The sequence below is a fragment of the Rhinoderma darwinii genome, chromosome 3 (genome assembly GCF_050947455.1).
Source record: "Rhinoderma darwinii isolate aRhiDar2 chromosome 3, aRhiDar2.hap1, whole genome shotgun sequence".
Classification (NCBI taxonomy): domain Eukaryota; kingdom Metazoa; phylum Chordata; class Amphibia; order Anura; family Rhinodermatidae; genus Rhinoderma; species Rhinoderma darwinii.
The window spans coordinates 4,347,793-4,491,971 of record NC_134689.1 but is presented as its reverse complement, the minus strand read 5'-3'; the positions used below and the strand labels follow the sequence as shown (position 1 = coordinate 4,491,971).

The 144,179-nt window shown below is 44.2% G+C and overlaps 2 protein-coding genes and 1 long non-coding RNA gene across 9 annotated transcripts in view; 1 reads left to right on the top strand and 2 right to left on the bottom strand.

The window, feature by feature from the left end:
- WNT5B (Wnt family member 5B) overlaps positions 1-22,343 on the bottom strand; it is a 113,178-nt gene extending 90,835 nt beyond the window's left edge. For 2 of the 3 annotated variants that reach the window (XM_075855715.1, XM_075855713.1), the window contains exon 1: positions 21,995-22,343. Coding sequence is in view for 1 of the 3 variants with exons in the window: in XM_075855713.1 (XP_075711828.1) it covers positions 21,995-22,000 (6 nt within the window). In the remaining 2 variants the exon portion in view is untranslated. Of the gene's footprint in view, positions 1-16,305; positions 16,497-21,994 lie in introns of those variants that run through there. The other variant, XM_075855714.1, reaches the window with a different exon arrangement.
- A 15,001-nt stretch (positions 22,344-37,344) lies between these two features.
- ERC1 (ELKS/RAB6-interacting/CAST family member 1) lies at positions 37,345-114,810 on the bottom strand. 5 transcript variants are annotated; one of them, XM_075855706.1, is made up of 17 exons: positions 114,397-114,810; positions 111,684-111,758; positions 111,084-111,239; positions 107,130-107,297; positions 106,361-106,528; positions 103,947-104,084; positions 103,721-103,861; positions 103,392-103,532; positions 103,192-103,224; positions 99,771-99,964; positions 93,157-93,292; positions 87,396-87,527; positions 73,804-73,964; positions 65,092-65,239; positions 51,793-51,894; positions 44,082-44,270; positions 37,345-43,112 (listed from the first exon to the last, which is right to left on the bottom strand). In XM_075855706.1, exons 1-17 carry the CDS (start codon positions 114,802-114,804, stop codon positions 42,975-42,977), a joined length of 2,628 nt encoding a protein of 875 aa, XP_075711821.1. In that variant the 5' UTR covers positions 114,805-114,810; the 3' UTR covers positions 37,345-42,974. The 5 variants fall into 5 exon arrangements, with proteins under 5 accessions (XP_075711821.1, XP_075711823.1, XP_075711825.1 ...); XM_075855708.1 differs by having other exon boundaries at positions 103,192-103,221; XM_075855711.1 differs by lacking the exon at positions 37,345-43,112 and adding an exon at positions 51,085-51,149 and having other exon boundaries at positions 44,183-44,270.
- Positions 89,853-114,005, top strand: LOC142748600 (uncharacterized). Its single transcript, XR_012882275.1, has 4 exons — positions 89,853-90,059; positions 102,922-103,066; positions 111,652-111,778; positions 113,661-114,005. It is a non-coding gene; the product is annotated as an uncharacterized LOC142748600 (long non-coding RNA).
- Positions 114,811-144,179: the final 29,369 nt, after the last annotated feature.

Genomic DNA, 144,179 nt, shown 5'->3' with positions numbered 1-144,179 from the left:
GCAGTGCCCATACACCATCACTAGCAGCTCGGCAGTGCCCATACACCATCACTAGCAGCTTGGCAGTGCCCATACACCATCACTAGCAGCTTGGCAGTGCCCATATAATATAACAGCCACCTGACCAAGTACAAACAGTGCAGTGGACACATTGGAGTATTCACAGCCACATAGCAGTGCCGAACAAGTATTAGTAGCAGCTTGGTAGAGCCTGTAGAGTGTCGCCATCAAATTGGCAGTGCCCATACGATATTGATAGCCACATAACAATGCCCTAGTGTCATCAACACTGCAGTGTATACAGCCACTTAGTGCCCAAAAAGTACTGTCAACCTCATGGCACCAGGCTTAGCAACATGGCAGTGCCAGCCACGGTACGACCCACACAACAGGGATAAATATTGAGTTGTACAGTAAAATTCCTTTAATCCCACATCAATGGAACATGATAGTTGCCGGATTATCAGACGGTTCTGGATTACCGGTCTTGTACATTGCTGCGCCCTTATATTAATCTCATCATTGGTTCTCTGCGCAGCTGAATTCCTCATTATATAGCAGTCAGAGTGGAGACAAGTGGCGGATTACCAGACTTTCTGGATTATCAGATGCCAGAAATGCAGTATATACAGTGTGGTCCCCCTGTATGTACTAATACGTAGCGCCTTCTCCCCCCCCCCCCATGTGACTCCAGCTCATCTCCCACTGTTCTGCATCTCAGGGACTTCACATGTAGCAGAGCTGCTCAGTTCCAGCGTCAGTCACATGTAAGATATGATCGTGTAGTAGCCAATCCCAGGACACGAATAACAGATTTCTACCACGAAATGAGCAGCTCAAGTCACATGGTGCGATCTGTCACAGTCATGAGTCACCTGTGTTACCTTCTATTGTCTGCCACAAGTCTGCAGCTGCAGAGCTGAAATCTCCCAGCATAGCCGGCTTGTCCAGTGTCTGTACAGAACTTCCTCTGGTGATTTGCATTCTGGGAAGTGTTGCCCTTACACCAGGCACTGTACATGGTGGAAAAAACTGCCCCCTCCCTGCAATATAGGGGCTCAGCTAAACTGTTAGAGGGGTGTCTGACAACAAGCTTGCTGACATTAACTATCAGCAGAATCATGAGGGCAGCTCTGGAGTAGAATACAGGATGTAACTCAGGATCAGTACAGGATCAGTAATGTAATGTATGTACACAGTGACTCCACCAGCAGAATAGTGAGTGCAGCTCTGGAGTACAATACAGGATGTAACTCAGGATCAGTACAGGATAAGTAATGTAATGTATGTACACAGTGACTCCACCAGCAGAATAGTGAGTGCAGCTCTGGCGTAGAATACAGAATGTAACTTAGGATCAGTACAGGATAAGTAATATAATGTATGTACACAGTGACTCCACCAGCAGAATAGTGAGTGCAGCTCTGGAGTATAATACAGGATGTAACTCAGGATCAGTAATGTAATGCATGTACACAGTGACTCCACCAGCAGAATAGTGAGTGCAGCTCTAGAGTATAATACAGGATGTAACTCAGGATCAGTAATGTATGTACACAGTGACTCCACCAGCAGAATAGTGAGTGCAGCTCTGGAGTATACTACAGGATATAACTCAGGATCAGTACATGATAAGTAATGTAATGTATATACTCAGTGACTCCACCACCAGCAGAATAGCGAGTGCAGCTCTGGAGTATAATACAGGATATATCTCTGGATCAGTACAGGATAAATAATGTATGTACACAGTGACTCCACCAGCAGAATAGTGAGTGCAGCTCTGGAGTATAATACAGGATGTAACTCAGGATCAGTACAGGATAAGTAATGTAATGTATGTACACAGTGACTCCACCAGCAGAATAGTGAGTGTAGCTCTGGAGTATAATACAGGATATAACTCCGGATCAGTACAGGATAAGTAATGTAATGTATGTACACAGTGACTCCACCAGCAGAATAGTGAGTGCAGCTCTGGAGTATAATACAGGATGTAACTCAGGATCAGTAATGTAATGTATGTACACAGTGACTCCACCAGCAGAATAGTGAGTGCAGCTCTGGAGTATACTACAGGATATAACTCAGGATCAGTACATGATAAGTAATGTAATGTATATACTCAGTGACTCCACCACCAGCAGAATAGCGAGTGCAGCTCTGGAGTATAATACAGGATATATCTCTGGATCAGTACAGGATAAGTAATGTATGTACACAGTGACTCCACCAGCAGAATAGTGAGTGCAGCTCTGGAGTATAATACAGGATATAACTCCGGATCAGTACAGGATAAGTAATGTAATGTATGTACACAGTGACTGCACCAGCAGAATAGTGAGTGCAGCTCTGGAGTATAATACAGGATGTAACTTGGGATCAGTACAGGATAAGTAATGTAATGTATGTACACAGTGACTCCACCAGCAGAATAGTGAGTGCAGCTCTGGAGTATAACACGGGATATAACTCAGGATCAGTACAGGATAAGTCATGTAATTAATTTAGTGAATCAACTTTTTATAATTCTATATATAACCTATAAAATGGCGTTCACGTGGACATGTGCAGCGGTGGTGTCGTTCATTCGCGCTGAAAGCTTTGCGTGTTATCTTCCATGCATAGAAATGAGCTCCTTACAATTGGAACAATGGTCACATATAAACACATTTTCTAAGTGAATAGTTCACATGTGGCCCCCTTGGGAATGTATTTCGGGCTGCAGGGGCCCCACGTCCACTACAAGACATGAATAGTATATCGGTGGGCAGCCTCTTCTCCTGTCCGCTCAGTCTATCTGCTGGATACTTCAAAGACAAGATGGATTGCATTAGGCAGCGGCCTCCCCTCTCCTGGGCTCGCCCCTCTTACACCTTATCTATTTTATCTCAGCTCTTTCATCTTTATTACGAGGCAGGAAGCCTCTTCTGCTCTCTGTCCTTTATCTGATAACTCAATCCTCCTTTTACGTTGTCTCCTTTCAAGTTGAATCACAATCAAAGTTTGACGGTTTCCTAAACATTCAATTCCTTAAAGAGGTTCTCCGCTTTGGACAATCCCTACTTGTTAGGAGGGGTTCTTGATAATAAGCAGATCAATGTGTCCCCATGCTGAGACCCCCAGCGATCATCTGTAATTTGTGGAGAAACCTGGCATAAGTGTTGTTTCCCTGCAGCACCACCACAGGAGAAATGAAGTATTACACAGTGTCCATTCATAATGTGTCGTCTGTAATACAGGACAGGACGGGTCCTCCAGAGATGCTCTATGTAACCGCTCTCCACTCTACCCAAGAGATGAGGACCCCGAATAGCGGACCCCCCCCCCCCCCCAAAATTCACTAAGAGGGTGTATGGTAATGGGATTTTTAAAAGGGACAAGATAGGTAGAGTGCTGGATTTAATTTGTCACATTGAAAACAACGCAGGGACCCCCTTCATCCGGTGTAAGGCTATGTTCACACAGGGTGGATACGACGCGTTAAAGAACAAAACGTATCCGCCCTGGTGCAGTTTTTCGACCAGAATAATCGTCTTTCAGGATCAAACCATCGTATTCCCTCTGAGGTGAAGAAAAGACTGAAGAAAAACCTTAGACTATTTCTTCAATGCTCCTTCATAAATCTGCGGAAGTCAGCCATATTTTTGGTGTAATATGGTGATAAATGACGCAATATTGTCCTACAGGCACTTGCCGTGAAATACTGCGGTCAGACTGATCGTTACATAATCTTCAATAAATCATCTCATTCCCCATCTTCAGAATATTCCAGCACTGAATGAATCAGCAATTGGTCAATTGTCCATGACCCCCAAGTCACATCTCTGATCCCTCCACAGCAGACTTGTCGGAGGTCTTTTGGTTGCAGACCACCCATAAACTGCAGCTGTGCCTGAGCGACGCGGCCATTGTGTAAGTTATATTCTTGTATATAGGTGCAGTATTATAGTAGTTCTATTCTTGTATATAGGTGCAGTATTATAGTAGTTATATTCTTGTATATAGGTGCAGTATTATAGTAGTTATATTCTTGTATATAGGGGCAGTATTATAGTAGTTATATTCTTGTATATAGGGGCAGTATTATAGTAGTTATATTCTTGTATATAGGGGCAGTATTATAGTAGTTATATTCTTGTATATAGGGGGCAGTATTATAGTAGTTATATTCTTGTATATAGGAGCAGTATTATAGTAGTTCTATTCTTGTATATAGGAGGCAGTATTATAGTAGTTATATTCCTGTATATAGGGGGCAGTATTATAGTAGTTATATTCTTGTATATAGGAGGCAGTATTATAGTAGTTATATTCTTGTATATAGGGGGCAGTATTATAGCAGGTATATTATTGTATATAGGGACAGTATTATAGTAGGTATATTATTGTATATAGGGACAGTATTATAGTAGTTATATTCTTGTATATAGGGGGCAGTATTATAGTAGTTACATTCTTGTATATTAGGGGGCAGTATTATAGCCGTTATATTCTTGTATATGGGGACAGTATTATAGTAGTTATATTCTTGTATATAGGGGCAGTATTATAGTAGTTATATTCTTGTATATAGGAGCAGTATTATAGTAGTTATATTCTTGTATATAGGGGCAGTATTATAGTAGTTAGATTCTTGTATATAGGAGCAGTATTATAGTAGTTATATTCCTGTATATAGGGGCAGTATTATAGTAGTTATATTCTTGTATATAGGAGGCAGTATTATAGTAGTTATATTCTTGTATATAGGAGCAGTATTATAGTAGTTCTATTCTTGTATATAGAGGGCAGTATTATAGTAGTTCTATTCTTGTATATAGGAGGCAGTATTATAGTAGTTATATTCTTGTATATAGGGGCAGTATTATAGTAGTTATATTCTTGTATATAGGGGGCAGTATTATAGTAGTTATATTCTTGTATATAGGGGGCAGTATTATAGTAGTTATATTCTTGTATATAGGAGCAGTATTATAGTAGTTATATTCTCGTATATAGGGGCAGTATTATAGTAGTTATATTCTTGTATATAGGGGGCAGTATTATAGTAGTTATATTCTTGTATATAGGGGGCAGTATTATAGTAGTTACTTTCTTGTATATAGGGAGCAGTATTATAGTAGTTATATTCTTGTATATAGGGGGCAGTATTATAGTAGTTATATTCCTGTATATAGGAGCAGTATTATAGTAGTTATATTCTTGTATATAGAGGGCAGTATTATAGTAGATATATTCTTGTATATAGGGGGCAGTATTATAGTAGTTATATTCTTGTATATAGGAGGCAGTATTATAGTAGTTATATTCTTGTATATAGGGGGCAGTATTATAGCAGGTATATTATTGTATATAGGGACAGTATTATAGTAGGTATATTATTGTATATAGGGACAGTATTATAGTAGTTATATTCTTGTATATAGGGGGCAGTATTATAGTAGTTATATTCTTGTATATAGGGGCAGTATTATAGTAGGTATATTATTGTATATAGGGACAGTATTATAGTAGTTATATTCTTGTATATAGAGCAGTATTATAGTAGTTATATTCTTGTATATAGGGGCAGTATTATAGTAGTTATATTCTTGTATATAGGAGCAGTATTATAGTAGTTATATTCTTGTATATAGGAGCAGTATTATAGTAGTTATATTCTTGTACATAGGGGTAGTATTATAGTAGTTATATTCTTGTATATGGGAGCAGTGTTATAGTGGTTATATTCTTGTATATAGAGGGCAGTATTATAGTGGTTATATTGTATATAGGGGCAGTATTATAGTAGTTATATTCTTGTATATAGGGGGCAGTATTATAGTAGTTATATTCTTGTATTTAGGAGCAGTATTATAGTAGTTATATTCCTGTATATAGGGGCAGTATTATAGCAGTTGTATTCTTGTATATAGGGGGCAGTATTATAGTAGTTATATTCTTGTTTATAGGGAGCAGTATTATAGCAGTTATATTCCTGTATATAGCGGCAGTATTATAGTAGTTATATTCTTGTATATAGGGAGCAGTATTATAGTAGTTATATTCTTGTATATAGGGGCAGTATTATAGTAGTTATATTCTTGTATACAGTGGCAGTATTATAGTAGTTATATTCTTGTATATAGAGAGCAAAATTATAGTTGATATATTCTTGTATATAGGGGGCAGTATTATAGTAGTTATATTCTTGTATATAGGGGCAGTATTATAGTAGTTATATTCTTGTATATAGGGGCAGTATTATAGTAGTTATATTCTTGTATATAGAGGGCAGTATTATAGTAGTTATATTCTTGTATATAGGGGCAGTATTATAGTAGTTATATTCTTGTATATAGGGAGCAGTATTATAGCTGTTATATTCCTGTATATAGGGAGCAGTATTATAGCAGTTATATTCCTGTATATAGCGGCAGTATTATAGTAGTTATATTCTTGTATATAGGAGCAGTATTATAGTAGTTATATTCTTGTATATAGAGCAGTATTATAGTAGTTATATTCTTGTATATAGGGGCAGTATTATAGTAGTTATATTCTTGTATATAGGGGCAGTATTATAGTAGTTATATTCTTGTATATAGGGGCAGTATTATAGTAGTTATATTCTTGTATATAGGAGCAGTATTATAGTAGTTATATTCTTGTATATAGGGGTAGTATTATAGTAGTTATATTCTTGTATATCGGAGCAGTATTATAGTGGTTATATTCTTGTATATAGAGGGCAGTATTATAGTGGTTATATTGTATATAGGGGCAGTATTATAGTAGTTATATTCTTGTATATAGGAGCAGTATTATAGTAGTTATATTCCTGTATATAGGGGCAGTATTATAGTAGTTATATTCTTGTATACAGTGGCAGTATTATAGTAGTTATATTCTTGTATATAGAGAGCAAAATTATAGTAGATATATTCTTGTATATAGGGGCAGTATTATAGTAGTTATATTCTTGTATATAGGGGGCAGTATTATAGTAGTTATATTTTTGTATATAGGGGCAGTATTATAGTAGTTATATTCTTGTATATAGAGGGCAGTATTATAGTAGTTATATTCTTGTATATAGGGGGCAGTATTATAGTAGTTATATTCTTGTATATAGGGGGCAGTATTCTAGTAGTTATATTCTTGTATATAGGAGCAGTATTATATTCTTGTATATAGGAGGCAGTATTATAGTAGTTATATTCCTGTATATAGGAGGCAGTATTATAGTAGTTATATTCTTGTATATAGGGAGCAGTATTATAGTAGTTATATTCTTGTATATAGGGAGCAGTATTATAGTAGTTATATTCTTGTATATAGGAGCAGTATTATAGTAGTTATATTCTTGTATATAGGGGCAGTATTATAGTAGTTATATTCTTGTATATAGGGGGCAGTATTATAGTAGTTGTATTATTGTATATAGGGGCAGTATTATAGTAGTTATATTCTTGTATATAGGGGGCAGTATTATAGTAGTTATATTCTTGTATATAGGAGCAGTATTATAGTAGTTATATTCTTGTATATAGGGGCAGTATTATAGTAGTTATATTCTTGTATATAGGAGGCAGTATTATAGTAGTTATATTCTTGTATATAGGAGGCAGTATTATAGTAGTTATATTCTTGTATATAGGGGCAGTATTATAGTAGTTATATTCTTGTATATAGGAGCAGTATTATAGTAGTTATATTCTTGTATATAGGAGCAGTATTATAGTAGTTATATTCTTGTATATAGGGGCAGTATTATAGTAGTTATATTCTTGTATATAGGGGGCAGTATTATAGTAGTTATATTCTTGTATATAGGAGCAGTATTATAGTAGTTGTATTATTGTATATAGGGGCAGTATTATAGTAGTTATATTCTTGTATATAGGGGGCAGTATTATAGTAGTTATATTCTTGTATATAGGAGCAGTATTATAGTAGTTATATTCTTGTATATAGGAGGCAGTATTATAGTAGTTATATTCTTGTATATAGGGGGCAGTATTATAGTAGTTATATTCTTGTATATAGGAGCAGTATTATAGTAGTTGTATTATTGTATATAGGGGCAGTATTATAGTAGTTATATTCTTGTATATAGGGGGCAGTATTATAGTAGTTATATTCTTGTATATAGGAGCAGTATTATAGTAGGTATATTATTGTATATAGGGACAGTATTATAGTAGTTATATTCTTGTATATAGGGGGCAGTATTATAGCAGTTATATTCTTGTATATAGGGGGCAGTATTATAGCCGTTATATTCTTGTATATGGGGACAGTATTATAGTAGTTATATTCTTGTATATAGGAGCAGTATTATAGTAGTTATATTCTTGTATATAGAGGGCAGTATTATAGTAGTTCTATTCTTGTATATAGGAGGCAGTATTATAGTAGTTATATTCTTGTATATAGGGGCAGTATTATAGTAGTTATATTCTTGTATATAGGGGGCAGTATTATAGTAGTTATATTCTTGTATATAGGGGGCAGTATTATAGTAGTTATATTCTTATATATAGGGGGCAGTATTATAGTAGTTATATTCTTGTATATAGGGGGCAGTATTATAGTAGTTATATTCTTGTATATAGGAGCAGTATTATAGTAGTTATATTCTCGTATATAGGGGCAGTATTATAGTAGTTATATTCTTGTATATAGAGGGCAGTATTATAGTAGTTATATTCTTGTATATAGGGGGCAGTATTATAGCAGGTATATTATTGTATATAGGGACAGTATTATAGTAGGTATATTATTGTATATAGGGACAGTATTATAGTAGTTATATTCTTGTATATAGGGGGCAGTATTATAGTAGTTATATTCTTGTATATAGGAGCAGTATTATAGTAGTTGTATTATTGTATATAGGGGCAGTATTATAGTAGTTATATTCTTGTATATAGGGGGCAGTATTATAGTAGTTATATTCTTGTATATAGGAGCAGTATTATAGTAGTTATATTCTTGTATATAGGGGCAGTATTATAGTAGTTATATTCTTGTATATAGGAGGCAGTATTATAGTAGTTATATTCTTGTATATAGGAGGCAGTATTATAGTAGTTATATTCTTGTATATAGGAGGCAGTATTATAGTAGTTATATTCTTGTATATAGGGGCAGTATTATAGTAGTTATATTCTTGTATATAGGAGCAGTATTATAGTAGTTATATTCTTGTATATAGAGGGCAGTATTATAGTAGATATATTCTTGTATATAGGGGGCAGTATTATAGTAGTTATATTCTTGTATATAGGAGCAGTATTATAGTAGTTGTATTATTGTATATAGGGGCAGTATTATAGTAGTTATATTCTTGTATATAGGGGGCAGTATTATAGTAGTTATATTCTTGTATATAGGAGCAGTATTATAGTAGTTATATTCTTGTATATAGGAGCAGTATTATAGTAGTTATATTATTGTATACAGTGGCAGTATTATAGTAGTTATATTCTTGTATATAGAGAGCAAAATTATAGTAGATATATTCTTGTATATAGGGGGCAGTATTATAGTAGTTATATTCTTGTATATAGAGCAGTATTATAGTAGTTATATTCTTGTATATAGGGGCAGTATTATAGTAGTTATATTCTTGTATATAGGGGCAGTATTATAGTAGTTATATTCTTGTATATAGGAGCAGTATTATAGTAGTTATATTCTTGTATATAGGGGCAGTATTATAGTAGTTATATTCTTGTATATGGGAGCAGTATTATAGTGGTTATATTCTTGTATATAGGGGCAGTATTATAGTAGTTATATTCTTGTATATAGGAGCAGTATTATAGTAGTTATATTCCTGTATATAGGGGCAGTATTATAGTAGTTATATTCTTGTATATAGTGGCAGTATTATAGTAGTTATATTCTTGTATATAGAGAGCAAAATTATAGTAGATATATTCTTGTATATAGGGGGCAGTATTATAGTAGTTATATTCTTGTATATAGGGGCAGTGTTATAGTAGTTATATTCTTGTATATAGGGGGCAGTATTATAGTAGTTATATTTTTGTATATAGGGGGCAGTATTATAGTAGTTATATTCTTGTATATAGAGGGCAGTATTATAGTAGTTATATTCTTGTATATAGGGGGCAGTATTCTAGTAGTTATATTCTTGTATATAGGAGCAGTATTATATTCTTGTATATAGTGGCAGTATTATTGTAGTTATATTCCTGTATATAGGAGCAGTATTATAGTAGGTATATTATTGTATATAGGGACAGTATTATAGTAGTTATATTCTTGTATATAGGGGCAGTATTATAGTAGTTATATTCTGGTATATAGGGGGCAGTATTATAGTAGTTATATTCTTGTACATAGGAGCAGTATTATAGTAGTTATATTCTTGTATATAGGGGCAGTATTATAGTAGTTATATTCTTGTATATAGGAGGCAGTATTATAGTAGGTATATTATTGTATATAGGGGGCAGTATTATAGTAGTTATATTCTTGTATATAGGAGCAGTATTATAGTAGTTATATTCTTGTATATAGGAGCAGTATTATAGTAGTTATATTCTTGTATATAGGAGCAGTATTATAGTAGTTATATTCTTGTATAGGGGCAGTATTATAGTAGTTATACTCTTGTATATAGGGTCAGTATTATAGTAGTTATATTCTTGTATATAGGAGCAGTATTATAGTAGTTATACTCTTGTATATAGGGGCAGTATTATAGTAGTTATATTCTTGTATATAGGGGCAGTATTATAGTAGCTATATTCTTGTATATAGGGGGCAGTATTATAGTAGTTATATTCTTGTATATAGGGCCAGTATTATAGTAGCTATATTCTTGTATATAGGGGCAGTATTATAGTAGTTATATTCTTGTATATAGGGGGCAGTATTAGAGTAGTTATATTCTTGTATATAGGGCCAGTATTATAGTAGCTATATTCTTGTATATAGGAGCAGTATTATAGTAGTTATATTCTTGTATATAGGGGGCAGTATTAGAGTAGTTATATTCTTGTATATAGGGGCAGTATTACAGTAGTTATATTCTTGTATATAGGGCCAGTATTATAGTAGCTATATTCTTGTATATAGGAGCAGTATTATAGTAGTTATATTCTTGTATATAGGGGGCAGTATTATAGTAGTTATATTCTTGTATATAGGGGGCAGTATTATAGTAGTTATATTCTTGTATATAGGGGCAGTATTACAGTAGTTATATTCTTGTATATAGGGGGGCAGTATTATAGTAGTTATATTCTTGTATATAGGAGCAGTATTATAGTAGTTATATTCTTGTACATAGGAGGATGTATTATAGTAGTTATATTCTTGTACATAGGAGGCAGTATTATAGTAGTTATATTCTTGTATATAGGGGGGCAGTATTATAGTAGTTATATTCTTGTATATAGGGGGGCAGTATTATAGTAGTTATATTCTTGTATATAGGAGCAGTATTATAGTAGTTATATTCTTGTACATAGGAGGCAGTATTATAGTAGTTATATTCTTGTATATAGAGGAAGTATTATAGTAGTTATATTCTTGTATATAGGAGGATGTATTATAGTAGTTATATTCTTGTATATAGGGGGCAGTATTATAGTAGTTATATTCTTGTATATAGGGGGCAGTATTATAGTAGTTATATTCTTGTATATAGGAGAAGTATTATAGTAGTTATATTCTTGTATATAGGGGGCAGTATTATAGTAGTTATATTCTTGTATATAGGGGGCAGTATTATAGTAGTTATATTCTTGTATATAGGACCAGTATTATAGTAGTTATATTCTTGTATATAGGGGCAGTATTATAGTAGTTATATTCTTGTATATAGGGGGCAGTATTATAGTAGTTATATTCTTGTATATAGGGGCAGTATTATAGTAGTTATATTCTTGTATATAGGGGCAGTATTATAGTAGTTATATTCTTGTATATAGGGGCAGTATTATAGTAGTTATATTCTTGTATATAGGGGCAGTATTATAGTAGTTATATTCTTGTATATAGGGGCAGTATTATAGTAGTTATATTCTTGTATATAGGGGCAGTATTATAGTAGTTATATTCTTGTATATAGGGGCAGTATTATAGTAGTTATATTCTTGTATATAGGGGCAGTATTATAGTAGTTATATTCTTGTATATAGGGGCAGTATTATAGTAGTTATATTCTTGTATATAGGGGGCAGTATTATAGTAGTTATATTCTTGTATATAGGGAGCAGTATTATAGTAGTTATATTCTTGTATATAGGAGCAGTATTATAGTAGTTATATTCTTGTATATAGGGAGCAGTATTATAGTAGTTATATTCTTGTATATAGGGGCAGTATTATAGTAGTTATATTCTTGTATATAGGGGCAGTATTATAGTAGTTATATTCTTGTATATAGGACCAGTATTATAGTAGTTATATTCTTGTATATAGGGGCAGTATTATAGTAGTTATATTCTTGTATATAGGGGGCAGTATTATAGTAGTTATATTCTTGTATATAGGGGCAGTATTATAGTAGTTATATTCTTGTATATAGGGGCAGTATTATAGTAGTTATATTCTTGTATATAGGGGCAGTATTATAGTAGTTATATTCTTGTATATAGGGGCAGTATTATAGTAGTTATATTCTTGTATATAGGGGCAGTATTATAGTAGTTATATTCTTGTATATAGGGGCAGTATTATAGTAGTTATATTCTTGTATATAGGGGCAGTATTATAGTAGTTATATTCTTGTATATAGGGGCAGTATTATAGTAGTTATATTCTTGTATATAGGGGCAGTATTATAGTAGTTATATTCTTGTATATAGGGGGCAGTATTATAGTAGTTATATTCTTGTATATAGGGAGCAGTATTATAGTAGTTATATTCTTGTATATAGGAGCAGTATTATAGTAGTTATATTCTTGTATATAGGGAGCAGTATTATAGTAGTTATATTCTTGTATATAGGGGCAGTATTATAGTAGTTATATTCTTGTATATAGGGGGCAGTATTATAGTAGTTATATTCTTGTATATAGGAGCAGTATTATAGTAGTTATATTCTTGTATATAGGAGGCAGTATTATAGTAGTTATATTCTTGTATATAGGAGCAGTATTATAGTAGTTATATTCTTGTATATAGGGAGCAGTATTATAGTAGATATATTCTTGTATATAGGGGGCAGTATTATAGTAGTTCTATTCTTGTATATAGGGGCAGTATTATAGTAGTTATATTCTTGTATATAGGGGCAGTATTATAGTAGTTATATTCTTGTATATAGGGGCAGTATTATAGTAGTTATATGCTTGTATATAGGAGGCAGTATTATAGTAGTTATATTCTTGTATATAGGGGCAGTAGTATAGTAGTTATATTCTGGTATATAGGAGCAGTATTATAGTAGTTATATTCTTGTATATAGGAGGCAGTATTATAGTAGTTATATTCTTGTATATAGGGGCAGTAGTATAGTAGTTATATTCTGGTATATAGGAACAGTATTATAGTAGTTATATTCTTGTATATAGGGAGCAGTATTATAGTAGTTATATTCTTGTATATAGGGGCAGTATTATAGTAGTTATATTCTTGTATATAGGGGCAGTATTATAGTAGTTATATTCTTGTATATAGGGGGCAGTATTATAGTAGTTATATTCTTGTATATAGGGGCAGTATTATAGTAGTTATATTCTTGTATATAGGGGGCAGTATTATAGTAGTTATATTCTTGTATATAGGGGCAGTATTATAGTAGTTATATTCTTGTATATAGGAGCAGTATTATAGTAGTTATATTCTTGTATATAGGAGACAGTATTATAGTAGTTATATTCTTGTATATAGGGCAGTATTATAGTAGTTATATTCTTGTATATAGGGGCAGTGTTATAGTAGTTATATTCTTGTATATAGGGGGCAGTATTATAGTAGTTATAGTCTTGTATATAGGAGCAGTATTATAGTAGTTATATTCTTGTATATAGAGGCAGTATTATAGTAGTTATATTCTTGTATATAGGGGCAGTATTATAGTAGTTATATTCTTGTATATAGGGGCAGTATTATATGTAGTAATTATTATTACAGTCAGACATCCTCTTGTTGTAATCACTGCATATGATCACTTAGGCCTTATGCACACGACCGTGCCGTTTTTACGGGCTGTGCTCCCATTATAAAGTCTAGTAGCACGGCCCGCAAAATAAAAAAATAGGACATGTTCTATATTTTTCAACGGCACGGGCACCTTCCTGTAAGCAAACGGGAAGGTACCCGTGGCCAATAGAAGTCTATGGGCCGGTAATTACGGACGTTTTCACCTTCGTGTGCATGGGGCCTTATATATTAGAAATGAGGGGATTTTGACCATTTCCCCCACGTTCTTGGCGGTGCCTGTCCTCAGTTGGTTATCTGCTCCCTTTAATCATTAAGCAGGTCTGCAGAACTTATCTGGACAATCACAGCTGTACAACACTAAACACACAGGAGATAAGGCGGCGATCAGATAGCGACCTGTGGTTGTAGGGTCCATGGGACAGGGACTGATCTCTCTCCCAGGGAACCTGCCCAGTGCGGTGCTCAGTATACAGTTTTACATCTGCGGTATTGTATAGCTTGCAGATATTGGTCCAGTATATTCTGGAGCCACAATAACGATGAGCTGCTGTTCAGATTTCTAGATCACGGATGCAGAATTCCTCAGATATGTCCCTTAACTCAAGCGTCCCAGAGGCCTAAAAAAAAAGTTGTGCAGTGTCTATAAATATACAGCGGACGTTCCTCTGTTATTCCTCCTGAAAACGTATGAATAATCTGACAGCCTGGCGTTCCCATTCCACATCACACAGGGGCGTGTCCCTACACAGTCTGATATGTTCAGCACTGATTGGGCATTGCCAGTCTGTATAGGGACACGCCCCCCAACTGGTAACACCCAGTTGTCAATTTATTCATAAATTTCTAGGAGGAATAACAGAGGAACGCGCAACATAGAGTTCTAAGAAAAGATCCTCCAGAATTGTAATTAGTCCTCTTTAAATGTATCCCAAGGACCCTGCGGAGCGCGTGGATGCCCCCCAAGTACCAGGTCCCAATATTTTTTTTTTTATGAATTAAAAGGGGACTTTTTTTTAGTGTAGGAAGTTGTGTATATATGTATATACACACACACACACACACACACACACACACACACAGTATATATACTGTATGATCACGGTGCACGGCTGACACATCCGTCTCTTCTAAACATACAATAGAAATGCTGAGAGGGCGAGGACGATATCAGAACCATTTATCTACAGTGTCAGGGGTCATCTCCCTATTTACACTGCCAGAACGCCAGCGCAGACTCCTCCCACGAGCATCACGAGGGGGGTACTGGGGGGGGTTACAATATGGTGGCTTCTAAGTGACGCAATATCCAAACAACCAGACATAAAACAAAAAAAAAAGTATTAGGCTGGATGGGGGTCTACGTGGCAACATTTGGATGCGTAAGGCTCTGTTCACACGCTTAACCAAAAACGCCTGAAAATACGGAGCGGTTTTCAAGGGAAAACACCTCCTGATTTTCAGCCGTTTTTTAATCAGACTCGCGTTTTTTACGGCCGTTTTTTCTATAGTCAATGAAAAACGGCTCCAAAGTGACTTGCACTTCTTTTTCGCGGGCGTTATTTTACACGCCGTTTTTGGAAAATGAGTAAAATAAGGCCCCGTCGGAAGAGAACGCCGTATTTCCCATTCAAATCAATAAGCAGAGGTTTGTAGGCGTTCGGTTTCCAATTTTTCTGCCATTTTTCGGGACGTTTCCGGCCCGAAAAACGTCCGAAAATAGCCCGTGCGCGCATACCCGGACTGTAAAATTTCAGGATTACCCTGATAAGGATTTCTTAGTCTGCGGATACTTTGCATACGAATCTGTCAGCACTGTCAAGATCCATGCTTGCTGTCAGTAAATGAAAACAGCTAAAAACCTGTACAGACTGAACACGACTCGTAGGGAGGTTTGCCACCGTTTCTGCCCAAAAATACCGGCAAGGCTCAGGGCGTATTGAACTGCGACGGGTTTTTGTAGGTCGCAAAAAAACAAAAAACAAAACACCGGTACACGTAAATACACCCAAACATGGGTAAAATGTGGGTGTCGTTTTGGGGACGTGACAGAGAGCGCTGTCGCTTAATGCACGTAATCCTGCCACGTAATGTGACCGCGCACGCGTCTTATTATGAAAAAAATACCGCCACTTGTATTTTACTTTTACCGGACAAGTTGAAATCGTACTTACAGGTGAGGGTTTGTTACAATTGTATCCAGTCTTGGAAATTCTTCGTTAAGATAACAAAAACCAGATCTGCCCTTCGTATGCGGATATGGCGTATACGCTTTCCGTCAGCCACTTCAGTCTTTCATAGTGTTGCCCGCTCGGCCTCCTGTGTCCCTCGTATTGGGGGAAATCAGAAACGCTCACTGGTACAAATGGTTGCCATAGCAACCAGAGCGGCCTCTCTCATTTGTGGTTTAAGAAAATGAAACCAGTTCTCTGATAAGTCGCCGTGACTGACACTTTCTTGCACCAACCAATCAAAATTCAGTTTATCTTGCAGGGCAGATTACAAAAATGAAAGCTCAACTCTGATTGGACTGGGCAACAGGACAGTCACAGACAGGAAGTGAATTGCCATTAGCAACCAATCAGGTTACAGCTTTCAATTTCTAATCTGGAATTTGATTGGTTGCTAAGGGTAACTGCTTCCCTTCCATTTTATTCTGGTTGCTATGGGCAACACCAGTTTCCATCGCACCAGCAAACGTCTCCGAATCCCTCTCCGTCAGACGCTACCTTTATAGTTTATCCGATACCGAAAAATGCCAAACTACCGTCCCGCTATCTCAGGATTCCTGTAAATCAGATGTCACCTCCCTAATAGACCCCCACCCCCTCCTCACAATGTAACCCCCATCCCCCTCCACGCTCATTATCACTGTACAAGGATACACCTGGGACCAGGCACAGATATAGATTTCAGGGCTGCGGGACGGTTACGCGTTAATACATAACATATTACACATCCCCAAAGAGGAGCGCAACGCGAGCGCACATCAAAGTCGAAATACCTAAAAAAAAAAACGCCATTTAAAGGGACGCGACAGGTTTCTTACAAACTAAAGCAAATGTAATACAGAAAAAAATAATTCCTATAATCCGACGTCCGGATTATTGGACGGTCATAGAAACGTTTGCTGATAGGTTCTATGCTCCGTCTTTTTGCTCCTTGTTACCTTGCAGTTCTGTGCCGGATTACCGGATTTTCTGGATTATCAGATGGCAGAATAGAGAAATGTTACTGTACTTTTCGTTCACACTCTAGTTATCACAACAGGGTTGCACTTTGCAGGTTTCATATAGAATAAATGGGAATTGAATGCAGGCTTCAGAGCTGAACTCTCCCGGCATCACCTGCTTGTTCGGTGTCGGCTCAGAACTTGCTCTGGAGATTTGCATTCTGGTCCTTACACCAGGCGCTGTGCAGTCATGTGATGTGGGAAAAACCAACTGCCGCATTATAGGAACTCATTAAGGGGTGTGTCTGTCAACAAGCTTGCTGACTGTTTCCAATAACAACCACAGCCCCACCGAGCTGAATACGAAGAAACTGCAGACTTACAACATTTTAACTAAAAGTGGAGGTACGCTTTAACCGCAACCAAAAGGGGGGGGGGGGGGTTTGTATACAACAGAAAAACGTCGCAAGCAGATCGGAAAATATAGCGCTTGTTTTTCAATGTACGACCAAATGTGCTCTGGTTTACATACATGACCCCTCCCCAAATTTGACAATAATACAGTGCAACATTTAGGTTTTCCTCCTGTAACAAAGCTGCCCATAGACGAAAGACTGACGAATCGCGGACGACCGGTAATTCAACCGCGACATCTCTTAAAGGGCTCGTCCATCTCTTAAAGTTTTCTATAAATAAGATCTAATCGCATTCAATAACGAAGCGCTCCGCAACCTTCTATCAGACTACGGGGGAAGGTAACAACATTCCTACATAAAAATGTCGCAAACAACCCAAAAGTCGCCAAAAATGCAACTTTTATGCCGTTTTCCCCGCTTTCATGAAGTTGGGTGGAGCTTAGTGGAAAGGGGTGTGGCCACCAACAGCCAATCACATTTACTATAATTTATGCCACAAATTATAGCGGAAATCGACGTCAACTCCTGACTGGCGTAGATTTCATTCAGTGTCAGGCGGACAGCCAAAGATGTGACACATTTATTAAGAAACGTATGTTGCGTCTTACGCCATCTTGGTTTTTTTTTTTTGTTTATTAGGACTGGCGCAGTCTTAATACATTTCCCCCTTTGTATTTCAATTTTTCACCACTTTCATGATCTCTGCTTGCCACCAGTGAATGCAAACATTCTTATCTAGCTCCAGAAGCTGAAAGCTGAGGATTTGCTACAATTGCCTTCAGTCTACACAATCCTCTGTGAGAAAACCACATCAGCAGCACAAATCTTTCTCCTGTCCTGATAGTTTGTTACAATGTATCAGGGCAGGTAAAATGTATCAGTCTGTTTATCTCACAGAGTATTGTCTAAACTGGATACAATTATAGCAAACCCTCGAAGTATTAGGTCAGGATGGGTTAAGCCTCTGGATGTACACAAGAATATTTATTCACTGACAGCAAGCAGAGAGAATGCAAATGGTGAAAAGTCGAAACAAAGTCTATTAGAAGGTTTCAGATTTTTTTCAATATACGATGATTGGGTTTCGTTTACATAGGACTGCACCGGCCCTTTAACCGCAGACGCTTTGTGATCCCACTTTTAGAAATCGCCTTCGGAGACCTAAGAGAAAAGTAACAAATGTTTTTCGTTTTTGGCAGAAACGACAAATTCTATAAAAGTGAATTTTCGCCGGATCTACATGTATTTTCCATCATACTAATGGACGCGACCCCCCCCCCCCCCCCCCCCCCACTTCCTGAACTCCTAGGAAGCAGCGGCCGCCAGGATTAAACGGTTAAATCATTATAAATCACAGCAAGTGCGTCCTCCAGACCGCGGCTCGTGTCACTCGTACATCGCCGGGCGCCAAAATCAGTCACCGCTAACTCAAACTCTCGCTTCAACCTCTTGAGATTATATTCAGCTCTTCGTTATAACAATTTCTGGGGAACCGCCAATATGGTCGCTGTTAAAGTCCACAGCGGTGATCACCCAGCTTTACCAGGCTTCTGAATGGCACATCTGACAGGGCATGTAGTGATATGCCATTCAGCAGCCTAGGAAAGTTGGGTGATTTGTGGATGTGTCGTCGCCCGGCTTTCCCTTCAACAAAACGAAAGAAGATTTTGTTAAAACGTTTTTTTCATGACGTGACGGAAGATGACGACGCAAGGACTTGGGGAGGGGGCGCTTGTAAATCTGGACCCCCAGAGAGGAGCGGTGAGAATTGGTCATTTCAGTCATTGCAAAAAATATTGGAGCAGGGAAGGAGATGGCACAGTGGGCAGCGTCTGCCAGTCACCACCACTGCTTTATATCGGCATAAGAGGCCCTGGACGTGGGCACTAAGCGGAGTCCCGGCGCCCCGGATACAATCCCTTGTTGCAAGCGTTGGGGTCCAAAAAACAAAGGCTCATCGACATGAGGGGTCACCTGTGAGGCTTATATTAAAGTATACACCCCCCAATATACTGCCAGCTCACCCCAGGGGGTGCACAGCTCAAATCAGGAGCCAGAAAACCAAAACAGGGCACAGACGTGGGGGATACAGGCCACACACACCAGGAACATACCACACACACCAGGGGGGTACAGGGAGGTAGAGAGAAGGGGGGTACAGAGCAGACACCAGGGGGGTACAGGGAGGAAGAGAGTACAGGGAGGTAAAGAGTAGGGGATTAGGAGGGTACAGAGCAGACACCAGGGGGGTACAGAGAGGTAAAGAGTAGGGGATTAGGGGGGTAGAGAGCAGACACCAGGGGGGTACAGGGAGGTAAAGAGAAGACAACAGGGGGGTACAGGGAGGTAAAGAGTAGTGGATTAGGGGGGTAGAGAAGACACCAGGGGGGTACAGGGAGGTAAAGAGTAGGGGGGGGGTACAGTGACGAGTACGGATGGTATTAGGGAGGTAGAGTATAGGATTAGTGGGGATACAGTACAGGACACTGACAGGGAAGTAAAAATCATGGGATTAGGGGGTACAGGACACAAACCAGGAGGTACAGAGTATAGGATTAGGGGGGGGGGACGACCAGAGTATAGGATTAGGGGGGGGACGACCAGAGTATAGGTTTAGGGGGGGGACGACCAGAGTATAGGATTAGGGGGGGACGACCAGAGTATAGGATTAGGGGGGGACGACCAGAGTATAGGATTAGGGGGGGACAGAGTATAGGATTAGGGGGGGACGGACAGAGTATAGGATTAGGGGGGGGGGACGGACAGAGTATAGGATTAGGGGACGGGCAGAGTATAGGATTAGAGGGGGGACAGAGTATAGGATTAGAGGGGGGGACAGAGTATAGGATTAGAGGGGGGGAGACAGAGTATAGGATTAGGGGGGGGACAGAGTATAGGATTAGGGGGGGACAGAGTATAGGATTAGAGGGGGGACAGAGTATAGGATTAGGGGGGGGGAGACAGAGTATAGGATTAGGGGGGGGAGACAGAGTATAGGATTAGGGGGGGGGACAGAGTATAGGATTAGGGGGGGGGACAGAGTATAGGATTAGGGGGGGGGAGACAGAGTATAGGATTAGGGGGGGACGACCAGAGTATAGGATTAGGGGGGACGACCAGAGTATAGGATTAGGGGGGACGACCAGAGTATAGGATTAGGGGGGACGACCAGAGTATAGGATTAGGGGGGACGACAGAGTATAGGATTAGGGGACGGACAGAGTATAGGATTAGGGGGGGGACGGACAGAGTATAGGATTAGGGGGGGGGACGGACAGAGTATAGGATTAGGGGACGGGCAGAGTATAGGATTAGAGGGGGGACAGAGTATAGGATTAGGGGGGGGGAGACAGAGTATAGGATTAGGGGGGGGACAGAGTATAGGATTAGGGGGGGACAGAGTATAGGATTAGGGGGGGACAGAGTATAGGATTAGAGGGGGGACAGAGTATAGGATTAGGGGGGGGAGACAGAGTATAGGATTAGGGGGGGGAGACAGAGTATAGGATTAGGGGGGGGAGACAGAGTATAGGATTAGGGGGGGGAGACAGAGTATAGGATTAGGGGGGGGAGACAGAGTATAGGATTAGGGGGGGGAGACAGAGTATAGGATTAGGGGGGGGAGACAGAGTATAGGATTAGGGGGGGGGAGACAGAGTATAGGATTAGGGGGGGGGAGACAGAGTATAGGATTAGGGGGGGGAGACAGAGTATAGGATTAGGGGGGGGAGACAGAGTATAGGATTAGGGGGGGAGACAGAGTATAGGATTAGGGGGGGAGACAGAGTATAGGATTAGGGGGGGAGACAGAGTATAGGATTAGAGGGGGGGACAGAGTATAGGATTAGGGGGGGGGAGACAGAGTATAGGATTAGGGGGGGACAGAGTATAGGATTAGGGGGGGACAGAGTATAGGATTAGGGGGGGGACAGAGTATAGGATTAGGGGGGGGACAGAGTATAGGATTAGGGGGGGGGACAGAGTATAGGATTAGGGGGAACAAACTTCACATCAGGGCAACACTGAGACTGGGATCCACACAAGGACAAGTAGATAAAGACACAAGACCCGTGGTCCAGACCCGGAACATCTTGTATACTGGGGGGGCTGTACTCATGTCATGGCTCTGGGGGCGCTGTGTTCATGTACAGTGATCAGTGGCCCTAACACTGGGGGCCCCTGGATGGGGTGAATGAGGTTTTCTGGGTCCTGTGATGGGTGCTTGGGGGCCCTCAGAGGCTACTAGAATAGGCTGGAGGCAGTGGGGTCACTTACCTGCATGTCCAGCGGGTCACCTGCTCGGGTAATAATCCTGGCTCCCCTGTCCCGGGGGTGCAGTGTAATAAAATGCCCCCACCACAGTGGGTGCCAAATCCAAGACAAGTGAAAGGGACACTGCCCACAGGTAAATCCACTAATGGGTTCTGCCACTCGGGTGTCGTGTTGTACCCGCGGGTCACCGGGCAGCGGGTGTCATAGTCCAGTCTCAGATAAAGTGCTATAGCAAAAGACAATATCCCCAAGAGTTCCCTGCGCTGTGGCCCCTGGCGGCGGCTGTGGACGGTCCCGGGCGCTGCGCTGTGTGGCCCCTCACTCCAGAGATGAGAACTTGTTCGCTATGAGCCGTAACGCACAAGCCCCGCCCCTCTGCATAACCCCTCCTACTGCCCAGTAACACGCCCCCACAACACTGAAGCCGCGCCCACACCACTTATCCCCGCCCCCTGCGAGAGACTGGAAGAGAGCGGGACACCGAACAGAGAAAGATGAGGCGGAGGAGTCACTGAGGTGTGAGGTACAATATGACATCACTGAGGTACAATATATGACATCACTGAGGTGTGAGGTACAATATGACATCACTGAGGTACAATATATGACATCTCTGAGGTGTGAGGTACAATATATGACATCTCTGAGGTGTGAGGTACAATATGACATCACTGCGGTACAATATATGACATCTCTGAGGTGTGAGGTACAATATATGACATCTCTGAGGTGTGAGGTACAATATATGACATCTCTGAGGTGTGAGGTACAATATATGACATCTCTGAGGTGTGAGGCACAATATATGACATCTCTGAGGTGTGAGGTACAATATGACATCACTGCGGTACAATATATGACATCTCTGAGGTGTGAGGTACAATATATGACATCTCTGAGGTGTGAGGTACAATATATGACATCTCTGAGGTGTGAGGTACAATATATGACATCTCTGAGGTGTGAGGCACAATATATGACATCACTGAGGTGTGAGGTACTATATATGACATCTCTGAGGTGTGAGGTACAATATATGACATCTCTGAGGTGTGAGGTACAATATATGACATCTCTGAGGTGTGAGGTACAATATATGACATCTCTGAGGTGTGAGGTACAATATATGACATCACTGAGGTGTGAGGCACAATATATGACATCACTGAGGTGTGAGGTACAATATATGACATCACTGAGGTACAATATATGACATCACTGAGGTGTGAGGTACTATATATGACATCTCTGAGGTGTGAGGTACAATATATGACATCTCTGAGGTGTGAGGTACAATGTATGACATTATTGAGGTGTGAGGTACAATATATGACATCTCTGAGGTGTGAGGTACAATATATGACATCACTGAGGTACAATATATGACATCACTGAGGTGTGAGGTACAATATATGACATCTCTGAGGTGTGAGGTACAATATATGACATCACTGAGGTGTGAGGTACAATATATGACATCACTGAGGTACAATTTATGACATCACTGAGGTGTGAGGCACAATATATGACATCACTGAGGTGTGAGGCACAATATATGACATCACTGAGGTGTGAGGCACAATATATGACATCACTGAGGTGTGAGGCACAATATATGACATCACTGAGGTGTGAGGTACAATATATGACATCACTGAGGAGTGAGGCACAAAATATGACATCACTGAGCTGTGAGGCACAATATATGACATCACTGAGGTGTGAGATACAATATATGACATCACTGAGGTACAATATATGACATCACTGAGGTGTGAGGCACAATATATGACATCACTGAGGTGTGAGGCACAATATATGACATCACTGAGGTGTGAGGCACAATATATTACATCACTGAGGTACAATATATGACATCACTGAGGTACAATGTATGACATCACTGAGGTGTGAGGCACAATATATGACATCTCTGAGGTGTGAGGTACAATATATGACATCACTGAGGTACAATGTATGACATCACTGAGGTGTGAGGCACAATATATGACATCTCTGAGGTGTGAGGTACAATATATGACATCACTGAGGTACAATATAGGACATCACTGAGGTGTGAGGCACAATATATGACATCACTGAGGTGTGAGGTACAATATATGACATCACTGAGGTGTGAGGCACAATATATGACATCACTGAGGTGTGAGGCACAATATATTACATCACTGAGGTACAATATATGACATCACTGAGGTACAATGTATGACATCACTGAGGTGTGAGGTACAATGTATGACATCACTGAGGTGTGAGGTACAATGTATGACATCACTGAGGTGTGAGGTACAATATATGACATCACTGAGGTGTGAGGCACAATATATGACATCACTGAGGTGTGAGGCACAATATATGACATCACTGAGGTGTGAGGTACAATATATGACATCACTGAGGTGTGAGGCACAATATATGACATCACTGAGGTGTGAGGCACAATATATGACATCACTGAGGTGTGAGGTGCAATATATGACATCACTGAGGTGTGAGGCACAATATATGACATCACTGAGGTACAATGTATGACATCACTGAGGTGTGAGGTACAATATATGACATCACTGAGGTGTGAGGTACAATATATGACATCACTGAGGTACAATGTATGACATCACTGAGGTGTGAGGCACATTATATGACATAACTGAGGTGTGAGGCACAATATATGACATCTCTGAGGTGTGAGGTACAATATATGACATCACTGAGGTACAATGTATGACATTATTGAGGTGTGAGGCACAATATATGACATCACTGAGGTGTGAGGCACAATATATGACATCACTGAGGTGTGAGGTACAATGTATGACATCACTGAGGTGTGAGGTACAATATATGACATCACTGAGGTGTGAGGCACAATATATGACATCACTGAGGTGTGAGGCACAATATATGACATCACTGAGGTGTGAGGTACAATATATGACATCACTGAGGTGTGAGGCACAATATATGACATCACTGAGGTGTGAGGCACAATATATGACATCACTGAGGTGTGAGGTGCAATATATGACATCACTGAGGTGTGAGGCACAATATATGACATCACTGAGGTACAATGTATGACATCACTGAGGTGTGAGGTACAATATATGACATCACTGAGGTGTGAGGTACAATATATGACATCACTGAGGTACAATGTATGACATCACTGAGGTGTGAGGCACATTATATGACATAACTGAGGTGTGAGGCACAATATATGACATCTCTGAGGTGTGAGGTACAATATATGACATCACTGAGGTACAATGTATGACATTATTGAGGTGTGAGGCACAATATATGACATCACTGAGGTGTGAGGCACAATATATGACATCACTGAGGTGTGAGGCACAATATATGACATCACTGAGGTGTGAGGTACAATATATGACATCACTGAGGTGTGAGGCACAATATATGACATCACTGAGGTGTGAGGCACAATATATGACATCACTGAGGTGTGAGGTGCAATATATGACATCACTGAGGTGTGAGGCACAATATATGACATCACTGAGGTACAATGTATGACATCACTGAGGTGTGAGGTACAATATATGACATCACTGAGGTGTGAGGTACAATATATGACATCACTGAGGTACAATGTATGACATCACTGAGGTGTGAGGCACATTATATGACATAACTGAGGTGTGAGGCACAATATATGACATCTCTGAGGTGTGAGGTACAATATATGACATCACTGAGGTACAATGTATGACATTATTGAGGTGTGAGGCACAATATATGACATCACTGAGGTGTGAGGTACAATATATGACATCTCTGAGGTGTGAGGCACAATATATGACATCACTGAGGTACAATGTATGACATCACTGAGGTGTGAGGTACAATATATGACATCACTGAGGTGTGAGGTACAATATATGACATCACTGAGGTGTGAGGTACAATATATGACATCACTGAGGTACAATGTATGACATCATTGAGGTGTGAGGCACAATATATGACATCACTGAGGTGTGAGGTACAATATATGACATCACTGAGGTGTGAGGTACAATATATGATATCACTGAGGTGTGAGGTACAATATATGACATCACTGAGGTACAATATATGACATCACTGAGGTGTGAGGCACAATATATGACATCACTGAGGTACAATGTATGACATCACTGAGGTGTGAGGTACAATATATGACATCACTGAGGTACAATGTATGACATCACTGAGGTGTGAGGCACAATATATGACATCTCTGAGGTGTGAGGTACAATATATGACATCACTGAGGTGTGAGGTACAATATATGACATCACTGAGGTACAATTTATGACATCACTGAGGTGTGAGGCACAATATATGACATCACTGAGGTGTGAGGCACAATATATGACATCACTGAGGTGTGAGGCACAATATATGACATCACTGAGGTGTGAGGCACAATATATGACATCACTGAGGTGTGAGGTACAATATATGACATCACTGAGGAGTGAGGCACAAAATATGACATCACTGAGCTGTGAGGCACAATATATGACATCACTGAGGTGTGAGATACAATATATGACATCACTGAGGTACAATATATGACATCACTGAGGTGTGAGGCACAATATATGACATCACTGAGGTGTGAGGCACAATATATGACATCACTGAGGTGTGAGGCACAATATATTACATCACTGAGGTACAATATATGACATCACTGAGGTACAATGTATGACATCACTGAGGTGTGAGGCACAATATATGACATCTCTGAGGTGTGAGGTACAATATATGACATCACTGAGGTACAATGTATGACATCACTGAGGTGTGAGGCACAATATATGACATCTCTGAGGTGTGAGGTACAATATATGACATCACTGAGGTACAATGTATGACATCACTGAGGTGTGAGGCACAATATATGACATCTCTGAGGTGTGAGGTACAATATATGACATCACTGAGGTACAATATAGGACATCACTGAGGTGTGAGGCACAATATATGACATCACTGAGGTACAATATATGACATCACTGAGGTACAATGTATGACATCACTGAGGTGTGAGGTACAATGTATGACATCACTGAGGTGTGAGGTACAATGTATGACATCACTGATATGTGAGGTACAATATATGACATCACTGAGGTGTGAGGCACAATATATGACATCACTGAGGTGTGAGGCACAATATATGACATCACTGAGGTGTGAGGCACAATATATTACATCACTGAGGTACAATATATGACATCACTGAGGTGTGAGGTACAATGTATGACATCACTGAGGTGTGAGGTACAATATATGACATCTCTGAGGTGTGAGGTACAATATATGACATCACTGAGGTGTGAGGTACAATATATGACATCACTGAGGTACAATGTATGACATTATTGAGGTGTGAGGCACAATAGGTGTGAGGCACAATGTATGACATCACTGAGGTGTGAGGTACAATATATGACATCTCTGAGGTGTGAGGCACAATATATGACATCACTGAGGTGTGAGGTACAATATATGACATCTCTGAGGTGTGAGGTACAATATATGACATCACTGAGGTACAATATATGACATCACTGAGGTGTGAGGCACAATATATGACATCACTGAGGTGTGAGGTACAATATATGACATCACTGAGGTGTGAGGTACAATATATGACATCACTGAGGTGTGAGGCACAATGTATGACATCACTGAGGTGTGAGGCACAATATATGACATCACTGAGGTGTGAGGCACAATATATGACATCACTGAGGTGTGAGGTACAATATATGACATCACTGAGGTGTGAGGCACAATATATGACATCACTGAGGTGTGAGGCACAATATATGACATCACTGAGGTGTGAGGTACAATATATGACATCACTGAGGTGTGAGGTACAATATATGACATCACTGAGGTGTGAGGTACAATATATGACATCACTGAGGTACAATATATGACATCACTGAGGTGTGAGGCACAATATATGACATCACTGAGGTACAATGTATGACATCACTGAGGTGTGAGGTACAATATATGACATCACTGAGGTGTGAGGTACAATATATGACATCACTGAGGTACAATGTATGACATCACTGAGGTGTGAGGCACATTATATGACATAACTGAGGTGTGAGGCACAATATATGACATCTCTGAGGTGTGAGGTACAATATATGACATCACTGAGGTACAATGTATGACATTATTGAGGTGTGAGGCACAATATATGACATCACTGAGGTGTGAGGTACAATATATGACATCACTGAGGTGTGAGGCACAATGTATGACATCACTGAGGTGTGAGGTACAATATATGACATCTCTGAGGTGTGAGGCACAATATATGACATCACTGAGGTACAATGTATGACATCACTGAGGTGTGAGGTACAATATATGACATCACTGAGGTGTGAGGTACAATATGACATCACTGAGGTGTGAGGTACAATATATGACATCACTGAGGTACAATGTATGACATCATTGAGGTGTGAGGCACAATATATGACATCACTGAGGTGTGAGGTACAATATATGACATCACTGAGGTGTGAGGTACAATATATGATATCACTGAGGTGTGAGGTACAATATATGACATCACTGAGGTACAATATATGACATCACTGAGGTGTGAGGCACAATATATGACATCACTGAGGTACAATGTATGACATCACTGAGGTGTGAGGTACAATATATGACATCACTGAGGTGTGAGGTACAATATATGACATCACTGAGGTACAATGTATGACATCACTGAGGTGTGAGGCACAATATATGACATCTCTGAGGTGTGAGGTACAATATATGACATCACTGAGGTGTGAGGTACAATATATGACATCACTGAGGTGTGAGGTACAATATATGACATCACTGAGGTACAATGTATGACATTATTGAGGTGTGAGGCACAATATATGACATCACTGAGGTGTGAGGTACAATATATGACATCACTGAGGTGTGAGGCACAATGTATGACATCACTGAGGTGTGAGGTACAATATATGACATCTCTGAGGTGTGAGGCACAATATATGACATCACTGAGGTACAATGTATGACATCACTGAGGTGTGAGGTACAATATATGACATCACTGAGGTGTGAGGTACAATATATGACATTACTGAGGTGTGAGGCACAATGTATGACATGACTGAGGTGTGAGGTACAATATATGACATCACTGAGGTGTGAGGCACAATATATGACATCACTGAGGTGTGAGGTACAATATATGACATCACTGAGGTGTGAGGCACAATATATGACATCTCTGAGGTGTGAGGCACAATATATGACATCACTGATGTGTGAGGTACAATATATGACATCACTGAGGTGTGAGGCACAATATATGACATCACTGAGGTGTGAGGTACAATATATGACATCACTGAGGTGTGAGGTACAATATATGACATCACTGAGGTGTGAGGCACAATATATGACATCACTGAGGTGTGAGGCACAATGTATGACATCACTGAGGTGTGAGGCACAATATATGACATCACTGAGGTGTGAGGCACGATATATGACATCACTGAGGTGTGAGGCACAATATATGACATCACTGAGGTGAGAGGCACAATGTATGACATCACTGAGGTGTGAGGCACAATATATGACATCACTGAGGTGAGAGGCACAATGTATGACATCACTGAGGTGTGAGGCACAATATATGACATCACTGAGGTGAGAGGCACAATGTATGACATCACTGAGGTGTGAGGCACAATATATGACATCACTGAGGTGAGAGGCACAATGTACGACCTCCTGAGGAGCCCCTTGCAGCAGTTGCAGGTCTCAGGCCGGATCCTGTGGGGTCACTGTGGGGCGTGGATATGAAAACTTGAGGTACCGGGGGGGGGGGGGGGGGGGGGGGGGTCTCGTCGTCGTCACCGCAGATTTTGGGCTCTTTGAAGTTATTTTTAAGAATCTTCAGTTTCAGATAAACAAAAACAAACCGGAGATTGAAGTCATTCAGGTAAATGCCTCACAAGTGGATCAGCTGGAGGGGCAAACACGAGGGGATGAGGGGTACAGAGAGTGCGAGGGCCCGGGAGTCTGAGGGGCCCTTCCCCCATGTAACAGGACGGCTCTGCTACATATGAGCAGTGCGGGGGTGAAGATGTCACTGCACTATTACTATATGGCACCATGAAAAGGGCATCTACGGGGAAATTATTTTTTTTAATCCATTTTGATTATTTCGATTGGCCCCCAATGACAAGACGATCCCAGGGCCCGGCCCTACAATCTGCTGTTACTGCCAGAGGTCCCGTTACCTCCCTATGTGCCCTCACCGGGTGTATGGAAGAGGTTATAGTGGATGACCCCAATTACTGCCCCATATATTTGCTGGGCACAATTGTTTCCTGATTGCCCTCCTCTGTAATGCCGCAGCCAGTAGTTTAGCCCTTGCATTTCTTGGCGACACTCAATGGTTAAATACCCGCACCCCGGGGTGGGATAAAGAGATGGCATCTGAGTGACAGAACCCTAGGTGGGGGGAACAGTCCGACCCCCAGCTAATCCCAGGGTGCACAGCCAACTAGAGGAAGACTGCCAGATTGAAGCAGTGGGGGCACAGGGTGGATGGGGCACAGGGTGGAGGGGGCACAGGTTGGAGAGGGCACAGGTTGGAGAGGGCACAGGGTGGAGGGGGCACAGGGTGGAGGGGGCACAGGGTGGAGGGGGCACAGGTTGGATGGGGCACAGGGTGGAGGGGGCACAGGTTGGAGAGTGCACAGGTTGGAGAGGGCACAGGTTGGAGAGGGCACAGGGTGGAGAGGGCAGAGGGGGCACAGGGTGGAGGGGGCACAGGGTGGAGGGGGCACAGGTTGGAGAGGGCACAGGGTGGAGAGGGCAGAGGGTGGAGGAGGCACAGGTTGGAGAGGGCACAGGGTGGAGAGGGCAGAGGGTCGATGGGGCACAGGGTGGAGGGTGCACAGGTTGGAGAGGGCACTTGGTGGAGAGGGTGGAGGGGGCACAGGTTGGAGAGGGCACAGGGTGGAGAGGGCAGAGCATGGAGGGGGCACAGGGTCAGCTGTGATAGTTTTTTTTTATATACCCAGTGCCGACCCCAAATGTCGCTCGTCAGTAAATGCAGGATGATGTTCTAGAACAAGGTGAGATTGTTCCAGTTCTGTTCCTCCGCTGCCCCATTCCTCGCACCCACATTACAAATAAAGGGCAGAAACCCCAGCAACCCACGCTCCAATGGTGGGGACCAGCGGACATTCCTTTCTTGCTGGTGTCCCCACGTTGGGGTTTACTTACTGTAGTAAGTGATGTCACCCAATGTCCCCCCTGAACCCACGTGGACATCCTGGGGAGCAAATAGATCGGCCACGTTCATGATGGACCCCCACAGATACTGTTCTATAATTTTTTTTAATTTAAATGAGGGGCACTCTGGCTGGCACTGATATGGGGGCAGTGTTGTGGGGTCAGGGCAGACGTAGCAGAGACTGGGCCCATGGCAGAAGCAAAAACATGGAGAGTCTTGTTCCTCCTTCAATCCCCTTGTGGGCATCGGGTGACTTTGTGGAGACGGAGCCTCGTACAGGTTCACAACACCCATGGAGATTGATGGACCAACCTAATCCCCTCACCCCCTTTCTTCATTGGCCCCATAGTGGCCACCTCGGCTGCATGTATGGGGTCGTTTTGGTTATGGGGCAGTCATTGTTATGGGGGGCTGGTATAGGAGCACAATGGCTGTCACTTTTTTATTGGGAATTATTAAAGCATTCTTACTTTCACTGATATGATAGCTCTGTTATGGGGGCACCCTCACTGATATAGTAGCTCTATTATGGAGGCACAGTCACTGTTATGGGGGCAACATTGTGGGGATTCTCTTATGGTGCACTGTTATGAAAGCATTGTCATTGATATGTTAGCTCTGTTACTTATGCACTGTCACTGTTATGGAGGCACAATGTCTTGGCACTGTTATGAGGGCATTGTGACGGTCACTCATTGTAGCTTTGTTATGGTGGCACAGTCACTGTTAAGAGGGGATACTGGCTGAAACTGTTATGGGGGTACTCTGGCATTGTTATGGGTAAGTGCCCAGTGTATTTGCGTTCTACCTGTAGGATCTTGCGTGCTGTGTGGCCGCTGCGGATAATGTTACGGATTTGTCTCCTTATCAGATGTCTTGAGTTTCCTGAAATCTCCTCAGTTATTTGTGGGCGGCTGCTGAGCTGGCGGCCGCCGGGGGAATCTGCGTGTTTACAGCCGCCGCAACGTCAATAAGTTAATGACTAATTACCGAGACGTAATCCGTGCTTCCAGCCAGCAGAACAGAGGATTAAAGCGCGTCCACGCCAGCAGGTTATCGGTCCGATCCGACACTAACGAGCGCGATATTAAAGGTGGGGCGACTGAATGACCAGCGATAAAACGGCTCGTGGTTCTGACATTGCGGCATGTAAATCTGATAGCGACCACACGATACATTGTAACGATTACTAAGACCAGAACGTTGTGGGTACATAGTCGTCCGGAATCGCAGTCCGTCATGTGACCGCACTTATGGCCAATACCATTACCAGCGTCTACAACCCGCACCGATCAAGTGTCAGGCTCAAAAATAAACCCATCCCCCCGATGCTCTTATATAAAGTCCGGTGAGAACCGGCAGATTATTTTATACAGCAGAATCAATGAATGGCCGACAATCGGAAAAATCTGCGGCGGTTTCTACTGACACCGAGATTCCTATCAATGTTTATAAGGTGTTGAGAAATGACTGCCGGCCCGTTGTTTATTCCCTATGGAGGAGGGAGAGCGGACCGGACACCTCTAAGTGGCAATTTTCTGGAGGGGGAAACAATGGGGTCTCTCCCACCTCGTCATTACAGCAACTGTGCGCCAGGTGCTGCCTGCATTTGCGGAGTGGGCCCTTTAAAACGAATTTCTTTATGGGGAAACGTGTAGCATTTAGAATCTGTAACCAAAAATATAATGGGGTGGTCCCCCACATGGTTCCCCTTTATTAGCCAAAGACCACACCTCCTGCATCGCTCAACCCTGGAGGACGGCCGGCCGCTGGGTGACGGGTGCCATGGCCGCCCATTTGTACAGTATATTCCAGAGTAGATCTGATGAAGAGTTCTACAACTTTATCATATACTCTGTGTTTTTCGATTTCTCACCATTTTCAAGATCCCTGCTTGCCATCAGTGAATGGTAACATTCTACATCCACAGGCTAAAAATGCATCTTGACCTGTTACTCCTCACAGCTGAGGTTTTGCTACAATTGTATTTAGCCTAAACAATCCTCTGAGCTAAACCCCTCACCAACACAAATCTCTCACCTGTCCTGATTGTTCGTTTGTTACAATGTATCAGTGCAGGTACAATGTATCAGTCTGGAATCCAAACTATTGAAATATTTGTGTAGCTCGGATACAATGGTAACAAACCCTCAGCTGTGAGGAGTATTAGGTCAAGATGCATTTACAGGCTCTGGATGTAAACAGGAATGTTTCCAGTCACTGACAGCAAGCAACAATGATACAACAATGGCTAACCGTCAGCTGTTAGAAGTATTGGGCCTGTACAGGTGTTCAGCCTCTGAATGTAATGATTAGGACTGCAAGCAGAGATCTTGAAAATGCAGAAAAATTGAAACCCAAAGTATATAAAAAGTTGCAGAACTTTTTTTTTATCATACAACATTAAGTATTGTTTCCATGCCCTACTAGAAGCTGTTCTTGGGGGAAGGGGCTGAAATAATTTTCCAATTGGGGGTCGTATGGTGATGAGGGTTTGTCAAAATTTTGGCTTTTTCCTAGACAGATGACGCTATAGTAAAACCTAACTGAAGGGGTTAACAGGATCGGTGCCACCACATCCCCCTCCGAGGACGGTGGGTCTTGTAATCCCGGCTATTCCAGGGCCCGGCTTCTGCCAGATAACAGGGCGCTCTCTCTTCAGCGGCGGGCGACGCTCTCACCTCTTTTTTGGGGTTTCTAGTGTTTCTCTTCTCACTCTGGAAATAGAAGTTTGGTTTCCTCTGCTAATCCCCCTGCACTGGCGGGGTCACGTCAGATCACCCCCGTGCCAGCCCGCTCTGTACGTCAGGACCTCGCCGTATCACACACTGTTTGCTTTTCTCATATAGATTTTTGGGGGTTAAAGTCACAAAACTAGGGGTGCCCTTCAGATAGCCAATAGTAATCTGTATATAAGGCTCAGCTAACCGTGCCTGTAAGGCCTTATTCACACGAACGTGTCCATTTTGCGCGCGTAAAAAACGCAGCGTTTTTTCCTGCGTTGCAGTTCCGTGTGACATCTGTGTGCGGTGCGCGTCTGCGTTCTTTACGCGCGTATGTCTGTATTTTGCGTTTACGGCCCCGAAAAACGGCTGAAAATAAGCCGTGTGAACATACCCTCATTTCACAAGAGCAGAAGGATAAGTGGCTACTAGCGTCAGTGGCACCGCTTATCTCCGGGGACTGCAGAATACATCCCGTTACACGAGGCACCGCGACATGCATCTCCTACAACTGCTTTTATATCAAAATTGCAGCCGGAAAGCAGGTATTAACGGTGCCATGTGATGGTAAAAGCTGGAATCTGATTGGTTGCTGACCTGTTCTGTATGAGGCCTTATGCGTGGTCAATGGAGATGGTGTAAAAACCGCAATGGGTGCGAGGCAGCGCCTGGACCTTTATTTCGTGGCCTCCAGGCGCCTTCCGTGAACACGGCCATAGTTACCGCTAACCAGCCGCTTCACTCGCCACGTCCGCCACTAATATTCCCTCACCGAAAAATGATTTGCAATATTTTCTGCCAATAAATGACACACGGCCGAGAAATTCACATTGTGAAATCCGCCGTTCTTCATCTCACTTCATTATAAAGGGCTACAAAAGTAACGACACGTCACGACCTGGCGTCATCTACACAATCCAGGAGGATGATGGGGGTGATGAATCCCGGCCTCGTATGTGGCAGCCAAACATTCTGACATAAGCAAGCGCTATTTTCGGAGACCCGGTGTATGTAACGTTACCGTATGCTCGGTACAAGGGGTGTTTATTTTGTAGAATCGGTATTTAAAGGGGACATGTCACCAGTGCCGGCTCCTTCTAGATGAAGTTATCCATAAGTTATTCTATCAAAGACGAACTGCTGGCGCAATGCCACGCAGTAAATAGGCCCTAAAAGTGCCAAAACTGAGCTCCGCCTCCCCTCTCATGACTCTACTGAGGGCTGTCAGAGGGGAGGAGCATTTGCCCAGAGAGGCGGAGCAATAGGTAGGAGGCAGGATTATGTTAATTAGTATATGAATGTAGGGTCTACTGAAGAATCCTACTCCGATACAGACAATGGTAGCGGGCCCCCATCCCGTCAGAGCCCCCACAATCGGTATTAGGGGTGGACGTGTAACATTTGGGGACAGGTGGCACAATAAGTGGCTCAGAATCCCCGTCTTGACCGGAGGTGCTCAGCTCGGTCCTTCACGTTCCTCCGCGTCTCGTCTTCCCTCATTAAAACGCTCTTATTTGAGCTGTTTTTGAAAACAATACTCCTGACCCCCCACTAACCCGGCCAATTACCAGCCTGTCTCCTGCCCATCACTCCGCAGCTTGTGAAAACCACTTGAGCCTTGTTTTCTGGTGTAGACCCCTGAGCTTCATGCCAGGCTCACTGAGACGAGACCGCAGCGCCAAATTAGTCAATGACCTTCACATCGCTGCAACTCGAAGACATTATTATGTCCTAGTCTTACTTGACCTGGGGCTCGTCGTCTTTGATAACATGGACCACCCAGGAACTCTACCATAACTCAACCCATACTGAGCTCCTGAAAACCCGGGCAACCAGGAGGATGGCTGAACCAGGAGCACCACCTGATGGGTATGGGGGTATCAGGATGGGCACCATCCACAACAGAAATGTGTCTCTACCTGAACTGGAGGGAATCCAACTCTAAACCAATCACACACGTACAAAACACAGCCAGCAATAGAGCTGGGGGTACAGGACAAGGATACACTACGGGTATGTTCACACGGAGTGTTTTCAGCTCGGGCCGTAAACGTCCCGAAAAACAACTGAAAAATCGGAAGCAGAACACCTCCAAACATCTGCCCATTGATTTCAATTCTGTGTAAAAAAACGGCCACGAAAAATAAGTGCATGTCACTTCTTCAGCCGTTTTTGGAACCGTTTTTCATAGACTATAGACAAACAGCCGTAAAAAACGGTGAGAAAATTGCGAGTGCCTCAAAATCGTCTGAAAATCAGGAGCCGTTTTCCCTTGAATACAGCTCCGTATTTTCAGACGTTTTTGAGTTTGTGTGTGCACATACCCTAATACTTGGGGTACAGGACAATGACACGCTGACACTTGGGGTACAGGGCAATGACACGCTGACACTTGGGGTACAGGGCAATGACACGCTGACACTTGGGGTACAGGGCAATGACACGCTGACACTTGGGGTACAGGGCAATGACACGCTGACACTTGGGGTACAGGGCAATGACACGCTGACACTTGGGGTACAGGGCAATGACACGCTGACACTTGGGGTACAGGGCAATGACACGCTGACACTTGGGGTACAGGATAATGATACACTGACACTTGGGGTACAGGATAATGATACACTGACACTTGGGGTACAGGATAATGACACTTGGGGTACAGGACAATGACACGCTGACACTTGGGGTACAGGGCAATGACACGCTGACACTTGGGGTACAGGATAATGATACACTGACACTTGGGGTAGAGGATAATGACACTGAAACTTGGGGTCTAGGATAATGACACGGACACTTGGGGTCTAGGATAATGACACTGACACTTGGGGTACAGCATAAAGACACGGACACTCGGGGTACAGGATAATGACACACTGACACTCGGGGTACAGGATAATGACACACTGACACTCGGGGTACAGGATAATGACACACTGACACTCGGGGTACAGGATAATGACACACTGACACTCGGGGTACAGGATAATGACACACTGACACTCGGGGTACAGGATAATGATGATACACACTCGGGGTACAGGATAATGATACACTGACACTTGGGGCGCAGCAGCCGTTATTTAGCAGCTCTCCGCTCAGGCTAATATAGGGGTACAGGATGGGAACCTCCTCTTGACGTCCATATGACAACCCCTATGGGCATTAAACGTAGCGTCTTACTCCGTCTATTTCAGTCTATAATCGTTTCTCACAATTAACCCCTTCGCCTCCCCTCCCCCTTTCTGTACAAGAAAACAAAATTTGCACAATTTCTAGTTGTTTTTGATTTTTTAATATTTTTGGCATCCTGTGTCCGGGGAAAGAAAAACAAGGAAAAAACAACGAAAATAAAACCATTGTTACATAGAGAAAGATCAGGCTCCATTAACCTCTTAACGCCCAGGAGTCCGGGCTAACTGCATCATCTTCCAGGGACACCCCAAGAACATGTTGTACAGGCAGCGCCCCCTAAAGACTGCGGGGGGAAAAGATTTTATTTTTCCTTAGAAAAAAAAAAGTTTTTACAAGATTTTTTTTTTTAAAAAAGGCACGAAAACAGCCCAATAAAATACAGAGGGAGGACTTGGCTTAACCCGTTGGTGGCAATAAGGATGCTACAAGGCCGGCTCCTCCAACAGCTAGGGGAGGGGGGGGGTACATATTTAACATTTATATATATATATAAACACATCAGACACACAGTAATGGTAGTGAGTTGGCCAGCAGCAAACCAAGAAATCGCCCCTACATCCAATAAACGGGGTCTCCCTTCCTATTCCATAGATCTTTCATTAAAAGACACATGAACGTCCCCTCCCACATTATACATTCATTAGCCCTCATCGCCCCCCAACCGTTTGCTATGGGTGAGGGTCACACGCACTGGAATTTTACCCATAAAGGGTTAAAGCAGCTGGTCCCGCGTTCTCGCCATTAAAGTTTGCAGAGTATGAATTCCGTTTCCCGCTCAGCGGCCGTTGCAGACCCCACGTTGCTGCACACGGCCGACTAGCACCAAAAATATCTGGCCGGGTTGTTGGCGGAGACTTTCATAAGGTACCAGTGACATCACGGAGGCACAGCGAGGCTCAAGCCTCAGTAGTCGGACACGTGGCGCCTTCCGTACAAAGGAAACCAATAAGACCGCTCCGGCCTCCTATACGCTATTTATACTGGTATATGGCGTCTACCAGTACGTTTCCACCGCCCGCTCCCGTATGTCTCTGGTACCAGTGACGGCACAAGCTCCTAGAAAACGGCATTCGTGTTACTTTAAATCTGCCCCTTTAAATAATCTTAAAGGGGTTCTCTACACAGATGATGTAAACCATTGGATTCGCACTGCACAACGTTTGTCATACCGGACCAAACAGAACTTATGTCACCTCCTACATAGGTCCGGACATTTTTGTATAGAACGTATATTACCACCCAGTGAAAAGTGGAGGACCCCTTTAAGAACCCGCTGGTCACATGCAATACACAATAAGGTGACTGTGCCTTTAAAAGCCCCAAGACTTTAGGATTTCTGGTTTTATGTAAATAAAAAGTCTTATTCTTGTATAATGAGAAGTTCTGCAACTTTAATTCCCCTACTGTTTTCAATAATTTTGTTTGCTGTCAGTGAATAGAAACATTCTTCTTTACATCCAGAGACTTAAAATCTATACAGACCGAATACTAATTTGCTACAATTGTAACCAGTCTAGACAATCCTCTAAACAGCCTGGACTCCCGACTGATACATTGTAACAAACTATCAGGACAGGAGAGATTTAACGACAGAAATTGAAATCTACGCCTGAGCAGGTGTCGTTTTCCGCTATTATTTTTTCAAATTTCTGTCATAATAACATATTTGGAGATCTGACTCCGGTCCCACCCACTTTTGGCGCCACTTTTTCAAAATGGCGAAAGACGAGAAAGGTCTTAAATTTTTTCGGCAAACATGGCATGCCTCAAAATTTGCGACTTTATTACGCCACACAAATTGTGGCAAATCGCATCATAAACCACCCCCCCCCTCCCCCGAAAGTTGCAGAACATTATACAGTGATTACGCTTCATTTATATAAAACTGGACACTGGCCCTTTAATGCATTTTTGTTACGATTCGCTTCCGTAAAGGCACTAATAACGGGATATGGAACCATCATTGGCAACAGCTGTTGGACAACGGGCGCGGTTCCTATCAGCGCAATTCTAGGAACCTGGTTACAGGACGCCATAACGGTAAATAGCGCCTCGAAGGGGTATAATACGTTTTCTAGACACGTGACTCATTAGCGCGGTCGTCCAGTAGGAAATCTCCCGCGCTCCTTAGGGCTCATGCTCTGCAGGACTTTACCCGGGGGCGGCGAGAATCCGTTCTGCTGTAAAACGTCACGACAAAACCGCCTCAATATCGTACAAATTCAAGCAGTAAAATAATAATAATAAAAAAAAAAATTCAATATGGCAATTTATTCATATGTAAAACACGCGCGCACATCTCATACATCTATACACGTGTGCGTCGTACGGGACACACGCCACATTTTACTACTCCTGTGGTTATACGCAGCCGCAGGGCCCCCAGACGCACCGACATCATGGACAATAAGGGGAGGGGGGTCAACAGACATCAGACACGTACACAAGGCGGGGATATAGGATCTCTAGGGTGGTGTTCACACTTCGCCATCAATTTGCTTTTTTTTTTTTTTTAACTGCAATTTTCCCAAAAATTTCCTTTGACCGCAACGTGTGAATACGGCCTTAAAGGCCCGGCGCAGGTATAAACCACGAAAAAAAAAAAATAAGGAAAAAGGCCTGAAAAATTCAGGTTATTACACGACTCCTCAGAACACGTCAGGAACTGAGTTTTTTTTTTCTTTTCCGTTTTGACACAAAAATTTTCAAAAAAACAAAAACACCTCCCCCCACGCACAACTCTATAAAGGTGTAGCAGCGGCAGCCATTTTGCTCAGTAAGATTTGTCTGTAGTGTAATATATAGATTATATAGAATTTTCTACCTATTTTTCGCAGTGGCGGGCTGTGCGCCCGAATTTTAACAAAAAAACGGAAGGGTTCGCTTTAAGAAAAAAAGATATTTTAACCCTTTTTTTGCAGCTTGTGTATAAGATGAATGGTTGAATGGGACCTTGTGGTGTTTTTGCCTCTTCACACCGATCCCTCGGTACAGATACTGCGACATTTGCAACGTTCTCGGCGAGGTGACCCCTCGCACGTGCTCCCTCTTAACACTTCTACCCGATACAAAGACGGTCAAACTGTAGGTTTCTTTAGGTCAATTATACATCTGCCTATAATGTTCATTCCTTCTGCAAATATTTGTCTTGTACCGATCTTAGGTTACATCGGGTCTTATGCTCCAGTCACATCCAGAGCTGCATTCAAAACTCTACTGGTTACCATTGTAGCTGATTAACGCTATAATATATCCTTACATTATAGAGGTCAGAGCTGCATTCTTCTGATACAGGGCTCCAAATCCTCTGCATAGACAGTTACATGATAAAATTTGGACTTCCTGCAGCCACCACTAGGGGGAGATCACTGAATTCTTATTATACATTGAACTCAACAGTAAGCTCCTCAGCTCCACCTAGTGGTGGATGCAGGAAGTCTGAATTTTATTATGTAGGGGGATTTGGTGCTCTGTATCGGAAAAATGAAGATCGTACTCACTTTACGGCTCGTCTGACTCCCATGATGTACTACACTTTGGTGAATTGCATTGTGGGAGATGTAGTGGTGTATAGTCTCCACTGCCTAACTGTATAGGCACAGACTAAACAGGGGGAAACTATGATATGTGAGTTACTGCAGACTTCCGAATGCAGCTCTGGATGTGACTGGAGTATTAGACATAATGTGATCAGTAAAGCAAAGTGACTTAACATTTTATGCAGATTTAACCCGTTAATCACGGTTCGTTCAAGGCTTTCCTAGAAGTCTCCTCAGTCTTTCGGCTCCAGGTCAGTTCCTGCCTCATTTTTACGTTGACGTCTTCCCGCTGCCGCCGAGACGCTCGATGCCTCGTTTCCGTAAATGGAACATTTGCCTCCTCGCGGTTGTATTCAGAACATGGCGAGTAGGTGACCGGTTGACTTTAAGGATTTTACCGCCCGGACCAGACGGCTCCTGATTTATAAAGTTTATCCTGTAGGAGCCGGTAACAGGGACCTGCAGCTTCGGAATGATCCGCAGACTGATGAAAACCTTTGACCTCGTCTGGACAGAACTTACTGGAGAAGCCTAAACATCCCGTCACATCCCCCCCCCCCGAGTCTCAACAATTGTATCCTGCACGGTGGCGGTTCCCATCTCCGAGGCGTCCATGTTTTATGGCGTCCCCAGTCCCCCCATAAACCTCTTGGTTACATCTGGATTGTATGGATTCTGAATGATAAATTGAATTCCTGAGTTTATCAGAGGTCAGGGAAGGGGGGCACTAACTTATCTCCAGGCTAAGACATCCCAGGAGTTAGGCGCCAACTTCAGGTTTATTGCGCGGTTCCGCCTGCGAGAAGTCTCACAATCCGCCTGCCATTAGGATTCATAGGAGGATCAATGAGCTCAGTTCTACTCACCGACCAAACTTCACGGCAGCGTCTCCTCCACCCCAGCAGGTCATGTTTTAAGGATTTCCCATAATGCATTGACACGAATGAAATCACCTGCCACTGTCCGGAGGATCGATCACCGGGACCGAGCGGCTTCCCATTTTTAGAAAAATCTGATTAATACAGCAGCCTGAGATGGAGAGGTCATGGTGTAGTCTGGTTGCTAGGGATACACTGTCCTAACAACCGGTGTTGTCAAGCAGTACACGACCCTAGCAACCAGTCTGTCACTGAACTCAGAAAAAGAGGCAAGGGGAGTCGGACGAGTTTAAACTAGACCGGTCTCCATCTCTCACTGCCACCTTAACCCTATGTTCTGTCAAAATAAGGCAGAGGACCCCTTTAAATTTGGTGTACACTTCATTGCAGCCCCCCATTTGGGACATGGGGGGGTGCTATTGCACCCACCTGGATAGTGTTTTTTTTTAGGGGATCTGAGACGGACAGTTTTGATGATGAATCCCCAATACATGACCTGTTGGAGGTAGTGGAGAGCTGGTCAGTGGGATGTGAAATGATAGGTGTGGTAGTACCAGGAAGGACGGGCTGTGGGGGTGCTGCTGGTGGATTGCTGGGTTTGATGATCGGTGGCTGGCTGATAGAAACCTTCCCCGGAAACAGGAATAAATGTCACCAGATAATCTGTGCAACAGTAGAATCAGTCCCAGGATAACGGAGCCTGGACGAGCTGCGGAGGATGGGTGTGATGGGCGGAGATCTCCAGGCGCTGTAGTCCGGAAGCTTTGAGGCATCTTGGAATAACCAGATCTATAGACTTTGCGATATTTCGGATAGAAGTCTCCTTAGATTATGAGCTCGGTCACCGTTCATCTGGTCAGGGTGGAGCTTCATCCTTTACCACATCATCCCTGCCGCCGCCGCCATAGTCAAACCGTCACAAGGAGCCCGGGCAAACCCTCTTATTGCATTTCTGTAGTGAAAGTCCCGTGTATGAACGGAAGAGTAAACCCACCAAAACCCAACGGCACGACCCCGGGAGGGTCAACTCCACCCTGAAGAAAAAGGGGAGGTCTTTTTTTTTTTGGTCCTATGGTGGGGGAGAGGGTCGCATTGAACCCCCAGAAACCACGAGAAGCCCCTGCAGTAACGGTACATACAGCGCAGTTTGTGACAGGCAGTGCAAGGCTGGATGTGCGGCTCTCTACCCCAGGAGAGGAGAAGGAAAGAACTCGTAGACTAACACTGGTGTCCGTATTATCCGAGCCGCAGGCGGTGACCTCGATCTCCGTGGCTGGGGGGGGGGGGGGGTCAGGAGGACTCTTCCAAGGCATTGACAACTTGTTCCAGGATATCAGGGCAGTGATCTGCAATCTGCTGGAGGATGGCGTTGGCGAATTCCTGCAATTCCGTGCTCTCGTGCTCGCACTTTTCTAGCTCTTCGCTCAACTGGAAGGAGGACAAGGAGACATTATACAAAGCAGGAGGAAGCAGGGGGAGCTCACTACATACAGATACATACAGCTCCCATAGTTACATGATAACATTCTGCTGCCTGCAGTCACCACTAGGGGGAGCTCACTACATACAGATATATACAGCTCCCATAGAGTTACATGATAACATTCTGCTGCTGCAGCCACCACTAGGGGGAGCTCACTACATACAGATATATACAGCTTCCATAGAGTTACATCATAACATTCTGCTGCCTGCAGTCACCACTAGGGGGAGCTCACTACATACAGATATATACAGCTCCCATAGTTACATGCTAACATTCTGCTGTCTGCAGTCACCACTAGGGGGAGCTCACTACATACAGATATATACAGCTCCCATAGAGTTACATGATAATATTCTGCTGCCTGCAGCCACCACTAGGGGGAGCTCACTACATACAGATATATACAGCTCCCATAGAGTTACATGATCACATTCTGCTACCTGCAGCCACCACTAGGGGGAGCTCACTACATACAGATATATGCAGCTGCAATTGAACAGTAATAAAGCTACATGCAGTGAGCCTCCCCTAGTGGTGGCTACAGGCAGCCAGAATTTTACTGTTCACCTGCATATTTCTATGCAGGGGATTTAGAGCTCTGTAATAGAAAAAGGAGTCCCGGACATTATAAAGATATATTATAAAATGAACAGCACAAAATGTTGGCTATAAAACCCGATGTTCAAGTGTGGAGATCTACAAAAACACAAGCAACAAAAGTAAAAACCTGTCCTGGATGTATAAATAAAGTTTGTTACAGGAGCTCAAACTTCTAATATAATTCTACTGTGTGCGGTATATTCGGGTGGAGTTACGTTAAAGCGATTTCCCTTTATGACTACTGTGACTGGACTGAAGTCTGGGCCAGGCTAGGCCAGTGTATAATGGTTCTTCTACTCCCCCACGCTCACCTCTATGGCCGTCATCTTCTGCAGCCTCTGCTCCCAAACTGCCCGGCTGTCATCCAGGTAGTAGGAGTCAGGCGGGCGAAGCGCTTGCAGGATCTGGGGGTCTCTGTCCTGGCACAGAGCAGTCAGATGCCCGATATACAGTTTGAGTTTGCTGCGATTCTGGTCAAGGTCTAAGAGGGGCTGGATCATCTAGAAGGAAAAGAAGTCAAGCTGGTTAAGTTAAGCCATAGAGAATGCCTTATATGCCACCCAACCAATGATGTCAAGAAGATGCCACCAAAAGCACCACCACCATCACCTGAGAGGAACCAAACCAAGCAGCACCTCCCCAGACCGAAGCAGGACCTGACCCGGACCGAAGCAGGACCTGACCCGGACCGAAGCAGGACCTGACCCGGACCGAAGCAAGACCTGACCCGGACCGAAGCAAGACCTGACCCGGACCGAAGCAAGACCTGACCCGGACCGAAGCAAGACCTGACCCGGACCGAAGCAAGACCTGACCCGGACCGAAGCAAGACCTGACCCGGACCGAAGCAGGACCTGACCCGGACCGCCGCAGGACCTGACCCGGACCACCGCAGGACCTGACCCGGACCGAAGCAGGACCTGACCCAGACATCTTATTCTGCACATGGTATGAAGCCAAAATGAATGGAGACAATCACAGAAACCAGTCGAGACAATCCTCTGTGAGCGACAAAGTCTGAACTCCAGACTGATACACTGTAACAAACTATCAGGAGAGGAAAAATATTTGTGTGGGTAAATTTTTCACAACACAGAGTATTATCTAGACTATCACAATGTAGCAAATCTTCAGCTGTAAGAAGTATTAGGTCTGCATCAGTTTTTAGCCACTGGATAAAAAAAACCAAGAATATTTCCATTTACTGACAGCAAACAGAAATCTTGAAAATGGTAAAGTATTCAAGTCTATTAGAAAGTTGCGAACTTTCCAATAAACTGAATTGACATAAGACTGGCCCTTTAACAAGATGGATAGGACTGTATATAGCGCTGTGGATCCTGCCGTTCTTTAGAAGGTAGAAATAGTGACACGTGGTATCGGGTGTAGAGCGGCGGCGGGTCCGCAGATACCTTATCTCAGAGTCACGTTCACAGACAGGAGCGCAGGCGGCGGCCGGGTGACGTGTCTCAGCGCTCGCTTACAGAGCAGAGAGGCTGTCCGCACCAGATAAAGCCGGATTATGAAGCTGTGATAGAAAGCAGCGGCTGCGGAGATCGGGAGCTCCCGAGGGGTTCACTGCGCCGCCTGGAAAACTGATAAAAGCGAAGCAGAGGAGGCTGGGAGATAACAAGGGCGACCGACGAGCCAGGGAAAGCGTTACGCATTGCGTTTTGTGAACGTACCTATAGGCCCCATTCACCCAATGAGGGGCAAAAAAAGCGCCTCCGTCGGGCCCGTATAACTTTTTATTATTTACTGTATAGAAAAGCGTAGTCAACTACACTTCTATACAAGATCTCTGCTTGCGGTTTATGAACAGAAACATGTGTCTTGACATCCATAGGATGAAAACCTGTACAGCACTAATACTTTTACAGCTGAGGGTTTGTCACAATTGTATCCTGCCTAGAAAATCCTCTGTTAGGTAACCATCAGCAGCACAAATCTCCTGTTACAATGTATCAGTGCAGGTGAAATGTATCAGCCTGGAGGCTGTATAGACTGGATATAAATGTAACAAACCCTCAGCTGTGATAAGAATTAGGTAAACAATGTCGCCATACACTGACAGCAAGCAGAAAGTTGCAGAGCGTTTAGGCTTTAGTTACAGAAGACTGGACCGGCCCTTTAAGATCATCGTCTTCTGGTTCTCCGGACTCCTCTAGCTGGATCCTGAGCACATGCTGGAGGGGCCCCGGGGTCAGGCAGAGGATTTGTTACACATGATTCTGGCTGAAATAAATGGAGTCTGCACATGTCTGAGCCTCATCCATCAGTCTGACCCTAAATAGCGTGCAGCCGCGTATAACACTGCGGGGAGGGGGGCAGCGGATCAGTACAGAACGAAGGAAGCCGCTCCCCCCATCCAAACACAAAGAGGAGACCCCCACTATCTCATACACTACCCCCCAGTCTCTCCATCAAGCTGTTCAGATGAATTCAATCTTTTGCCCTCTGTTATCAGCCATTTCAGGCTGGGAAAAAGCTGCAACTATAGGACGGGTGAATACAATCTATTGTTCTCTCTTATCAGCCATTGCAGACTGGGGAGAGGCTGACAGTAGGACAGGTAAATGCATCTATTGTTCTCTGTTATCAGCCATTCTGCAGGGTCTGTATACTGTATTTGTATGTAAGGCGGCCTTAGAACCATTGATGCCGGAATAAAGGGGTTAGACGGCATCTGTGTCTCATATTCACTGCGCATGGGAAGCAGGAGCCGGGCACACGCAGCAGAATACACTTTATTCCGTTAGTCCGGCACTTTATGGGAATCCTGATAATCCGACATCCTCCAAATGAACAGGAACGGACACCTGATAATCCGCCACCTTGACCACAAGATATAGTTTGGCCATTTCCTAGTTATATCTGTTTCCAGGAAAGCTGGGTGACAACCAATATGACATTACATCACTGCTCTCACAGGGTTGTCACCCAGCTTTCCTGGAGTCCTGAATGACAATTCTGCCTAGTTATTCATTGATATTGGAGCAAGACAATGTCTGCAAATAATCAAGCCCGTTTATTTGACTCTGGGAAAGCTGGGTGACAACAAATATGTCCAGCACTGCAGCTCCCGGAGGTGCTTTCACTCGGCTCTCCCAGACTCCAGAATGGTAGATATACTTGCCTATAAATGACACATCCCTTATACCAGTATGACGGCACAATGAGGTAGATTTGCCTTAAGGACTGCAGGAACGTTGTGTAACTGCTCGGCTGTAATGGTGGCCATGTAGGTAGGCACCCAGCTTTCCCAGATACAGATATAATGAAGAAATATTATGACAATTTACACGGGATGTTTCCTCGTACAGTTTTCTATGTAGGGGACTCGGGTTGTATGGAGAAGTCCTGGAAATTCCCGGGAAGTAGTGAGGGGTGATAGCGCCATACACAGCCACAGCGTGCGACCCCCGGGAGCTAATCCTCTTATTCAGGGGCAGATCCTGGTGACAATGGGGGAGATAACAGATGAAATGGAGCACGGCAAAGCCCGTTAAGCTCGGCTACGCCGCACAGAGATCATGGAGGGGTTTAAGCATGTGCGCGGCCGACTTCATTAAGAAAATCATCGTCTCTGGCGCGACGCAAATCCTTATTAATAAAGATATTGAAACGAGATCTCACATGTGGAGGCTCAAGAATGTGCCCTGCAAGGCGGAAGACAGATGAACTGCGTCATGTGACCCAATCATCACACAAGAAGCCATTGTGGAATAGAATAGTTTCTATTTTTGCATTGTTTTCTATCGGCAGTGTAAAGTATGGAGGTTTCCATTCTGGGTGAAATGGTTACATTATCCAGCTGTTGGGAAACTACAATCTCCAGCATGCCCTTACGGACTCCTTTTCAGCCTCTGGAAGTAAACAACGAATATTTCCGTTCACTGACAGCAAGCGGAGATCTTACAAATGGTACGAAATTAAGCCAGAAAGTTTTAGAATAAAAAAGCGCATGGATAACGAGGTTATGTGACCACCAGGACATGACATCATAAGGACACCCTATAGCCGCAGCTGTGGGTTTGGTACAGTGTCTACAGGAGACATATTCAGTGCACAATCCCCCATTTATTTCAGCAATGAGTGGGTTAACTGTACATGAGGGGGCAGCAAGTTCTCTCTTCTGGGTTGGTGGGGGGTCAAGAGGAAGAGACTGTCCAAGATGCTCCTCAGATGCTCTGAGATCACGCCAAGGGACACAGTGTTTGTGAGCGGTTCCTCAGAAGTGGCGCCAGCCCGAGCTTCACCTCACACTGAGACCAGGACAGGACGGGGGAGATCTGAAAACTATCCCCTCCGAAGGGGTCTGGGCTGGCCCCCGATGCAAACAATATCCCATGTATGCACCATTGTTTTCTGCTGTGCAAATTAAAGAGACGACATCATCGGCGCGGCCAGAACTAACATGCGGCGAATCCGGGGGGAGGACGCTGCACCGGAAAACCCACAGGAACCATCGTTATCTTTGTATCAGTCTAATACTGTATATTCTAAAATATAAGACCGGCGTGCTCCTCCACCCATCAGTGCAGGGCCATTGTTTTACCTCTCTTACCCAGAATCCCACAGGTATTGCAGTTTAGTAGGGGAGTCATAGGTAACAAAAGCAAAACTCCATTTTTACCAACATTGCAAATACTTTACTGTTTTTGCACCAATTCTGAGGTTTTTTTTCCATATACATTCCTCTATTCACAACCAAAGCTGCTTTCAAAATTCTGCTAGTTGCCCACGGATACAGGTAATGAATGAACTTCGCCCCTCTGACATTTTCGCTGTGACTGGATACTTGAGCCCCACAATGCACTGCTCACTTGTAACAGAAAACCAGCAGAATTCTGTATTTAGCTTTAGACCTGACTGAAGAAGAAAAATCAAATAACTCAACATCACAGCGGCAAAGGATCTACAAAAAACAAAGTAACGATGATGGGCCGCACCGCTCGGTGTATTTAGGGTTAACTGACGGTCGCATGGCAACACAATATTTTGGCGTCTGCGTGCTGTCTTCAATTGGCAGGAATGTGCCAGGAGCCATGACGGGCAGAATTAACAAGCTTCTTAATTACATGATAAGGACAATGGCCGCCACTTAACATCTCACCCCTCGCCGGCCTGAGGGTCTCAGATAAGAAAAGTCCCGGGAGAGGAAGCGAAGGGCACAGACACTGGGTGCAGGCTGGCACACTGACACAGGGACGGCCACAGAGCATCTTCCCTGGGTTACTACTACACAGCGACGTCCGTGATGTCATCACAGCGACATCATATCCTGACGTGGTGTCACAATACGGAGACCAGGACAAGCCCAAACAGAGGGACCGGGTTGTGTGCCCCTTTCTTACCCCGGATGCTGCCGAGTACTTTGCTGGTAAACTTCCGGCAGAGATTAAGGAATTGATTAAATAGCAGCCCCCTAATACATTGTTGCACCCGCTGCTGTTTGTGGCAGTCTGTATCTGGCAGCAGCAACACTGTCCCGCTCACACAGCTGCCCTGCTGTAGTTTGAGCTTGTGGCTGCAGTTATCAGGACCAGCTCTGTCACTGGGGAATCGCTAGTTAAAGGGCTCAACCCGGCTTGTATAATGAGATGTTCTGCAACTCTCTAAGAGACTCTTTCACTTGCTCGATATATCTGCTTGCTGTCAGTGAATTGGAACTTTCTAGTTTACATCTGAAAAGTCATACAGAATTCGTGCTGCTCACAAGGTATGTTACAATTGTATCCAGTCTAGACAATCCTGTCTGATACATTTTACCTGTACTGATACATTGTACCAAACTATCAGGACAGGAGAGAGATCATTGCTGTTCACCTCACAGAGGATTGACTAGACTGGATACAATTGTGACAAACCCTCAGCTGTGGGAAGTATTAGTTCCGTACGGGTTTATAGCCTCTGGATGTCAAGACACGTTCCCCTTCATTGACAACAAGCAGAGATCTTCTGTAGAAATGTGTAGTTGACTACGCTTTTCTATACAGTAAAAATGAATAAAGGTATACCAGCCCGATGGAGGCCAAAAGGACACTCCTTAGTTCACATAACTCCACAGCAGAGGGTTCGTTACAATGTACGTGGTTAAACTTTTAAGGAGAATCTTTAAAATTGTAATCGTCGTCGTTGAGGAGCGATCGCTGCGTGTGGCGGATGGGAAAGGGTTACCGAGGGCGCTGCTTCCAGATGACCCCGATCCGGTGAAAATGCTTGAATAGGCGGCAGTTATGTCGCGGAGGGAGCGGGTTCCCATAGACATCACAGGTGCGGAGTCCTCTGCATTCCTCTAATTACATGCTCTGTGAATTTCTCCAACATCAACAACAAGGGAAGGGGGGGGGGGATAAAAAAAAAACCAGAATAGCGGGATTAAATCCTGATTAACCCCTTCACCTTTCGCTTTCCGATCTGCAGGGGTCGGGTGATGAGAACAAAGCGTCACTTTCATGATGTAATTGCAGGGGGGGGGGGGGTGATAAGAAGTTTTTGGTGATTTTCCCACTCGATGCAATCTTCAAACTTTATCAGAGAAAGTGACGAGACGTTAGACATGATGGCGTATCCGGAGAGTAGGGTGTCACCTGATTGGAGGGTCACAATTTATTCTGTATATGCCCCCAAAACATGGCTGAATCTCCCAAAAACAGCGCCACTCCTGTCCACAGGTTGTGTCTGGTATTGCAGCTCAGCTCCAATGACATTAACAGTTCTGAGCTGCAATACCACATACAACCTGTGGAGAGGTGTGGCGCTGTTTTAGAGAGAAAGCAACCATGTGCAGACTCCCTGATGGCGCTCAGTAGTCACGATCCGGTAGAAGCTCCGGCTGAGGCCAAGAAGAGGATGGCGGGAGAAAACATCCAGAGCAGCTGCAGGTAGAAAGGTAAACTTTGGGGGCATATGCAGTTTTTCCGAAATGGAAAGTGATGTCCATAGTCTATACACTACAAGAAAACAGCGCCCCTAATGGCCAATCTAATCAATGCAACTGAGCCTGTAAAAAAGATGAAATCACCTGCAGGGATAAAGAGGCACGAATGGCATCTGTGAGGCACAATGACGCCTCCACCTTGCGCTGGTTACCGATTTTGCATTTCCGTCACCAAATAATTACCAGATAATTGCATAGTGAATGAGATATTACACGAGCCACCACAGATGGAGAGGGTAAGAGGGGTACACCACAGCGGGCACATGCCAGGGAGAGGAGGGGGTGAATGGCACCGGTGACATGCAGATAGATTGGATAGAGACATGCAAGATGCCAACGATGAAAGATCCCAAGACGAAGCGAGTTCTCACCGTTCTGAACAAAATGGCTGACCTAATCATCTCATTGGTTATGCCCAAATACCCTCCTCATCATCCTATTGGTTGAGATGATGAGGATAGAAGGAGCATCAAAGAGCAGCATGAGGGATGAAACAAACACCTGGTTAGTGACTGGAGACATAAGATTATTATATACACATGGTTATTGATCATCCAATCTGATCTTACAATCTGATTGCCTGACAATTACATCTAATTACAATCTGGTCTGACAGATTTCATTGTTTAATGCGCTCACAAGGGATCTCCCATACTTTCTTCTGGCTAATATCAGTCCATATGACTTATCCATTCTAACAAATCTGATTGGATGTTAATTGCTCATTATTTCTGGCTAAAGTTGCCTGCCGGTGGAATGTATCCAGGAGACTTACCTGCAAACTTCTAGAAAGTCAGGAGCTACGTGAAAACGTCTCCTTTTAGGTCACATTATACACGGGGGATAAGTCATGTGACTACTTCTGTACAGGCCAAACTGCGGTTAAAGTTGCAGAATGGCGCAACAATGTTTCGTCTGCCATACAGGAGTTACATAGTGTCACATTCATTGTGCATTCCTATAGGACAATCTTTGGCCTTGGAGGGTGATTTATCTTGGTGCCCACGTATGTGGGTATAGGGGGTATCAATACCCGGACAAACAATGCAGACTCAATGGGTCACACAAGATCAACCAACCTGATCGGGCGAGGGCTTGTGGTTGGTTTGGTTGGACTGGGCAGAAGTCTTCAGGTGATCGACTTCATAATTGTCCGCCATCAGTTTCATCCTGTTCTGTGTCTGTAACCAGAGCGAGAAAAATATCAAACACTGAATTACATTGTCACCCGATCCCGGAAACCTACAGTGAAGGGTTAACAGCGCAGATTTCAGCAGTACATCTCGTTCTACAATAACTCCCCCCCACTCCCCCCAAACACACTAAAGGGGTCACCCAGCCACAACAAGTACAAGGGTTAACAGCTGAATACATACATGGGACATCAGAGGAAACAAGCACAGATGTGCCGCACACAGGGGGGGGGGGGGGGGGCGCGGACACGGCAATGTCACCCCCCGGGGGCAGGGTAAATATTACTCAAGGTCCAAACTATTTCAACTTGAGCTTGTAAGTCACAGGCAAGATGCTGCTTTACAGCTGACTGAAAACAAGGAACCAATGTTTACAAGGAGAGAAATAAAGACACAGACCGGGACAAAGTGGACAGAGGGCGCCGCAGACATGAAAAAAGAGAGAACAGGGGGCGCTGCAGACCAGGACAAAGCAGTCAGAGGTGCTACAGACAGATGAGGGAATGAGGAGGATTACAGGACTGGTCAGTGTAGTAATCCAGAAATCAGAACAGAAGAATAAGGAGTGCAGCTCTGGAGCATAATACAGGATGCAACTCAGGATCAGTACAGGATAAGTAATGTAATGTATGTACACAGTGACTCCACCAGCAGAATAGTGAGTGCAGCTCTGGAGTATAATACAGGATGTAACTCAGGATCAGTACAGGATAAGTAATGTAATGTTTGTACACAGTGACCCCACCAGCAGAATAGTGAGTGCAGCTCTGGAGTATAATACAGGATGTAACTCAGGATCAGTACAGGATAAGTAATGTATGTACACAGTGACTCCACCAGCAGAATAGTGAGTGCAGTTCTGGAGTATAATACAGGATGTAACTCAGGATCAGTACAGGATATGTAATGTAATGTATGTACCCAGTGACTCCACCAGCAGAATAGTGAGTGCAGTTCTGGAGTATAATACAGGATGTAACTCAGGATCAGTACAGGATATGTAATGTAATGTATGTACCCAGTGACTCCACCAGCAGAATAGTGAGTGCAGCTCTGGAGTATAATACAGGATGTAACTCAGGATCAGTACAGGATAAGTAATGTAATGTTTGTACACAGTGACCCCACCAGCAGAATAGTGAGTGCAGCTCTGGAGTATAATACAGGATGTAAATCAGGATCAATACAGGATAAGTAATGTATGTACACAGTGACTCCACCAGCAGAATAGTGAGTGCAGCTCTGGAGTATAATACAGGATATATCTCAGGATCAGTACAGGATAAGTAATGTATGTACACAGTGACTCCACCAGCAGAATAGTGAGTGCAGCTCTGGAGTATAATACAGGATATAACTCAGGATCAGTACAGGATAAGTAAAGTAATGTAGGTACACAGTGACTCCACCAGCAGAATAGGGAGTGCAGCTCTGGAGTATAATACAGGATATATCTCAGGATCAGTACAGGATATGTAATGTATGTACACAGTGACTCCACCAGCAGAATAGTGAGTGCAGCTCTGGAGTATAATACAGGATATATCTCAGGATCAGTACAGGATAAGTAATGTATGTACACAGTGACTCCACCAGCAGAATAGTGAGTGCAGCTCTGGAGTATAATACAGGATATAACTCAGGATCAGTACAGGATAAGTAAAGTAATGTAGGTACACAGTGACTCCACCAGCAGAATAGTGAGTGCAGCTCTGGAGTATAATACAGGATATAACTCAGGATCAGTACAGGATAAATAATGTAATGTATGTACACAGTGACTCCACCAGCAGAATAGTGAGTGCAGCTCTGGAGTATAATACAGGATGTAACTCAGGATCAGTACAGGATAAGTAATGTATGTACACAGTGACTCCACCAGCAGAATAGTGAGTGCAGCTCTGGAGTATAATACAGGATATAACACAGGATCAGTACAGGATAAGTAATGTATGTACACAGTGACTCCACCAGCAGAATAGTGAGTGCAGCTCTGGAGTATAATACAGGATGTAACTCAGGATAAGTACAGGATAAGTAATGTAATGTATATACACAGTGACTCCACCAGCAGAACAGTGAGTGCAGCTCTGGAGTATAATACAGGATATAACTCAGGATCAGTACAGGATAAGTAATGTATGTACACAGTGACTCCACCAGCAGAATAGTGAGTGCAGCTCTGGAGTATAATACAGGATGTAACTCAGGATCAGGACAGAGTAAGTAATGTAATGTATGTACACAGTGACTCTGCTGTTTATGTAGATTAGTTGTATATGGGGTTCAGGTGTCATATAGGCTTTTAGGGAAGAGTTCCACTAGTTTGTGTAAAAAATATCTGGGCCTTGTAGTTCCACCCTGACGTGTCCTGTCTCTATGGTTAGGGGACATCGGTCACAGTTATTTGCTTTTCCTGCAGTAAAACATTTCTGCTATTCTGGAGGAGACGTCACCTGTCAAGAAGGAAACAATGTGATAAATAGTGGGAGTGGGACCCACAGAGAGGGGGCGCTACAGGTATTTAGCAGGCAATGTCAGGAATCCAGTCTTTGCTCTATAGGGGGGGCTGCTGATTTCCCCTCATTCCTGTGTTATTATGTAATGATCTGTGGGAACATTATTTATTCTATTTAACGTCTGGATGGAAGAATTCTTTAGATTGATCGACTGTTGCTGGACAGTGAAGTCCCTGGGAAGCTTGGCTGAGGAGCTGACGATTATATCCTGTCGGACGCCACATTCTAGACTGACACTTTAAACAACAATTTGAGGGGGAAAAAAATCTGTCACATTGTCAGACATTCTATTCAGCTGCTTCTTGGATGTGTCTGTTCCTGGGAAAGCTGGGTGACCATCCAGACAGCCCTCATCCAGCTTTTCTCGAGTTCTTTATTCCTATTAGAACCACATACACATCAGCGTCTCTTCCTGTACTGTGTGTGACCCCCTCGCAGGCAGCGGAGGATGGATGACCCCCCAGAAAAGCAGGATGCAGCGAAAAACAGCCAGATCTGTACTTGGCGAGACAGCGGCTCAGAGACGGGGGGCGAGCAGCAGGTGACAGAGGTTTGGCACGGATGACAAAGACAACGTCACCGGAAAGAAGACAAGGATGAAGCATCTGCACCAAGAAATAAGCTGCTCCCGGCTGAAGACTGGGGGTGGGGGGGGCAGTCTATTCTGCGCTGTGCAAGAAGTCAGTGCTCAATTTATTCATTACTAGAGACATAATATTCAGCACCGAGCGCACAGACAGCCCCACCGTGTGAATGTCAATGCTCCGTACTATCACAGGTATCAGTGTGATCAGTACTGTGGTATTACAGGTATCAGTGTGGTCAGTACTGGAGTATTACAGGTATCAGTGTGATCAGTACTGGGGTATTACAGGTATCAGTGTGATCAGTACTGGGGTATTACAGGTATCAGTGTGGTCAGTACTGGAGTATTACAGGTATCGGTGTGGTCAGTACTGGAGTATTACAGGTATCAGTGTGATCAGTACTGGGGTATTACAGGTATCAGTGTGATCAGTACTGGGGTATTACAGGTATCAGTGTGGTCAGTACTGGGGTATTACAGGTATCTGTGATCAGTACTGGAGTATTACAGGTATCAGTGTGATCAGTACTGGAGTATTACAGGTATCAGTGTGGTCAGTACTGGGGTATTACAGGTATCAGTGTGATCAGTACTGGGGTATTACAGGTATCAGTGATCAGTACTGGAGTATTACAGGTATCAGTGTGATCAGTACTGGAGTATTACAGGTATCAGTGTGATCAGTACTGGGGTATTACAGGTATCAGTGTGATCAGTGCTGGGGTATTACAGGTATCAGTGTGGTCAGTACTGGAGTATTACAGGTATCAGTGTGATCAGTACTGGGGTATTACAGGTATCAGTGTGGTCAGTACTGGAGTATTACAGGTATCTGTGCTCAGTACTGGAGTATTACAGGTATCTGTGATCAGTACTGGAGTATTACAGGTATCAGTGTGGTCAGTACTGGGGTATTACAGGTATCAGTGTGATCAGTACTGGGGTATTACAGGTATCAGTGTGATCAGTGCTGGAGTATTACAGGTATCAGTACTGGGGTATTACAGGTATCTGTGATCAGTACTGGAGTATTACAGGTATCAGTGTGATCAGTGCTGGGGTATTACAGGTATCAGTGTGATCAGTACTGGAGTATTACAGGTATCAGTGTGATCAGTACTGGAGTATTACAGGTATCAGTGTGATCAGTACTGGAGTATTACAGGTATCAGTGTGATCAGTACTGGAGTATTACAGGTCTCAGTGTGATCAGTGCTGGGGTATTACAGGTCTCAGTGTGATCAGTGCTGGGGTATTACAGGTATCAGTGTGATCAGTGCTGGGGTATTACAGGTATCAGTGTGATCAGTACTGGAGTATTACAGGTATCAGTGTGATCAGTACTGGGGTATTACAGGTATCAGTGTGATCAGTACTGGAGTATTACAGGTATCAGTACTGGGGTATTACAGGTCTCAGTGTGATCAGTACTGGGGTATTACAGGTATCAGTACTGGGGTATTACAGGTATCAGTGTGATCAGTGCTGGAGTATTACAGGTATCAGTGTGATCAGTACTGGAGTATTACAGGTATCAGTGTGATCAGTACTGGAGTATTACAGGTATCAGTGTGATCAGTACTGGAGTATTACTGGTATCAGTGTGATCAGTACTGGAGTATTACAGGTATCAGTGTGATCAGTGCTGGAGTATTACAGGTATCAGTGTGATCAGTGCTGGAGTATTACAGGTATCAGTGTGGTCAGTACTGGAGTATTACAGGTATCAGTGTGATCAGTACTGGGGTATTACAGGTATCAGTGTGATCAGTACTGGGGTATTACAGGTATCAGTGTGGTCAGTACTGGGGTATTACAGGTATCAGTGTGATCAGTACTGGGGTATTACAGGTATCAGTGTGATCAGTACTGGAGTATTACAGGTATCAGTGTGGTCAGTACTGGAGTATTACAGGTATCAGTGTGATCAGTACTGGAGTATTACAGGTCTCAGTGTGATCAGTACTGGGGTATTACAGGTATCAGTGTGATCAGTACTGGGGTATTACAGGTATCAGTGTGGTCAGTACTGGGGTATTACAGGTATCAGTGTGATCAGTACTGGGGTATTACAGGTATCAGTGTGATCAGTACTGGAGTATTACAGGTATCAGTGTGATCAGTGCTGGAGTATTACAGGTATCAGTGTGATCAGTACTGGGGTATTACAGGTATCAGTGTGATCAGTACTGGGGTATTACAGGTATCAGTGTGATCAGTACTGGAGTATTACAGGTATCAGTGTGATCAGTACTGGAGTATTACAGGTATCAGTGTGGTCAGTACTGGAGTATTACAGGTATCAGTGTGATCAGTACTGGGGTATTACAGGTATCAGTGTGATCAGTACTGGAGTATTACAGGTATCAGTGTGATCAGTACCGGAGTATTACAGGTATCAGTGTGATCAGTACCGGAGTATTACAGGTATCAGTGTGATCAGTACTGGAGTATTACAGGTATCAGTGTGATCAGTACTGGAGTATTACAGGTATCAGTGTGATCAGTACTGGGGTATTACAGGTATCAGTGTGATCAGTACTGGGGTATTACAGGTATCAGTGTGATCAGTACTGGGGTATTACAGGTACCAGTGTGATCAGTACTGGAGTATTACAGGTATCAGTGTGATCAGTACTGGGGTATTACAGGTATCAGTGTGATCAGTACTGGGGTATTACAGGTATCAGTGTGATCAGTACTGGAGTATTACAGGTATCAGTGTGATCAGTACTGGAGTATTACAGGTATCAGTGTGATCAGTACTGGGGTATCACAGGTATCAGTGTGATCAGTACTGGGGTATTACAGGTCTCAGTGTGATCAGTACTGGAGTATTACAGGTATCAGTGTGATCAGTACTGGGGTATTACAGGTATCTGTGATCAGTACTGGAGTATTACAGGTATCTGATCAGTACTGGAGTATTACAGGTATCAGTGTGATCAGTACTGGAGTATTACAGGTATCTGTGCTTAGTACTGGAGTATTACAGGTATCAGTGTGATCAGTACTGGAGTATTGCAGGTATCAGTGTGATCAGTACTGGAGTATTACAGGTATCAGTGTGATCAGTGCTGGAGTATTACAGGTATCAGTGTGGTCAGTACTGGAGTATTACAGGTATCAGTGTGATCAGTACTGGGGTATTACATGTATCAGTGTGATCAGTACTGGGGTATTACAGGTATCAGTGTGGTCAGTACTGGGGTATTACAGGTATCAGTGTGATCAGTACTGGGGTATTACAGGTATCAGTGTGATCAGTACTGGAGTATTACAGGTATCAGTGTGGTCAGTACTGGAGTATTACAGGTATTAGTGTGATCAGTACTGGAGTATTACAGGTCTCAGTGTGATCATTACTGGGGTATTACAGGTATCAGTGTGATCAGTACTGGGGTATTACAGGTATCAGTGTGGTCAGTACTGGGGTATTACAGGTATCAGTGTGATCAGTACTGGGGTATTACAGGTATCAGTGTGATCAGTACTGGAGTATTACAGGTATCAGTGTGATCAGTGCTGGAGTATTACAGGTATCAGTGTGATCAGTACTGGGGTATTACAGGTATCAGTGTGATCAGTACTGGGGTATTACAGGTATCAGTGTGATCAGTACTGGAGTATTACAGGTATCAGTGTGATCAGTGCTGGAGTATTACAGGTATCAGTGTGATCAGTACTGGGGTATTACAGGTATCAGTGTGATCAGTACTGGGGTATTACAGGTATCAGTGTGATCAGTACTGGGGTATTACAGGTATCAGTGTGATCAGTACTGGAGTATTACAGGTATCAGTGTGATCAGTACTGGAGTATTACAGGTATCAGTGTGGTCAGTACTGGAGTATTACAGGTATCAGTGTGATCAGTACTGGGGTATTACAGGTATCAGTGTGATCAGTACTGGAGTATTACAGGTATCAGTGTGATCAGTACCGGAGTATTACAGGTATCAGTGTGATCAGTACCGGAGTATTACAGGTATCAGTGTGATCAGTACTGGAGTATTACAGGTATCAGTGTGATCAGTACTGGAGTATTACAGGTATCAGTGTGATCAGTACTGGGGTATTACAGGTATCAGTGTGATCAGTACTGGGGTATTACAGGTATCAGTGTGATCAGTACTGGGGTATTACAGGTACCAGTGTGATCAGTACTGGAGTATTACAGGTATCAGTGTGATCAGTACTGGAGTATTACAGGTATCAGTGTGATCAGTACTGGAGTATTACAGGTATCAGTGTGATCAGTACTGGGGTATTACAGGTATCAGTGTGATCAGTACTGGGGTATTACAGGTATCAGTGTGATCAGTACTGGAGTATTACAGGTATCAGTGTGATCAGTACTGGAGTATTACAGGTATCAGTGTGATCAGTACTGGGGTATCACAGGTATCAGTGTGATCAGTACTGGGGTATTACAGGTCTCAGTGTGATCAGTACTGGAGTATTACAGGTATCAGTGTGATCAGTACTGGGGTATTACAGGTATCTGTGATCAGTACTGGAGTATTACAGGTATCTGTGATCAGTACTGGAGTATTACAGGTATCAGTGTGATCAGTACTGGAGTATTACAGGTATCTGTGCTCAGTACTGGAGTATTACAGGTATCAGTGTGATCAGTACTGGAGTATTACAGGTATCAGTGTGATCAGTACTGGAGTATTACAGGTATCAGTGTGATCAGTGCTGGAGTATTACAGGTATCAGTGTGATCAGTACTGGGGTATTACAGGTATCAGTGTGATCAGTACTGGAGTATTACAGGTATCAGTGTGATCAGTACTGGAGTATTACAGGTATCAGTGTGATCAGTACTGGAGTATTACAGGTATCAGTGTGATCAGTACTGGGGTATTACAGGTATCAGTGTGATCAGTACTGGGGTATTACAGGTATCAGTGTGATCAGTACTGGAGTATTACAGGTATCAGTACTGGAGTATTACAGGTATCAGTGTGATCAGTGCTGGAGTATTACAGGTATCAGTACTGGAGTATTACAGGTATCAGTGTGATCAGTACTGGGGTATTACAGGTATCATTGTGATCAGTACTGGAGTATTACAGGTATCAGTGTGATCAGTACTGGGGTATTACAGGTATCAGTGTGATCAGTACTGGGGTATTACAGGTATCAGTGTGATCAGTACTGGAGTATTACAGGTATCAGTGTGATCAGTGCTGGAGTATTACAGGTATCAGTGTGATCAGTACTGGGGTATTACAGGTATCAGTGTGATCAGTACTGGAGTATTACAGGTATCAGTGTGATCAGTACTGGATTATTACAGGTATCAGTGTGATCAGTACTGGGGTATTACAGGTATCAGTGTGATCAGTACTGGGGTATTACAGGTATCAGTGTGATCAGTACTGGAGTATTACAGGTATCAGTGTGATCAGTACTGGGGTATTACAGGTATCAGTGTGATCAGTACTGGAGTATTACAGGTATCAGTGTGATCAGTACTGGGGTATTACAGGTATCAGTGTGATCAGTACTGGAGTATTACAGGTATCTGTGCTCAGTACTGGAGTATTACAGGTATCTGTGATCAGTACTGGAGTATTACAGGTATCAGTGTGGTCAGTACTGGGGTATTACAGGTATCAGTGTGATCAGTACGGGAGTATTACAGGTATCTGTGCTCAGTACTGGAGTATTACAGGTATCTGTGATCAGTACTGGAGTATTACAGGTATCAGTGTGGTCAGTACTGGGGTATTACAGGTATCAGTGTGATCAGTACTGGGGTATTACAGGTATCAGTGTGGTCAGTACTGGAGTATTACAGGTATCAGTGTGATCAGTACTGGGGTATTACAGGTATCAGTGTGCTCAGTACTGGAGTATTACAGGTATCTGTGATCAGTACTGGAGTATTACAGGTATCAGTGTGGTCAGTACTGGGGTATTACAGGTATCAGTGTGATCAGTACTGGGGTATTACAGGTATCAGTGTGATCAGTGCTGGAGTATTACAGGTATCAGTACTGGGGTATTACAGGTATCTGTGATCAGTACTGGAGTATTACAGGTATCAGTGTGATCAGTGCTGGGGTATTACAGTTATCAGTGTGATCAGTACTGGAGTATTACAGGTATCAGTGTGATCAGTACTGGAGTATTACAGGTATCAGTGTGATCAGTACTGGAGTATTACAGGTATCAGTGTGATCAGAACTGGAGTATTACAGGTCTCAGTGTGATCAGTACTGGAGTATTACAGGTCTCAGTGTGATCAGTGCTGGGGTATTACAGGTATCAGTGTGATCAGTGCTGGGGTATTACAGGTATCAGTGTGATCAGTACTGGAGTATTACAGGTATCAGTGTGATCAGTACTGGGGTATTACAGGTATCAGTGTGATCAGTACTGGAGTATTACAGGTATCAGTACTGGGGTATTACAGGTCTCAGTGTGATCAGTACTGGGGTATTACAGGTATCAGTACTAGGGTATTACAGGTATCAGTGTGATCAGTACTGGGGTATTACAGGTATCAGTACTAGGGTATTACAGGTATCAGTGTGATCAGTGCTGGAGTATTACAGGTATCAGTGTGATCAGTACTGGAGTATTACAGGTATCAGTGTGATCAGTACTGGAGTATTACAGGTATCAGTGTGATCAGTACTGGAGTATTACAGGTATCAGTGTGATCAGTACTGGAGTATTACAGGTATCAGTGTGATCAGTGCTGGAGTATTACAGGTATCAGTGTGGTCAGTACTGGAGTATTACAGGTATCAGTGTGATCAGTACTGGAGTATTGCAGGTATCAGTGTGATCAGTACTGGAGTATTACAGGTATCAGTGTGATCAGTGCTGGAGTATTACAGGTATCAGTGTGGTCAGTACTGGAGTATTACAGGTATCAGTGTGATCAGTACTGGGGTATTACAGGTATCAGTGTGATCAGTACTGGGGTATTACAGGTATCAGTGTGGTCAGTACTGGGGTATTACAGGTATCAGTGTGATCAGTACTGGGGTATTACAGGTATCAGTGTGATCAGTACTGGAGTATTACAGGTATCAGTGTGATCAGTGCTGGAGTATTACAGGTATCAGTGTGATCAGTACTGGGGTATTACAGGTATCAGTGTGATCAGTACTGGGGTATTACAGGTATCAGTGTGATCAGTACTGGGGTATTACAGGTATCAGTGTGATCAGTACTGGAGTATTACAGGTATCAGTGTGATCAGTACTGGAGTATTACAGGTATCAGTGTGGTCAGTACTGGAGTATTACAGGTATCAGTGTGATCAGTACTGGGGTATTACAGGTATCAGTGTGATCAGTACTGGGGTATTACAGGTATCAGTGTGATCAGTGCTGGAGTATTACAGGTATCAGTGTGATCAGTACTGGGGTATTACAGGTATCAGTGTGGTCAGTACTGGGGTATTACAGGTATCAGTGTGATCAGTGCTGGAGTATTACAGGTATCAGTGCTGGAGTATTACAGGTATCAGTGTGATCAGTACTGGGGTATTACAGGTATCAGTGTGATCAGTACTGGGGTATTACAGGTATCAGTGTGATCAGTACTGGGGTATTACAGGTATCAGTGTGATCAGTACTGGGGTATTACAGGTATCAGTGTGATCAGTACTGGGGTATTACAGGTATCAGTGTGGTCAGTACTGGGGTATTACAGGTATCAGTGTGGTCAGTACTGGGGTATTACAGGTATCAGTGTGATCAGTACTGGAGTATTACAGGTATCAGTGTGATCAGTACTGGGGTATTACAGGTATCAGTGTGATCAGTACTGGAGTATTACAGGTATCAGTGTGATCAGTACTGGGGTATTACAGGTATCAGTGTGATCAGTACTGGAGTATTACAGGTATCAGTGTGATCAGTACTGGGGTATTACAGGTATCAGTGTGATCAGTACTGGAGTATTACAGGTATCAGTACTGGAGTATTACAGGTATCAGTGTGGTCAGTACTGGGGTATTACAGGTATCAGTGTGATCAGTACTGGGGTATCACAGGTATCAGTGTGATCAGTACTGGAGTATTACAGGTATCAGTGTGATCAGTACTGGGGTATTACAGGTATCAGTGTGATCAGTACTGGAGTATTACAGGTATCAGTGTGATCAGTACTGGGGTATTACAGGTATCAGTGTGATCAGTACTGGAGTATTACAGGTATCAGTGTGATCAGTACTGGGGTATTACAGGTATCAGTGTGATCAGTACTGGAGTATTACAGGTATCAGTGCTGGAGTATTACAGGTATCAGTGTGATCAGTACTGGGGTATTACAGGTATCAGTGTGATCAGTACTGGGGTATTACAGGTATCAGTGTGGTCAGTACTGGGGTATTACAGGTATCAGTGTGGTCAGTGCTGAGAATTAAGCCACAAGACCCAGAAGATACTTCAGATTTGCTGCTAGTAAATCCGGGTGATAATCTCTCTTGGGGATTTTGTCGCCCCGCGGAGGTCGCCAGGCTTTTTCTTATTGTTGCACTCTGTGGGGGACTACAAGTTCCAGCACTCCCTGCCATGACAGCTCCACGTCTAGGCAGACAAGATGGCGGTTGCTTGTGAATGTCGCAGTGCGTGCGGTCACGATTGATATGATTCATCTGGAATTAGCAACAGGAAAATGTGAATCCTTCCCGGGTCCGTGCTCGCCCTGCGCCGTCTGACAGAGGGTGATATAAAGCAGGCATCCTCCCACCCCTCTCCAGAGACCAAAAATGGTCCAGCCCGTGTGGCGTTACGGTGACACGTCATTGGCTCGTGCAGAACGTACCAGCGGCGATAAACATATAGGAGGGAAGGACGGGATGGTAGCGGTGGGCTTCACGGTCACATAGGGTGGTCGGCTGAGCGGCCGGCTACCACCATGATCAGGAGCATTTCCGGAGAGCTCACACGGAGCGACGCCGCAGGTTGTGGGCGGAGCTTGTTTACGGTAAATACACGACATGTGACAGGGGAGGTGAGTGTTTCCTCTCTTTGCTCTGACAGCAGATCTGGACGGGTGAGGGGCAGCGCGCGGAGTGTTTCCATCTGATGTCATCTTCTAGTCTGCGGAGTGTCACACACCCAGACCCCCATCTTCTCTGCCAGAGTCCTGATTTATAGACTGCCCCCCAGGGGCTGCAGACACCCTGCCAGGAAAGGGTTAGTGGAGGTGACTGCGCGCAGGGGCGGCTGTAAATGTGTGAAGTGTCAGCTCTGCTGCCTAATGACAAGTCACAAGGAGAATGTTTCCTGATCTGTAACCAGCGTCATACAGAAGGACCTGGGAACGTCCGATGTGATGCAACGGGCTTTACATTCACATTTTCAAGATCTCTGCTTTTTGGCAGTGACTGGAAACATTCTTGTTTATATTCAGACTAAATGCCTGAACTAAAACTTCTTACAGCTGAGGGTTTGCTACAATTGTATCCAGTCCAGACAATCTTTTGTGAGCTAAACAGTGTGATACATTTTACCGGAACTGATACATTGTAACAAACTATCAGGGCAGGAGAAAGATTAGTGCTGCTGATGTGTTTACCTCACAGAGGATTGTCTACTCTGATACATAGTAACAAACCCTCAGCTGTGAGAACTCTGTGGGTCAGGATGGGGTTTTCAGCCTCTAAAAGTAAAGAACAATGATCCTATTCACTGACAACAAGCAGAGATTTTGGCATGGGTGAGAAATGAATACACACATTATATAAGAAAGTTGCAGAACTTTCGCCCGTCACACTAGACTATTCTTTTACAGAGTTCAATTCAGCAAAATCTTAGCTATACTCAAGTTTTCATCATGTGTTATGCTCCAGTCACATCCAAAGCTGCATTCACAATTCTGCTTGTTGTAATCTGCAGTCTGAGACGTGACCCAACAGTTGAGCAATAACTGTATCACTGTCACCCGAACTCCCACAATGCACTGCTCCCTGGTATCCGTAAATATACAGAACTGTGAATGCAGCTCTGGATGTGACTACAATATACGACCCCATATAATTCAACACTAATCCTACATATTCTGATAAGAGTGGGGCCGTGTCATGAAAGGACACGCTTCTCACCTGCTGTTTAAGTTGCTGCACCAGCCGGTCCTTCTCCCGTTTCAGCGACGCCACTTCCTCCTGCGTCTTTTTCTTACGGGACGAGGACAATTCAAGCAGCGCGATGTTTGCATCTTTCTCGCTAATGGCGGCGAGCAGAGCTTCCTGTCTGTGAGGAGGGAAACGCAAACAGGTCATCACCAGGCGTGGACATCAGATATAACGGACAGAGCCCTAAAAACAGCGTCCCCTAGTGGCAACATTATCATGAAAACTGATAAATTACAATCTGCTCAGAGATCTGTCCCCTGTGGTGCAGCAGCCGTCCAGGGTATGAATGCGAGACCCCATATCTCATTGTGGGTATATAACAGTGGGGGAGGGGAGCAGACAGGTGGCAAATCAAATCAAGACACTAATATAAGGGCAGGGAAAAAAACCTGTGATAAGTGGAACCTGACTGCTGCAGGAGGAGTGTGAACAGGCGCCAGGGCCCCGGCAACCAGTCAATTCCCCACTGGAGGGCCCGGTGTCACCGCACACCACTGCAACTGTGACTCCCCTAATATACAAAGAGCAAAAATAATAATATAGAGGATAACGATGTAACGAATACTGCCCACGTCTTCTGAAATACTCTGTGCTGCTGAAGACCCTTTGCCTTCCACACTGCCCCTGTGACACGTAACCCTGTCGTCACTGACAATATAGGAGGGGATAGGTGACTAGACCCCCCGCATCTCATAAGATCAGCACACTGCTCTCCTAAAAAAAAATACTTTGTGCTGCTGGAGACACCATCCGTCTTCCCCTACGTAAGTTTTGGTATGTAACCGCCCACAATATAAGCACACCTTTCCTGAAATGCTCTGTGCTGCTAGAGACCATACTTCAACTATACAGCTTTCAGTCTGTAACCTCCACAGGATCAGCACACTCCTCTCCTGAAATACTCTGTGCTGCTGTAACACAAGGCACAAATATATTCTAAAAGTTTTCTATATCTGGCATGTGGTCATACATTACACATCATTTTTTTTTTTAGGGGGGTTTTAAGATTTCTTGTGCACAGTACCTGGCCGCAGGGACCCCCCACATACCCGAGGCCCGGATCTTCCTGATGCTTTGTTAATCCCGCTGTCTGCCCAGAAAATGACAGGGTCCAGCGGGTAATCACCGCCCTGATCACCCAGGCTAGACCCCTGTGCTGTTATTCCTGGGAGCCCCCACATCCCAACATCAGCACCCCCCCCTCGCATTCCAGGACTGACATTAGCAGAAAGTGACGCTTCAGTGGTCGGGTCCCAGAATTCAGCACATTAATCCTCAGACCCCAGCTGACTGACCCCTACCAGGCGGGGGTCACTGTACAGTCTGCAGCATCACATGACTACTGCCAGGGAACAAAAGTCTGCTCCAACAGCGAAAGATCCTGATACATATAGAAACAGGACAACTGATGCAGCAGTTTATTGTTCATCACTGGTGGAAAATGGAAAGACGTAGAGAAGTGGTACTGTGCAGTGTCCATATACACAGAATAATACAGATACTGAGAATTACACCCAGTATACAGGACAGGAGAAGTGGTACTGTGCAGTGTCCATATACACAGAATAATACAGATACTGAGAATTACACCCAGTATACAGGACAGGAGAAGTGGTACTGTGCAGTGTCCATATATACAGCATAATACAGATACTGAGAAATACACCCAGTATACAGGACAGGAGAAGTGGTACTGTGCAGTGTCCATATATACAGCATAATACAGATACTGAGAATTACACCCAGTATACAGGACAGGAGAAGTGGTGCTGTGCAGGGTCTATATACACAGAATAATACAGAAACTGAGAATTACACCCAGTATACAGGACAGGAGAAGTGGTACTGTGCAGTGTATATATATACAGAATAATACAGATACTGAAAATTACACCCAGTATACAGGACAGGAGAAGTGGTACTGTGCAGTGTCCATATACACAGAATAATACAGATACTGAGAATTACAGCCAGTATACAGGACAGGAGAAGTGGTACTGTGCAGTGTCCATATATACAGAATAATCCAGATACTGAGAATTACACCCAGTATACAGGACAGGAGAAGTGGTACTGTGCAGTGTCCATATACACAGAATAATACAGATACTGAGAATTACACCCAGTATACAGGACAGGAGAAGTGGTACTGTGCAGTGTCCATATACACAGAATAATACAGATACTGAGAATTACACCCAGTATACAGGACAGGAGAAGTGGTACTGTGCAGTGTCCATATACACAGAATAATACAGATACTGAGAATTACACCCAGTATACAGGACAGGAGAAGTGGTACTGTGCAGTGTCCATATACACAGAATAATACAGATACTGAGAATTACACCCAGTATACAGGACAGGAGAAGTGGTACTGTGCAGTGTCCATATATACAGAATAATACAGATACTGAGAATTACACCCAGTATACAGGACAGGAGAAGTGGTACTGTGCAGTGTCCATATATACAGAATAATACAGATACTGAGAATTACACCCAGTATACAGGACAGGAGAAGTGGTACTGTGCAGTGTCCATATATACAGAATAATACAGATACTGAGAATTACACCCAGTATACAGGACAGGAGAAGTGGTACTGTGCAGTGTCCATATATACAGAATAATACAGATACTGAGAATTACACCCAGTATACAGGACAGGAGAAGTGGTACTGTGCAGTGTATATATATATACAGAATAATACAGATACTGAGAATTACACCCAGTATACAGGACAGGAGAAGTGGTACTGTGCAGTGTCCATATATACAGAATAATACAGATACTGAGAATTACACCCAGTATACAGGACAGGAGATGTGGTACTGTGCAGTGTATATATACAGAATAATACAGATACTGAGAATTACACCCAGTATACAGGACAGGAGAAGTGGTACTGTGCAGTGTATATATATATATATACAGAATATTACAGATACTGAGAATTACACCCAGTATACAGGACAGGAGAAGTGGTACTGTGCAGTGTATATATATACAGAATAATACAGATACTGAGAATTACACCCAGTATACAGGAGAAGTGGTACTGTGCAGTGTATATATACAGAATAATACAGATACTGAGAATTACACCCAGTATACAGGACAGGAGAAGTGGTACTGTGCAGTGTCCATATACACAGAATAATACAGATACTGAGAATTACACCCAGTATACAGGACAGGAGAAGTGGTGCTGTGCAGTGTATATATACAGAATAATACAGATACTGAGAATTACACCCAGTATACAGGACAGGAGAAGTGGTACTGTGCAGTGTCTATATATATACAGAATAATACACATACTGAGAATTACACCCAGTATACAGGACAGTAGAAGTGGTACTGTGCAGTGTCCATATATACAGAATAATACAGATACTGAGAATTACACCCAGTATACAGGACAGGAGAAGTGGTGCTGTGCAGTGTATATACACAGAATAATACAGATACTGAGAATTACACCCAGTATACAGGACAGGAGAAGTGGTACTGTGCAGTGTCCATATATACAGAATAATACAGATACTGGGAATTACACCCAGTATACAAGACAGGAGAAGTGGTACTGTGCAGTGTATATATACAGAATAATACAGATACTGAGAATTACACCCAGTATACAGGACAGGAGAAGTGGTGCTGTGCAGTGTATATACACAGAATAATACAGATACTGAGAATTACACCCAGTATACAGGACAGGAGAAGTTGTACTGTGCAGTGTCCATATATACAGAATAATACAGATACTGAGAATTACACCCAGTATACAGGACAGGAGAAGTGGTACTGTGCAGTGTATATATATATACAGAATAATACAGATACTGAGAATTACACCCAGTATACAGGACAGGAGACGTAGTACTGTGCAGATGACGCTCGGTATGTAGGGACGTCGGCAGATAATAATTGTTGGCATTTTGCCGTCTTCGGTCTTAGGACAGTGACCTTTAAACTCGGGAAATGTCAGATTGTGCTGAGAGATCAGTTTCCTGCAGGGGTTAAATAGCGGTTCCTGACGATTCCACGCGTGACGCTGACGTGTGTGTCGGTGATAAACCAGTCTTTGGGGGATGTAATATTCTTAATTTAAAATCTGAAAATTCAAATCAACAGTTTCTCAGTTCTATCAGTTTCTGGGAAAGCTGGGTGACAACCAATATGGCCGCCATTACAGCACACACAGGATTATTCACCCATCTTTCTGAGAATCCTGAATGTAATATCAGTTCAGTCACGTAGTAATATGAGGAGATGCTTTGCTGTATAATTCGTCTGATTTTCCATTTAGAAGTCTGGGAAAGCTGGGTGACAGCAGATAGGACAGCATCCAAACTTTCAGGATCCTGATGTTCTGTAACTCAACTTTTTCAGATTTCTGAACGGCACATCTGTCTCGTCATGTAGGAGCAGAGAAAGTATCATTATCCAACTAGGCGGATCTGCCTCTTAGGGGTCTGGAAAAGCAACAACCATAGTGGTGAACATATCGGCTACCACCCAGCTTTCCCAGACGCAGATATATAACCAACGTAGAATATCGGATGTCTCCAAGCTTTTCAAGACAACAGACATGACCATTATTACCGCAGTCATTCAGCTTTCCGGAGTCCTGAAGGGTAAACATGCTTGTTTACGAAGTGATGGCTGATCCGCTGTAAAATGATTGTAAAGCTGGGCTGATTTCCATTCAGGATACACAGAAAGCTGGGTGACTCGTCTACGGGAGCTGTAATGGATACATCGGTAGTCACCCAGCTTTCCTAGGAACAGATAGAAACGTGAACTTGTATTTACTGTAGGGGCTTTCCTGGGAGTAATTTCGCTGGCGGCCGCAGTCGAGCATTTTCCACGTACGCAGGTAATGGGATCCCGGAGCCGCGATGCACCTGCGGATGATGGAGGGACAGACGGTGCTAGGACCCTGTGGCGTGGTAGTACTTGAATCACTGAAGAGTCGCACTTGACCCTCGGAGATCTGGCTGCGAGGGGTTAATGGCGTCTGGAGGAGGGGGGGGTCCTGGTTTCTCATACCTGCGCACCCCCTCCCCCCAGGTCCTTACAATGGGCTCTTTGTGCGGGGGAAGGGATTAGGGATTGTGTTTTCTATTATAGCGCTGCTGATTAATCCTGACCCAGTGTCACTTTCCTCCCCGGTTGGGACGGAGGGGCTGTGGGGGGCCCTGGCTCCCGCTTCCTCGCCACCGCTGCCAAACTCTTTTCACGCCTCATTTGCCACGTAAGCGATTACATTTTAAACTGACGGGCGGTTTCTGCCTCCTCGAGGGTCACACAGAACCAACCGCTCTTTATGCTGGAGGACGGTGGTGCCCGTGACGTGATGCGGCCTAAACGCGGACATACGTAAATAAAGCGGTTTGTGACAGGTGCGATAATATCATTGCTGACAACCTGAAGGGGCGGGGCCCACGACAACTTTTATGATTGGTCATTTAGACAGATCATAGACTTATGATAGGTGAGAGTCCAACCGGTGGGACCCTCAACGTTACGGAAAACAAGGGGCCCGCTTCTTTGTGTGTAGTTGGAGAGTTCGTAAAGTGTATGCAGCCCCTCTCCATAGCAATGAACGCGACTATCGGAAAGAATCGAGCGGTCAACAGGATCCAACTCTCCCGCTTATTTCTATGAATAGTGGCTGTGCACACCCAGGTGACTGATCAACAGCTGGTGTTATACTCCAGTGCTGCATTCACAATTCTGCAGCTTCAGAGCTGAAATCTCCCAATATTCCCTATTCTTGTGATTAGCATTCTGGGAAGTGCCATTTTTACCCCAGGCCCTGAACAGTGTGGGGAAAAACGACCTGCCCCTCCCCCCTGCATTATAGGGGCTCCGCTATACACAAACTTGCTGACTGTTTCCATCGAAAAATACTTGCTGACTGTTACCAATGAAAAATAGCAGAACTGTAATCATTTTGTTCTTGCTGTAATAGATATCAGCTCTCTATACACAGACTTCTCTCTGAGGTTGTACTTCTACACGGCTGAATATGCAGAGCTGCAGTGTAAAGCATGGGAGAGACAGCAGCAGTCTGAGCATCTGATGGAACAGAGAAGGTGTATTCAGTTACCTCTTGAAACGCGTCTACAGTCCACACCGCGTTATATAAAACGGCACAATGTGTTCAGCCGCACACAGCAATGATGGGATCAGTAGTCCAAGCTATGGATACTTTAATAAAAAAGGATAGTGTACCCCTTTAAGGACCAGCAGATTTTCAGCTGTGCACAATTCCTGTATCCAGGAGGAAGAGGAAGTCCAGGCCGACCACAGGGTCACAAGGTCACAGCCGTTCTTCCTCCTGGGGTCAGAGGTCAGTGCTCCGAGGATGACATCACCGGGAAGACACCAATAAATGTTATAATTAAACTTGCTGCGGGGGAGGGGATATTCACTTAATTAGCAGCGAGCGAACTGCTGTCAGTGGTCTGAACCCTCTGATAACACTGCAGGGACTGCTACGGAATCTGCGAGGCACGGGGTATAAAGTGCCTCATGTCAATCTGCAGCCATATTGGCGCTCAGCGTTCCCGGTCACGTTATGTACAGCGCAGGCCGAGAAGCTGCTGTCACAGCGACAACCAACATGGCGGCCAAAGTGGTATCCAAAATACCGATAGAGTAATTAAAGGGCCGGAGTCCAGCTTTATGTAAATAAAACGCAATCATTGTGTCATGAGAAGTATGGTAACGGTCTAATATTCTTATATGTATCAAGGTCTTACTATTTCCCACATCTCTGCTTGCTGTCAGTGCTGAAAACCCCTCCATATCATGTGATACTCAAACAGGTACATAGCTCGTTACAGTGTATCAAATATCTTCATTCAAACTCACCCTGCAGCTGCGTGAGCAGGACTAGGGGTCTTTACACACAAAAAATTTTTGTTGCTGCCCTTTGGTGTAATCGCGGAGGTTAAATATACCCTAATACTTCTCACAGCTGAGGGTTTGTTACAATGGTTTCCAGTGCAGACAATCCTCTGTGAGCTGAACACAACAGCAGCAGTAATCGCTCTCCTGTCCTGGACTCTAGGCTCATAGCTCTTGTCAAAACGGATACATTGTAACAATCTGCAGCTGTTGCAGCAGGACTTCATTGGATTTTCAGTCCCTAATTGAGAATGATAAATGTTCATATTCACAAACAGCAAGCAGAGATCTTGAAAACTGTGAGGACTTGAAACACAAAACATAGTAGAAAGTTGTGTACGTTTATCATTATCTACACCTTCTGCATTCCCCCCCCCCCCCATCCTTCTTAATAATTTATAATCTTACCCCTCCCCCCTCCCCGTGCCTCCTTCAGGGCAGAATACCAGATCGCTGTAATGATTCGCCGTTTTGGAAGACTCGCAGTTAATGAGCGGAGCGTTCGGCCAAAGAGCTGTCACTGGTTCCTTTGCAGCCGCACACGAGTCAGACGGATTATCAACATGACTGAAGACAGCGGGCAGAGCGCCCGACCCCAGGGCACCAATGTGCCAAGATTTAAAGGGCCGGTGTCCAGTTTCATATACAAGAAACGTAATCATTGTGTAACGAAACTTCATGCAACTTTCTAATTGACTTGGCGTTTCAAACACGCGCCATTTTCAAGACCTCTGCTTCCTGTAAGTGAATGAAAGTATGTAAGGTTCTCATCCAGAGGCTTAAAACCTGCCCTGACTCAAATATTTCTCACAGCTGAAGGTCTGTGACAGTTGTATTCAGTCTAGACGCTTTGTGACTATTATAATAGACTTTGCTTTTCAATTCCTTCCCATTTTCAAGGTACCTGCTTGCTGTCGGTGAATGGGAGTATTTACAATTCACATCGGAATGTTTCTCAAAGCTGAGGGTTTGGTACAATTGTTTCCAGTCTAGATAATTCTCTTAGGCCTTATTCACACGAACGTGTACGTTTTGCGTGCGAAAAAAAACGCTGCGTTTTATGTGTGTGCTGCGTGATTTTCACGCATATGCCATAGGAGGTGCTTTTATGTTTTCATTCATTTATTTTACAACTGTAGCGCGAATCACGCGCGGCACACGGAAGTGCTTCCGCGTGCCGTGCGCGATTTTCACGCACCCATTGACATGAATGGGTGCGTGATGCGCGAAAAACGGCCAAGTATAAGACATGTTGTGAGTTTTACGCTGCGTGAAAATCACGGACTGTCTGAACGGCCCCATTCACTAACATAGGTCCGTGCGACGCGGTTCGTGTGAATAAGGCCTTAGAGCGCTGGGAATGTTAATAGACTTTCAATCCCTTCCCATTTTCAACATACCTGCTTGCTGTCAGTGAATAGACATATGTATAGTTTACATCCAGAGGCTGAAAACCTGCCCTGATGCTAATAATTCTCACAGCTGAGGATTTGTTACAATTGTATCCGGTCTAGATATAGCAGTCTTAGCACATAGAGCATTGCCTACACTGATACAGTGAACAAACCCTCAGCTTCGGAAAATTTTAAATCGGGGTGGGTTTTCAGACCCTGAATGTAAACAATGAATGCCTGCAATTACGGATAGCAAGCAGAGATCTTGAAAATGAGAAATTGACATGAAAAAAGTCTATTACTAAAAAGTTGCAGTACTTTTCTGGCACAGTGACAGGTGAGGGGGGGGGGGGCTCTTACTTCATTTCCAGGACCTCCTCCAGGTGTTTGCGGCGCTCGGCCCTCAGGCTCGTCAGGTGAATCTCCTTCTCGGCCAGTGACTGCTGCGTGGACGACAGTTTTGCTTTCATGGACTCCAACTCCTGCTTCACCTTCTCCATCGCCATCATCAGCTCCTCAACCTGAGGGAGAAAGGAAAATATATTCAAAGCCTGAAGAAACGGAGATCAGCGGCGACCAGGGAACCGGAAAACCCACTGCACCTTTACAGAGATTATAGACTGCGGAGATAAGGGGGAGATCAGAAAGAGAAAACAGCTGTCTGTCTCATTTGCTTTTGGGGTATGTTCACACGTGCACGTCCGTTACGTCTGAAATTACAGAGCTGCTTTCAGGAGAAAACAGCTCCTGAATTTCAGACGTAATTGCTCGTCCTTGCGTTTTTCGAGGCATCAATTACGGACGTAATTGGAGCTGTTTTTCAATGGAGCCAATGAAAAACGGCTCCAACTAAAACTCAAGAAGTGACCTGCACTACTTTGACGCGGATGACTTTTTACGGGCCGTCTTTTGACAGCAGCGCGTAAAATACAGCCCGACTGCACAGAACATCGTAACCCCATTGATTTCAATGGGCAGATGTTTGCCGGTGCTTTGGAGCCGTATTTTCGGACGTAATTCGAGGCGTAAAACGCCCGAATTACGTCCGTAAATAGCACGTGTGAACATACCCTTGGATTTATGCAATCTATTATTCCCTGTTATCATCCATTTCATTTTCATGATCCCTAATTTATATCACATATATCCAGTACTATTATATCCTCCAGAGACATTACATCATATGTGTGACTGATATCAGCCGCTCCTCTTATATCACTCCAGCACTATTATATCCTCCAGAGACATTACATCATATGTGTGACTGATATCAGCCGCTCCTCTTATATCACTCCAGTACTATTATATCCTCCAGAGACATTACATCATATGTGACTGATATCAGCCGCTCCTCTTATATCACTCCAGTACTATTATATCCTCCAGAGACATTACATCATATGTGACTGATATCAGCCGCTCCTCTTATATCACTCCAGTACTATTATATCCTCCAGAGACATTACATCATATATGTGACTGATATCAGCCGCTCCTCTTATATCACTCCAGCACTATTATATCCTCCAGACATTACATCATATGTGACTGATATCAGCCGCTCCTCTTATATCACTCCAGTACTATTATATCCTCCAGAGACATTACATCATATATGTGACTGATATCAGCCGCTCCTCTTATATCACTCCAGTACTATTATATCCTCCAGAGACATTACATCATATGTGTGACTGATATCAGCCGCTCCTCTTATATCACTCCAGTACTATTATATCCTCCAGAGACATTACATCATATGTGACTGATATCAGCCGCTCCTCTTATATCACTCCAGTACTATTATATCCTCCAGAGACATTACATCATATGTGTGACTGATATCAGCCGCTCCTATTATATCACCCCAGTACTATTATATCCTCCAGAGACATTACATCATATGTGTGACTGATATCAGCCGCTCCTCTTATATCACTCCAGTACTATTATATCCTCCAGAGACATTACATCATATGTGACTGATATCAGCCGCTCCTCTTATATCACTCCAGTACTATTATATCCTCCAGAGACATTACATCATATGTGACTGATATCAGCCGCTCCTCTTATATCACTCCAGTACTATTATATCCTCCAGAGACATTACATCATATATGTGACTGATATCAGCCGCTCCTCTTATATCACTCCAGCACTATTATATCCTCCAGACATTACATCATATGTGACTGATATCAGCCGCTCCTCTTATATCACTCCAGTACTATTATATCCTCCAGAGACATTACATCATATATGTGACTGATATCAGCCGCTCCTCTTATATCACTCCAGTACTATTATATCCTCCAGAGACATTACATCATATGTGTGACTGATATCAGCCGCTCCTCTTATATCACTCCAGTACTATTATATCCTCCAGAGACATTACATCATATGTGACTGATATCAGCCGCTCCTCTTATATCACTCCAGTACTATTATATCCTCCAGAGACATTACATCATATGTGTGACTGATATCAGCCGCTCCTATTATATCACCCCAGTACTATTATATCCTCCAGAGACATTACATCATATGTGTGACTGATATCAGCCGCACCTCTTATATCACTCCAGTACTATTATATCCTCCAGAGACATTACATCATATGTGTGACTGATATCAGCCGCTCCTCTTATATCACTCCAGTACTATTATATCCTCCAGAGACATTACATCATATGTGACTGATATCAGCCGCTCCTCTTATATCACTCCAGTACTATTATATCCTCCAGAGACATTACATCATATGTGTGACTGATATCAGCCGCTCCTATTATATCACCCCAGTACTATTATATCCTCCAGAGACATTACATCATATGTGACTGATATCAGCCGCTCCTCTTATATCACTCCAGTACTATTATATCCTCCAGAGACATTACATCATATGTGACTGATATCAGCCGCTCCTCTTATATCACTCCAGTACTATTATATCCTCCAGAGACATTACATCATATGTGTGACTGATATCAGCCGCTCCTATTATATCACCCCAGTACTATTATATCCTCCAGAGACATTACATCATATGTGACTGATATCAGCCGCTCCTCTTATATCACTCCAGTACTATTATATCCTCCAGAGACATTACATCATATGTGACTGATATCAGCCGCTCCTCCTATATCACTCCAGTACTATTATATCCTCCAGACATTACATCATATGTGTGACTGATATCAGCCGCTCCTCTTATATCACTCCAGTACTATTATATCCTCCAGACATTACATCATATGTGTGACTGATATCAGCCGCTCCTCTTATATCACTCCAGTACTATTATATCCTCCAGACATTACATCATGTGTGACTGATATCAGCCGCTCCTCTTATAACACTCCAGTACTATTATATCCTCCAGACATTACATCATATGTGTGACTGATATCAGCCGCTCCTCTTATATCACTCCAGTACTATTATATCCTCCAGACATTACATCATGTGTGACTGATATCAGCCGCTCCTCTTATAACACTCCAGCACTATTATATCCTCCAGAGACATTACATCATATGTGACTGATATCAGCCGCTCCTCTTATATCACTCCAGTACTATTATATCCTCCAGAGACATTACATCATGTGTGACTGATATCAGCCGCTCCTCTTATAACACTCCAGCACTATTATATCCTCCAGACATTACATCATATGTGACTGATATCAGCCGCCCCTCTTATATCACTCCAGTACTATTATATCCTCCAGAGACATTACATCATATGTGACTGATATCAGCCGCTCCTCTTATATCACTCCAGCACTATTATATCCTCCAGAGACATTACATCATATGTGTGACTGATATCAGCCGCTCCTCTTATAACACTCCAGTACTATTATATCCTCCAGAGACATTACATCATATGTGACTGATATCAGCCGCTCCTCTTATATCACTCCAGTACTATTATATCCCCCAGAGACATTACATCATATGTGACTGATATCAGCCGCTCCTCTTATATCACTCCAGTACTATTATATCCTCCAGAGACATTACATCATATATGTGACTGATATCAGCCGCTCCTCTTATATCACTCCAGTACTATTATATCCTCCAGAGACATTACATCATATGTGTGACTGATATCAGCCGCTCCTCTTATAACACTTCAGCACTATTATATCCTCCAGAGACATTACATCATATGTGACTGATATCAGCCGCTCCTCTTATAACACTCCAGTACTATTATATCCTCCAGAGACATTACATCATATGTGACTGATATCAGCCGCTCCTCTTATAACACTCCAGCACTATTATATCCTCCAGAGACATTACATCATATGTGACTGATATCAGCCGCTCCTCTTATATCACTCCAGTACTATTATATCCTCCAGAGACATTACATCATATGTGTGACTGATATCAGCCGCTCCTCTTATATCACTCAAGTACTATTATATCCTCCAGAGACATTACATCATATATGTGACTGATATCAGCCGCTCCTCTTATAAACACTCCAGTACTATTATATCCTCCAGAGACATTACATCATATGTGACTGATATCAGCCGCTCCTCTTATATCACTCCAGTACTATTATATCCTCCAGAGACATTACATCATATGTGTGACTGATATCAGCCGCTCCTCTTATATCACTCCAGTACTATTATATCCTCCAGAGACATTACATCATATGTGACTGATATCAGCCGCTCCTCTTATATCACTCCAGTACTATTATATCCTCCAGACATTACATCATGTGTGTGACTGATATCAGCCGCTCCTCTTATATCACTCCAGTACTATTATATCCTCCCGAGACATTACATCATATGTGTGACTGATATCAGCCGCTCCTCTTATATCACTCCAGTACTATTATATCATCCAGAGACATTACATCATATGTGTGACTGATATCAGCAGCTCCTCTTATATCACTCCAGTACTATTATATCCTCCAGAGACATTACATCATATGTGACTGATATCAGCCGCTCCTCTTATAACACTCCAGTACTATTATATCCTCCAGAGACATTACATCATATGTGTGACTGATATCAGCAGCTCCTCTTATATCACTCCAGTACTCTTATATCCTCCAGAGACATTACATCATATGTGACTGATATCAGCCGCTCCTCTTATATCACTCCAGTACTCTTATATCCTCCAGAGACATTACATCATATGTGACTGATATCAGCCGATCCTCTTATAACACTCCAGTACTATTATATCCTCCAGAGACATTACATCATATATGTGACTGATATCAGCCGCTCCTCTTATATCACTCCAGTACTATTATATCCTCCAGAGACATTACATCATATGTGACTGATATCAGCAGCTCCTCTTATATCACTCCAGCACTATTATATCCTCCAGAGACATTACATCATATATGTGACTGATATCAGCCGCTCCTCTTATAACACTCCAGCACTATTATATCCTCTAGAGACATTACATCATATGTGTGACTGATATCAGCCGCTCCTCTTATATCACTCCAGTACTATTATATCCTCCAGAGACATTACATCATGTGTGACTGATATCAGCCGCTCCTCTTATATCACTCCAGCACTATTATATCCTCCAGAGACATTACATCATATGTGTGACTGATATCAGCCGCTCCTCTTATATCACTCCAGTACTATTATATCCTCCAGAGACATTACATCATATGTGACTGATATCAGCCACTCCTCTTATATCACTCCAGTACTATTATATCCTCCAGACATTACATCATATGTGACTGATATCAGCCGCTCCTCTTATATCACTCCAGCACTATTACCGGTATATCCTCCAGAGACATTACATCATATGTGACTGATATCAGCCGCTCCTCTTATATCACTCCAGTACTATTATATCCCCCAGAGACATTACATCATATGTGTGACTGATATCAGCCGCTCCTCTTATAACACTCCAGTACTATTATATCCTCTAGAGACATTACATCATATGTGTGACTGATATCAGCCGCTCCTCTTATATCACTCCAGTACTATTATATCCTCCAGAGACATTACATCATGTGTGACTGATATCAGCCGCTCCTCTTATATCACTCCAGCACTATTATATCCTCCAGAGACATTACATCATATGTGTGACTGATATCAGCCGCTCCTCTTATAACACTCCAGCACTATTATATCCTCCAGACATTACATCATATGTGTGACTGATATCAGCCGCTCCTCTTATATCACTCCAGTACTATTATATCCTCCAGAGACATTATATCATATGTGTGACTGATATCAGCCGCTCCTCTTATATCACTCCAGTACTATTATATCCTCCAGAGACATTACATCATATGTGACTGATATCAGCCGCTCCTCTTATATCACACCAGTACTATTATATCCTCCAGAGACATTACATCATATGTGTGACTGATATCAGCCGCTCCTCTTATATCACTCCAGTACTATTATATCCTCCAGAGACATTACATCATATGTGACTGATATCAGCCGCTCCTCTTATATCACTCCAGTACTATTATATCCTCCAGACATTACATCATATGTGTGACTGATATCAGCGGCTCCTCTTATATCTCTCCAGCACTATTATATCCTCCAGAGACATTACATCATATATGTGACTGATATCAGCCGCTCCTCTTATATCACTCCAGTACTATTATATCCTCCAGAGACATTACATCATATGTGTGACTGATATCAGCCGCTCCTCTTATATCACTCCAGTACTATTATATCCTCCAGAGACATTACATCATATATGTGACTGATATCAGCCGCTCCTCTTATATCACTCCAGCACTATTATATCCTCCAGAGACATTACATCATATGTGACTGATATCAGCCGCTCCTCTTATATCACTCCAGTACTATTATATCCTCCAGAGACATTACATCATATGCGACTGATATCAGCCGCTCCTCTTATAACACTCCAGTACTATTATATCCTCCAGAGACATTACATCATATGTGACTGATATCAGACGCTCCTCTTATATCACTCCAGTACTATTATATCCTCCAGAGACATTACATTACATGTGTGACTGATATCAGCCGCTCCTCTTATATCACTCCAGTACTATTATATCCTCCAGAGACATTACATCATATGTGACTGATATCAGCCGCTCCTCTTATATCACTCCAGTACTATTATATCCTCCAGAGACATTACATCATATGTGACTGATATCAGACGCTCCTCTTATATCACTCCAGTACTATTATATCCTCCAGAGACATTACATTACATGTGTGACTGATATCAGCCGCTCCTCTTATATCACTCCAGTACTATTATATCCTCCAGAGACATTACATCATATGCGACTGATATCAGCCGCTCCTCTTATAACACTCCAGCACTATTATATCCTCCAGAGACATTACATCATATGTGACTGATATCAGACGCTCCTCTTATATCACTCCAGTACTATTATATCCTCCAGAGACATTACATTACATGTGTGACTGATATCAGCCGCTCCTCTTATATCACTCCAGTACTATTATATCCTCCAGAGACATTACATCATATGTGTGACTGATATCAGCCGCTCCTCTTATAACACTCCAGTACTATTATATCCTCCAGAGACATTACATCATATGTGACTGATATCAGCCGCTCCTCTTATATCACTCCAGTACTATTATATCCTCCAGAGACATTACATCATATGTGACTGATATCAGCCGCTCCTCTTATAACACTCCAGTACTATTATATCCTCCAGAGACATTACATCATATGTGTGACTGATATCAGCCGCTCCTCTTATATCACTCCAGCACTATTATATCCTCCAGAGACATTACATCATATATGTGACTGATATCAGCCGCTCCTCTTATATCACTCCAGCACTATTATATCCTCCAGAGACATTACATCATATGTGTGACTGATATCAGCCGCTCCTCTTATATCACTCCAGTACTATTATATCCTCCAGAGACATTACATCATGTGTGACTGATATCAGCCGCTCCTCTTATAACACTCCAGCACTATTATATCCTCCAGAGACATTACATCATATATGTGACTGATATCAGCCGCTCCTCTTATATCACTCCAGTACTATTATATCCTCCAGAGACATAACATCATATGTGACGGATAGCCGCTCCTTTATATCTTCCAGTACTATTATAATCTCCATTGATATTATCATTAGTTTATCGCAGTCACTAGCTTCGTCGTATTAATGCTCTGTCCTAGTGACGGTGACTGATTGAAGAACGCTGCAGGTATTTGCTTCCGAGCCTGAAAAGGCTGATAACGGAGGGAAATAGATTACAGTCACCCATCCTACACTCACCAAATTGGAAATGGCTGATAACAGGGGGCAATAGGTTATAGTCACCCGTCTTACACTTCGTCTGAAATGGTGGATAACAGAAAACAACAGCTTGTATTCAACTGCATTGCAAATAAAGAGAAAGATGACTGCGGGTGAAGTTTCCCTTTAAGACACAATTATAAATGCTGAATATCCTTAAAATGACCCAAAAATGAAGTGCAGATAATTTTAGAGACTGGAGAATATAAATCCCCTGTTGTGAGATCACCGGGAACGAAAATAAAAATTCAGGTTAAAACATTTCGGCTTCTTAAAGGGGAAAGTGCACGCTGCAGAGGTCACTGCCCCCTCTTTCCATGTGAGATGTTGCTGTTCCTTTAAGCAGCGGTGAGCCCCTCCGCAGCACGCGGCAGAACAAGAGGGGGTTTCACGGCCTCCATAATAACCTTCTGATTACCAGCTAATTATAATTAGAGAGCACCGGGGTTTTAGCCGCCAAGGTCAGCGAGTGAATGAGGGATCAGTCCTCCGCCGTCAGCACATTGGGAGCACTTGTCTTTTTTCCATGAGGCCGATCGTCTTTTCCGCGAGCAGCGCCCGTCACTTCTCCCGCGTGTGTTGTGGGGGGATAATAAGGATCAGGATGATTCTGGGAACAGAGCGCGGTCTGTCTGCTCCCGCTCACCCCGCTCTTTTCTCACCTGAAGCGTTTAGCGGCGCAGGACGTCAGGTGAAGCGGGGCTGTGGCAGCGCAGGCAGAGCGCCCGACCTCAGGGTGGAGACTAGAGGGCTTCATTCTCAGGATCGGTGAGGGTCAAGAAGTCGGACCCCCACCGATCATAAAGTGATGGCACATCCTAGCGATAGGTTATCAGTTTATAAGAACAACCCTTCAAAAATGATGTCAGATATAGCAGAGCCGAGTTTGTTATTTGGCACTACTCACGGTGATAGCGCAATGTGTTATGTGCAGATTTACATAGGACTGCGAGTGTCCCTACAGCACTCAGCGTCATCATCAAGCACCACTAATGCATCCCCTACAAAGTACAGATGTAGTAGAGCAGAATTTGTCCTTTGGCACAACTCACTGCTTTTCTGTGGACGTGTCGGTTGCTCAGAATATCGTACAACAAACTTGTCGAATCTTGTAGAATCTTTATCTTATTCCTCTCCGCTCGTCTCCTTAAAGGGCTGATCCACTCTTACGTAAATAAAGCAGAATCACTGTATAAGGAAAAGTTCTGCAACTTTCTTATATCCCAAACCTAAAAACCATTCCTGTTCACGCAGCTGCATGGCTCGTTACAGTGTATCGGGTCTCTCTTGTAACAAGCCGTGCACCTGTATCGGTTGGGTATGATCAGGATGGCTCTACAGCCTCTCGATGAAAACAAGAATGACTACTTTCACTGACAGCAAGCAGAGCTCTTGAAAATGGTGAGCAATTGAAACAAAATCTATGAGAAAGCCGCAAGACTTTTATTATACAATGATTGAAGGAAATGCCTCATGAAGACCACTCAAAAAAACGGCGCGGCGCTCAGTAGATTGGCGCGGGTCCATAAGCGGGCACTGCAGGGCGTATGTAGCATCACACGCTGGCCTGTAATACACGGACGCGCCAAGAAGGAGAGCAGCTCTACCTCCTGGCACATAGAGGGGTTCTGAGCGGACAGGGGGGGGCTGTGTCGTAGTTTTTTGCAGGCGGGAAAATCTGCCTCAAAATTCCATTTGGAATTGTGTGGCAGATTTTGACCTGCCTGCCTGCCGCATTTTTCGGCCGCGGCCATTGAGCGCCACGGACAAAAAACACAGCGAGAAACGCATTCCCTTCCTCCCATTGATGTCAATGGGGGGGTCAGAGACGGAAACGCCCGAAGAAAGGGCAAGCCGCTTCTTTTTCCCGCAAGCGTTTTGTTCCGCTACCGGGGAAAAAATGCCTCGGCTTCCCATTGAAATCAATGGGAGGCGATTTCGGAATTTTTTTGCCACGGTTTCCACGGCAAAAACGATGTGTGAACAGGGCCTTAAGCTTCAGCTACATAAATCCTGAGGACCCTTTAAGACCAGCAACGGCTGCAGCGGTACTAAAGGAAGACGTCACCCAGCAGAGGAACAACCGTGGAGCCGCTGCCAAAAACGATCGTGTCCCTGCGCGGTGTCGTAAAAACGCCTGCTTAAAATGTTCGCAAAAGGTCAAATGAGGTGACGGCACTGGCTGGAAAGTCTGAAGAAAACCGCCCGCTACTTGGACGATGTGAAATCAGGAGGAGGGGGGGGGGGGGGTCATGTAGACCCCAGATCATTGCTCTTTTGGGGACAACCCCCCCGGCGTCCCCACCTACACACAAGGGGATTAATGCCGCAGGACGCGGCCTCCAGGTCAAGTGCCCGTCCTGCGTGACGAGTCAGGGAAAATGATTAACATTTCGGCCGGGGGGGATATTTGTCGGCAGGACTTTGAAGGTTTAACGGTTAATTTTCACGCTCGCTGGTTATAGGAGGTTCACGGATCCGGCGCCTCCGCTGATGTAATGATCTCACGCTACAATGTCGCCGCAGTTATAAGAACACCCGAGTCACCGATGATTGTCAGAGGCGACTAATTAATAATCGTTAACTCAGGACGCGCGATTAACCAGGCGAATAAATAAAGCGCTCCGATAACGAGCGGGATAAACTTACATTTTAATCTGGGGGATCTCATTAGTTTGCAGAAAGTTGCAGCGTTTACAGTACAAATCACATCCGCGCAAATTAAACGTCCGCCGCGCCCGCGTCCCGCTGCCAAGAGGAAAGAGAAGAGGGCCAAGGAAACCGGAGATAAGGCTTCTCAGAGGGCATCGCCGCGCCAAGTAGCCCGTGACTTATTATAGACTGGCACCTACCAGCTGCCGCCTGATCTGTCAGTGGCGCCGCAACCTCCGCCGGCTATGATCCTTTTTCCGCTCCCTGGAATTTCAGGATCTTGGGAAATCGCTTTTCAGCACGGAGATCACATCTAAAGAACCTGAAACGTCTCGCCGCCGACTGAACTTTTGCGCCATTTCTAAGAGCGAATAGTAAGACGCTTTAGGCCATTTCTAAATGACGGGCGATAATTGGGTTGATCCTCCTGCGAGGCGGGTCGGAGCGCTAGTTTGTGCGTTTTAGTCATTGGCGCCATCGTCTCTGCTTGGGTTAGTGGGCTGCATGTATTGTGAGCAGGTGATGGACGTCCTGCACTGATGAGGCCTCAGAGCTGAACAGTTCGTATCAATGCGACAAATACCATGCAGGTGGGGCACTGACATGAAGACCTGCCAGGTTCAGGCCAGCGCCCTAGTCACTGTAGCCCAGGGTCATCCGTTACAGGCGGCGGGCACCGGTCAGGAACCTCCGGTCACATATCAACCGGTTCTGCCTCAGCAGCTGCTTAATTAAGTAAGAGATATCTCCAGTCTGCAATAAACAAGACTGGCATGAGGCACGGGGGAGCGGCATCTACTGGGCATTGTCAAAACTTGTTTCGGTGATGTAGGTAAGTAACAAGAGTAATAAATATCCAAAACTTTCATGCCAGGAAAGGGGCACTTAAAGAGACACTGATAGTACATTTCTTATAGTTTGTGTTTTTTATACTGTAATGTTCCTATTGGCCACTAGAGGTCAGCAGAGCAAGATAAACTCCAGGGAAAGCATCTCATTTTACAGCCTGCTGTTATACTGAATGTCATAATCTCATTACTGTCAGGCGGAGGGTGGATAATGGACTAAAGGAAGAATTTAAAGGATCTATCCAGTTATGCTGCAGACCGCATCTCCCATTTTCCTATAACAGACTCGCTATTCACAGTCCAGGGCACAGAAAGATCAGGAACACGGTGATAATGGCACAGAACACGAGGGCCACAGGAATGGGGAATGGTTTGGGGCTCACTGCGGCAAATGGTGGACAGGTCCAGAGAGGAAGGTCACAGCAGACAGGGCACGGGGTGCTCACTATACCTTGCACCATTTAAAGGCAGGATGGCCGGCGTCATGCAGCGCTTCACAAGACAGCTTCAGACAGCCAGAAAGAGACACAAGAGAGGAGGGAAACATGCGATTATACAGGCACAGGGCATGCTGGGAGTATAGACATCCTAATGTACGGGGCACCAGCACACCTACCCACTGAGCCGCACACTACCGCCTTATGCTATACATCAGAGCCTCCTACTGAACCAAAGTAATAAACAAGTAAATGTACCCGCTGAGCCACATATTACCTCCTTACCATGCTGTACATCAGTGCCCCCTACTAAGCTAATGTAACACACAAGAGGACATGTACCCACTGAGCCGCACACTACCTCCCTATCCTGCTGTACATCAGAGCCCCCTACTAAGCTAATGTAACACAGAAGAGAACATGTACCCACTGAGCCGCACACTACCTCCCTATCCTGCTGTACATCAGAGCCCCCTACTAAGCTAATGTAACACAGAAGAGAACATGTACCCACTGAGCCGCACACTACCTCCCTATCCTGCTGTACATCAGAGCCCCCTACTAAGCTAATGTAACACAGAAGAGAACATGTACCCACTGAGCCGCACACTACCTCCCTATCCTGCTGTACATCAGAGCCCCCTACTAAGCTAATGTAACACAGAAGAAAACATGTACCCACTGAGCCGCACACTACCTCCCTATCCTGCTGTACATCAGAGCCCCCTACTAAGCTAATGTAACAGAAGAGAACATGTACCCACTGAGCCGCACACTACCTCCATATCCTGCTGTACATCAGAGCCCCCTACCGAGCCAATGAAATATACACAAGGACATGTACCCACTGAGCCGCACACTACCTCCCTATCCTGCTGTACATCAGTGCCCCCTTCTGAGCCAATGTAATATACACAAGGACATGTACCCACTGAGCCGCACAATACCTCCCTATCCTGCTGTACATCAGTGCCCCCTTCTGAGCCAATGTAATATACACAAGGACATGTACCCACTGAGCCGCACACTTGGAAAGACGCGGTATAAAAGAACGTCCTCATTAGCTACAATCTGCCCTTCCTACTAATCTGTGCATCAGGTGATCTCAATGTAGAGGCAGCCAGCAGAATTCTGAATGCAGCTCTGGGTGTGACTAGAGTATAAGACATGTAACACAAGATCAGTAACTGAAAAGTGTCAGCGTATACCAGGACTCCCCGTTAGATGATATAACCCGCTGTGATCAGTGAATTTGCCCACATGACTAATTATTTCACCCCACCCAGTTTTGTTTTCTTTAATCTCCTGATCTGTCCTCATGTAATTTCATGTAACGCAGCAATCCTTATATGGGACGGCGGCGCTGTTCATCCTGATCTGCCTGATTCATGAATAGAATGCCAGAACTACAGTAAGGACTGACACATGGCAGGAGGACAGGAGACGGACTTCGTTCTGCATAACAATGCCATTCAGGACCTGTGGAAAGCTGGGTGACAAGCGCTATTAGAGCTTATCACCCGTCTGTTAAAAAAAAAAAAAAAGATTCCCCCTAGCGGACAACTTAGGGTCTTTGCTGATATTGGGGGGCGCAGTCAACGGACACAATCCCAGGCTCCCAGCGGCTGACCTGCGTCTGATAGTTGGACCTTGCGGACTCCTCTTGGGCCAGGACCATCTCCCGCTCGGCGGTGATCTGCACGCTTTCGCGCAGAGCCTCTTCCAGCTCTTCGATACGATCGTCCTTCTGGCGCGTGACATCCTGTGGAGAGGAAGGTAAAGCGTGAGGCACGAGGAATGGTCAGAGAGACCGCGGCGGAAAGGAAACCGTCAGCAGAGGAGTTCATGAGAGCAGGAGGTTAGCGGCAGAAGACAAGTGATGAAAATCAAAGATGGCGTCCAGCGCAAAGATGGCGGACACCTGGTGTCCTATAGTAGAACGGTGCAGTTTCAGCCATAGCAGTAAAGAGACAGCAGCAGCGAGTGACAGGAGTAGGAGAGGACCACACAGATGATGGGAGTAGTTAGTAGAGTGACCGGTCACGGCAGCCGCAGAGGGCGGAGTTAGCAGAACGTTAGGAGGCATCTCGCCGGTTAGTGAAGCAGGAGTTATAGAAATAACGTATCATGCGCAGAAAACCGACACAGGATTTAAAGGGAAACACACCTACAATAAACATGAGAGCTCCAGGATCCCACGGGAACCCCCTCCTAGAAAAATCACCACTACCTTTGGGGGTCCGAGCCCCTGACCTGTCTACAGGCTTTATCCGCAAATGGGGTGGACTTCCCCTTTAAATAAAGATACAGAACCTGCAACCACTAACAGGACTCCCCCATTCTGGTGTTGGTTCATGCCACAGAATACAGCATACCAGGGCAAGGGAGATCACATTATTTTATCACGTGGGGGTGGCATGACTTCCTCACTTGGTAAGTGTTTGTGGCCCTGCACCAGCTTATACCACCAATGGGGAAAAGGGCAAACTGTGCTGCCCTCCCCCATTAAGGGCCATAACAAGCTGCCCATGTTGGTGTAGCATCCTTTGCAAACCTCACACTTACATATGGAACTGGCCAAGCGGTTAGATTGTAAGCTCTGCAGAACACTATGTAAGTCAACACCCCCCCAAACTCCACTGGTTGGTCCTGTGAGGACGATGCGGCCGGGACCCCAGGGGACATAAATCAAACCCAGATGGTGGTGTGAAGTGGATTCTCGGCTGAGGGAGGGGATTGTGTTACACGGAGTGTTTTCTCCTATTATTATTACACGGAAATGGTTTGTGTTAAGACTTTTGGGTTTTTCGCGGCTCTTCGGCTCAGGAAACGCCGTCGTTTGATGTTCACCTACAGACGGACGGGATGAAACGAAGCTGGAGGTCTCCCTGGGCGCAGCGTAAAAAAGAGGGGGAGGGGGGCTGCCGAATGTGGACGTGTTAAAGTAATAAGTTTGGGGTCGTCCTGCAAGAGTTGCACAGCGAAGATTCACCGCACGCTTCACACCATATGGATTCTAGTGTGGGGTACCGGGGGGCAAGCGGAGGAGGGGGTCCTACAATTCTCAGCTCATCAAAAACAAAATCTGGCGGCCAATGGGAAAGCAACATGAGATGTGGAGATGCAGCATCCACCCCCCCCCCCAAAAAAAGCCCCCGTAATCTTGTTATAATCAGCGATTGTTTCCGATCAGAGTCACATGATCCTTGATGTGATCGGCGCGACGTAGACGCCTCGACCTGAAGGGGATCATTGTGTAAAGAAAAGGTCTGTAACTTTCTAATAGACTTTGTTCCAATTCCTCAACATTCTCAAGATCTCTGCTTGTTGTCAGTGAATAGGAAGATTCTTGTTTATAACCAGAGGCTGAAAACCTTGTACAGACCTAAAGGTGAGGATTTGTTACAATTGTATCAGTGTAGACTGGACGCATTAGCACAAACCCTCAGCTGTGAGAAGTGTTATATCTGTAGAAGTTTTCCTCCTCTGGATGTAACCAAGAATGTTTCGCTTTGTTGACAGCAAGCAGAGATCTTAAAAATGGTGCGGAATTGAAAGGGGGGGTTATAAAGAAAGTTGTAGAGCTTTTTGTAATTTAAATAATAAATTGTGAAGGGTCTGGAAGTTTGGGGTGGAGGGGTTGACGGTTTTAGGGTCTTAAATTGTGAGTGCCCCCTATTAGCGGCTCCTATTGTTGGGTTCAGTCCATTGTGCGCGGTTTAGATCCTGTCGTCGCCTCCATTAATCTGCTTGACATGATCCAGCGCCACAGACTCCGATCCTAATCTCACAAAGGGAAGAAGAGGAGGAGGAGGACGATGGGACGAGCTCCAGGGACTCCGTAGCCTCCTCTTTGTCAGCGGAGAACCGTCCAATTATCTGGAATCCCCAGACATGGTGCCGGACCGGGGGAAGGGCCGCAAAATGAAGCCTAGCAGCGGAGGCCGTTTCACCACCAGTGTCCCTCTTAAAGGGAGACTCCAGTTTACCATGTGAATTCTTAATGACATCATGACGTCCGAAGACATTGGATGGAAGTCTCCTGTCTTGTTGCCTAGCAACAGTCTGTCCATACATCGGGTGACCACTGAAGATCTCTGTCATCCTGTGGGACCGGCTGTTGTCACCGAGAGTCTCGGCCGCTTCCTGTTCCCCTGTAGATGATGTGCGGCTATTTCTAGGGTCCCCCTCCTCCCTCCCCACAAAGGAACTCTTCCCCCACACGGCAGGAGTAGTCCCACCATCCCACGTGATACCAGCGCCTTCAGCAATCAATATGGCGCCCGGGTTCTAGGTACGGCTTCATTATAGCACCCCACTTTGGGGGAGTGTACAAAACAAACTTAAAGGGCTCGTCCAGTCCTATGTAACTTGTATCTTAATTCCTCACCATTTTCAATATCTCTTCTTGCTGTCAGTAAATTGAAAAACATTTATTCCTTATGTTCAAAAAGGCTATAAAAAAAAACAAAAAAACGCCCCGACCGTGTTCTGCTCCCACAGATACGTTTGCTACAATGTATCAATCTTCTGTTACTACCCCGATACATTGCAACAAACTGCAACTGTGTAAGTAGGACAGGACTGGATGTAGACAAGAATGTCCCCATTTCCTGACAGCAAGAAGAGATCCTGAAAAAAGTGAGAAAATTATTTTTCCTTCTTGGATATTTTTGTTTTTTTTTCTTATTTATTGAGATTCCTGGAAACAAACATTTTCCTGAGTGCAGCGTCTCATGATCCCGAGGAGACCGCGGCGTTGTAGCATTCATCCGACGAGACGTCATCCGAGCTGCTGTCTGCCGCTCTCGGGGTGACGGTCTCATCGCGGAGACTTCCTGGGCAGCGCGGGAGAAACACAAGAGACGTCCAGTAAACTGCTCTGTCTGTCCAAAGTAAACAGGCTGGGCGGGCTGGAGATGGCCCAAACCGCAGACCCTGCGCCGGACACCGTGGCCCCGAGCCAGCTCTGTCAACCAAGATGGCCGCCTGCAGGTCCCTCAGTGAGCTCCGTGGCGCGTCTCCAAAACCACCGTCCCCCAGGGACCCCAATTCATCCGTCCAAACACAACAACCTGAGACGCTGAGGCCAAGCACCTAAATCACAGGCTCTTAGAGAGGGCACGGAGAGCCCCCGCTGACTAATTGGAGACATTTTTCAGGGGCCCTAATCCGTCGCTCTCAGTGAATGGAGTCTCTGTCGCTGCCCTCCGCCAGACGCTAATAGGAAAGGCTTCGGGATGTTCTTGAAATATTTCCACCCTGAGACTGACAAGCAACGAGAAAGAGGCAGAAACCTCAAAGTATCTGTAGGAATTCTTCCATAAACAAAACTGAAAAAAAAGAGGAAAAAAAAAAAAAAAAACGTGAAAAATTTTTTTACTCTTAAAAAAATTCATTTTTTAATCCTGGCTTGAAGCCGCCGACCACAAAGGACAAACGCGTCACTTCCGGCATTAATGGCCGCCGTCCTTTGGTTTTGCAGATCACAAATGTCTCTGCCCCTCCCCCCTCTCGGTCAGGACAGAGCAGGGAGTGTGCTGCGAGGGTATTTATACGTGCAGATGGCCGGCGCAGGAACACGCTGATCTTATTTTCCGAGGTCTTATAATATTGTGCTATTAATTCCGGCCAAAACCTCAAAGACCAGAAAATTTCTAAATCTGGGTTTTCTGTGAACTGACCCCAAACCCAAAATCTGTTGGCGCGAGCATCAGAGATATAAATCTATATATATAGCGGCGGTTATATACAGCCACATGCACTGACGTGAGCCGATCCCTGCTCAGCAGCTCGGTTATTTCGGGGTTTTTGGAAAAATAAGGGGATATTTCCTGCATTAGATTGTAAGTTCTTAGGGCAAGGTTCTGTTTCCCACACTCATGTTACACTCATGGAAGTTCTCTATGACTCTGTACCGGCAAAATATCAGCTCAATATAAACCAATAAATGCTGTGAACTTCCTTTAATCCGGAATCTGATAGTCTGGAATTTCTGGTAATTCATCAATTAGTAAAGAGAATCCAAATGCGGAAAAAATCCCTTGATGGACTGACAAGAACCGACTGCAGTGCGAACAGTGAACATCCATTAATCCGGAATCTGATAGTCTGGAATTTCCGGTATCTTGGCAATGAGGAAAACGAATCGTAAGGTGGAGATGGTAGGAAATCGCTTGATGGTCCGGCATGAACCAACCTCAAATCCAAAATGACAACTTCCTTTAATCCAGAATTTGATAGTCTGGAATTTCCAGTAACTCAAAAATGAGCAACAAGGATTCTGAAATTGATAATCCAGCAAAAACCAACAGAGAATTTCCTTTAATCTGTATCCTGATGGTGCGACGAGCCCCTCAGATGTTTACCTCCCCGGGCGTAGTAGGGAAGCTCGGCCTGACCCTGAGGAGCAACTATTGCCAATGCCCCAGGGGTGGTCAGACCGGGGTGGCGGGGGGTTGGGTGACCCCCTCCCTGTATAATGTGGGGCGTGTATAGAAATGCAACAACACGCCGCGGCCTCTGCTCGTCCGGACTGCACACGTGTTTGGCGCGGTCGCTCAGGTTGCGGGATCGGTTTGCCAGCAGCGTCCTCCAGGAGGGATGAATTTTCCACAAAGCGCCCACCACAGACCCCGAGCGAGGGGAGAAGGGGAGGGGGCGCTGTCTCATCTACAAATGAAAATATTCTGCTCCGGTTTTCTTGTACACGAGAGATCAGGAGGTCCCGGAATAAAGAGGACCCTCCGATATCCCCCGAGGCCCCACACAGAGACCCCATTATAACAGACTCTGATACGAGGAAAACTGCAGGAAGCTGAAGGAGGATTTATGTATCAGAGCAAAGCCATAGCGGATATTTGTTCAAAAGAGAAAATCAACACGTTCCTGAAATACTCTGTGCTGCTAACAATCCGACCCCTTTCAGTATGTTACTCTCAGTCTGTCACCACCAGCTTTCTCCCATTCCCCTCTTCATATCATGACACGGACAAGTTAGTGACCCCCCCCCCCAAGATGATCACACTCCTCTCCTGAAATACTCTGTGCTGCTAAGAACTCTGCTTCTTCTACCATGTACCTCTCAGACTGTAACCTCCCACTTGTTTCCATTTCCCTCCTCACATCATGACACGGTCACGTCGCTGCCCCCCCCCCCACAAGATCAGCACACTCCTCTCCTGAAATACTCTGTACCGCTGGGAACCCTGCTCCTTCCAGTATGTTACTCTCAGTCTGTCACCACTTGTCCCCATTCCCCTCTTCACATCATGGCACCAAGCATTCACTGACCAGACATAATCAGAACACCCTGCTCCTTAAATACTCTGTGCTGCTGGGAACCACAATTCTGTCAGGAGCAGCTTGCAGACTGTCAGAGCCTCTGGTACCTGCAGTTGCTGGGAGCTGTCGCTCAGGTTGTCTTCCCTGCGTCTCGCCTCCTCCACGAGCTGCGCGTTCTTCTTCTTCTCCACCTGCTCCTTGTGTTTCAGCGTCGCCACCTTCTTATTCTGATCCTTCATTTGCCTGGAAGAGAAAAAAAAAAAAAGTAAAACGTGTGAAGATCCGTCGGCAAAAATGATCTGTGAAGGCGTCTTGTCACACTGCATCTTCTGTCAACACTCCTATCAGCTTCTGGGAAAGCTGGATGACTACTGAGGAGTCCACGGGGGAAATAAGAAAGCTGGGTGATGACCGATGAGTCCACGGGAAGCTAAGAAAGCCGAGTGACTACCCCTCTGGGGGCTCACGTGACGGCCACGCTGACATTACAACTTCCACAAGGGTTGTCACCCAGCTTTCCCAGACACCTGAATGGCAATTCTCCCCAGTAATGAAGAAATACAACCCCCACCGCTGTTCTGCAGGAAAACCAGGCAGATTTACCATTCATGAGTCTGGGAAAGCTGAGTGAGAGCGACGATGTCCACCATCTTGGATGTCACCCAGCTTTCCCAGAAACAGATAAAATCTTATTAAAGAGGACAAAATCGATTGTTTATCAACTGTACAAAATAATTTTTTTTTATGGTCAGCGAAAGCAAATTCTTACAGCTCCGCCGCCATGATGGGGTGTACTTACTTTATGCTGAAGTGAGACATTGGGCTATTCTAGGACAGTTGTGTTGGGGGCGCAAGGACTTACACAGTGATGGGGGTACAGATGGACTGCAGAGGTTTGGATATAAAGCTTCGGCTGTGAGCTTAGGCCAACTCGAGTAAAATTTAGCAGACATGGCCGCTGCAGCCGCCCCACTGGACAGAGCCCAGCCCCCGTGTTGCCCGCTCTCACACCCTTACATAAACCATATAACGGGCGAGAATAGCTCCTGCTATGGGGTGAGCCGAAAAAGGCGGACCCGACCGGTGAGGAGCGACTCTTATAACCTATCCGGTCTTATTCTCCAGTCACATCCAGAACTGCGTTCACAATTCTGGCGATCTCCTATTTCAGGATACGGAACTCCACACCTCTCCGCTGCCCCCTGCTGGTTCAGGTTATGTACAGCACATTCCCTGCTGCAATGCATTGCGGGAGACAGTTTTTAAACCAGACATCTTCCAAAATGAAGCAGGGTGCAGGGTATCATGGGAACTGTTCAGCTTTTAGGGGTGTGTCCGTCAGCACAATGTTGACAGATCGCAAGTGCCAGGTGGCAGAATAGTGAACGCAGCTCCGGTTGTGACTGGAGAATAATTGTTTTTATAATGTGGTCCGGCTGCTGGTAGTTTTGGGGGGCCCTGGTCTATGAGAGTCATTGGGGTACAAGACTTCCGTCTTCACTGTCACTTAAAGGGTTTGTCCAGTCTTATGCCACCAGCAAAGCAAGCATGGTTATTTTCTCCCATAGGGAATAATAGAAATTGCATGGGACTGCCAGTTATCAGGTAACCCTATCCCACAGCTGCCCCCCCCACCCCCATGGTCAGGCACAAGGCAGTGAAAGGGTTAGTGGGGCGGCCAGTGCAGCGCTGGGACTCGGTGACCCTCTCGCCTCCACACAAAAGGTTTGCTGACGGTTTGGGAACATACAGAACCATCCAGGGGCGCCGGGCGCGGGACCCACACAATGGGTGACCGACAATCACATAGAACAAGCCGCAACTCAGCACAAGCCTCCAGTGAACCCGCTGACAAACCCGCCATTGACCCCTATGTCTCCAGCACTGTCCTATTGTGGGTGTCGGGGGTCTCCTGAGATACAAGGGTCCGGGTATTCAGCTGGGGTCTCCTCGTGCCCCCAACTTAAGGGCTGCTGACAGACGGATGTGTGGGGCCATAGACTAACGAGGGGGTGCAATCCTGCACTGCATCATGGGACATCTACAGGACACCCCATAACAGAGCAGTATAAAAGACCCCGATACAGCCTCAGGGCAGGAGACCGGGGGAGGGGGCCACACCCATTAATATCGCCCAAGATGGTTCCCTTAATAGCCAACCTCCCCAACCCAGCTTCATGCTGACAACCCCCCCCCCCCCCCCCCACATTGTACTGCCCCCAGCTGACAACTCCCAACACCATCTGACAACTCCACACCCACCGGCCGGCCTCCGGCTGACAACTCCCAACACCATCTGACAACTCCACACCAACCGGCCGGCCTCCGGCTGACAACTCCACACCCACCGGCCGGCCTCCGGCTGACAACTCCCAACACCATCTGACAACTCCACACCCACCGGCCGGCCTCCGGCTGACAACTCCCAACACCATCTGACAACTCCACACCAACCGGCCGGCCTCCGGCTGACAACTCCTAACCCCCCAGACCAGCCTCCGGCTGGCAACCCCCAAAGACCACTAGGAACCCCATCTGACAACCCCCTGGCCAGCCCCCGGTGACTGTTAGGAGGAGTTTTCTTACTTTTCTTATATTTTATATTTATAAATCCCCCAAAACACAAATTTTCCCTAGAATGTCACGCTGATTAATGAGGATGAGGGGTCGCTGGTCGTCACGCCGCTTCTCCCCCGCCGCTCATTTATCAGTATGAGGTTTGGGAGAAAACCAAAATACATAAAGCGGAGGCCGAGAAGAAACCGCACAGATAACAGAGTCTTTCATGCCGGGCCAGGAGCAGCGGATGTATAAATGTCCCGACCGCGGCCCCCCTGGAGTCACGCTGCACGGAGCGGGGGGGGGGGCACCTGACTCTGCATACATGTATGATAGAAACCCCCCAATATAAGCCTGGGCCACGGAAGTCATTGGTTGTCTATTCATTGACATGGAGTTCAGCCAAACCCAAAAGCTTTGTCACAGCGGCCCTCATCTCTATCTCATACAAGGGGCAGTACCAATAACAGCGCCCCCTAGAGGTTGAATTATCATAAAATTACTGGCTGTATAACGCGGACCCTCTCACTAATGGCGCATATTGTGCAGCCAGCGTCTCCGTTCATCGGACGCCGTTGACCACACCGGACAGTGACGACGTCTCCGGCCTCCGTGTCGTCTGCGGTTTGTTTTATGTGAGACTCCGGAGATTAGCGACCGCCGCCTCATTAATGGTGGTGAGACAGCCGGGATAATGGACGTGTATACAAAGTGACACACAGTGAAACGCGAGCCCAGATGTGGCGAGATTAGCGGGGGCTGTCATGCTGGGGGTCATTATAAGCAGATAACTATCAGGGGCGACAGATTCTAATGACCGGGAGCTCCGGGTAATCCAGCCGTGCCCAGGAATGTCCTCTAATCCTTCTCACACCTGTCATCGCAGCAATGAAGGGACCCACCCTGAGACCCCCGGCACGGAGATCAAGACCAGCGGCGGGCGAGAACGTAGCCTCACATCCCATAATAATACTACAAGGACGGTCAATGGATGTGCCAGGCAGAACGCCATGATGTGCCCACCTGTGTGCCAGGGGCATGCTGGGTCCTAATGTGTCACATGACCACGATGTGCCGGTCACCTGCGTCTTTAATTCACTCAGATCAAGTTATCAGCAGATCGGCCATTCAGGAGTCTGGAAAAGCTGGGTGACAACCAATGTGAGGAGCGGCACAGTGGCCATATTGACTGTTACCCAGCATTCCCAAAAACAGATACGACTGAACCTGGGCCGGGTAGAAGACAAGAAATACAATGCGAGACTCCAGACGGATACATTGTAACAAACCGACAGAACAGGAAAGAGATTTGTGTTGCTCAGTCAATAGGAATATTCTTGAACTATTACTTCTCACAGCTGAGGGTTTGTTACAATAGTATCCAGTCTAGATAATCCTCTGAGCTGAACATTCCGGACTCCAGACTGAGACATTGTAACAAACCGACAGAACAGGAAAGAGGTTTGTGCTGCTGATGTGTTTACCTCACAGAGGATTATCGAGACTGGATACAACTGTAACAAACACTCCGCTGCGAGGCTTTATTCACATCTGCGTTCTGGTTTCCGTCGTTCTGCTTCGTCATAGGAGCAAAACAACGGAAAAAACGGAAGTGCCGGATCCGTTGACTGACAGACACCAACGGCGTACGACTGAATCCTTTAACTTTAATGGGTTCTGTCCGGTTCCTGTCAGGGTGTCTGGACTGGATCTGCAACGGAAATGTGAACGGAGCCTGGGGAGTGTTAGGTCAGGACGTGATTTCAGTCTCTGGATGTAATTTTAAATGTTTCCATTCACTGACAACAAGCAGAGATCTTGAAAATTTAAAAAAAAATGTAAAAAAATAAATAAATATATATATATATATATATATATATATTAGAAAGTTGCCGAACTGTTCATTATACAGGGATTAATCCGGAATCCCCCTTTAAGGCTCCAGATTTTGGGGGGACGGACGTGCGGGGACAGGTGATGATGATAAAGTCACGTTATCAGCGTCGATGTCTCATGTAGATCCAACACTCAGGCCGAGAACTTGTAAGTTCTACAAATCCAGTATAATGAAGTCACCCCCCCTAATAAGTGTATGACACCCCTCCCCCTCAGAGCCGGCAGCTGTCGTCCCCCCTCCCCCCTCTGTATACATCTTGGGGGCTTTGAGGTATAAATCCCCCCAGACTTGACACGTCTCGGCCTTGTGTCCCCTCCTCACACAATCCCAGGAGCCGGAGAAGCGTCACGTTCTTATAATCCTTCAGTGACTACCAACGACCCGACGAGACCCCCGACCCAGAACCCCCACAATACAGAAACCCACAAACTCTTAAAGGCGCAGAGCGCTTATTACACCACCTTAAAAAGACCCAAACACACGCAAATGCAGCTGGGTGACAAACCATAAGGTCGCCGTTACAGGCATAGTCACCCAGCTTTCCCAGGCACCTGAACGGCACGTCTGTCAAGATCGGGGACTGGGGGTCAAATCATTGCAGATTCCATACTCAATCATGGGAAAGCTGGGTGACAACCCCTGTGGGGTGGTGATGGAGCGGCTCCAGGAGTATGAGGTACCCGCCGCACCCAGCGCCACGTCGTCGGCCAATATAAGAGCGAGGACGAAGCCAACAAAACACGAGACGCGCACTCACCTGGATGTCATACTGAGCGCAGCCGCATATCCGGGAAAGAGACAGCAAGAGAGAGTCAGATAAAGAGACAGTTAATGAACACAGACAGAGGATTAATATAAAGAGACACAAAGCAGAGGTAGTAATAATATCTACAATCACTGCGTGCGGGGGAGGGGGACGTCACATGACAATGGTCTGTCCCGACCTGGATGTGATGAATGATAAAGCCCCTTCCTTAAGGGGTTAATCATTGTATGATAAGGAGCTCTGCAACTTTATAATAGACTTTGCGTTTCATTTGCTCACCATTTTTAAAATCTCTGCTTGCTGTCAGTGAATGGGGACTTTTGTTTATATGTAATGGCGGAAAACACGTGCCACGTTAAAGGGGTATTCCCATCTTAGACATTTATGGCAAATCCATAAATGTCTGATAGATGTGGGTACCAACTTCGGGACCCAGAACGAGGTCACCCGACCCCTGGCCACCGCATCCAGGCGTAGAATGAATGCAAATGTGGCCGTAACTCCTATAGAGCAGAACAGTGACCCCCGTCCTAAAGTTAGATGCAGGTTTCCGCTCTGGCACCTGCATCTATCAGACATTTATGGCAAATCCCAGGAACCTAGTCCTGCTGCCACAGCTGAGTGTTTGTTGCAGTGTATCAGAGCAGGCAATCCTTTGTGAGCTAAACACACCAGAAGCTGGAATCTACATTGTAACAAGCCCATCAGCCGTGTGAGCAGGGCTCGGTCAGGAGGGGGTGTACAGACCTAATACTACTAACAGCTGAGGGTTTGGTATAATTGTATCCAGTCTAGAAAATCCTCTGTGAAATAAACATCCTGGACTCCACACGGATACATTTTACCTGCACTAACACATTGTAACACATATCAGCAGGACAAGTCTTTCACCTGTCCTGACAGGTTTTTTTTTAGCTCACAGACGCTTATCTAGACCGGATACAATTGTAACAAACCCTCAGCTGTGAGAAGTATTAGATCAGGACAGGTTTTCAGCATCTGGATGTCACAAGAATGTTCCCATTCACTGACAGCAAGCATCCTAAACACGTTAAATTGAGAGAAATTGAAACACAAAATCTATTATAAAGTGGCAGAACGTCCCATTATACAAGGATTGCGCTTCTTTATATAAAGGGGTTCTTCATTATTGAGGGGCCAGGTCTCCATAGTAGACGTCTGGTGCACTGATGTCCTATCATCTATATATAGAGGCGCGGTGTATGACCTATACAATGGGGGACCTGACATGAACCCCAATACTGGAGAAGTTGAATATTTAGGACCCTCGTCCGTCCACCATTCATCATCAAACCAAGAGACCTCTGCCAATAGCGATTCAATGCCAGACTAAGGGGGTGAGGAGGAGAATGAATATCCAATCACAGCGGGATCACGCGAGACCCCCAACCCAATAATGCAATGTATAGAGGAGCACAGTGCCCTCTAGTGGAGGACGTGACCAGTGCGCGCTCATATTCTGCTGCCTCCGTCCTCACCTCTCCAGCTCGGCGATCTTCGTATCCTTTTCATTCTTCTCATTCTCCATCTCCCTGAGGATCTCCAGGAGCCGGTCCACCTCCGTCTGGGACTTGCCGGCCTCCTCCCGAAGCTTCGCCACCTCTTTCTCCAGCTGCTGGACCCGCTCGCTCACCTCGGGGCTGGATTTGGCTTCCTGTGCAGTCTCGTGCGCCTGACAAGAGATAACAGCAATATTATACAGGGGACATTAAGAAGGGGCGGCTGAGGGGGCACAGGAGGATGCTGGGTAATCTGCCTGGTTATGTACAGATATGGGGGTTTCATTCCCTGCATAGCGAGGTAGATTTGCCTATCAGGGGGCCTGGAAAGCTGGGTGACAAGCCCTATGAAGGTAGCCATATTGGTTGTCACCCATCTTTAGCAATGTGACGATTTACTGGGGATATCTACGGTCGGGGGCGCTCGTTAATAAAAAGCGTTCGTGGATATTCCCAGAAGCGGCCGGACGAGGATGAGCTCATCTCGCTGGGACTTGGTCCACATGCCAACGCAGCGTCGTGATGGAAATAGGGTGAGCACAAGACGACTGCGCCCAAAGGTCTGGCTGAGGCACAGACCCCGAAGCCGGGGACGACAGACACCACTTTTCCATGACAGGACGGGTGGCTGCGCGCAGCTGGCAGGGTCCAGAGGGCAGATGGTACTCAGTCCACCCCTCCCCCTTCTCGGCTGCCGTGGGTGATAATTAACAGTCGCCTGTTTACATGAGGCGCTCGTCCCATACACCTGGCACCGTCCCGCCATCCACAACACACTGTCTGCTGTGTCGCTGCCTGCCAGGGCGAGGTCACGTCAACAGGACGAGGGCAGGAAGGCCAAAAACCACATAGGACTAATCACAGGGCGATGGAGATGACCAGAGCCGCCCTGGAAGTAAAGCCCACAAGGGACTGGTCATCAAACAGGCAGAACCTCACACTCCGAAGGGGAATCAAACAGACACGTACACAGGTAGAGGAGGGGGCACGTCAAGAGAGGGGGCCTCCCCGGGTTATACAGAAGTGGAGTCACTGTGTACAAACATTACATTACTTATCCTGTACTGATCCTGAGTTACATCCTGTATTATACTCCAGAGCTGCAGTCACTATTCTGCTGGTGGAGTCACTGTGTACATACATTACATTACTTATCCTGTACTGATCCTGAGTTATATCCTGTATTATACTCCAGAGCTGCACTCACTATTCTGCTGGTGGAGTCACTGTATACATATATTACTTATCCTGTACTGATCCTGAGTTACATCCTGTATTATACTCCAGAGCTGCACTCACTATTCTGCTGGTGGAGTCACTGTGTACAAACATTACATTACTTATCCTGTACTGATCCTGAGTTATATCCTGTATTATACTCCAGAGCTGCACTCACTGTTCTGCTGGTGGAGTCACTGTGTACATACATTACATTACTTATCCTGTACTGATCCTGAGTTATATCCTGTATTATACTCCAGAGCTGCACTCACTATTCTGCTGGTGGAGTCACTGTGTACATACATTACATTACTTATCCTGTACTGATCCTGAGTTACATCCTGTATTATACTCCAGAGCTGCACTCACTATTCTGCTGGTGGAGTCACTGTGTACATACATTACATTACTTATCCTGTACTGATCCTGAGTTACATCCTGTATTATACTCCAGAGCTGCACTCACTATTCTGCTGGTGGAGTCACTGTGTACATACATTACATTACTTATCCTGTAATGATCCTGAGTTATATCCTGTATTATACTCCAGAGCTGCACTCACTATTCTGCTGGTGGAGTCACTGTGTACATACATTACATTACTTATCCTGTACTGATCCTGAGTTACATCCTGTATTATACTCCAGAGCTGCACTCACTATTCTGCTGGTGGAGTCACTGTGTACATACATTACATTACTTATCCTGTACTGATCCTGAGTTATATCCTGTATTATACTCCAGAGCTGCACTCACTATTCTGCTGGTGGAGTCACTGTGTACATACATTACATTACTTATCCTGTAATGATCCTGAGTTATATCCTGTATTATACTCCAGAGCTGCACTCACTATTCTGCTGGTGGAGTCACTGTGTACATACATTACATTACTTATCCTGTACTGATCCTGAGTTATATCCTGTATTATACTCCAGAGCTGCACTCACTATTCTGCTGGTGGAGTCACTGTGTACATACATTACATTACTTATCCTGTACTGATCCTGAGTGACATCCTGTATTATACTCCAGAGCTGCACTCACTATTCTGCTGGTGGAGTCACTGTGTACATACATTACATTACTTATCCTGTAATGATCCTGAGTTATATCCTGTATTATACTCCAGAGCTGCACTCACTATTCTGCTGGTGGAGTCACTGTGTACATACATTACATTACTTATCCTGTAATGATCCTGAGTTATATCCTGTATTATACTCCAGAGCTGCACTCACTATTCTGCTGGTGGAGTCACTGTGTACATACATTACATTACTTATCCTGTACTGATCCTGAGTTATATCCTGTATTATACTCCAGAGCTGCACTCACTATTCTGCTGGTGGAGTCACTGTGTACATACATTACATTACTTATCCTGTACTGATCCTGAGTTACATCCTGTATTATACTCCAGAGCTGCACTCACTATTCTGCTGGTGGAGTCACTGTGTACATACATTACATTACTTATCCTGTACTGATCCTGAGTTACAGCCAGTATTATACTCCAGAGCTGCACTCACTATTCTGCTGGTGGAGTCACTGTGTACATACATTACATTACTTATCCTGTACTGATCCTGAGTTATATCCTGTATTATACTCCAGAGCTGCACTCACTATTCTGCTGGTGGAGTCACTGTGTACATACATTACATTACTTATCCTGTACTGATCCTGAGTTACATCCTGTATTATACTCCAGAGCTGCACTCACTATTCTGCTGGTGGAGTCACTGTGTACATACATTACATTACTTATCCTGTAATGATCCTGAGTTATATCCTGTATTATACTCCAGAGCTGCACTCACTATTCTGCTGGTGGAGTCACTGTGTACATACATTACATTACTTATCCTGTACTGATCCTGAGTTATATCCTGTATTATACTCCAGAGCTGCACTCACTATTCTGGGAATTGATCGATCAATGGGAGAATGTAGGGAAGCGCCTATTCATGGCAGGAGGGAATGAGAATTGAGCATCCGCATATGGGAAGATGATGTGGAGACTGATCGCCCCCTCAGGTTGGAGGAAAAGGTAAAAATAATTTAATTTATCATTATTAATATTGGGGAGCAGCATGGACGGAGCTCAATGAATGTGGGAGAGGAGGAACATGCGGGCGGCAGCATCACACGGGTCTTCATGCGGCGGTGACTTACGGCTTTTCCGACGTGCTGTGACCCATCTGACTGCTGAGATAAGGACAAGAAACAAACTGAAGTAAAACAGAAGCTACAGGGAATGTTACGTAACGGGCGGATATTAGTGATAGAATCTAGTGAGGTGATTGGCTGACGAGCCTAGGAGCCAATATCCAGCTCTGTGATTGGTTGATTGGATATCACCCACAATTCCTCACCTTCCGGAGCTGGTTCTCAAGCTTCAGCCACTCCTCCTTCCTTTGCTCCAGCGCGATCTCCAGGGTTTTCAGTCTGGAGTCCTTCTTAAGGCCGGAGGACGCCAAGGTGGAGGCGTGTTCCTTTAAATCCAATAGTGACGACTGCGCAGAAAAGCAAAAACATTAGAAAAAAAACACCAAGACTTGATCAAAATGTCCTGAAAATAACTAAAAACTCATAAACACAATGAACAGAAACCCACAGCGACCGTTTTGCTGTAACCCAACCCACTGCATCATATCCCGGACGAGCCCCCAAGTTTCCCTGAACGGCACCGCAGGTCCCCCACCTCTCTCTCGGACAGGTCCCCCTGTAACGTGCTGACTTTTTCCTTCATGTCTTTTAACTCTTTCTTGTAGGATTCGAGCTCTTCTTGCTTCTCACGCTCATCTCGGTCCCTCTGGTCTTTCAGACGTTCAATGATTCTCTCCTGAGTAACAGACAAGATATTGATGATCTCGACGCTTCCCGAAGGACCCAAAAAATACATCTACGACCGCCCACCCCCCCCTCACCTTCTCCGCTAGCGCCTCCTCCAGGGTGGTCAGGGCAGTGTCGGTGTTGCTGGTGTCCGCCTGGAGGGACTTGACTCGTTCCTTCAAGCTGCTCAGCTGTTTCTCCTTATCCCGCAGTTGCTCCTGAAGGTTTTCGATCTGGAAGAGACAAATCGTATAAAGAACACGAGGGCCCCAAAAACATTCCTGCCCAAACTTCATTCACTCGCAATGTTTCTATAGAAACCCCCTGTAATACGGCATCTGATAATCCAGAAAGTGACCGCTGTAAATGAAGCAGGGGGCACAGTGAAGCCTTGGATTTGGCGGGTGCCCGTATACCCCACTTCCATGTTTTCTTGCCCGTCCTGGGTGACCAGGCATCGCCACCAGTGATGAGCCGCCCTGACCTGACACGCGGGATGAAGGGCGCTCTCAGAATTCGGCCGCCCTCTAATTATTGCGACCTTCTGACCACAACAGGGTCGGGTCACTGACTTCTGTGTACACAGGATAAGCCGAAAACCCAAAAATACCCACAGCCCCAAAAAAAAAAAAAAAAAGGCCCTTTCAGGGTAAAAGTCAGTCGCAGGAAATCCCACGAGACAAGACGCCCTTGTTGTCTGAAGGGTCAAGAAACAAGACTGTGGGCAGCTGCGCCCGCCCGCCCATCACCTGACCAGAGCGGGTAGAGTGTGGTTATTACATGTTCTGCACACCCTTTCATTGCCGACACCTTCAGCTTAAAGGGCAACGCCTACAAAACCGGACATGAATTCTATCTTTGGGGATTTTGTGCTTATTTATGGTAGAACCAAAAAGTTCTGCAGCTTTCGAATATACTATTGATTTCAGTTACTTATAGCTTTTAAGATCTCTGCTTGCTGACAGTGAATAGATATAATTTAAGTTTACATTCAAAATATGAAAACCATAACGATCGTGTCTTGTTCACACAGCTGACAGGCTCCGATGCACTGTAACGAGAGGTGTGAGCAACAGGAGAGGGTTCTATTCACTGACTGTGCATGAATTCCTCATCGTTTTCAAGATCTCTGCTTGAAAAGCCTCAAAGAAAGTTGCAGAACTTTTCATTATTCACAGAAAACTAGAAAATCTCCTTCAGTTTCTTACTAATACCGCCGGCCAACGCCTGGAATCACCTGTCAATCTCCAAACCATCATGGATCAAGTCGCCTGCAGAGCATGAGTGGCGTTACAATGTAACAGCCTGAACATATTAAGGTTGCCAGTTACTAAACAGCAGGTTAAAATAATTATTCATTACAAAGTCTGATGAAATAGCTGCAATATAAATGCCATCTATTGTTCCCTGTTATCAGCCACATCAGACTGGGGAGAAGACGCCTGTATTAATCCCTAATGGGACGAGTGACAGGAAGTGTAGAGACGTGAGGGGGTCGATGATACAGTCCGCGGGTCATATATACCGTTAACAGCGGGGGCGGGAACACCGGGTGCGGAGACTGAGGTAGTCTCAAATCCAGCTCCTCTGCACTGCCACCATGATTTACACTGCAGCTCCACTCGTTTTTACTGGCTGCTGTGTATAGCTCAGCAGTCAGTACCTGGAGAGCTGATATCTATTGCAGCAAGGACAGAAGTCAGAGATAGAAATTAACCCCCTGTGATAAGAGATGGAGAGAGGCCTCAATAAGGGGGAGACTGAAGGGCCCCCATAACAGGGATCAGGAATAACCCCTGTGCAGACGTCCTATTAGAGAATTTAGCTAATGGGGTCACATCACTCCTCTTTAGCAAAGCGTTGTACGCTGGAGGACTAGAAGATCCGTTAACAGCTGAGACGTCTCCATCAGGTACAATCAATGTCATAGAGAATGTGATCAGAGATCGCCATCTACTGGCCAAGCACAGAACTGCACCACATACTGACGGTCCCCAGAAATCCTGATCCTGTATAAGTAACGTCTGGACATGACCGGCAGCAGAGCTTACAATCTAGTTTTCCTACCCCAGGCAATCAGCTGACATGCTACTCATTGAGTATGGAGGGATCGTGTTGTAACTCTGGGGTCTGTCAGATTTATTACACTTCCATAGGTGCGGCCGCCCCCAGCAATTACTGCGACAAACAATATACAAGCATTAAAGGGCCGGTCCAGTCCTAAGTAAAGGAAGCACAATCATTATATAATGAAACGTTCTGCGACTTTCTTATGTACTTTGCTGTTTCTTTTTTTCAATTTTCACCATTTTAAAGACCTCTGCTCTCTGTCAGTGAATAGAAACAGTGTTTATATCCAGAGGCCGAAAACTTGCACATGCCTAATACTTCCCACTGCTGACAGAAAACAACCCGGGGGCACCTGTCCCCTCAGCGCGGTATATGTGGGGTAAGATGGGGGGCGCATGATGGTCTTCAGGACCCGCCGCTCATGGTTTACTCCACCCACCTTCTTTTGCAGCACGTTCACTTTCCTCTCCTTGACGTCCAGCATGTCTTTGAGGTCGTGGATCTCCCCGGATAGAGTTCCCTTCTCCTCTGACGTCTCCTGGATCTGCTTTGTCTTTTTGTTCAGCATCGTTTCCTTTTCCTCCAACCGAAGACGGAGCGCGTCCACCTGCAGAAGAACAACGACCGCTCCATCAACACGTGTGATCTGACTCCACCCACTATTCTCAATGGTACCGCACTCTATCCGATACATGCTCTCTGACTCCACCCACTATCTTCAATGATACCACCCTCTAGGGTATACACAACCTCTAACCTATACAGCCCTCTCACTCCACCCACTATACTCAATGGTACCGCCCTCTAACCTATACAGCCCTCTAACTCCACCCACTATACTCAATGGTACCGCCCTCTAACCTATACAGCCCTGACTCAAACCACTATACCCAATGGTACCGCCCTCTAACCTATACAATTCTCTAACTCCACCCACTATACGCAATGGTACCGCCCTCTAACCTATACAACCCCCTAACTCCACCCACTATACTCAATGGCACCGCCCTCTAACCTATACAGCCCTCTAACTCCACCCACTATTCTCATTGGTACAGCCCTCTAACCTATACAGCCCTCTAACTCCACCAACTATTATTATTGGTACAGCCCTCTAACTCCACCCACTAGATAAAAGTCTCCATCTGACTCCACCCACCAGTAACCCATCCCCCGCTCTCCTCCTGGTTTTTACGTCGTCTCCTCACCTCAGTCTGTAGGATGGCGGCTCGCTGTTCCTTGGCGGTCAGGGATTCCTTGAGGACCTCCACGTGCTGCTTGCTGTCAGAGAACTGGTTGTTGAGCGTCTCCAGCTTGGTCTGCAGGGCCAGCAGTTCTGTGTCCTTCCGGGAGAGCTCCTGCTTCACCTGCCCGATCTGCAGGGGGCAACACCAGTCAGAAAGACAAGACTGAGGCGGGAGACGTGCGAGCCGCTCCCAGCGCCAGATAAAACCGCCGTAAAACCGAGACTAACATAAACCTGAGTCCAAACAGAGCACATCCCCCATAAATACAAGTCCTCGAGACGTTCTCTGCTATCAAGGGGTTAAAAATATCCCATCTGATACAAGGAAAGCTGGGTGACCATGAAGACCGCTACCACAACACCCTGCACAGGGGTGGTCACCCAGCTCTCCCAGGCCTCTGAACGGCAGATCTACCTAATTGTGCAGTGAAACCCCCCCCCCCCCTTCTCCCGAATCATCGTGGATTCCAGGTCGATTTGCCATTCAGTAATCTGGAAAGCTGGAGACCAACCCACGGGGGAGGAGTAATGGCGGCCATATTGGTTGTCACCCACTCCCGAACGTGGAAATATAAGAAGTGCGACTGTGTAACCATTCAGGAATCTGGGAAAGCTGAGTGAACACTTCAGTGAAAGGATATGGATAATCACCCAGCTTTTCCAGATGCAGATATAACTAAGAAACAGAATTTAGAAAGGACGTAATGCGACTTCTATTTCCGGGGGATTTCCTGATTTTAGGGGTCCGCGCCCCCCGAGTATACGACAGGCTGATCCCGGAGTGGAGATTGGTGTGAGTGACGCGTTAGCGGCAGCGCAGACTGCCAGGAAGAGACAGCCAGCGGACAGACAACGGGCAGCCTTACACCCGACAGCTCCGTCTGCAGAGCTGACACTCTATTCCTCAGCTCCTCCGCCTGGCACTCCTTTGCGGTCAGATCCTCTTTCAGCTGCTCTACCTGTCAGGACATTGAGCAGATGAAAGACACTGAACACAATACTCAGTCACATCATATGCAGCAGCTCCAGGAGGATTACCCCATATTAAAGGGGAACTCCACCCTAAGACCGCCCGTCACAGAGACGTGTTCTGCAGTCCTATGTAAATAAAGCAGGAATATTGTGTAACAAAATATGCTGCAACTTTCTAATCCACTTTACGTTAAGACTTCTCACAGTTTCCGAGATCTCTGCTTGCTATCAGTGAATGGGAAAGTGTATGGTTAACATTTAGACGCTGACACCCCGAGAGTTATCAGCTTGAAGATCAGGACAGGAGAGAGATTTGGTCTGCGGATGACTGTCTGCACTGACACATTGTTGCAAAACCTCAGCTGTTTGAGCAAGACTAGGAAAGCACAACTGTACAAAATTAATTATACTATTCGCTGACAGCAAGCAGAGATCTTGAAACAAGGTATATTGGCAAGCAGCAGAACTTTCCATTACACGATGATGATGTAAAAGTTGACAAGCCTTTAAGTACCAAGAACGAATAATAATTGAAAGTTTGCTTTGCGGTAGAGTGTCAGCTATTGCTCTCAGTTATCAGACAGGAAAATTCAAAAATAAAAAATAAAACCCTGAAACAGATTGTGACGTGCGGGCCAGTTTGGAGGCATTCTGGATGACGATATTAGGGAATCGCATAAATATCCGCATCCCAACACAGTGACCCCGTCTGAAACGTCAAATGTTGTGACAACTACAACTCCCAGCATGCTCGAGGTTGGAGATTATTATAATAACACTAAATATGAGAATCTTGTTATCTACAATATTTCTCTAAATTCTGTTTCTGAGGAGAAGTCTGATGTGACCCACGCCTTGCGCCACTGTCACCCCAAAATACAAGAAGAAGGGAGGAGAGCTGTACCGCACTGCCACCTGATGGTCACATACGGTAATACACCACTAAATTCACCCATGAGGTCAGGGCTACACTGAGATTCTGGTCGCTTCATTTCCAGACATAGCAAAAATGCGCAAAATATTATATCAATGCGTTCCTATGGAGGCTTCCGTAGCGCAACGGTCATGTATCAAAAATCGTGAGTGACAGAAGTCGCCGTGTAGCCCGTCAAGAAGTGTTCACACCAACCAGGATAACCCGTGATGGACATCTAGAAGCCACTGATTAAATGCTCTGATTTCAAAATTTTAACTTAATAGTGTAGCTCCACCTCTAAGCCCCGTTCATTACATTACTTATCCTGTATTATACTCCAGAGCTGCACTCTCTATTCTGCTGGTGGTGGAGTCACTGTGTACATACATTACATTACTTATCCTGTACTGATCCTGAGTTACATCCTGTATTATACTCCAGAGCTGCACTCTCTATTCTGCTGGTGGAGTCACTGTGTATATACATTACATTACTGATCCTGTACTGATCCTGAGTTATATCCTGTATTATACTCCAGAGCTGCACTCTCTATTCTGCTGGTGGAGTCACTGTGTACATACATTACATTACTTATCCTGTACTGATCCTGAGTTACATCCTATATTATACTCCAGAGCTGCACTCTCTATTCTGCTGGTGGAGTCACTGTGTACATACATTACATTACTTATCCTGTACTGATCCGGAGTTATATCCTGTATTATACTCCAGAGCTGCACTCACTATTCTGCTGGTGGAGTCACTGTGTACATACATTACATTACTTATCCTGTACTGATCCTCAGTTACATCCTGTATTATACTCCAGAGCTGCACTCTCTATTCTGCTGGTGGAGTCACTGTGTACATACATTACATTACTTATCCTGTACTGATCCTGAGTTATATCCTGTATTATACTCCAGAGCTGCACTCACTATTCTGCTGGTGGAGTCACTGTGTACATACATTACATTACTTATCCTGTACTGATCCTGAGTTACACCCTGTATTATACTCCAGAGCTGCACTCTCTATTCTGCTGGTGGAGTCACTGTGTACATACATTACATTACTTATCCTGTCCTGATCCTGAGTTACATCCTGTATTATACTCCAGAGCTGCACTCTCTATTCTGCTGGTGGAGTCACTGTGTACATACATTACATTACTTATCCTGTGCTGATCCTGAGTTACATCCTGTATTATACTCCAGAGCTGCGGTCACTATTCTGCTGGTGGAGTCACTGTGTACATACATTACATTACTTATCCTGTACTGATCCAGAGTTACATCCTGTATTATACTCCAGAGCTGTACTCACTATTCTGCTGGTGGAGTCACTGTGTACAGACATTACATCACTTATCCTGTACTGATCCTGAGTTACATCCTGTATTATACTCCAGAGCTGCACTCACTATTCTGCTGGTGGAGTCACTGTGAACATACATTACATTACTTATCCTGTACTGATCCAGAGTTATATCCTGTATTATACTCCAGAGCTGCACTCACTATTCTGCTGGTGGAGTCACTGTGTACATACATTACATTACTTATCCTGTACTGATCCAGAGTTATATCCTGTATTATACTCCAGAGCTGCACTCACTATTCTGCTGGTGGAGTCACTGTGTACATACATTACATTACTTATCCTGTACTGATCCGGAGTTACATCCTGTATTATACTCCAGAGCTGCACTCACTATTCTGTAGGATTCAGAAGTCTCCAGCACCCCCTGCTTGTTCACTATCGGCACATTTGCTCTCATCTTTCAGATTCCAGACCTCGGGGGTGCAACCTCTAATATGCTAATTGAATGCTGAACATAATCTTCCTTCTGATTGGTCATGAGGCTTTGGTAATAGGCAGCACCTGCTATTTTATATGGAGGGGGTGGGGCCTCATTATGTCTACGCTGCCTCTTTAAGGGTCTCTATGTAAGATACACGCAGTCTATAGGGTCCTGTTGCTGGTCTGGGGGGCTCCGGCTATAGGGCCGCGCTGGGTCAGACTTACCTTGTTCTTCATGAACTTTGAGTGGCTGCGGTAGACCTCCATCTGCTTCATCTCCTCCTCCCGCTCCTCCGTGCTCAGCGCTCCGTTAGATTTCAGCATCTGGATCTCGTCCTCCAGATCTCGCAGGCCGCGCTCCATGGACGTGATCTTGGAGTCCTAGAAAATAGGCAAAGTCATGTGACACCCGGGACGACCGTTCATGTCCAGCAAGCAGAGGACGGAGCTACAGCAACCTGGGGCAAGGAGACTGAACCAGGCCTCACGGCCAACCAATCCGAGAAAGAGCGGAGAGGGGTCACACGACTCTAGAGCCCTGATCTTAGGGGGCTGATCGCTCAGTCCTCACGATTGGGGGGGAATTGCGTCCACTAGTTCAGATGGGGAGAAATGTAAGTGACGGGTTCCCTTTAAGAAGCTCCAGTCCTATAGACGTCAGGTCTATTCTCTGCGGGATACCTCCTCACCCGTCGTCTTACATCGGTGACCGCGCCCGCCAAGTGACAGACATATCTATATATAGAGAGCGCAGGGACCCTGATCTGCTCCTTCTCCCCGTTCTTTATTGTAGGTCTCGGAGGTGGGGGAGGGGAGTCCTCGTACCTTCATCTCGATCACGGTGTGCAGGGCTTTCGTCTTGGTGGAGTCCGGAGCGTTCTCGTAGCGGCGGTGGAGTTCCTGTGAAGACAATGACACAGGTGAGACAGGAACGGAGGGGAGACGTCCGCCCCTCAGCACCGCAAACCCGACCCCAGAGACAGACGCCATCAGACGCCGCACGGGGACGTCCCCAGAGTGACGACAGAATGGTTGCCAGGAGCGGACGCCGCTCGCTCTCCCTTCGGGCAGGATGTGGCCGAGATCCACTCTGCAGGTTACTCGCGGCGAAGGAAAGAATCCGGAGATCGCTATTAACCCTCTCCTCACCGGAGGGAAGTCACATGTCCGGCTAGTCTCCGCAGGCTGGTGAGGGGGAGAGCCCGCTGTCCAACTGCAATGCCTAATAGGTGCCCACCGATCCCACAATGCAGAACGGCGCCCCCACATGGAGATACTGCGCAATTCTTTCATGTCATTTCCATTGAGCAACTATCTCAGGTTTGGCCGGATGCTGCAGTCCCCGTCCCGTCCACTAGATGGAAGCCTGGAGTCCTGCACAGGCTCAGGGTAACCCTATAGAGTGCTGGTGGCCCCATAGGGACCGGGACTACGCAGTCTAGTAAGAGGTCACGATCTCGTGGAATGACCGCACTCACATTTAAAGCTACAGGGGCCAGAATTTACAATACAAGAAATGTAATGGACGGGCTCCTACCAAGTGCAGGCACCGACCCCGGGGCCCAATTACCTGGGGAGAGCATTTCACTAAAGCCCCAAATAATCTGCTCATCTATAAAGGCACTAACAAATCTATTTAGACATTCCTTGCTCTGGGAAAGTTGGGTGACAGCAAACATCACTGCCATTAAGGCCAGGTTCACACGGGGTCTTTTGCCGAGTTTATTGACGCGGAAACCGCGTCGCAAAACTCGGCAGAAACGGCCCGAGAACGCCTCCCATTGATTTCAATGGGAGGCGTCGGCGTCTTTTTCCCGCGAGCAGTAAAACTGCCTCGCGGGGAAAAGAAGCGACATGCCCTATCTTCGGGCACTTCCGCGTCCGACCTCCCATTGACTTCAATGGGAGGCAGGAGAAAGCGTGTTTTCTGCCCGCGGCGCTCAATGGCCGCGGGCGAAAAACGGCGCGATCATTGCTATTCACACGGAGTATTTTGGGGGAGGAATATCTGCCTCAAAATTCCGTTTGGAGCTTTGAGGCAGATATTCCTCCCCCAAAATACTCCGTGTGAACATAGCCTAAGGCTCCCGTGAGGATTGTCACCCAACTTTCCCAGACCCTGGCAAATCTCTAATTTATCCCCACTCCTGCGTCACTGTATTAAGAAGCCGGTTTGACTATCAGGAGTCTGGGAAAGCTGGGTGACAATCCTCGTAGGAGATGTAACTGTGGCCTATATGTTGCCAAATAAACTTTGCCAATTATATCTGCCCCTGGGAAAGCAGGGTGACAGCAAAAATGACTCCCAAATAAGCTCCCACTGGATAATCACCCAGCTTTCCAAAGCTCCTGAACAGCACATTAGTCCAATAATGCCGATATTTAGGGTAAACTTCTCTTTCGGGAGAATACATGGGAGCTGTAACAGCGGCCCCCGAAACAAGGCTCTGACCAGGGTGGGGGAGGGTGGATGTTCTGGAAGAGCTGGGCGATGATCTATATATCTGCATTGCAGCTCCAACATGGCTGTCACCCAACTTTCCCAGAGTCCTGAAAACATTCATCTAATTAGTTACATGCAGCAACTCTGCACAGGGGAAACGTTCTGCAGGAGAACGAGGAGGATCTTCCATTTAGGAAAGCTGGGTGACCACCTGACCAGAGCTGCAGCGGTAATCATCCAGCTTTCCAAGAAACAGATAAACTGGGGGATTTTTTCATTTTTTTTCTTAAAGGGGAAATGCTCCTTAAACTAGATGAGATACAGAATATAATATGTTTATATATATATTTTTCTTTCAGCAGTGAGGGGGTTAATACGGTCCAGTTCTCCCCTCCCCCAGCGCAGCGTATCACCCGCGGTCCGGGACTCTCCCCGTCAGACCTCGCCGCCGCCGCTGTCTTCTCTGCAAAAAACTATTTACAGCGAACGAGAGCATTTATCCGACACCCACGGCAGCCATGGCAACCGTCTCCCTGGAAACAGGAAGGTAGCCGTCCGATTCATGTACCCAGCGCGTGTGGAGCTGCGGAGACACCGGCGCATTAACCCTTACACTGCCGCGACTATGACCAGGTGCAGGCGGTGACCATCACTCCACGGCCCGTATATTGTAGAGGGTGCGAATAAAAACCAATGAGAAAAGAAGAGCCGCAACTTGATTGGTTGCGACAGGCAAAGCCATGGTGTTTTTTTTTGTTTTGTTTTTTTAATACTCCAATCACAACCAGAGCTGCATTCACAATCCTGTCAGTCACAGTTAGTATAAATCATAAGACCCCATTTTTCCCTGTTAGTTCAGTATCTATAAAGAGCATGCTCTGCTGTTGTGCATTGCGGGAGACGTAGTGTTCACACAGGAGAGTGTTGCACAGTCTGAAGTCGGAAAAGACAAAAATAACTGTGGGATAACGTAGGTTTGTTTTTGTGTGCAGTGTATTATGGGAGCTCGGCTACACTGTTCCGGTAATGGCAGCCAATAGGAAGTTGAATGCAGCTTTGGTTGTGAGTGGAGTATATCCTATAATCAGTAACGACCTCTCTCAGCATGTTGGTCTCCTTCTCCTTCTGATCGAACAGACTCTCCAGGTGGTGGACGTGCATCTCGGCCTCCGCCAGCCTCCGTGTCCGCTCGTGGTCCTCGTCCATGACCTTGGATGAGATCCCTTTACTCTGCAGCATCTCCAGCAGCTTCTTGATGGACTCGTCCCGGGCGTTCAGCGTTTGTTTCTGGGTCTCGATCCGTAACTCCATCTCCTCTAGCGTCTTGCGCAGAAGGAAGAGTTCCTTGGCTTGGCGGTCGTGCTCGGCGTGCAGGATGCGGAAGTTTTCCTCGGTTATTTCCGAGGCGAAAACCTCTTTGGAGCGCCCCCCGCTGTCCTGCTGGAAGAGCTGGTTGAGGTCTCGCTGGATGCGGAGCTCGTCCTGAAGCGCTTGGATGGTCATGTGTAGATGCTGCAAAAAAAACAACCAAAAAACAATGAATGAAAAACATGAATAGAATGCAAGAGCGGCAGTAAAGACTGACACAAACAGGCAGCGAACTAGAAAAGCAATGAAACTAGAAGAGATTTATACACCATTTATACGATCCCTACGGACAATGTAATGACGGGCAGTAGCGGCTGTCACTTGGCATCTGCTGCCGCGTAGAAGACCAATAAAAATAAAGCGACAGCTGCAGACGACACCAGATTGTCGCCATTTTGGCTCAGACACATTTTATTACCAGACAAGTCGGTGGCATTTCCAAAGGGCAGCAAAGCAACGGAGACAGCTGGAGCCCCGCCCACCGCGCCATTGGCAACTATTCTTATGTCAAGCTGCCGCAGATGGCGATAACGTACGGCCTCATATTTTAGAAGAGGCAGCGGTCTGTGATGCAGGTTTTCATTGTGACTCCGCGCCATAACTCAGCGCCCGTCCGTATTATCCCCGCGACAATCACGTCTCAGACTATAAATCGCAGGTTCCCAGCGGCTCGTCCAGACTGCGGGACAATGACCGCCCCCCCCCCCCCCAACAACAAGGGGGAGGATAATGGGGGATGTGAGAAGAAATATCGTAGAGATCTGGACGGAATACACAATGTCCTCGCCGCACAGCGCACGGGTTCATTTGGGGTGAGGATATAAGACAGACGGAAAACGACGTCTCAAAAAAACGTTGAAAAATCGTAACACCCCCCCATTCCAAAAAAAATAAAATCACAGGATTATATCGGTGACACGGCAGCAGAGCAGGAAGTGTCCATTTATATTATACTCCATTCACATCCAAAGCTCCAATTCCAAATTTGTTGATTTCCGCATCGCTCTGGGACAGCATCTCACTGCTGCCCCCTATTGGTTTAGTGGCACCCAGCTGTAATGTATAGTGGGAGATGTAGAGGAGGAATAATAAAAATGGACCATAGTGAAAACAACCAAGTGCAACGCATCGTAGGGAGAGCCATGGCATCAGATGTGCGTCTAGTGACGAAGCAGTGAAATACTCCAAATATCAGACAGCGCAATTTTGAACACAGCTCTAGATGTGACTGGAGTAAAAGAAAGGATGTAACAAGATGGGCACAAAGTAAATGTAGCGAAGAACGTTGTAGGTGGATTGTTGTGGGGACAGTAATTATAGACGAGGGTTGAACAGCGCCAATCACAGCCCGGACCAGAGCGAACAGCGTCCTGAGGAAACATCGGATACAAGGATTGAGACTGCAATGCCAAAGACCACCAAAGGGGGCGGCAGAGTGCTGGAAATAAAGCCCGTCCAATCAGGAACATAAAAGACTGACAGCCCATCTGTAATTATTACTCACCAATTAATATCATCACTGCACAGTACAACTTCTCCTGTTCTGTATATATGGACACTGCACAGTACCACTTCTCCTGTCCCCTATACTGGGTGTATTTCTCAGTATCTGTATTATGCTGTATATATGGACACTGCACAGTACCACTTCTCCTGTCCTGTATACTGGGTGTAATTCTCAGTATCTGTATTATTGTGTATATATATATACACTGCACAGTACCACTTCTCCTGTCCTGTATACTGGGTGTAATTCTCAGTATCTGCATTATTCTGTATATATACACTGCACAGTACCACTTCTCCTGTCCTGTATACTGGGTGTAATTCTCAGTATCTGTATTATTCTGTGTATATGGACACTGCACAGTACCACTTCTCCTGTCCTGTATACTGGGTGTAATTCTCAGTATCTGTATTATTGTGTATATATATATACACTGCACAGTACCACTTCTCCTGTCCTGTATACTGGGTGTAATTCTCAGTATCTGCATTATTCTGTATATATACACTGCACAGTACCACTTCTCCTGTCCTGTATACTGGGTGTAATTCTCAGTATCTGTATTATTGTGTATATATATATACACTGCACAGTACCACTTCTCCTGTCCTGTATACTGGGTGTAATTCTCAGTATCTGTATTATTCTGTATATATGGACACTGCACAGTACTACTTCTCCTGTCCTGTATACTGGGTGTAATTCTCAGTATCTGTATTATTGTGTGTATATATGGACACTGCACAGTACCACTTCTCCTGTCCTGTATACTGGGTGTATTTCTCAGTATCTGTATTATGCTGTATATATGGACACTGCACAGTACCACTTCTCCTGTCCTGTATACTGGGTGTAATTCTCAGTATCTGTATTATTCTGTATATATATATACACTGCACAGTACCACTTCTCCTGTCCTGTATACTGGGTGTAATTCTCAGTATCTGTATTATTCTGTATATATACACTGCACAGTACCACTTCTCCTGTCCTGTATACTGGGTGTAATTCTCAGTATCTGTATTATTGTGTGTATATATGGACACTGCACAGTACCACTTCTCCTGTCCTGTATACTGGGTGTATTTCTCAGTATCTGTATTATGCTGTATATATGGACACTGCACAGTACCACTTCTCCTGTCCTGTATACTGGGTGTAATTCTCAGTATCTGTATTATTCTGTATATATATATACACTGCACAGTACCACTTCTCCTGTCCTGTATACTGGGTGTAATTCTCAGTATCTGTATTATTCTGTATATATAGACACTGCACAGTACCACTTCTCCTGTCCTGTATACTGGGTGTAATTCTCAGTATCTGTGTTATTCTGTATATATGGACACTGCACAGTACAACTTCTCCTGTCCTGTATACTGGGTGTAATTCTCAGTATCTGTATTATTCTGTATATATATACACTGCACAGTACCACTTCTCCTGTCCTGTATACTGGATGTAATTCTCAGTATCTGTATTATTCTGTATATATATATACACACACTGCACAGTACCACTTCTCCTGTCCTGTATACTGGGTGTAATTCTCAGTATCTGTATTATTCTGTATATATGGACACTGCACAGTACCACTTCTCCTGTCCTGTATACTGGGTGTAATTCTCAGTATCTGTATTATTCTGTATATATACACTGCACAGTACAACTTCTCCTGTCCTGTATACTGGGTGTAATTCTCAGTATCTGCATTATTCTGTATATATACACTGCACAGTACCACTTCTCCTGTCCTGTATACTGGGTGTAATTCTCAGTATCTGTATTATTCTGTATATATGGACACTGCACAGCACCACTTCTCCTGTCCTGTATACTGGGTGTAATTCTGAGTATCTGTATTATTCTGTATATATGGACACTGCACAGTACCACTTCTCCTGTCCTGTATACTGGGTGTAATTTTCAGTATCTGTATTATTGTGTGTGTATATATGGACACTGCACAGTACTACTTCTCCTGTCCTGTATACTGGGTGTAATTCTCAGTATCTGTATTATTCTGTATATATATACACTGCACAGTACCACTTCTCCTGTCCTGTATACTGGGTGTAATTCTCAGTATCTGTATTATTCTGTATATATATACACTGCACAGTACTACTTCTCCTGTCCTGTATACTGGGTGTAATTCTCAGTATCTGTATTATTCTGTATATATGGACACTGCACAGTACCACTTCTCCTGTCCTGTATACTGGGTGTAATTCTCAGTATCTGTATTATTCTGTATATATGGACACTGCACAGTACCACTTCTCCTGTCCTGTATACTGGGTGTAATTCTCAGTATCTGTATTATTCTGTATATATGGATACTGCACAGTACCACTTCTCCTGTCCTGTATACTGGGTGTAATTCTCAGTATCTGTATTATCCTGTATATATATATACACTGCACAGTACCACTTCTCCTGTCCTGTATACTGGGTGTAATTCTCAGTATCTGTATTATTCTGTATATATATACACTGCACAGTACTACTTCTCCTGTCCTGTATACTGGGTGTAATTCTCAGTATCTGTATTGTCCTGTATATATGGACACTGCACAGTACCACTTCTCCTGTCCTGTATACTGGGTGTAATTCTCAGTATCTGTATTATCCTGTATATACACTGCACAGTACTACTTCTCCTGTCCTGTATACTGGGTGTAATTCTCAGTATCTGTATTATTCTGTATATATGGACACTGCACAGTACCACTTCTCCTGTCCTGTATACTGGGTGTAATTCTCAGTATCTGTATTATTCTGTATATATACACTGCACAGTACCACTTCTCCTGTCCTGTATACTGGGTGTAATTCTCAGTATCTGTATTATTCTGTATATATAGACACTGCACAGTACCACTTCCCCTGTCCTGTATACTGGGTGTAATTCTCAGTATCTGTATTATCCTGTATATATGGACACTGCACAGTACCACTTCTCCTGTCCTGTATACTGGGTGTAATTCTCAGTATCTGTATTATTCTGTATATATACTGCACAGTACCACTTCTCCTGTCCTGTATACTGGGTGTAATTCTCAGTATCTGTATTATTCTGTATATATACACTGCACAGTACCACTTCTCCTGTCCTGTATACTGGGTGTAATTCTCAGTATCTGTATTATTCTGTATATATGGACACTGCACAGTACCGCTTCTCCAGTCCTGTATACTGGGTGTAATTCTCAGTATCTGTATTATTCTGTATATATAGACACTGCACAGTACTACTTCTCCTGTCCTGTATACTGGGTGTAATTCTCAGTATCTGTATTATTCTGTATATATACACACTGCACAGTACCACTTCTCCTGTCCTGTATACTGGGTGTAATTCTCAGTATCTGTATTATTCTGTATATATATACATATATACACTGCACAGTACCACTTCTCCTGTCCTGTATACTGGGTGTAATTCTCAGTATCTGTATTATTCTGTATATATGGACACTGCACAGTACCACTTCTCCTGTCCTGTATACTGGGTGTAATTCTCAGTATCTGTATTATTCTGTATATATATACACTGCACAGTACCACTTCTCCTGTCCTGTATACTGGGTGTAATTCTCAGTATCTGTATATATACACTGCACAGTACCCCTTCTCCTGTCCTGTATACTGGGTGTAATTCTCAGTATCTGTATTATCCTGTATATATATACACTGCACAGTACCACTTCTCCAGTCCTGTATACTGGGTGTAATTCTCAGTATCTGTATTATTCTGTATATATATATACACTGCACAGTACCACTTCTCCTGTCCTGTATACTGGGTGTAATTCTCACTATCTGTATTATTCTGTATATATATATACACTGCACAGTACCACTTCTCCTGCCCTGTATACTGGGTGTAATTCTCAGTATCTGTATTATTCTGTATATATAGACACTGTACAGTACCACTTCTCCTGTCCTGTATACTGGGTGTAATTCTCAGTATCTGTATTATTCTGTATATATATATATACTCTGCACAGTACCACTCCTCCTGTCCTGTATACTGGGTGTAATTCTCAGTATCTGTATTATTCTGTATATATATATACACTGCACAGTACCACTTCTCCTGTCCTGTATACTGGGTGTAATTCTCACTATCTGTATTATTCTGTATATATATATACACTGCACAGTACCACTTCTCCTGTCCTGTATACTGGGTGTAATTCTCACTATCTGTATTATTCTGTATATATACACTGCACAGTACCACTTCTCCTGTCCTGTATACTGGGTGTAATTCTCAGTATCTGTATTATTCTGTATATATACACTGCACAGTACCACTTCTCCAGTCCTGTATACTGGGTGTAATTCTCAGTATCTGTATTATTCTGTATATATATATATACACTGCACAGTACCACTTCTCCTGTCCTGTATACTGGGTGTAATTCTCACTATCTGTATTATTCTGTATATATATATACACTGCACAGTACCACTTCTCCTGCCCTGTATACTGGGTGTAATTCTCAGTATCTGTATTATTCTGTATATATAGACACTGTACAGTACCACTTCTCCTGTCCTGTATACTGGGTGTAATTCTCAGTATCTGTATTATTCTGTATATATATATATACTCTGCACAGTACCACTCCTCCTGTCCTGTATACTGGGTGTAATTCTCAGTATCTGTATTATTCTGTATATATATATACACTGCACAGTACCACTTCTCCTGTCCTGTATACTGGGTGTAATTCTCAGTATCTGTATTATTCTGTATATATATATATACTCTGCACAGTACCACTCCTCCTGTCCTGTATACTGGGTGTAATTCTCAGTATCTGTATTATTCTGTATATATATATATATACACTGCACAGTACCACTCCTCCTGTCCTGTATACTGGGTGTAATTCTCAGTATCTGTATTATTCTGTATATATATATATACACTGCACAGTACCACTTCTCCTGTCCTGTATACTGGGTGTAATTCTCAGTATCTGTATTATTCTGTACATACACTGCACAGTACCACTTCTCCTGTCCTGTATACTGGGTGTAATTCTCAGTATCTGTATTATCCTGTGTATATATATACACTGCACAGTACCACTTCTCCTGTCCTGTATACTGGGTGTAATTCTCAGTATCTGTATTATTCTGTATATATATATATACTCTGCACAGTACCACTCCTCCTGTCCTGTATACTGGGTGTAATTCTCAGTATCTGTATTATTCTGTATATATATATATACACTGCACAGTACCACTCCTCCTGTCCTGTATACTGGGTGTAATTCTCAGTATCTGTATTATTCTGTATATATATATATATACACTGCACAGTACCACTTCTCCTGTCCTGTATACTGGGTGTAATTCTCAGTATCTGTATTATTCTGTATATATACACTGCACAGTACCACTTCTCCTGTCCTGTATACTGGGTGTAATTCTCAGTATCTGTATTATTCTGTATATATATATATATATACACTGCACAGTACCACTTCTCCTGTCCTGTATACTGGGTGTAATTCTCAGTATCTGTATTATTCTGTATATATAGACACTGCACAGTACCACTTCTCCTGTCCTATATACTGGGTGTAATTCTCACTATCTGTATTATTCTGTATATATATATATACACTGCACAGTACCACTTCTCCTGTTCTGTATACTGGGTGTAATTCTCAGTATCTGTATTATTCTGTATATATACACTGCACAGTACCACTTCTCCTGCCCTGTATACTGGGTGTAATTCTCACTATCTGTATTATTCTGTATATATATATACACTGCACAGTACCACTTCTCCTGTCCTGTATACTGGGTGTAATTCTCAGTATCTGTATTATTCTGTATATATAGACACTGCACAGTACCACTTCTCCTGTCCTGTATACTGGGTGTAATTCTCACTATCTGTATTATTCTGTATATATATATATACACTGCACAGTACCACTTCTCCTGTTCTGTATACTGGGTGTAATTCTCAGTATCTGTATTATTCTGTGTATATGGACACTGCACAGTACCACTTCTCCTGTCCTGTATACTGGGTGTAATTCTCAGTATCTGTATTATTCTGTATATACACTGCACAGTACCACTTCTCCTGCCCTGTATACTGGGTGTAATTCTCACTATCTGTATTATTCTGTATATATATATACACTGCACAGTACTACTTCTCCTGTCCTGTATACTGGGTGTAATTCTCAGTCTCTGTATTATTCTGTATATATGGACACTGCACAGTACTACTTCTCCTGTCCTGTATACTGGGTGTAATTCTCAGTATCTGTATTATTCTGTATATATAGACACTGCACAGTACCACTTCTCCAGTCCTGTAGTTCTGCAGTCATTTTCTACCTAATCCTCCCCCATCTGTGGCCCCCGATAAACCTAGAGCCACAATCATCAGAAGAGACGACTTTCCATTGACAGAGACCTCGACAGACGGATTTGACCCGTATGTTCGCAGTTTTTTTACGCAGAGACCACTCCGCAAAACTCGCTAAAAAACAGCCGAAAATGCCTCCCATTGATTTCAATGGGAGGCGGGGGCGGTTTTCTCCTGTGAGCGGTAAAACCGTCTCGCGGGAGAAAGAAGGGACATGCCGCGAAAATCGGCGTGCAGGGAGAGGAAAATCTGCCTCAAACTTCCAAACGGAATTTTGAGGCTGATTTTCCACCTGCACAAAACTCTGTGTGAACTTGGCCTTAGGGTACGTGCACACGCAGTGTTTTCAGCTGTTTTTCGGGCCGTAAACATCCCGAAAAACGGCTGAAAAAAATTGGAAGCAGAACGCCTCCAAACATCTGCCCATTGATTTCAATGGGAAAAACGGCGTTCTGTGTAAAAAAAAACGCACGCGAAAAATAAGTGCATGTCACTTCTTCAGCCGTTTTTCATTGACCCTATAGAAATAGAGGGGTTTGAGGGAACGCTGACTGTCCCTTTAAGACACTTGTGAGGGTTAATGGCGGCACGCTCGGGATGGCGCGGTGCCACGGCTGGAGCGGAGACTCTATAGAAAGACTCCTGGAACAAGCGGCGCTGATGAGGACGGCGGTCAGCTGGAGCGCCATTGTGCGTCCGTGTGGAAACGTTATTACCACAAGTAGCGGCTCCTAATATGAAATAAACCCGGACTTATCCTGGGGGGGGGGGCAGCGGAGCAGAAGAACCCCCCCCCAATCCGCGTCCCCACCCCCCACAGCCGGAGGAATGGCAGGAATGTCAGCTCCAAACACCGGCTGGAAAATTCCTCAGTCTGTATATACAGGGGGGACGGGGACGGGGACGGGGGGGGGGGGGGGGGGGGGGGCGCGACACCTGAGCAGCGGCACCTCAGCAGTGGAGGAGTTAAATATCCCCCCATATTAACCCTCTACATCCACTCCTGACTACATGGCGGCTTCCATGAATAGTAACCACAGAGGGGGACTACGGGCCGGACGTACACACCCAGCTCTCCCAGACTCCTGAATGGCATATCTAGACCGGTCACACAGCGACGCATCCCTTGTTTCCATACTGTGGGGTTTCTAGGCAGAGCTGCCGTTCAGAAGTCTGGGAAAGCTGGGTTACAACCTCAGAGGGAGATCTAATGGTCGTGGTGAATCAGTCCCATTATACAGCACAACATCCGTTACTATATAACTAGACAGATTGCCATTCAGGAGCCTGGGAAAGCTGGACTTATCCGCGGACATGCAGCTTTACTTATAAGGTTTACGTAGACGAGTGGGTTACAGCCGGTTCTCTGTCAGGGCATGCTGGGAGTTGTAGTATGACACTAGCCGGCGGGGACACGATGACCCCACCTCCCCCCGTATTAGGTCCGCAGTGCGTTTAAGGATATGGCGCCGGGCGGATTAGATTTTGGAAGCCATTAAACGGTAAAAGTATTCCAGAGCGGCTACAAGGGATTGTGTCTGCAGGGCGGGGGAGGGGTGACGGCTCGGAGGACGCCATAAACGTGGCGTTATGATGAGTGACTGCTGAAGTGTCGCCGCGCAAATCTATCTGATAACCTGATCGGCAGCGTCGCGAAACGTGAGCGCTCTGCAAAGCCGGGACACGTCCAGACCGGGCCCGAGGCTGCAGCGAGCGAAGAACGCACACGTCCCAGCGCCGACCCCTCCCACAACACCCCAAACCAGAGCAAAACCTGAACAGACCTAATACTTCTCACAGCTGAGGGATTGTTACTATGTATCAGTCTAGACAATTCTCTCTGAGCTGAACATTCCGGACCCCAGACGCATACACTTCACCTGCACTGATACATTGTAACAAACTATCAGGACAGCTGAGGGATTGTTACTATGTATCAGTCTAGACAATTCTCTGTGCTACTGATATGTTGACCTCACAGAGGATTGTCTAAAATGGATACAAGTGCAGCAAACCCTCAGCTGTGAGAAGTAAAAGGCCTGTAGGGAGTACTCACATGGGTAGTTTTGTTTTTTACAGCATTTAAATCGCAAAAACGCAGCTGTGGCGCAAAACCATGACTAGAACAGCGCGGTTTCGGAAATTCCGTTTTTGGTCGATTATTGCGAAATCAAGGCCAAAAAAAAAAAGAAAAATACACGAAACCCCAACCCTGGAGTTATTCAGCATTAGAATGTAAATGGGAAAGTTTGTGTTCACTGACAGCAAGCAGAGATGTTAAAAGTAGATTAGACAGTGGCAGAGCTTTCCATTAACCAATGATTACGCGTTATTTTTGTGAAGACGTAAGGGACCTATGAGGGGTGACAGCGACCACCACCCTCATCATCCTCACCCCGGACACTATCCCGCTCCCTCCCGGCTGTTGGTCAGCAGGTCTCTCGTTACATTATGTCTCAGGACGTTGTGATCTGGGGTTTGCAGCGTCAGCTGGGCCCGGGGCGGACAGGAGACGTTTCTCCGGCGCGGTTCGCTGCTTTGTGGTGAATCACACGCCAAGTGTCAAATCTAATGCGCAGAAACGACGGCTGAGAGTCCATGACAGCGAAACCGCGGCCGCCGGCAGGGGAGCCGAAATATGAGGCCGTGCTCCTGACCCCCACCCAGGGAGCTCCGCCATCTTACCAGAGAGGGGCAGAATGTACATCTACGGCAGCCTTAAAGGGGACGTCCACTTCTGACCAGTCTCCGTGACCAGGACGGCCGGGGGCTCTGAACCCCTTCACCGCTGGTGGAAATCCAATGTTGTTGATTTTACTCATTCTTCTGGAAAGGATCGGAGAACACAAAAGAAACGGCAGCACTTCCTGCTGTCACTTCTTAGAAAAACATTTACATGTATGAGGTGGACTCTCAGGTAGTCGTGGCCATAGTCGTGGTCATGGTATAGAATATTTTACAGCATCACACAAGGTATTGTCAGACATGGCGGAATTGCAACACAAAGGGTTAAATCTGCTGCAAAACTCGCAGAACGCGCCACGGATTCGCTTAAAAATCCACGGAAGAATTATTCTGATATGTTTGAATTTACTCTTATAGGAATTGTCCTCTTCTCTTGAGCCATGACCAGTCCAGGGACAACAAACCCCAATACCAAGACAAAGTCCTGGAGGGGCCGCAGGGCACAGGGTCAGAACCGGCAGGGGTGACGTTGGCCCCTCTCTTTCGGAGACTGGTGAGAACCTCCCAGCAGGAGGACTGAGCTCATATTGTAGATACACCGGCATATCGCCTGTGGTTTCCGCACCGCTGTTGTGGGAGGATTTATAGGGCACAATGTGGATATTTTCACTGCTTTCCCTTGAGATGACGATTGGAGACGGACCGGGCACCAGGGGCCGCATGACCGCTCCATTAAAAAGATTAGTTGTTAGGCAGTGTGTGTCCCTAGCAACCAGATTGTCAGACAGGCCGTATCTCAAAGCCGGACTAGAGGCGCGCTAACAGCAGAGAAGGGCGAGGAGACGGCGAAGACGAGGAGGGGATCAGACCGCACGCGAGAACAAACCCAAAACGTAAACACATTTCTCCGGTCAGAATTTTATCACCAGCACAGAGGTCACATGTCCACATCCGACCAATACAACAAGAGACGAGACACCGATTCTGGTACACACGAAAAAGTAAATGGAAAAGACAAATGTACAGACTACCAGCAAACTGGCGACAGATGGAAGAGAAAAAAAGAAAAAAGTCCCTGCGGCGGTGGAACGAAGAAAACGGCGCACAAATGTTACAAAAAAAAAAAATCGCCGTAAACTAGAGAAACAACATTATAAGAGGAGCGGCTGATATCAGTCACACATATGATGTAATGCCTCTGGAGGATATAATAGTACTGGAGTGTTATAAGAGGAGCGGCTGATATCAGTCACACATGATGTAATGTCTCTGGAGGATATAATAGTGCTGGAGCTTTATAAGAGGAGCGGCTGATATCAGTCACATATGATGTAATGTCTCTGGAGGATATAATAGTACTGGAGTGATATAAGAGGAGCGGCTGATATCAGTCACATATATGATGTAATGTCTGGAGGCTATAATAGTACTGGAGTGATATAAGAGGAGCGGCTGATATCAGTCACACATATGATGTAATGTCTCTGGAGGATATAATAGTACTGGAGTGTTATAAGAGGAGCGGCTGATATCAGTCACACATATGATGTAATGTCTCTGGAGGATATAATAGTACTGGAGTGATATAAGAGGAGCGGCTGATATCAGTCACATATGATGTAATGTCTCTGGAGGATATAATAGTACTGGAGTGATATAAGAGGAGCGGCTGATATCAGTCACACATATGATGTAATGTCTCTGGAGGATATAATAGTGCTGGAGTGATATAAGAGGAGCGGCTGATATCAGTCACACATATGATGTAATGCCTCTGGAGGATATAATAGTACTGGAGTGTTATAAGAGGAGCGGCTGATATCAGTCACACATGATGTAATGTCTCTGGAGGATATAATAGTGCTGGAGTGTTATAAGAGGAGCGGCTGATATCAGTCACATATGATGTAATGTCTCTGGAGGATATAATAGTACTGGAGTGATATAAGAGGAGCGGCTGATATCAGTCACACATGATGTAATGTCTCTGGAGGATATAATAGTGCTGGAGTGTTATAAGAGGAGCGGCTGATATCAGTCACACATATGATGTGATGTCTGGAGGATATAATAGTACTGGAGTGATATAAGAGGAGCGGCTGATATCAGTCACATATGATGTAATGTCTCTGGAGGATATAATAGTACTGGAGTGTTATAAGAGGAGCGGCTGATATCAGTCACACATATGATGTAATGTCTCTGGAGGATATAATAGTGCTGGAGTGATATAAGAGGAGCGGCTGATATCAGTCACACATGATGTAATGTCTCTGGAGGATATAATAGTACTGGAGTGATATAAGAGGAGCGGCTGATATCAGTCACACATGATGTAATGTCTCTGGAGGATATAATAGTGCTGGAGTGATATAAGAGGAGCGGCTGATATCAGTCACACATATGGTGTAATGTCTCTGGAGGATATAATAGTACTGGAGTGATATAAGAGGAGCGGCTGATATCAGTCACACATGATGTAATGTCTCTGGAGGATATAATAGTACTGGAGTGATATAAGAGGAGCGGCTGATATCAGTCACATATGATGTAATGTCTCTGGAGGATATAATAGTACTGGAGTGTTATAAGAGGAGCGGCTGATATCAGTCACACATATGATGTAATGTCTCTGGAGGATATAATAGTGCTGGAGTGATATAAGAGGAGCGGCTGATATCAGTCACACATGATGTAATGTCTCTGGAGGATATAATAGTACTGGAGTGATATAAGAGGAGCGGCTGATATCAGTCACACATGATGTAATGTCTCTGGAGGATATAATAGTGCTGGAGTGATATAAGAGGAGCGGCTGATATCAGTCACACATATGGTGTAATGTCTCTGGAGGATATAATAGTACTGGAGTGATATAAGAGGAGCGGCTGATATCAGTCACACATGATGTAATGTCTCTGGAGGATATAATAGTACTGGAGTGATATAAGAGGAGCGGCTGATATCAGTCACATATGATGTAATGTCTCTGGAGGATATAATAGTACTGGAGTGATATAAGAGGAGCGGCTGATATCAGTCACATATGATGTAATGTCTCTGGAGGATATAATAGTACTGGAGTGATATAAGAGGAGCGGCTGATATCAGTCACACATATGATGTAATGTCTCTGGAGGATATAATAGTACTGGAGTGATATAAGAGGAGCGGCTGATATCAGTCACATATATGATGTAATGTCTCTGGAGGATATAATAGTACTGGAGTGATATAAGAGGAACGGCTGATATCAGTCACATATGATGTAATGTCTCTGGAGGATATAATAGTACTGGAGTGATATAAGAGGAGCGGCTGATATCAGTCACACATATGATGTAATGTCTCTGGAGGATATAATAGTGCTGGAGTGATATAAGAGGAGCGGCTGATATCAGTCACACATATGATGTAATGTCTCTGGAGGATATAATAGTACTGGAGTGTTATAAGAGGAGCGGCTGATATCAGTCACACATATGATGTAATGTCTCTGGAGGATATAATAGTACTGGAGTGATATAAGAGGAGCGGCTGATATCAGTCACATATGATGTAATGTCTCTGGAGGATATAATAGTACTGGAGTGATATAAGAGGAGCGGCTGATATCAGTCACACATATGATGTAATGTCTCTGGAGGATATAATAGTGCTGGAGTGATATAAGAGGAGCGGCTGATATCAGTCACACATATGATGTAATGCCTCTGGAGGATATAATAGTACTGGAGTGTTATAAGAGGAGCGGCTGATATCAGTCACACATGATGTAATGTCTCTGGAGGATATAATAGTGCTGGAGTGTTATAAGAGGAGCGGCTGATATCAGTCACATATGATGTAATGTCTCTGGAGGATATAATAGTACTGGAGTGATATAAGAGGAGCGGCTGATATCAGTCACACATGATGTAATGTCTCTGGAGGATATAATAGTGCTGGAGTGTTATAAGAGGAGCGGCTGATATCAGTCACACATATGATGTGATGTCTGGAGGATATAATAGTACTGGAGTGATATAAGAGGAGCGGCTGATATCAGTCACATATGATGTAATGTCTCTGGAGGATATAATAGTACTGGAGTGTTATAAGAGGAGCGGCTGATATCAGTCACACATATGATGTAATGTCTCTGGAGGATATAATAGTGCTGGAGTGATATAAGAGGAGCGGCTGATATCAGTCACACATGATGTAATGTCTCTGGAGGATATAATAGTACTGGAGTGATATAAGAGGAGCGGCTGATATCAGTCACACATGATGTAATGTCTCTGGAGGATATAATAGTGCTGGAGTGATATAAGAGGAGCGGCTGATATCAGTCACACATATGGTGTAATGTCTCTGGAGGATATAATAGTACTGGAGTGATATAAGAGGAGCGGCTGATATCAGTCACACATGATGTAATGTCTCTGGAGGATATAATAGTACTGGAGTGATATAAGAGGAGCGGCTGATATCAGTCACATATGATGTAATGTCTCTGGAGGATATAATAGTACTGGAGTGTTATAAGAGGAGCGGCTGATATCAGTCACACATATGATGTAATGTCTCTGGAGGATATAATAGTGCTGGAGTGATATAAGAGGAGCGGCTGATATCAGTCACACATGATGTAATGTCTCTGGAGGATATAATAGTACTGGAGTGATATAAGAGGAGCGGCTGATATCAGTCACACATGATGTAATGTCTCTGGAGGATATAATAGTGCTGGAGTGATATAAGAGGAGCGGCTGATATCAGTCACACATATGGTGTAATGTCTCTGGAGGATATAATAGTACTGGAGTGATATAAGAGGAGCGGCTGATATCAGTCACACATGATGTAATGTCTCTGGAGGATATAATAGTACTGGAGTGATATAAGAGGAGCGGCTGATATCAGTCACATATGATGTAATGTCTCTGGAGGATATAATAGTACTGGAGTGATATAAGAGGAGCGGCTGATATCAGTCACATATGATGTAATGTCTCTGGAGGATATAATAGTACTGGAGTGATATAAGAGGAGCGGCTGATATCAGTCACACATATGATGTAATGTCTCTGGAGGATATAATAGTACTGGAGTGATATAAGAGGAGCGGCTGATATCAGTCACATATATGATGTAATGTCTCTGGAGGATATAATAGTACTGGAGTGATATAAGAGGAACGGCTGATATCAGTCACATATGATGTAATGTCTCTGGAGGATATAATAGTACTGGAGTGATATAAGAGGAGCGGCTGATATCAGTCACACATATGATGTAATGTCTCTGGAGGATATAATAGTGCTGGAGTGATATAAGAGGAGCGGCTGATATCAGTCACACATATGATGTAATGTCTCTGGAGGATATAATAGTACTGGAGTGTTATAAGAGGAGCGGCTGATATCAGTCACACATATGATGTAATGTCTCTGGAGGATATAATAGTACTGGAGTGATATAAGAGGAGCGGCTGATATCAGTCACATATGATGTAATGTCTCTGGAGGATATAATAGTACTGGAGTGATATAAGAGGAGCGGCTGATATCAGTCACACATATGATGTAATGTCTCTGGAGGATATAATAGTGCTGGAGTGATATAAGAGGAGCTGCTGATATCAGTCACATATGATGTAATGTCTCTGGAGGATATAATAGTGCTGGAGTGATATAAGGGGAGCGGCTGATATCAGTCACATATGATGTAATGTCTCTGGAGGATATAATAGTGCTGGAGTGATATAAGGGGAGCGGCTGATATCAGTCACATATGATGTAATGTCTCTGGAGGATATAATAGTACTGGAGTGATATAAGAGGAGCGGCTGATATCAGTCACACATATGATGTAATGTCTCTGGAGGATATAATAGTACTGGAGTGATATAAGAGGAGCGGCTGATATCAGTCACACATATGATGTAATGTCTCTGGAGGATATAATAGTGCTGGAGTGATATAAGAGGAGCAGCTGATATCAGTCACATATAATGTAATGTCTCTGGAGGATATAATAGTACTGGAGTGATATAAGAGGAGCGGCTGATATCAGTTACATATGATGTAATGTCTCTGGAGGATATAATAGTGCTGGAGTGATATAAGAGGAGCGGCTGATATCAGTCACATATGATGTAATGTCTCTGGAGGATATAATAGTACTGGAGTGATATAAGGGGAGCGGCTGATATCAGTCACATATGATGTAATGTCTCTGGAGGATATAATAGTGCTGGAGTGATATAAGAGGAGCGGCTGATATCAGTCACACATGATGTAATGTCTGGGGGATATAATAGTACTGGAGTGATATAAGAGGAGCGGCTGATATCAGTCACATATGATGTAATGTCTCTGGAGGATATAATAGTGCTGGAGTGTTATAAGAGGAGCGGCTGATATCAGACACACATATGATGTAATGTCTCTGGAGGATATAATAGTGCTGGAGTGTTATAAGAGGAGCGGCTGATATCAGTCACATATGATGTAATGTCTCTGGAGGATATAATAGTACTGGAGTGATATAAGAGGAGCGGCTGATATCAGTCACATATGATGTAATGTCTCTGGAGGATATAATAGTACTGGAGTGATATAAGGGGAGCGGCTGATATCAGTCACACATATGATGTAATGTCTCTGGAGGATATAATAGTACTGGAGTGTTATAAGAGGAGCGGCTGATATCAGTCACATATGATGTAATGTCTCTGGGGGATATAATAGTGCTGGAGTGATATAAGAGGAGCGGCTGATATCAGTCACATATGATGTAATGTCTCTGGAGGATATAATAGTACTGGAGTGTTATAAGAGGAGCGGCTGATATCAGTCACATATGATGTAATGTCTCTGGAGGATATAATAGTACTGGAGTGATATAAGAGGAGCGGCTGATATCAGTCACATATGATGTAATGTCTCTGGAGGATATAATAGTACTGGAGTGATATAAGAGGAGCGGCTGATATCAGTCACACATATGATGTAATGTCTGGGGGATATAATAGTGCTGGAGTGTTATAAGAGGAGCGGCTGATATCAGTCACACATATCATGTAATGTCTCTGGAGGATATAATAGTACTGGAGTGATATAAGAGGAGCGGCTGATATCAGTCACATATGATGTAATGTCTCTGGAGGATATAATAGTACTGGAGTGATATAAGAGGAGCGGCTGATATCAGTCACACATATGATGTAATGTCTGGGGGATATAATAGTGCTGGAGTGTTATAAGAGGAGCGGCTGATATCAGTCACACATATGATGTAATGTCTCTGGAGGATAGAATAGTACTGGAGTGATATAAGAGGAGCGGCTGATATCAGTCACATATGATGTAATGTCTCTGGAGGATATAATAGTACTGGAGTGTTATAAGAGGAGCGGCTGATATCAGTCACACATATGATGTAATGTCTCTGGAGGATATAATAGTACTGGAGTGATATAAGAGGAGCGGCTGATATCAGTCACACATATGATGTAATGTCTCTGGAGGATATAATAGTGCTGGAGTGATATAAGAGGAGCGGCTGATATCAGTCACACATATGATGTAATGTCTGGGGGATATAATAGTGCTGGAGTGATATAAGAGGAGCGGCTGATATCAGTCACATATGATGTAATGTCTCTGGAGGATATAATAGTGCTGGAGTGATATAAGAGGAGCGGCTGATATCAGTCACACATATGATGTAATGTCTCTGGAGGATATAATAGTACTGGAGTGATATAAGAGGAGCGGCTGATATCAGTCACATATATGATGTAATGTCTCTGGAGGATATAATAGTGCTGGAGTGTTATAAGAGGAGCGGCTGATATCAGTCACATATATGATGTAATGTCTCTGGAGGATATAATAGTACTGGAGTGATATAAGAGGAGCGGCTGATATCAGTCACATATGATGTAATGTCTCTGGAGGATATAATAGTACTGGAGTGATATAAGAGGAGCGGCTGATATCAGTCACATATGATGTAATGTCTCTGGGGGATATAATAGTTCTGGAGTGATATAAGAGGAGCGGCTGATATCAGTCACACATATGATGTAATGTCTGGAGGATATAATAGTACAGCAGTGTTATAAGAGGAGCGGCTGATATCAGTCACATATATGATGTAATGTCTCTGGAGGATATAATAGTACTGGAGTGATATAAGAGGAGCGGCTGATATCAGTCACACATATGATGTAATGTCTCTGGAGGATATAATAGTGCTGGAGTGTTATAAGAGGAGAGGCTGATATCAGTCACACATATGATGTAATGTCTCTGGAGGATATAATAGTGCTGGAGTGATATAAGAGGAGCGGCTGATATCAGTCACACATATGATGTAATGTCTCTGGAGGATATAATAGTGCTGGAGTGATATAAGAGGAGCGGCTGATATCAGTCACACATATGATGTAATGTCTCTGGAGGATATAATAGTGCTGGAGTGTTATAAGAGGAGCGGCTGATATCAGTCACATATATGATGTAATGTCTCTGGAGGATATAATAGTGCTGGAGTGTTATAAGAGGAGCGGCTGATATCAGTCACATATGATGTAATGTCTCTGGAGGATATAATAGTACTGGAGTGATATAAGAGGAGCGGCTGATATCAGTCACACATATGATGTAATGTCTCTGGAGGATATAATAGTGCTGGAGTGTTATAAGAGGAGCGGCTGATATCAGTCACATATGATGTAATGTCTCTGGAGGATATAATAGTACTGGAGTGATATAAGAGGAGCGGCTGATATCAGTCACACATATGATGTAATGTCTCTGGAGGATATAATAGTGCTGGAGTGATATAAGAGGAGCTGCTGATATCAGTCACATATATGATGTAATGTCTCTGGAGGATATAATAGTACTGGAGTGTTATAAGAGGAGCGGCTGATATCAGTCACATATGATGTAATGTCTCTGGAGGATATAATAGTACTGGAGTGATATAAGAGGAGCGGCTGATATCAGTCACATATGATGTAATGTCTCTGGAGGATATAATAGTACTGGAGTGATATAAGAGGAGCGGCTGATATCAGTCACACATATGATGTAATGTCTCTGGAGGATATAATAGTGCTGGAGTGTTATAAGAGGAGCGGCTGATATCAGTCACATATATGATGTAATGTCTCTGGAGGATATAATAGTACTGGAGTGATATAAGAGGAGCGGCTGATATCAGTCACACATATGATGTAATGTCTCTGGAGGATATAATAGTACTGGAGTGATATAAGAGGAGCGGCTGATATCAGTCACATATGATGTAATGTCTCTGGAGGATATAATAGTACTGGAGTGATATAAGAAGAGCGGCTGATATCAGTCACACATATGATGTAATGTCTCTGGAGGATGTAATAGTACTGGAGTGATATAAGAGGAGCGGCTGATATCAGTCACATATGATGTAATGTCTCTGGAGGATATAATAGTACTGGAGTGATATAAGAGGAGCGGCTGATATCAGTCACATATGATGTAATGTCTCTGGAGGATATAATAGTGCTGGAGGGATATAAGAGGAGCGGCTGATATCAGTCACACATATGATGTAATGTCTCTGGAGGATATAATAGTACTGGAGTGATATAAGAGGAGCGGCTGATATCAGTCACACATATGATGTAATGTCTGGGGGATATAATAGTGCTGGAGTGATATAAGAGGAGCGGCTGATATCAGTCACATATGATGTAATGTCTCTGGAGGATATAATAGTGCTGGAGTGATATAAGAGGAGCGGCTGATATCAGTCACACATATGATGTAATGTCTCTGGAGTATATAATAGTACTGGAGTGATATAAGAGGAGCGGCTGATATCAGTCACACATATGATGTAATGTCTCTGGAGGATATAATAGTACTGGAGTGATATAAGAGGAGCGGCTGATATCAGTCACACATATGATGTAATGTCTCTGGAGGATATAATAGTACTGGAGTGATATAAGAGGAGCAGCTGATATCAGTCACACATATGATGTAATGTCTCTGGAGGATATAATAGTACTGGAGTGATATAAGAGGAGCGGCTGATATCAGTCACACATATGATGTAATGTCTCTGGAGGATATAATAGTACTGGAGTGATATAAGAGGAGCAGCTGATATCAGTCACACATATGATGTAATGTCTGGAGGATATAATAGTGCTGGAGTGATATAAGAGGAGCGGCTGATATCAGTCACACATATGATGTAATGTCTGGAGGATATAATAGTGCTGGAGTGTTATAAGAGCAGCGGCTGATGTCACACATATGATGTAATGTCTCTGGAGGATATAATAGTACTGGAGTGATATAAGAGGAGCGGCTGATATCAGTCACATATGATGTAATGTCTGGAGGATATAATAGTACTGGAGTGATATAAGAGGAGCGGCTGATATCAGTCACATATGATGTAATGTCTGGAGGATATAATAGTACTGGAGTGATATAAGAGGAGCGGCTGATATCAGTCACATATGATGTAATGTCTGGAGGATATAATAGTACTGGAGTGATATAAGAGGAGCGGCTGATATCAGTCATATATGATGTAATGTCTCTGGAGATATAATAGTACTGGAGTGATATAAGAGGAGCGGCTGATATCAGTCACACATATGATGTAATGTCTCTGGAGGATATAATAGTACTGGAGTGATATAAGAGGAGCGGCTGATATCAGTCACATATGATGTAATGTCTCTGGAGGATATAATAGTACTGGAGTGATATAAGAGGAGCGGCTGATATCAGTCACACATATGATGTAATGTCTCTGGAGGATATAATAGTACTGGAGTGATATAAGAGGAGCGGCTGATATCAGTCACATATGATGTAATGTCTCTGGAGATATAATAGTACTGGAGTGATATAAGAGGAGCGGCTGATATCAGTCACATATATGATGTAATGTCTCTGGAGGATATAATAGTGCTGGAGTGATATAAGAAAAGCGGCTGATATCAGTCACACATATGATGTAATGTCTGGAGGATATAATAGTACTGGAGTGATATAAGAGGAGTGGCTGATATCAGTCACATATGATGTAATGTCTCTGGAGGATATAATAGTGCTGGAGTGTTATAAGAAAAGCGGCTGATATCAGTCACACATATGATGTAATGTCTCTGGAGGATATAATAGTACTGGAGTGATATAAGAGGAGCGGCTGATATCAGTCACATATGATGTAATGTCTCTGGAGGATATAATAGTGCTGGAGTGATATAAGAGGAGCGGCTGATATCAGTCACATATGATGTAATGTCTCTAGAGGATATAATAGTGCTGGAGTGTTATAAGAAGAGCGGCTGATATCAGTCACACATATGATGTAATGTCTCTGGAGGATATAATAGTACTGGAGTGATATAAGAGGAGCGGCTGATATCAGTCACATATGATGTAATGTCTCTGGAGGATATAATAGTACTGGAGTGATATAAGAGGAGCGGCTGATATCAGTCACATATGATGTAATGTCTCTGGAGGATATAATAGTACTGGAGTGATATAAGAGGAGCGGCTGATATCAGTCACATATGATGTAATGTCTCTGGAGGATATAATAGTACTGGAGTGTTATAAGAGGAGCGGCTGATATCAGTCACATATGATGTAATGTATCTGGAGGATATAATAGTGCTGGAGTGTTATAAGAAAAGCGGCTGATATCAGTCACACATATGATGTAATGTCTCTGGAGGATATAATAGTACTGGAGTGATATAAGAGGAGTGGCTGATATCAGTCACATATGATGTAATGTCTCTGGAGGATATAATAGTGCTGGAGTGATATAAGAGGAGCGGCTGATATCAGTCATATATGATGTAATGTCTCTGGAGGATATAATAGTGGTGGAGTGATATAAGAGGAGCGGCTGATATCAGTCACATATGATGTAATGTCTCTGGAGGATATAATAGTGCTGGAGTGATATAAGAGGAGCGGCTGATATCAGTCACATATGATGTAATGTCTCTGGAGGATATAATAGTGCTGGAGTGATATAAGAGGAGCGGCTGATATCAGTCACATATGATGTAATGTCTCTGGAGGATATAATAGTACTGGAGTGATATAAGAGGAGCGGCTGATATCAGTCACATATGATGTAATGTCTCTGGAGGATATAATAGTGCTGGAGTGTTATAAGAAGAGCGGCTAATATCAGTCACATATGATGTAATGTCTCTGGAGGATATAATAGTACTGGAGTGATATAAGAGGAGCGGCTGATATCAGTCACATATGATGTAATGTCTCTGGAGGATATAATAGTACTGGAGTGTTATAAGAGGAGCGGCAGATATCAGTCACATATATGATGTCATGTCTCTGGAGGATATAATAGTGCTGGAGTGTTATAAGAAGAGCGGCTGATATCAGTCACACATATGATGTAATGTCTCTGGGGGATATAATAGTGCTGGAGTTATATAAGAGGAGCGGCTGATATCAGTCACACATATGATGTAATGTCTCTGGAGGATATAATCGTACTGGAGTGTTATAAGAGGAGCGGCTGATATCAGTCACATATGATGTAATGTCTCTGGAGGATATAATAGTGCTGGAGTGTTATAAGAGGAGTGGCTGATATCAGTCACATATGATGTAATGTCTCTGGAGGATATAATAGTGCTGGAGTGATATAAGAGGAGCGGCTGATATCAGTCACACATATGATGTAATGTCTCTGGAGGATATAATAGTACTGGAGTGATATAAGAGGAGCGGCTGATATCAGTCACATATGATGTAATGTCTCTGGAGGATATAATAGTACTGGAGTGATATAAGAGGAGCGGCTGATATCAGTCACATATGATGTAATGTCTCTGGAGGATATAACAGTACTGTAGTGATATAAGAGGAGCGGCTGATATCAGTCACATATGATGTAATGTCTGGAGGATATAATAGTACTGTAGTGATATAAGAGGAGCGGCTGATATCAGTCACACATATGATGTAATGTCTCTGGAGGATATAATAGTACTGGAGTGATATAAGAGGAGCGGCTGATATCAGTCACATATATGATGTAATGTCTCTGGAGGATATAATAGTGCTGGAGTGATATAAGAGGAGCGGCTGATATCAGTCACACATATGATGTAATGTCTCTGGAGGATATAATAGTGCTGGAGTGTTATAAGAGGAGCGGCTGATATCAGTCACACACATGATGTAATGTCTCTGGAGGATATAATAGTGCTGGAGTGATATAAGAGGAGCGGCTGATAGTCACACATATGATGTAATGTCTCTGGAGTATATAATAGTGCCGGAGTGTTTATAAGAGGAGCGGCTGATATCAGTCACACATATGATGTAATGTCTCTGGAGGATATAATAGTGCTGGAGTGATATAAGAGGAGCGGCTGATATCAGTCACACATATGATGTAATGTCTCTGGAGGATATAATAGTGCTGGAGTGATATAAGAGGAGCGGCTGATATCAGTCACACATATGATGTAATGTCTCTGGAGGATATAATAGTACTGGAGTGATCTAAGGGGAGCGGCTGATATCAGTCACATATAATGTAATGTCTCTGGAGGATATAATAGTACTGGAGTGATATAAGAGGATCGGCTGATATCAGTCACATATGATGTAATGTCTCTGGAGGATATAATAGTACTGGAGTGATATAAGAGGAGCGGCTGATATCAGTCACATATATGATGTAATGTCTCTGGAGGATATAATAGTACTGGAGTGATATAAGAGGAGCGGCTGATATCAGTCACACATATGATGTAATGTCTCTGGAGGATATAATAGTGCTGGAGTGATATAAGAGGAGCGGCTGATATCAGTCACATATGATGTAATGTCTCTGGAGGATATAATAGTGCTGGAGTGATATAAGAGGAGCGGCTGATATCAGTCACATATGATGTAATGTCTCTGGAGGATATAATAGTGCTGGAGTGATATAAGAGGAGCGGCTGATATCAGTCACACATATGATGTAATGTCTCTGGAGGATATAATAGTGCTGGAGTGTTATAAGAGGAGCGGCTGAAATCAGTCACACATATGATGTAATGTCTCTGGAGGATATAATAGTGCTGGAGTGATATAAGAGGAGCGGCTGATATCAGTCACATATGATGTAATGTCTCTGGAGGATATAATAGTGCTGGAGTGTTATAAGAGGAGCGGCTGATATCAGTCACATATGATGTAATGTCTGGAGGATATAATAGTACTGGAGTGATATAAGAGGAGCGGCTGATATCAGTCACACATATGATGTAATGTCTGGAGGATATAATAGTGCTGGAGTGATATAAGAGGAGCGGCTGATATCAGTCACACATATGATGTAATGTCTGGAGGATATAATAGTGCTGGAGTGTTATAAGAGGAGCGGCTGATATCAGTCACACATATGATGTAATGTCTCTGGAGGATATAATAGTACTGGAGTGATATAAGAGGAGCGGCTGATATCAGTCACATATGATGTAATGTCTGGAGGATATAATAGTACTGGAGTGTTATAAGAGGAGCGGCTGATATCAGTCACATATGATGTAATGTCTCTGGAGGATATAATAGTACTGGAGTGATATAAGAGGAGCGGCTGATATCAGTCACACATATGATGTAATGTCTCTGGAGGATATAATAGTGCTGGAGTGGTATAAGAGGAGCGGCTGATATCAGTCACACATATGATGTAATGTCTCTGGAGATATAATAGTACTGGAGTGATATAAGAGGAGCGGCTGATATCAGTCACACATATGATGTAATGTCTCTGGAGGATATAATAGTACTGGAGTGTTATAAGAGGAGCGGCTGATATCAGTCACACATATGAGGTAATGTCTCTGGAGGATATAATAGTACTGGAGTGATATAAGAGGAGCGGCTGATATCAGTCACACATATGATGTAATGTCTCTGGAGGATATAATAGTACTGGAGTGATATAAGAGGAGCGGCTGATATCAGTCACATATATGATGTAATGTCTCTGGAGGATATAATAGTGCTGGAGTGATATAAGAGGAGCGGCTGATAGTCACACATGATGTAATGTCTCTGGAGTATATAATAGTGCCGGAGTGTTTATAAGAGGAGCGGCTGATATCAGTCACACATATGATGTAATGTCTCTGGAGGATATAATAGTGCTGGAGTGTTATAAGAGGAGCGGCTGATATCAGTCACACATATGATGTAATGTCTCTGGAGGATATAATAGTACTGGAGTGATCTAAGGGGAGCGGCTGATATCAGTCACATATAATGTAATGTCTCTGGAGGATATAATAGTACTGGAGTGATATAAGAGGATCGGCTGATATCAGTCACATATGATGTAATGTCTCTGGAGGATATAATAGTACTGGAGTGATATAAGAGGAGCGGCTGATATCAGTCACATATATGATGTAATGTCTCTGGAGGATATAATAGTACTGGAGTGATATAAGAGGAGCGGCTGATATCAGTCACATATGATGTAATGTCTCTGGAGGATATAATAGTGCTGGAGTGATATAAGAGGAGCGGCTGATATCAGTCACATATGATGTAATGTCTCTGGAGGATATAATAGTGCTGGAGTGATATAAGAGGAGCGGCTGATATCAGTCACACATATGATGTAATGTCTCTGGAGGATATAATAGTGCTGGAGTGTTATAAGAGGAGCGGCTGATATCAGTCACACATATGATGTAATGTCTCTGGAGGATATAATAGTGCTGGAGTGATATAAGAGGAGCGGCTGATATCAGTCACATATGATGTAATGTCTCTGGAGGATATAATAGTGCTGGAGTGTTATAAGAGGAGCGGCTGATATCAGTCACATATGATGTAATGTCTGGAGGATATAATAGTACTGGAGTGATATAAGAGGAGCGGCTGATATCAGTCACACATATGATGTAATGTCTGGAGGATATAATAGTGCTGGAGTGTTATAAGAGGAGCGGCTGATATCAGTCACACATATGATGTAATGTCTCTGGAGGATATAATAGTACTGGAGTGATATAAGAGGAGCGGCTGATATCAGTCACATATGATGTAATGTCTGGAGGATATAATAGTACTGGAGTGATATAAGAGGAGCGGCTGATATCAGTCACATATGATGTAATGTCTCTGGAGGATATAATAGTGCTGGAGTGATATAAGAGGAGCGGCTGATATCAGTCACATATGATGTAATGTCTCTGGAGGATATAATAGTGCTGGAGTGATATAAGAGGAGCGGCTGATATCAGTCACACATATGATGTAATGTCTGGAGGATATAATAGTGCTGGAGTGTTATAAGAGGAGCGGCTGATATCAGTCACATATGATGTAATGTCTCTGGAGGATATAATAGTACTGGAGTGATATAAGAGGAGCGGCTGATATCAGTCACATATGATGTAATGTCTCTGGAGGATATAATAGTACTGGAGTGTTATAAGAGGAGCGGCTGATATCAGTCACACATATGATGTAATGTCTCTGGAGGATATAATAGTACTGGAGTGTTATAAGAGGAGCGGCTGATATCAGTCACATATATGATGTCATGTCTCTGGAGGATATAATAGTGCTGGAGTGTTATAAGAAGAGCGGCTGATATCAGTCACACATATGATGTAATGTCTCTGGGGGATATAATAGTGCTGGAGTTATATAAGAGGAGCGGCTGATATCAGTCACATATATGATGTAATGTCTCTGGAGGATATAATAGTGCTGGAGTGATATAAGAGGAGCGGCTGATATCAGTCACATATATGATGTAATGTCTCTGGAGGATATAATAGTGCTGGAGTGATATAAGAAAAGCGGCTGATATCAGTCACACATATGATGTAATGTCTGGAGGATATAATAGTACTGGAGTGATATAAGAGGAGCGGCTGATATCAGTCACATATGATGTAATGTCTGGAGGATATAATAGTACTGGAGTGATATAAGAGGAGCGGCTGATATCAGTCACATATGATGTAATGTCTCTGGAGGATATAATAGTACTGGAGTGTTATAAGAGGAGCGGCTGATATCAGTCACATATGATGTAATGTATCTGGAGGATATAATAGTGCTGGAGTGTTATAAGAAAAGCGGCTGATATCAGTCACACATATGATGTAATGTCTCTGGAGGATATAATAGTACTGGAGTGATATAAGAGGAGTGGCTGATATCAGTCACATATGATGTAATGTCTCTGGAGGATATAATAGTGCTGGAGTGATATAAGAGGAGCGGCTGATATCAGTCATATATGATGTAATGTCTCTGGAGGATATAATAGTACTGGAGTGATATAAGAGGAGCGGCTGATATCAGTCACATATGATGTAATGTCTCTGGAGATATAATAGTACTGGAGTGATATAAGAGGAGCGGCTGATATCAGTCACATATGATGTAATGTCTCTGGAGGATATAATAGTGCTGGAGTGATATAAGAGGAGCGGCTGATATCAGTCACATATGATGTAATGTCTCTGGAGGATATAATAGTGCTGGAGTGATATAAGAGGAGCGGCTGATATCAGTCACATATGATGTAATGTCTCTGGAGGATATAATAGTACTGGAGTGATATAAGAGGAGCGGCTGATATCAGTCACATATGATGTAATGTCTCTGGAGATATAATAGTACTGGAGTGATATAAGAGGAGCGGCTGATATCAGTCACACATATGATGTAATGTCTGGAGGATATAATAGTGCTGGAGTGTTATAAGAGGAGCGGCTGATATCAGTCACACATATGATGTAATGTCTCTGGAGGATATAATAGTACTGGAGTGATATAAGAGGAGCGGCTGATATCAGTCACATATGATGTAATGTCTGGAGGATATAATAGTACTGGAGTGATATAAGAGGAGCGGCTGATATCAGTCACATATATGATGTAATGTCTCTGGAGGATATAATAGTACTGGAGTGTTATAAGAGGAGCGGCTGATATCAGTCACATATGATGTAATGTCTCTGGAGGATATAATAGTGCTGGAGTGTTATAAGAGGAGCGGCTGATATCAGTCACATATGATGTAATGTCTGGAGGATATAATAGTACTGGAGTGATATAAGAGGAGCGGCTGATATCAGTCACATATGATGTAATGTCTCTGGAGATATAATAGTACTGGAGTGATATAAGAGGAGCGGCTGATATCAGTCACACATATGATGTAATGTCTCTAGAGATATGTGATATAAAGTAGCGATCAGGCGGAGGGGAGATTTCGCTTTGAAGAACACTATATTCAGCCTCTACTTGGTAAGAAATGGCTGATAACAGGGAGTAATAGACTGCATTAAACTGGATAAAAACAGAGAAGATGACTGCAGGACTATTGGATGATTTTGCAGAGGTCCACACTGTAGTTAAAAATATGTGTATAATATAAATCGCTATGATCGCCTCCCTCCTGCGGTGGTCCCGGGGAGGGATCGGCTCTGCGCCATAAGTAGAGAACATTGGTGCAGATGGAGAACAGCGACAATCTTGGGAACGTTCTCTCAGTCCTGCGCTTTCCTGTCGGCAGCCGGATCCAGATACAGAGACGTGCGGCTGATGAACGCCAAGATTAATGACCCGCGCTGCCAGATTACTGCAGTCTACCAATTAGCGCCCCCGGAGACGATTAAATAGCGCCCTTCAAGATCCTCAGCCCCAAGAACTACTAAACGGAGAAGAATCGGTCATGTGACGTCATGACACCCACAAATAGTGGCGTGGGGTGGTCCATGGGGTTGAAGACCCCAGCTCTGCTCCCCGACGCCCCTTCATCACTCCATCATCGCCCCTCCCCGAAACGACGGCCGTGTCCTTAAAA

Bases quoted from the DNA above. Each gene is read 5' to 3' on its own strand.
- ERC1 (XM_075855706.1), bottom strand. From the start codon at position 114,804: ATGACCATCCAAGCGCTTCAGGACGAGCTCCGCATCCAGCGAGACCTC. The intron at 104,085-106,360 runs GTGGGTGGAGTA...TGTCTCTTCCAG, and splicing joins TGAACGTGCTGCAAAAGAAG to ATCGAAAACCTTCAGGAGCA. The intron at 99,965-103,191 runs GTAAGTCACCGC...ATCTCTTGTCAG, and splicing joins CACAGCACGTCGGAAAAGCC to GCGCACGAGACTGCACAGGA.